The 144,179-nt window shown below is 37.7% G+C and overlaps 2 protein-coding genes across 2 annotated transcripts in view; one reads left to right on the top strand and one right to left on the bottom strand.

The window, feature by feature from the left end:
• The first annotated feature begins 79,332 nt into the window (after positions 1–79,332).
• Positions 79,333–119,803, top strand: LOC131990107 (scavenger receptor cysteine-rich type 1 protein M130-like). Its single transcript, XM_059355510.1, has 10 exons — positions 79,333–79,378; positions 83,340–83,372; positions 83,505–83,804; positions 90,042–90,356; positions 90,450–90,740; positions 95,714–96,028; positions 96,122–96,409; positions 114,483–114,797; positions 114,891–115,184; positions 115,451–119,803. Exons 1-10 carry the CDS (start codon positions 79,333–79,335, stop codon positions 115,804–115,806), a joined length of 2,553 nt encoding a protein of 850 aa, XP_059211493.1. The 3' UTR covers positions 115,807–119,803.
• A 23,178-nt stretch (positions 119,804–142,981) lies between these two features.
• Positions 142,982–144,179, bottom strand: part of trpc5a (transient receptor potential cation channel, subfamily C, member 5a) — a 120,762-nt gene continuing 119,564 nt past the window's right edge. Inside the window, exon 18 of the mRNA XM_059355304.1 lies at positions 142,982–144,179. This exon is cut by the window's right edge and continues 884 nt beyond it. Coding sequence (XP_059211287.1) covers positions 144,041–144,179 — 139 coding nt within the window. The 3' untranslated portion in view covers positions 142,982–144,040.

The following is a 144,179-nucleotide window of genomic DNA, read 5'->3' as shown; positions in this document are numbered from 1 at the left end:
GGGCGTCAATGTGTTGTGCATCAAAGGGTTAAACTACTGCAGCATGACAGTATATCAGCACTGGGTCATTTTATTATGTGAGTTCAGGTGCCTATATCAGGATTCTGTTCATAAGCTGAGAGCTTTGCCCTTCTTCTAATAGATAACGACATGCTAGCGATTGGCATGAAGCTAGCGTCAGCATGAGATTAGCATCGCTCAGATGAGCTTCTGCTCTGTGTCAGGACTTGAATCAGGACCTATATATGATCTCCACTGACTCATTTAAATAGTGCTCAGATCTCTGCAACATCTTGCATATATGTATGTTTTAATAATGCAAAATTGTACATTTGTCACAAGTGACAACAAGTGTCCCATAGTTGGAATCTGTTTTGTGTCCTTTGCTCTGTGTCAATATTAGCGTTCTCTTGTCTCTGCCGGATCAATGAAAATGACATGAGCTGCTGTAATAAGGATCTGACTGGGATGAGTGAGAGGTATTGATTACGTATCGCTGATGTTTGCAGAAGCAATTACCTGACACAGTACGGATCACAATGTGGCATTTCGGGTGAGACTGCAGATTTTGAACGTTTTGCTTGAATCCAGTAAAAATGATTTTCAAGTTGTTAACATGGCAGATTTACCGTGACATCAGGGCACCCAAAGGACACAAAACAGATTCCAACTATGGGACACTTGTTGTCACTTGTGACATATGTACAATTTTGCATTATTAAAACATACATATATGCAAGATGTTGCAGAGATCTGAGCACTATTTAAATGAGTCAGTGGAGATCATATATAGGTCCTGATTCAAGTCCAGCTCGGACAACATGCAGAGTGTGGTACTTGGAGAAACGCCAGCTCACTTGATAAATGGCCAAGAAAGATGCAAAATGGCCAAAAAAAGACATGAAATGACCAAAAGACACACAAAATGACCGAAAAAGATGCAAAATGGCCACACAAAAACATAAAATGACCAAAAAACACACAAAATTACCTAAAAAAGATGCAAAATGGCCAAACAAAATAGATAAAATGACCAAAAAAAACACATAAAATTACCTAAAAAAGATGCAAAATGGCCCAAAAAAAGAGATAAAATGACAAAAACACACACAAAATGACCTAAAAAGATGTGCACATGTACAATTTTGCATTATTAAAACGTACATATATGAAAGTGGTTGCAGAGATCAGAGCACTATTTAAATGAGTCAGCTGAGACCGTATAGTTCCTGATTCCAGTCCAGCTGGGACAACATGCAGAGTGTGGTACTTGGAGAAAGGCCAGCTCACTTGATAAGAACTACTGAGGCAGATCCTATGAAGCAACCCTCCATACATTAATGCATATGTATTGCTGCATGGTGTGTATATTTCAGCCATGTGTGCATGTACAATGATTGGATTGGATTGAATGAATGAAGTATACCTTCTTCTTCTTCTACAAACAGCCCCGTCAGCACCATGTCTGCAGCTGCACAGTCATCTATAGGCCCAGAGAAGCATAAAGGCAACTTCAAGGAACTTTTAATGTTGATTTTAAGGTCACTGTCACTAATTCAATTAAATACATTCAATTATTTAGATCCATTACACACCGAATGAAACAGTTCATGTCTTCATTTATTTAATTTCTTCTAATTATGATGATTATGGCTTACATTTAATGAAGACCTAAAATTCAGTGTCTCAAAAACTACTTGAAATGGACTTTTACATCATATTCTAATGTATTGAGATGATCCTGTAAATACTGTTGGGGTCAATCTGACCCTGAACTGAAGAGGTGACTCGTGTTCATTTATCTATATCACTCCATAAAAGAAAAAAACACACACAAAATGACCAAAAAACATGCAAAATTGCCAAACAAAAAAGGGATAAAACGAGCAAAAAAACACACAAAATGATCAAAAAAGATGCAAAATGCCCAAAAAAGAGATCAAATGAGCAAAAAAACACATAAAATGACATAAAAAGACAGAAAATGGCCAAACAAAATAGATAAAATAACCAAAAAACCCATAAAATGGCCAGAAAAAAAACGCAAAATGGCCAAAAAAAATAGATAAAATTACCAAAAACACAAAATTACCCCCCAAAAAATGTACAATTCCTGAAGACTTCTCTCCGTTTTCGCTTTCTATTATTGTGTCCATCTATATGACTCAATACTTGGTTGGGGCTGTTTGACTTGAACTACTGGAAATGGACTTTTCCATCATATTCTAATTTAATGAGATGATCCTGTAAATACTTTTATAATATATTATATATATTATAATATGTTGGGGGGAACGGGGCATTTGTGAACACATAATATATTAAGATATCACATTTTTAATACATACGATATAATATTGGGTGGGATGTGTTTCCCCCAATGTACTCTATTATAATTATGGTCTATAAATAGCTAATCTTCAGCCTGATGTTCTTGTTTGATTATGTATCTCATTTAGAGGCATCAGTATTAAATTGACACTGTTAACCAGTTTAAAGTCAGTTTTTTGCATCTAAGGTAGAGCAGCTTCAGAGAGGGCAGACTTAAGGGATAGAAAATGGAAATGGGTCGCCTGGACTTTCATTCTCCTTCCACAGACAATCTCTGATCCACTCAGGCTCTGGAACATGGCTGCAGTGTAAATGGATGAGAGGAAATGAATAATTGGGCTCATTTCTCCTTTTGCCTGAATCTACTTTGCTTCTGCAACAGTCAGAGATATATGAAGTGCTCCTTATCATCATCAGATCAAAGAACTCTAAACCACTTCCTGCAATCTTTTAACCTCTCTAAAACTTCTGCTTGATGAAAGTGATGTCTTTAGAAATATGCTGACACATTTTTATTTGCTTACTGTTTATTATACTGAGAATGATGCGATTGTTTTGAACTCTTAATCACACCAGGAAAGATTTGTGGTTTCTAAATTAAGGGATCGTGTCCAAACGGGGATTAGATATTATTTTTTTGTGTGTGAAATGACACTATATTCTTTGAATTTAAATCAGTTTTAACCCTTTGGAGTTCTGGGCTATTTTGTTGTTTTCTGACTCTTTTTCATTCTGTCTGTATATGGAACTTAAACAATGATCAGCATGTCATGTTGGTATCATCTTTTTCAGCACAACCTCACCTCATTATTATTTTCATTTTCACTTACTGGATCAACATTTGAAACAAAAAAAACACACACAAAAAAATTACAAAAAACACACAGAAACACGCAAGAAACACAAAAAAACACATCAAAAAATGACAAAAAACACACAAAAATGACAAAAAACACAAAAAACACATCAAATAAACTAAACACGCACACAAAATGACAAAAAACACAAATAAAAAACGTACAAAAAACACACAGAGACACCCATAAAAAACACGCAAAAACACACAAAAAAATCCAAAAAAACACCTCCATAAAAACACACAGAGACACCCATAAAAAACACGCAAAAACACACAAAAAAATCCAAAAAAACACCTCCATAAAAACACACAGAACACACACATAAAACACACAAAAAACACACAAAAATTACAAAAAACACACACAAAAAATTACTTTTTTTAATTGTTTTTTGTAATTTTGTGTGCGTTTTTGTTATTTTTAAGTATTTTTTGTGTTTCAAAATGTTGATCCAGTAAGTCAAAATGACAAAATAATAATGAGGGGAGGTTGTGCTGAAAAAGATGATACCAGTATGGCATGCTGATCATTACTTAAGTTGCATATACAGGCAGAATGAAAAAGAGTCAAAAACCAACAAAATAGCCCCAAACTCCAAAGGGTTAATTACGCAGTCACACGATATAAAAACAGAGGAACTACCACTCTAAATGTGCAAGTTTGAACACACATGCAGCATGAAACAGAAGTGAATAAATAGTCCCTCTGCAGTAGTTTCAGTCTGGTTTTAGTCGTCCCAAAGAAGACAAGGAAGAAGACTCTCATATCAAATGACAGGTTCCAGTTTGATAAATAACCCTGAGAGTTTGGAGTGAGTCATCGTTGGGTCCTGTACTCCTGTTTGTGTTGAGACTGTAGAGAGAATGAGAATACAACATGACAAGATGGGCAGAGAGGAAACTTTAGAAATAAGAGTTGGAGGAGCAGAGGAAACATAAATGAGACAAAGAAAGAGAAAGAGAGTGAAAGGGCCAGTGTCTGCTTTTTAACTATTAATCTAATTGTCATTAAACTACAACAGTCCTTCACTCCAAAGAAGTGTTTTATCTACAGACAGGAAGTCTCTGTCAACCCCTCTTTGGATCGTTGCCCCAGATTACAGAACCCAGATTGGGAAGAGGAGAACAATACCCTTGTTTTTGTAGCCGGCCAGCCAAAGGAGAGCACGGAGCCACAGAGCTGGAGTCAGCCAGTCCTGCTGCTGTCTCCTCTGCCTGCTCTTGTTTTTTATTTATATCTGATGCCTCTACTCTTTCCTATTTTTTCCAATTTTCATCTGTTTATTTCAGAACCTGTCATTTAGTCAAATGAGAAGAAAACACAGCGCTAAGGGAGGAAAGATACACAAAGCAGGATGGAAACTCAAACAGTTATTGGAAAAAGAACAATGCCTTAGAAACTTGTATTAAAGCTGTGGTATGCAGTTTTCGGAAAAGGCAACCAGCACTGGTCCCATCCAGCAATATCTGTAGGGACCAGTGCTGCACTACTGTTATACTGTGGATTTCTTCTTCTTCCTCTTCAATCACTGTATCACTTTAACATTTATTTTAAACACAACTGTAAGTGACATTTACCAAGGTTCCTATAGGATTATTATTATTTTTTTCATTTTTGTAATTTTTTTTAGGTGTTTTACAATGTTGTGATGCTTTAATTTTGAAACAGTGCCATCCAGTGTGAAACGGGTGCTTTAATTTTGAAAGGTAGTGACAGGAAATAACAGGCGGAATGGTTAAATGAAAAACAAACGGTAAATAATAACGAGTGCGTAGTAATTCATATAAAGTTGATATAAAGTATCAAAAGGCTTCTATAGTGGCTGACAGGACACAAGGTTTGTTAAAGTTGATTTATTCTGTCATATAATATTAGTGGCTATATTTGTTGTCTTAACTATAGTAAAAGTGCTTGTTAGCTCTAGTGCTAATGCTAATGTTTCTTATAGCTCTTAAGGTGGATTCACAAGGTGACCAAAGAATGTCTTAGTTTTATTTTGTTGTAATTACGCACCGGGGCGTCAACTATGTTGGGGTATCTGTTTAAAGATACCAACTGCCTTCATCAAGGATCACCAAAAATGTTGGGGATTAAGGATGGCTCTTTTATGAATAAATGATGACCTTGCACAGGGCGTCAAATATATTAATAAAAGGGCGTTATCATAAATGCTATCCCTTTCATAAGGATACCAAATATGCAGAATGAACCTGAGCAACACTTGTGTGGATCTCACGGTTCAAAAGTGTGGTTGGATGGCTAAAAGAATTATTAATAATTATCATAAACAATTATTAATTATAAGAAATTATATGACTTGATTTACTCTAAGTCAGCTCGTAAAAAGGGGCACCACTCTGTAAACAGAGAAAATATAGCCAATTCACCTAAATCTGTCTCATAAAGTTATTAAATTATCAATTTGGAACACTGATTATTAATTATGAATATAATTATAATCAAATTACCATATTAATATTTAATAGTGGTTGAAGGAATCGTGAATTCTTGTCACAGCAGAGGCCAGCATATCGTTCATAATATACAACATTAAATAGACAGCATTCGTAATCAAACGGTATTTATTCTAAACAAGTAAAGCAAATAAAAGCACACATCTATAAAATAGAGAATACATTACAAAAGAGAAGGAAACGTGTGTGTGTGTGTGTGTGTGTGTGTGTGAGGGGGTTTACCACTCCTCACACAATGAGCTGTGTTCAGCTCCAGTTAATTTAATCAGTGTGTGAACAGGTCAAAGGTTAGTATAGTTAGTTGCAGTAAGACTGACTGTCTGTATAAAGCAAGATTAACATACAACTTTGATCGTAACACGAATGTCACATAAATATACTTAAACACACATATAAAACAAATCATTAATCACAGGTCAAATCCTAGTTGCTAAAGTCCTTGCTGATTGCTTATCTAAGCCCAGTTACATTACTCACGAGGTGAAAAAGGGGGGGGGGAAGCCTTTTCAGCAGAAGAGTGGAAGAAGGAAGTTGAGTCAAGTTGCTGGTTGCTGGTTGTCCTTTTTGTTGAATTAGAGCTTTCTCTGACAGATGCAATGAACTTTGTGTTCATTAATGCAGCTTTGGTGTGCAGAGAAGGTCAGAGTTGCAGTTGTTCAGGATCCTTGTGGACAAGGAGATTCTGGTTGTTGGAGGCCTCACCTCAGCTGCAGAGGATCTCAGCAGGGAGTGAGGGAGGAGGGGGGCTGGTGGATCCAGGCCTCTGGATCCCCTCCTGGAGATGCTTCCAAGCAGGAACGGTGGAGAGAGAGCAGCGATGGAGAGAGAGCTGTCTGCTTTATAGTAGGCCAGTGGACGTCCTGTGGGGTCAAAGGTGCCTTGACCAATGACATGACACCTGGAAGGTGTCATAAATGCAGTGCATTCTGGGAACTGAAGTTCTTGAGAGGGGACAAAATGGAGGTTCTGCCATTTTGTTGAGTTGACTTAGGAAAATGTCTCATTTAGTCCACAAATGTTAAAGTCCACAAATGAACCCAAAATTCACCTGTGGTAGAATCCCAACACTTATATATGGTTTCAATTGCAGGACAAAAGTACTCACCAAAACCAAATTTCTGTGGTGTCTGGAACATAAATTAAACAGCTTTAATCTGATCGGAGCGTCTCAGCCTGCCCTGGTTGTCACGCTAACACAAACCACAGTCCTGTTATCAGTCATCTGTCTTCAGCTTCCTTTCACGTCAGGGTTTGGGCAGGAAGTCAATACCACAACTCCCCTCTGTGTCACTTCTACACAGACTCTAGCTCAGTGTGACGTCACCAGAACAAGATACAGATACGGACAGAAGACTCCGTCCGTATCACTGAGCCCTGAAGACACCTGGTGGACAGATAGGACACAGCAGCAGAAGGACCTGGAGAGGTGGAGCTGATAGGAGGGACAGAGAGGCAGGATGTGACGGAGTGAAGCTCCTCCTCCCTCTGTACGCAGATATACAGTGAGAACAGCAGTGAGACAGTCAGATCAGAGAGACGCCTACATGAACATGGATCACCTGGTGCTGCTGCTGCTGCTGCTGCTGCTGTGGAGCTCAGGTAGGACCACTCTTTAACATGATGTGTTATTATTCTAATGATCTGTAGTGAAACTTTACATCAGAGAACAAACTGCTCACACACACCAACATCAAGCTTTGATTCTCTTCTTCTGGTTATTTCATTATTTACACCAACGTGTTTCGACTTGTTGCCTCTGTCAGGGTCATCATGAACCAGATTACAGAGAACATTTAAACAGGGTTGGTATGAAACAGAGAGAAACTAGAGAAAGAAATAAAACAATCATCAAAACAGTTTGTCAGTAATTAATATGATGTTTAGTTGGAGCTCTGCTGACGTGAAAACAGGAAATGATCAACAGATAGTGAGGCTGACACCAGCTGTTATCAGATTAAAGCTGTCACTGTTTCCTGTTCACTCTCCTGCAGCCCAACAGAGCTGCATTAAGTTACAGCTGATGCTAACACACACGTTTCCTGCTGCTGCTTCACATTAAAAAACACCTCAGCTGGACGAACACAGGAGGCTTTTATTGTGAAGCAGCCACAGGAAATACAATGTCTTCATCACTGAGGTCAACAAAACAAACCAGCAGCCATTTTATTCACGTTCCTGTCAGTTTAATATATTGTTTGAAGTAACAGCACTGTGAAATATAATAAGTTGACTTGACTTAAAAAAGTAATTTATGTTAACTAAGATAAATTAGATTTGATTTACTTAATTATTGTGAGTGTGCAGTACTCAAATTAACCTACATAATTGGATTGTAGTTTTTTTTTATTTGATTTGATTTATTTGACACAGTGTTAACAACAACAATACAATTTATATATTCCATATACATATTGAAATAAAATAAAGACATGCCAGGAAAACCCAAAAAACCCTCCTGGGGCTTGAATAGTGGGATTCCCTAATGTTACATGAAAATAAAAAAGAACAAGGAACATAGAATTATACAGAGCAAGAAACTACAAAAACAAAACAAAGGCACAACATAGCAATGAAATAAGAATTACAATAGGTTATTGAAATAGTAATAGGTTTTTTAAAGAGGGAGGGGCCTACTGCTGTGGGTGTGTATGTGAGGGGGAGGGGCCTGCTGCTGTGTGTGTGTGTGAGGGGGATGGGCCTGCTGTGTGTGTGTGTGTGTGTCAAGGGGAGGGGCCTGTTGCTGTGTGTGTGTGTCTCAAGGGGAGGGGCCTGCTGCTGTGTGTGTGTGTCTCAAGGGGAGGGGCCTGCTGCTGTGTGTGTGTGTGTCAAGGGGAGGGGCCTGCTGTGTGTGTGCGTGTCTGTGTGAGGGGGAGGGGCCTGCTGTGTGTGTGGGGGGGGGCTGCTGCCGTGTGTGTATGTGTGTGTGTGAGGGGGAGGGGCCTGCTGCTGTGTGTGTGTTTGTGTGTGTGAGGGGGAGGGGCCTGCTGTGTGTGTTTGTGTGTGAGGGGGAGGGGCCTGCTGGTGTCTGTGTGTGTGTGAGGGGGAGGAGCCTGCTGCTGTGTGTGTGTGTGTGTGTGTGTGTGAGGGGGAGGAGCCTGCTGCTGTGTGTGTGTGCCTTTGTGAGTGTGTGTGTCTTTGTGTGTGTGTGTGTGTGTGTGAGGGGGAGGGGCCTGCTGCTGTGTGTGTGTGTGTGTGTGTGTGTGTGTGGTATCAATACTTTTTAGAGTATTGATACTTTTGACAACCGTATCTGAGACATTAGTGCGTGTGTGTGTGTGTATGTGTGTGTGTGAGGGGGAGGGGCCTGCTGCTGTGTGTGTGTTTGTGTGTGTGAGGGGGAGGGGCCTGCTGTGTGTGTTTGTGTGTGTGAGGGGCCTGCTGGTGTGTGTGTGTGTGTGTGAGGGGGAGGGGCCTGCTGCTGTGTGTGTGCCTTTGTGTGTGTGTGTCTTTGTGTGTGTGTGTGTGTGTGTGTGTGTGAGGGGGAGGGGCCTGCTGTTGTGTGTGTGTGTGTGTGTGTGTGAGGGGGAGGGGCCTGCTGCTGTGTGTGTGTGTGGTATCAATACTTTTTAAAATGAGTATCGCATCCGGATACGTTTTAGTATCGATACTTTTTTGAGTATCGATACTTTTGACAACCCTATCTGAGACATTAGCCAAATCATTAATCTAAAAAAGGATCAATAATGGTCCCATCATTGATCCCTGGGGGACACCACATTTGGTCACAAGGGGAATTTACTCCCTTATATGCAACAAACTGCAGTCTATGTTCCAGATAACTAGAGAACCACTCTAACGCTTGATCATCAAGACACAGGTGGTTTAATGTTTGTAACAGAATATAATGATCCACGGTGTCGAATGCTTTTGATCAGTCTGTGAAAATTCCTCTTGAAAGTTGTTTCTTATCCTTTGCTCTGTATAGCTCTTTAATAAAATGTGTAATAGCCATACCCGTAGAATGGGATTTCCTGAAACCATATTAGTGTTTGTATAAGATTTCATTTTTGTCAAGATACTTTATTAGTCTGTTGAATGATAACTTCTCAAGAATCTTTGAAATGGTGGATAAAATGGAAATAGGTCGGTAAATGGTAAAGATGGCAGGATCCTCAGCTTTGTAAACAGGGAGAATTTTGGCAATTTTCAATTCCTGTGGCTCAATTCCTTTGTTAAATGATAAATTAAATATATGTGTCAGTGGTTCAGCAATGGCATCAGACACCTCTTTAAGTAGCTCTGCATTGAGATCGTCATTCCCAGCAGCAGAATTATTCAGAGATCCTAGTACCTTGCATAGTTCAAAGGAAGTGACAGGGCTAAATGAAATCCACCAGTGGGTGGCCATGGCATAAATTGAAGGGGACTTTCATTCACTGAAGGTATTATGGAGGCCATAGCTGATCCAATTTCAACAAAAAATTTGTTAAATTCGTGCACTGTTACAACAGGGTCCTTAGTGAGTGATTCTTCAACTTTAAATGCATTGGGAAGGGATTTCTTTGTTTTTGTTTTGTTGAGAATATTATTAATGGTACTCCAAAGTGCTCTCATGTTATTTCTGCTCTCAGTAATGCTTTTTAGCTCCTCTGATAATGTCATTTAATTTATTTCTATATTTTTTAAATCCATTAAGATGAAATGGGTTAGGACTAGAAAGAAATGTTTTATATAATGTGTGCTTCTTTCTAAGGGATTTTATCATTCCTGGGGTTATCCAAGGCTGTACTGGCTTGGAGTAGAATTTGGAGGCTGCTCTCTTCTCAGGAAAGGCAACATTATATGCATTGGTTATTTTATTAAGAGAAATAGTATACGCCTTCTGTGGGTCTTGATTGTCCAGAACATTATCCCAAGAGAGACGTTCTATCAACTCTTTAAATTTGCTGATGGTACTTGGTTTAATCACTCTATACGTCTGCGGACAGAAATTGGAGTCCATAATACCTTTTTACAGAAGTCATGAGGAAAATTGGAAGGTGATCTGATATATCCATACAAAGTATCCCTGACTTCATTTTGTTTAATCTGTGCTGGCATTACCTCTAGCTGTCATATTGTGCTTTAAGAAACACTGATTGACATTTTTCAACATTTTTAACATTTTATTGACAAAAAAAACGAATCAATTAATCGTTTTGACAGATGAATCGATATTGAAAATAATCATTAGTTGCAGCCCTATCTATTTTATTAAATTGCTCACACCAGAAGGGTTTGGGTGAATTTAAGTCATTTTTCTGTGCTTTTGTACATACAGGACTTTATTTTGAATAGGGGAAAAGTTTTTGCACTGCATCAACTGGCCTACCCCAATAGTTTGTTTTTCAAAGTCATCAGTTTTGGAGGGAGTGTTTTGTTTCATGGCTGCTTGGATCAATTTGAAAGTGTTGGTCATGAACGTTGGCTAATCTAAGTGAAGGGCAAACATAAGGCCAAACATGAGGCCGACTGCCTGGGGAAAGTCTTTAACATGATCCAGGACAGTACTTCCCTCCAGTACGACGGCAGTGGAGATGGGCTGGAGGTTTAGACCCTGCTGCTGAGTGTCTTCATCGACAACAGTCAGCAGCCCAACTGTCACTGAGGCCAGCGCTTCTTCTTTCTCTGGATCCTGCTAAAGAAGCACACACAACCTCATCAACCTGCTCTTCTTTTGGGGGGAAATATCTCCTGGTGCAACACTAAATTCATTCACATCTCAGTTTAATTCTGTCGACTGGAGATTTTTCAACGTGTGAGATTGGAGAATTCACATCCTTAATGTAACTACATTATGTATTATAAACTAATTTACTAGGGATTCTGATCATTTGAGTGAGATCAGAATCAGAATCCACCTGATTCTGATCAACTGAATATAACCATTTTAAATATTTGACAACGCTATGAAACATATATTAAATATGATTTGTCAATAAATTGAGACCAATGTTCCTTACAAAGCAAGTGTTGTAGACCTGACTGGAGTCATCACCAAGTCCAATAGGAAGGCCTGTGAGGACAACAGAGCAGAGTGCCGTCACATCTGGCCACTAAAAACAGAGAACAGATGTATTTTGAGGGATGAGGGGGAATATGAGTTGATATACTGTTCTGTATTTCCTCTAATACTGCAGGCTTATATTAGGGACAGGGTTAATATCAACATTTCAATTACATTTCACATTAAATGCCGCGTTGCATGCATTTCATTGAACAGAAAAAGTGCTCACTTAAAATGTGAAAACTACCATATTTTTGTATTTTCTTGTTACTAAGAATGACAGACTGAGACATATAAAAACCTGTTGAAATTGAACAAAAACACGTTGGTATGAGCAGTCCAGGACAACTTGTATATGTGTTGTAAAAAGCATTATTTAATGGTTGAAGGGATGAAGTAAGTGTATTTATGGTTGTCAAGTTCTGTCTTCTTTTTACCACAACTTTGCCCAAACTTGAAAAACTGCCTTATCAGTATGCGAAGGATGCAAAGGAACAACTAATTTTCCACTTTTTCTTTGGTTTTTTATTTTCTTGAAGATGGTTGGGGGTTTATGGTTTAAACAGAGTTATGCAGAGTGGTGTGAAATAGGTTGATAACCTTTAAGAAACAGAAAAACAGGAATTAGTCTTGAAAGCAAACACTAAACATTTAACTAAACAGTTTTTCTAGAAAATAAATGTTACCATTACTTTAAAACAAACAAAGTCATTCAAAATTAACCAAGTAAACAATTAAAGTAATGATTTACATACTAAATAAGGTTTACTTAAACAGATGTTACATTTTTGTAACTAATCAAATCAAAACAGTCATAAAAAAGCATGACCTCAACATATATCATTCCCAATTTAGAGTGGGTTTCTCCTACCAGTTGCATCTCCGATCTGATTGGGAGTTGTGGTCTTCCCTTGTTTCCAGCAGCAGGTGAAAGGGCCAACTGAAGTACCACCAAACATTTTGTGCCATGCCTTTCCAGTTGGTGTGCAGCAGAATATGGTCCCCCTGGGATCACTTCCTGCTACTTTGGTTCCACCCACCTCTTGTGTGTGGTTGCCCTCTGTAGGTCTGGAGTGCATTTTGTGATTGTGTTTTTGTGGATATTGGGATTTGACACAACAATGGTGCATATCATTGGTATCATCACCAAGAGAACATCTGTCTGGCTCTCCACAGCAGCAACACAGCAGAGAGCTAGGCAGTGGGACTGCTATGGGACACAGGCCTGAGGTGAATTGCCGCCACCCATTATGCTGGAGTGTAAATTACTCAGAATTTGGAAGAACAAAACAGAATCCTTACCACCCAGTTGATATGCTGCATCAGGTCTGTCAGTTTTTGTCCTGTACTTCCTTTTTTGGACTTGAAAAGCTCGATGAAGCGTGGTGTGTGTTGGTCTAAGGCTTCATAGAAGTGTCCTTCAAGATTCTTACTGGCAACGCCATTAAACTCAGCAAAAACCTGAGAAATGGAGAGGGGGAGGAGGGAGAGGGATAGCAGCATTAAGCTGACCATCGTTCAATTAATACTGTAACAAATTAAAGACCTTCAAATATGAAACTACTACTGTACTTTGAGTGCATTAAAATATTTAAATGTGCAGAGGCATTCCTTATGAAGGCATGGGAATGGGGATGTCTGAGTGTGGCATCCATGTTTTAAACGGTAATGCTTAAGCAAGTAGCCTCTTTTTCTTTTTTTTTAGCAGAAAATGTGCAGTACTGACAAGTCCACTGCATTAGATGTCACTGCTCTGGTAGACCTGAAAATACATGATCATGATACATGAATGATTATTTGTGTATTATGTGTATTAGGCATACAGTGAATACCTTTAATAGCTGGGAGTGGGATATGTTTGGACAGTTGACCATCTGCTTCAGCCTGAATGGAAAACTGTGAAAAAGAACACAAAATTACAGCAACAATTTCAGAATATAGAGACATAAATCAACACACCAGGTTATTATATCATTGAGTGTAATCCCTGCACTGTTGTTCACTGTATTCTTATATTTAGTTTTAAATTCAGTGATGAACTGTATCTAGGCATGGGACCTATCCGATCCAATGTCATTATCAGGTCCAGAATTGATCCAAATAATAGATCAGATTTCTAAGTCATGATACCAATTTACCTGGGGGTCTGGGGCCATGCTCCCCTGGATACATTTTTTGCCCTAAAAGCCTAAATTTGGTGCCTCTCACACCTTCTAATGCCACTATTCCATCTTAATCGTGGCATATTGTAATGAATTGTTGTAAAGGAGAATAAGGGTTCTTCTATGTTTTATTTAAGGCGTCATATTTTGACAGTCTTCTTGTAAATTCTGTGGTGCACTCATAAAGCATCCACATGCTCTTATTTTGAAAGCTACATGTGTTTGCTTTTATTTTGAAGGCAGGTCTGACACGTTCTTACCGTAACACTTAAATACAAGCACCGTGAAAACAAGTGGAGGCTGACTGACCGCAATGTACTTTGTTATCTTCCTGTAACGTTAGCTAGCATTAGCTCTAACAGGCAGTCTGGCCCATATACCGTCTATGGTGAAACCTCACTCAGAAACTCCAGTGATGCTAACAGAGTGCTAGCGATGTTACAGTTGTTATGACGTCTCAAGTGTTTGTCGTCCTGCCACTGTTCCAGTCGCTCGTCCCCGTGGCGAGAGAGTGGGAGACTGTTCACTGTTAGAGTTTAAAAATAACTAGGAAATTTCTAAAGAAATTTTGATTGTGTGCTTGCCTCTGGACCATCATTCTCGTGGCTCAAATCAACAGTCAAACTGGGACTCTGTCCTGAGTTCACAGACACCTCATACAAGTCTGTAGGACAAACGGTTCACAAGTTAGTAAAAGGGGGCGTGGTCACTCAAAGGGGGCGTGGCTTGAATCAGCAGTTAAACAGGGACTCTGTCCTGAGTTCACAGACACCTCATACAAGTATCTAGGAGAAACGGTTCATTATTTATGAAAGGGGGCGTGGCTAATCAAAAAGGGCGGGAATTTATGAAATATTGTTATGTATAAGTGGTCAGTGATGAACCATCATCATGCTTGGCAAGTTTGAGGAAGATTGGACAATGTATGGTCAAGTTATAAGGTCTCATGTTTTATGAAGAAACACCATGTCTGTTCACTTAGAGTAAACTGACAGTTATCAGTTAGAATGTCTGTGTTGGAGGAGGGAGAGGGGAGGCTTTGGTAGCTAAGCAACCACGTGGCCAGGTGGAGTCGACCAATCAGAGCAGAGCAATCAACTGAAATTAACTGCTGTTGGAGACAGTTCCGCAGACAGAGGTGGACAAACTGAAAATTCTGGCCTTGAACAGAAAGCATTTTTGGCAAAACCATAATACCTATCATTGATCCGACTTCACTTTGAGCGTCCTGAGTTCTTCCTCAACATCTACATATATATATTTTTTTTTTTTTTAAATGAAAAAATAGCTTTGTTAGAGCGATTTAAAAAAACTCTTTCATCTAATTTTTTCCGAAATCTCCCTGCATTTTTAATATGGGAGCCAATGAGGTAGTTGGTGCGTTTTGTTTGTGCATCTGTGCGTCCTGCACCAAAACTATAACTCTGACAGCTTTACCAGAGGATTGTGAGTGAGAGGACAAATTTTCCTACGTTTCTATGTATGAATTAATTCTTATTATAGAACCCTTATAAAAGTCATAGCACACTTGTCATGGGCGAGCCGGTCGATTTGATACCTTTTTTGTATATGTGCGAGCAAAACTCTGGGAGGAGATGTCGACCGAAAAATGACACGGAAGAAACGTAAGAATAAGAACAAGCCCACGGAATAACAATTAGTGTGCTTTTGCAAGCAAGCACACAAAATAAAACAATCCCCTATTCTGAAGTAGCGGCAGGCATAATATAGCACTAAATTAATACAGCAGAAACTCCTGAACCTCAGCTCGCAGTGTTGATTGAGTTTGCTGTCTGCGGCTCCCGTAGCGTTCTTTTAGACCTCGTCAAATGACGTTTATTACTTTTTAAATACTTTTTAATGACCTTATTTTTGGCTAATTTAATTTCCTACGTTATAAAACCCTGCAGCAACCATGGTATATAAGTTAATTTCCAAGTAAAACGCTTTACGTGATATTAAAATGGACTTCACTACACAGAATGCTCCGTGCCTTTACTCTCCCACTAAAGACGAGGTTTGACTTTGAGTCCAAAGTCCCGTCATTTGTAAGGTTCTAAGACGAAGCTGCAATAACACCCGACAGAAAAATTAATTAACAACGTTAGCATTTTTAACGTGAGCTCTGTCGGCTCCAATACACACCCTTTGCTGAGCACACACACACACACACACACACACACACACACGGCATGATCTGGACGGATGTATCCGAGCCCACTGTGAACTTACAGCAGCTCCCCCTCCACTTTTGTTTTTCAAAACTTTATTTATTGAGTTTTTTCCCAAAAAGTAATACACGATGAACACAACAACGAACATACAGTCATAAAACCCCATCCCTCCCTCTCATAACCAACAGTAATCTAGGAGGAAAACAAATACTTAAGTTAATAAAAATAAAAATAAAATGAATGTATTAATTAATAAATAATAATAAATAAATAAATTACATTAAATCATATTAATGAATAGATTAAATAAATTAAATATTTAAAAAAAGAACAAAACAAAAAAAATGGAGAGGAAATAAATAAATAACAATAAAACAATAATACACAATCATAATAATCATGAAAGTATGCATAATTAAAATTAATTAATTAATGAATTAAATAACAACAATAATAATAATGAAATAAAATTAAATGGACAGTTTAAGGCAGAGTTATAACACGTGGTCACCATCCTATTTCTCTCTCCCAATTAAGTCATTACCATAGTACTCTAGCTGTGGTACCAGATTCAAGCCGTTCTGCAGGGGTAACAATGCCAGTGCTTAATTGTTCCCAGGCATTTGTATATTCATGTCATTCATAAAAATAAGGAAAGGCCTCCATATCTTATAAAAATCCTCAACTTTTCCTCCTACTATATAGGTCAATTTTTCTAGTGCCAAACTGCAAGACATCTCTTTAACCCACTGTCTAGAATCAGGTCTCTGAGTATCCTTCCAGGTCAAAGCAATTACACGCTTAGCTTGCAACAAACACAAATTGATTAGTTTGCGTTTCTTCAAATTTACTGGAAAATCTTCAGGGTATATGTGTAATAAACACATTTTTGCTTCAATGGGAACAACACTATCTGTCAATTTAGAAATTAGTTCCAGCACCTCTTTCCAGAATACCTGAAGTTTTCGGCATTCCCACATACAATGATAGAGAGTACCAATTTCTTCAGTGCACTTACTACAAGTATCAGGGATCTCAAAGGTTAAAATGATGTAATTTAACTGGAGTAATGTAAGTCCTGAACAACCACTTATATTGCAATAATTTAAATCTGGTATTTATAGTTTGGGCTTGGGCATGAAGACATGCCTTCTCCCAGTCCTCTACAGAGATGTTTGCCTGAAGATCATTCTTCCATGCAGCTAAACATGAAATTGAGTTTTCTTTGGAGCCTGCTAATAGTATGTCATAAAACTTTGATAACTGTCCTTTGTCATATAAATGTTTAATTGTGACTTTTTCAAGAGTGGACAGTGTAGGTTCTAAGGTGGTTTTAATTTGGGAAAATATAAAGCTTCTAATTTGCAAGTACTTAAAAAAATGGTTTCTGGGAAGTCCATGTTTATCTATTAATTGTTGGAATGACATTAGAGTCCCTTCAATATATAAATCTTTTATTTTGCTTAGTCCTTTTTCTATCCAATGTTTGAATCCCATATCGCATCTCCCTGCTCTGAAGTTTTCATTTCCCCAAATAGGTGTGAAACCTGAGAGTTTAGGAGCTTCATTTAAAAATTTGTGGGCCTCATGCCAGATTGATATAGTATTTTTGAGAAACGGATTACGTGTCTGTTTTGCGAGTATTTTGGTTGGCGCAGAGTAAAGATACAGGTGCAGTGGCAGTTCTATTGTGTTATTCTCTATCTCTATCCAAGCTGGGACCTCCGTAGTGAGAAAGTAATACATGGCTGTACGGAGTTGGGCTGCCCAATAATAAAGTTTCACATGAGGCAGTCTCAGTCCCCCACGTTCCTATGGTAGGTGTAAAAGGGAGAGTCGCAGCCTCGGACGCTTATTATTCCATATAAAGCAGGTGAAGTTTTTCTTAAGTGTGGAGAAAAAAGAGGCGGGTAGAGGAAGTGGGATTGACTGAAAAAGATATAAAAATTTGGGCAGGATAGACATCTTAATAATATGAATACGTCCTATCATAGAAATAGGCATTGAACTCCATTTCTCCAGAGAATCTCCTATGTCTTTCAATAGAGGGTCATAATTGATAGATATAATATTTTCGATATCAGGGGCTATTTTAATTCCTAAATAAGTAAATCCTTCTGGGGCAGTAGCAAACTGTATAGCTCGGGGGGGATTCTCTTTCTTCTCTATTCAGTAATAGTAAGGCACTTTTGGTGTTGTTTACTTTATAGCCAGAAAACTGGCCAAATTCCTTCAGAAGCTGGCAAAGCGCCTTAATTGAGGTACCCAGATTTGTTAAAAAAACACAACATCATCCGCAAATAGAGACACGATGCTCTGTCCTACCTATAGTCATACCAGTGATTTCAGATGATTGACGGATAGACATGGCTAAGGGTTAATAGCAAATAAAAACAATAGAGGGGACATGGGACAGCCTTGTCGTGTAGATCTATAAAGATTAAAGTGCTTTGAAAATTGGCTATTCATTTTAATTTCTGCTAATGGTTCAGTGTACAATAATTGAATCCATTTAAGACATGTTTCCCCTAAACCAAATCTTCTAAGTATATTAAATAGGTACTTCCATTCAGTCCTGTCAAACGCCTTTTCGGCATCTAATGACAGGACTGCATGATCCCTGGCATTTTCTTTTTCATATAAAATATTTAACAGCTTGCGTGTGTTATGAAATGCTTGTCTGCCCTGTACAAACCCATTTTGATCATTGGCAATTAAATTTGGAATAATAATTTCTATCCGCCTGGCCAGTGCCTTGCATAGTATTTTGGTATCACATGACATTAAAGATTTAGGACGATACGATGTTCTTTCCGAGGGGGATTTGCCTGGTTTTAACTAAAGGGAAATTACTGCAGATCTTAAGGATGGAGGTAGTATTCCTTTTTCAAATGATTCATTGAACATCTCAAGGAGATGAGGTAACAGTTTTCCGGAGAACTTCTTATATATTTCTATTGGTATGCCATCCGGCCCGGGAGCCTTTCCACTGCTCATGTTCTTTAACGCATCCGATAGTTCTACAATACTTACATTTTTTTCAAGATTTGTCTTGACCTCCTCAGTTAGCGTTGGAAATTGAAGCTGGTCCAAAAATGTATTCTCTTCTTGTGAGCTACCTGGATATTCAGATTTATATAGATCTTCATAATATTTTTTAAAGGCAGTATTTATTTCAATTGGATCTACTAGTTCTTTCCCATCCTCTAATATAATGGAGTTGATAGCTCTATCTGTTTGTATCTTCTTAATTCTCCATGCTAACAACTTTCCAGCTTTTTCCCCCTGATCATAATAGGATTGTTTTAACCACATCAAATTTGAAGCTATTTTATTTGTAGTTAATTCATTGTATTGGGCTTTCAATTGGAAAAGTTCCTGTTGTTTTTCTGGAGAATCACTGTAACAGAGCTCCTGTTCTAAATCCCTTACTTTTTGTTCCAGGGTGTTCACTTGTGCATAATGTGCCTTAGATTTGTATTTTGTATAACTTATTATCTCACCCCTTAAATACGCCTTGAAAGCCTCCCATTTTATTGAAGCACTAGTTTGATTTGTGTTTAAAGAAAAATATTCATCAATTTTCCCATCCAGAAACTTCACCAAGTCAGGGTACTGGAGCCAGCTAGATTGAAAGCGAAATCTGGGAGGTGAGGAAATTATACTAGGCACTTGCAATAGTAAGGAGATGGGAGCATGGTCGGATAACAGTATGCTGTCATACCAGCATTTCTCAACCATTGATAGTAGACCATTAGAGATTAAGAAGTAGTCTATTCTGGAGTAAGTTTGGAATGTATTTGAGAAACATGAATAGTCTTTTTTATTAGGATTGAGACATCTCCAAATATCGGTTAGATTTAAATCTTCCATGAATTTTTTAATAATCTTTCTTGTTTGTTGATGGGAAGTATCAATGCCAGTAGATCGATCCTGTGCTGGGTCCAGGACACAGTTGAAATCACCACCTATTATGTATTGGCCAGGGTAGGATGATAGAGAGAGAAAAAGGTTTTGGTAGAAGGAGGGATCGTCTCCATTAGGAGCATCTACACTTATCAAGTTGATCTGGGTAGATATTATAGTACCATTTAGTATGACATATCTCCCAGAAGGATCTATATATTTGTTTTTTAACTGAAAAGGGATAGATTTATGAATTAATATCATGACCCCCCCTGGCATGAGAAGTAAAGGAAGCTAAGTAAACTTGCCCTGGCCACCTTTTCTCAACTCTGCTAATATCGTTTTGTACCAAGTGAGTTTCCTGAAAAAAAATTATATTGGATTTCATTTGCTTAATCCTACGCAATACTTGTTTAAGTTTTACCAATTTATTCAACCCTCTTGTATTCCAGCTAGAGATTTTTAAATCAGACCTGTTAATCATGGGGTTATGCAATAAATTAATTTACAGGATGAATTGAACACATAATAAACACATGTAATTTGTTCTGGTAATGTACCTACGGATGGTTTGACTGACATAATAAGAATGAAAAGTAAAAGTAGCACTCCAAGATCTTAACCCCTCCCAAGAACCCCTCCTGCACTTCCCCAAACGAAGCACACATAGGCAACCCAAATAGTAATAGACTCTGGTTATGTCTAACGTTAGATCCACACCATGAGGAGCTACGTGACACACATTCTGAAACATTGTTTTAGGCTAACTAACATTGAAATCAAGTAGACTGAGCTCGGTCTTCAGTAAGTCAAACGTTGGAAAAAAAAGAAACCCCCTCTCCTCTCTTGAAGAGTACCAAAGAAAATGTCTCTAGGGGAAGTTGTCATTCAAACCTGAGATTGTCACATCAATTGTATATTTTGAAGAAAACACACAACAAGATGCACTATAATATGTCTTTTTTAATAATTTTGTGTCTTTTTAAATAATTGTGTGTCTTTTAATATTTGTGTGTCTTTTTAAATATTTTTTTGTCTTTTTTAATATTTGTGTCTTTTTTAATAATTTTGTGTCATTTTTACTAATTTTGTGACTTTTTTAATAATTTTGTGTCTTTTTCAATAAGTTTGTGTCTTTTTTTAATAATTTGGTGTCCTTTTTAACAATATTGTGATTTTTTTTATTAATTGTGTGTCCTTTTTAAATAAGTTTGTGTCTTTTTTAATAATTTTATGACTTTTTAAATAATTGTGTGTCTTTTTCAATAATTTTGTGTCATTTTCAATAAGTTTGTGTCTTTTTTAATAATTTGTTGTCCTTTTTAATAATTTTGTGATTTTTTTATTAATTGTGTGTCTATTTAAATAAGTTTGTGTCTTGTTTGGGTAATTTTGTGTCTTTTTTAAATAATTGTATGTCTTTTTCAATAATTGTGTGTCTTCTTTAATAATTTTGTGTCTTTTTTAATAATTTTGTTTTTAATAATTTTCTCTTTTTTATTAATTGTGTGTCTTTTTTAATAATTTTGTGTCTTTTTTAATAATTTTGCGTCTTCTTTAATAATTTTGTGTCCTTTTTAGCAATTTTGTCTTTTTTAATATTTGAGTGTCTTTTTTAATAATTTTGTGTCTTTTTTAATATTCGTGTCTTTTTTAATAATTTTGTGTCATTTTTACTAATTTTGTGACTTTTTAAAATAATTTTGTGTTTTTCCAATAATTGTGTGACTTTTTTAATATTTGTGTCTTTTTTTAATAATTTTGTGTCTTTTTTAATATTTTTGTCTTCTTTAATAATGTTGTGTCCTTTTTAATAATTTTGTCTTTTCTAATATTTGTGTGTCTTTTTAAATATTTTGTTGTCTTTTTTAATATTTGTGTCTTTTTTAATAATTTGGTGTCCTTTTTAATAATTTTGTGATTTTTTTATTAATTGTGTGTCTATTTAAATAAGTTTGTGTCTTGTTTGGGTAATTTTGTGTCTTTTTTAAATAATTGTATGTCTTTTTCAATAATTGTGTGTCTTCTTTAATAATTTTGTGTCTTTTTTAATAATTTTGTTTTTAATAATTTTAAGACTTTTTTAATAATTTTGTGATGTTTTTATTCATTTTGTCTTTTTCAATAATTGTGTGTCTTTTTTAATATTTGTGTGTCTTTTTTAATATTTGAGTGTCTTTTTTAATAATTTTGTGTCTTTTTTAATATTCGTGTCTTTTTTAATAATTTTGTGTCATTTTTACTAATTTTGTGACTTTTTTAAATAATTTTGTGTGTTTTTCCAATAATTGTTTGACTTTTTTAATATTTGTGTCTTTTTTTAATAATTTTGTGTCATTTTCAATAAGTTTGTGTCTTTTTTAATAATTTTGTGATTTTTTTATTAATTGTTTGTCTTTTTAAATAAGTTTGTGTCTTGTTTGGGTAATTTTGTGTCTTTTTTAAATAATTTTATGTCTTTTTCAATAATTGTGTGTTTTCTTTAATAATCTTGTGTCTTTTTTAATAATTGTGTCTTTTTAAATAATTTTCAGATTTTTTCATTCATTGTGTGTCTTTTTCAATAATTTTGTGTCCTTTTTATAATTTTGTTTTTAATAATTTTCTCTTTTTTATTAATTGTGTGTCTTTTTTAATAATTTTGTGTTTTTTTTAATAATTTTGTGTCTTCTTTCATACTTTTGTGTCCTTTTTAATAATTTTGTCTTTTTTAATATTTGTGTCTTTTTTAATAATTTTGTTTTTAATAATTTTCTCTTTTTCAATAAGTTTGTGTCTTTTTTAATAATTTTGTGTCTTCTTTAATAATTTTGTCTTTTTTTAATTATTGTGTGTCTTTTTAATATTTTTGTCTTTTTTAATTATTGTGTGTCTTCTTAAATATTTTTTTGTCTTTTTTAATATTTGTGTCTTCTTTAATAATTTTGTGTCCTTTTTAATAATTTTGTCTTTTCTAATATTTGTGTGTCTTTTTAAATATTTTGTTGTCTTTTTTAATATTTGTGTCTTTTTTAATCATTTTGTGTCATTTTCAATAAGTTTGTGTCTTTTTTAATAATTTGGTGTCCTTTTTAACAATTTTGTGATTTTTTTTATTAATTGTTTGTCTTTTTTAAATAATTGTATGTCTTTTTTATAATAATTGTGTGTTTTCTTTAATAATCTTGTGTCCTTTTTAATAATTTTGTCTTTTTTAATAATTGTGTGTCTTTTTTAATATTTGTGTCTTTTTTAATAATTTTGTGTCTTCTTTAATACTTTTGTGTCCTTTTTAATAATTTTGTCTTTTTTAATATTTGTGTCATTTTTACTAATTTTGTGACTTTTTTAATAATTTTGTGTCTTTTTCAATAAGTTTGTGTCTTTTTTAATAATTTGGTGTCCTTTTTAACAATTTTGTGATTTTTTTATTAATTGTGTGTCTTTTTAAATAAGTTTGTGTCTTTTTTCATAATTTTATGACTTTTTAAATAATTGTGTGTCTTTTTCAATAAGTTTGTGTCTTTTTCAATAAGTTTGTGTCTTGTTTGGGTAATTTTGTCTTTTTTAATAATTTTGTGTCTTTTTTAATATTTGTGTGTCTTTTTCAATAATTGTGTGTCTTTTTTAATATTTGTGTGTCTTTAATAATTTTGTGTCTTTTTTAATAATTTTGTGTCTTCTTTAATACTTTTGTGTCCTTTTTAATAATTTTGTTTTTTTAAAATATTTGTGTCTTCTTAATATTTGTGTGTCTTTTTTAATAATTTTGTTTTTAATAATTTTATGACTTTTTAAATAATTGTGTGTCTTATTCAATAAGTTTGTGTCTTTTTTTAATAATTTTGTGTCTTTTTTAATAATTTTGTTTTTAATAATTTTCTCTTTTTTATTAATTGTGTGTCTTTTTTAATAATTTTGTGTTTTTTTTAATAATTTTGTGTCTTCTTTCATACTTTTGTGTCCTTTTTAATAATTTTGTCTTTTTTAATATTTGTGTCTTTTTTAATAATTTTGTTTTTAATAATTTTCTCTTTTTCAATAAGTTTGTGTCTTTTTTAATAATTTTGTGTCTTCTTTAATAATTTTGTCTTTTTTTAATTATTGTGTGTCTTTTTAATATTTTTGTCTTTTTTAATTATTGTGTGTCTTCTTAAATATTTTTTTGTCTTTTTTAATATTTGTGTCTTCTTTAATAATTTTGTGTCCTTTTTAATAATTTTGTCTTTTCTAATATTTGTGTGTCTTTTTAAATATTTTGTTGTCTTTTTTAATATTTGTGTCTTTTTTAATCATTTTGTGTCATTTTCAATAAGTTTGTGTCTTTTTTAATAATTTGGTGTCCTTTTTAACAATTTTGTGATTTTTTTTATTAATTGTTTGTCTTTTTTAAATAATTGTATGTCTTTTTTATAATAATTGTGTGTTTTCTTTAATAATCTTGTGTCCTTTTTAATAATTTTGTCTTTTTTAATAATTGTGTGTCTTTTTTAATATTTGTGTCTTTTTTAATAATTTTGTGTCTTCTTTAATACTTTTGTGTCCTTTTTAATAATTTTGTCTTTTTTAATATTTGTGTCATTTTTACTAATTTTGTGACTTTTTTAATAATTTTGTGTCTTTTTCAATAAGTTTGTGTCTTTTTTAATAATTTGGTGTCCTTTTTAACAATTTTGTGATTTTTTTATTAATTGTGTGTCTTTTTAAATAAGTTTGTGTCTTTTTTCATAATTTTATGACTTTTTAAATAATTGTGTGTCTTTTTCAATAAGTTTGTGTCTTTTTCAATAAGTTTGTGTCTTGTTTGGGTAATTTTGTCTTTTTTAATAATTTTGTGTCTTTTTTAATATTTGTGTGTCTTTTTCAATAATTGTGTGTCTTTTTTAATATTTGTGTGTCTTTAATAATTTTGTGTCTTTTTTAATAATTTTGTGTCTTCTTTAATACTTTTGTGTCCTTTTTAATAATTTTGTTTTTTTAAAATATTTGTGTCTTCTTAATATTTGTGTCTTTTTTAATAATTTTGTTTTTAATAATTTTATGACTTTTTAAATAATTGTGTGTCTTATTCAATAAGTTTGTGTCTTTTTTTAATAATTTTGTGTCTTTTTTAATAATTTTGTTTTTAATAATTTTCTCTTTTTTATTAATTGTGTGTCTTTTTTAATAATTTTGTGTCTTCTTTAATACTTTTGTCTTTTTTAATTTTGTGTGTCTTTTTAATATTTGTGTGTCTTTTTAAATAATTGTGTGTCTTTTTAAATAATTGTGTGTCTTTTTTAATATTTGTGTGTCTTTTTTAATATTTGTGTGTCTTTTTTAATAATTTTGTGTCTTCTTTAATAATTTTGTGTCCTTTTTAATGATTTTGTCTTTTTTAATAATTTTGTGTCCTTTTTAATCATTTTGTCTTTTTTAAATAACTTTGTGTCTTTTTAAATGATTTTGTGTCTTTTTCAATAAGTTTGTGTCTTTTTTAATAATTTTGTGTCTTCTTTTATACTTTTGTGTCCTTTTTAATAATTTTGTCTTTTTTAATTATTGTGTGTCTTTTTTAATATTTGTGTCTTTTTTAATAAATTTGTGTCTTTTTTAATATTTGTGTCTTTTTTTAAATAATTTGTGTCCTTTTTAAATAATTGTGTCTTTTTTAATAATTTTGTGTCCTTTTTAATAATTTTGTCTTTTTTAATATTTGTGTGTCTTTTTAAATATTTTTTTGTCTTTTTTAATATTTGTGTCTTTTTTAATAATTTTGTGTCTATTTGTGTCTTTTTTAATAATTTTGTTTTTAATAATTTTCTCTTTTTTATTAATTGTGTGTCTTTTTTAATAATTTTGTGTCTTCTTTAATAATGTTGTGTCCTTTTTAATAATTTTGTCTTTTTTAATATTTGTGTGTCTTTTTAAATATTTTTTTGTCTTTTTTAATATTTGTGTCTTTTTTAATAATTTTGTGTCATTTTTACTAATTTTGTGACTTTTTTTAATAATTTTGTGTCTTTTTCAATAAGTTTGTGTCTTTTTTAATAATTTTGTGTCTTTTTTTAATAATTTTGTGTCTTTTTTAATATTTGTGTCTTTTTTAATAATTTTGTGTCTTCTTTAATAATCTTGTGTCCTTTTTAATAATTTTGTCTTTTTTAATAACTTTGTGTCCTTTTTAATAATTTTGTTTTTAATAATTTAATGACTTTTTAAATAATTGTGTGTCTTTTTCAATAAGTTTGTGTCTTTTTTAATTATTGTGTGTCTTTTTAATAATTTTGTCTTTTTTAATTATTGTGTGTCTTTTTAATATTTGTGTGTCTTTTTAAATAATTGTGTGTCTTTTTTAATATTTGCGTGTCTTTTTTAAGAAGTTTGTGTCTTCTTTAATACTTTTGTGTCCTTTTTAATAATTTTGTCTTTTTTAATTATTGTGTGTCTTTTTAATATTTGTGTGTCTTTTTTAATAATTTTGTGTCTTTTTTAATATTTGTGTCTTTTTTAATAATTTTGTGCCTTCTTTAATAATTTTGTGTCCTTTTTAATAATTTTGTCTTTTTTAATAATTTTGTGTCCTTTTTAATAATTTTGTCTTTTTTAATAATTAAATATTTTATAATATAATATATTATATATATATATATATATATATATATATATATATATATATATATATATATATATAATTATAAATATATATAATTTATAATTTAATAATATCTGTATAAACTGTGTGAAGTGTAGCGAGCCAGAAGCTGCTCAGAGAAAGGTTTCCTGTCTGTTTCACAGGAAAGCATCACAGTCTAAACACATGCTGCTGCTGCTGCTGCTGCTGCTGCTTTTCTTCTTATAAAAGGCCTCTTTAGGAGGAAGACATGGAGGTTGGAGCATCTTCTGACTTTGCACTTTTAAAACTAAATACCTTAGAGATAATTGTACATTTATCATGATTGAGGTAAAAAGTTTAATTAAAAAGTATTTTTAGATCTAGATGTTTTCCAGAATGGCTCAGCCCAACCACTGATGCAGTTTAGAGATGAAAATAAGGGAGAAGAAGGTGAAAGAGACAACAAGGACAATGTAGGCAACGATGTGTAGATACATGCATAGTTTAAGTAGTATCACTGTGTAAAATAACTGGAAATCACCTGTTTGGAGGGGGAGAGAAAAAGGAGGCGTAAAGTAAGAACAACTACACTGTTGCTTTAAGAAAATGTTTTTTTTGTGTGTTATTTCTTGACAGTAAGTTTTTTTCAGTTATATATCATTTATTTATTTAGACAATGTAGACTGGTCTTAAGACAAATATTTATTTTTTGTTTTCCTTGATAGTTAAGAGATAAACAAGATTTTATTGATTGTGAACTGTATATTAATATAATTTAAGTTATGTTCATGCAATGGATCATTTGTTAATTAATAAAATCCAGTCATTTATTCTGTAAATTTCCAAAACGTTTCTTCAGTAGTTTTTGAAAACAAAGGTTTGACCGTATATCAGGTGAACTTTTATGCCCTATTTTGGCTGCAAGCAGAAATGAGTAAAACAGAGAATGAGGCATTCTGTAGAACAGAAAGAAAAACATTGTCATGTATATTTGGAAATGGTGGACTTACTGATGAATATGAACATGTTGGAGGATGCATGCAGAAATGAGAAAACTGAAAATGAGGCATTCTATAGAAGAGAAAGAAAACAGTAATGTGGCTATATTTGGACTGGTGGGCTTACTGATCAATGTGAAGATGTTGGATTTCACTGTAATATTAATATATTATATTATTATATATTATATTATACTATTAATTAATTAATCGTAATATTATTATAATTATAATCATTAATATTAATAAACTATTAATAGTAATATTATTATAATTATAATCATTAATATTAATAATGATAATTATTATTACTATTAATACTGGTCATAATAATAATAATTATTATTATTATTACTATTATAACTTGTATTACCTTGACAAAACAACCTGAGAGAGTTCATTCTGTCCACAGCTCCAATCATGCTGCTTTATTCTGATGTTTATCTTCTGATTTTGTTGTCAGGACTCCAGGCTGAAGGAAAACTCAACTCACCAGGTAGAGATGACAAATATAAAATAGAGAACAGAGAAATAATGAATCATTAAAGAAGAATAAGCAGCCAGCTGTAGCTGTTTAATTCAAATTAAATTCACTTACTTTACTGATGACTCTCTTGTTTGTGTTCAGAGTCTGTCAGGTTGGTGGGAGGAGACAGTCGCTGTGCAGGAACACTGGAGCTGGAACATGAAGGAGAATGGAGACCAGTGGTTGATGATCATGACTCTGTCTGGACCCTGAAGGAAGCAGCAGCTGCCTGCAGAGAGTTAGACTGTGGTTCTGCTGTTTCTGTAGGACAGAGAAAGGAGACCTCAGGCAGATCTGTGTGGGAGATCAGCTCTAACTGTGTCCTGTCTGGATCTGCTCTGAGGGAGTGTAAAGCATCACCAGAGTATGACTACATCTTCTCTCAGTTAATCCTGGATCTCACCTGTTCAGGTAATGGACGTAGTCACCTTGATGTCCCCCATTGGTTTGTGGACTGCCCGTTTGAATATGTGTAAAGTGAATGTTACTAACCTTAATAACATGAAAATATCATTATCTTGAAATAACAAGATAATGTCATGTAATAACATGATAAATATATTGCGCAAACCTGAAAACATATTGTTATAACAATAAAGTTATAACTTAATAAACTCCAGATCAAGTAAAATACGAGTCTTGCCATATAATGCGTGTCCTCCTAACTTTGTCTCTGGATATCCAGGAGTGAAATGCTTTTACCAGCTCATATTTTAGACTGTTTTGAGAGGACAGTTCATACATTAATACTTACCTGGTCTGAGAAAGGAACGATGCAGATCTCGGCAGGTAATAAAATATAGTCCCACCTCTGCATATTGCATCCATAACTTTATCTCAGCACATATATTGGGCCATTAGATAGTGTGAGTTACATTCATTTAATAACAAGGTAAGATGATTTAGGGATGATGCATATAAAATAAATAAAACTGCTACAGGAATCAAATGGTTTTATTATCAGCACATATTTGACCGACTTTGACAAAAAACAAACGCTGAGTCTAATAAAACATTGATGAGTCTAAACTTTGATAAACTAAAGACAGCAGGTTATTTATCACCATTGATGAAGCACACAAAGAGCGTTATATGGTTTTAAATTCGGATTTTACAGGAGAAATCATTGCAATGTAGTTTTTGCTGTGCGTGCTCCTGCGAGGGGCAGCAGATCTCTGCAGGCATAACTCAGCAAACACTTTTAGCCAGTGTCTGACAGCAGTGTAAGGTCGTCACCAATCAGCCATAAAAAGCTGAGTAAAATGAAGATGGCCTTGTAGTTCCGGCTCATGTTTGGTCAGCCAAGTGTGGAACTTAACATAGAACATTTAAAAGAACACGAAGACACAAGTTGGATGTAACACGACGCAGAAATAACCAGTCAGACGGAGTTCAGTGTGTTCTGTCGCAGCAGAGCGTGCCCCATCTAGACCTGAGTACTGCAAGGACACAACTGACCTCCAGGTGTGATCAGCTTTTAGCTTAGTTTAGGAGCTACAGATCATACAACTTTACTTTCATGTCACTATGTGTTCCTGCTACACAAAATGTGTACAAGTCAACAGGTCTGTGATGTTGTGTGGTTTGAAAACATTCACATTTGTTATTGTTCCAATGTTGGAATTCTGCTCCATCCAGTTTGAATCACTGATTTGTTGTTTCATGACATCTTTTTATTTAGTGTAATACATTTTTTTTTAAATTTAGTGTAATAAATGTAAATGTAGTGGGAACATTGCAGCAGTCTCTGGTGTTATAAAGATGCGTTCTGTAGTCAGTGATGAACTAATGTTGGAAATGTGCTGCAGTCCAGTTTGATTCACTGGATTATAGTTAGAGAGAATCTTTTTATTCTGTGTCTGGTGTCTTTTACCTCTCTGTTTCTCTTCTCTCTCCTCTCCAGACTCTGTCAGGCTGGTGAATGGGACCAGTCTGTGCTCAGGCAGACTGGAGCTGAAGTCTGACCAGTCTAACCAGAGCTGGTCCTCAGTGTGTGAAGCTGACTTTGACCAGCAGGATGCAGAGGTGGTCTGCAGGGAGCTTGGCTGTGGGGCTCCTTCAGTCCTCCAGGGGGCGCTCTATGGAGAAGGGGAGGCTCCAATCTGGACCAAAGAGTTGCAGTGTGGAGGAAATGAGTCTGCTCTCCTGGACTGTAGAAGCTCAGGCTCAGATAGAAACACCTGCTCACCTGGCAGAGCTGTTGGACTCACCTGCTCAGGTAGAAGAGGAGCTGCAACTTTCATTTGGTTCATTTCTGTTCTCATCAAACTCACTTTATTCTTTTACTGATGAGTCTCTTGTTTGCGTTCAGAGTCTGTCAGGTTGGTGGGAGGAGACAGTCGCTGTGCAGGAACACTGGAGCTGAAACATGGAGGAGACTGGAGACCAGTGGAAGGCTCTGACTGGACCCTGAAGACAGCAGCAGCTGCCTGCAGAGAGTTAGACTGTGGTTCTGCTGTTTCTCTAGAATGGAGAAGGCAGTCCTCAGACAGATCTGGCTGGATGATCGACTCTGACTGTGTCCAGTCTGGATCTGCTCTGAGGGAGTGTGCATATTCATCTTCCTCTGAGTTAATCCCGGGTCTCGTCTGTTCAGGTAAGCCTGTCAGTGACATCATCTGTGACATCATGAATGACAGAAATGTTTCCAGTGAGTTCCTTCCTCTGTCACAGTGACAGTCAGTGGTTTATAATCTATATATGTTATATCTTCATATTTGTCTTTGTTTATCCTGGATCTCACCTGTTCAGGTAAGCAGAGAGTTTCTGTCAGAGTATTGTGAACCCGGCTGCTAGCAGAGCTTTAGTGGACTCACATCCTAGTATCAGGGAGGATGAAAACTCATTTAGTGCAGATATTTGAAAGAAAAGAAACTGTCTAACATTACAATACAGTGAGACAAACTGCAGCGCGCGCACACACACACACGCACACACACACACACACATCCAGGACGTGAACCATCCTCTGACTTCATGACAGATGCAGCTGTAACAGAATTCAACCCAAGTCAGTGAGGTAACGTTGAGCTCGCTAGTATTAATGTGAACATTAACAGTTAGTTCACACTCGACTGATGAGAACGATAACGGTTCAAGTTAAAGCTAGCTAACAGTCAGCAGCAGACATTTGGATTCATGGCTACAGCTCAACGTTTTCCTCTACCTTACTAACTTCACTCCTCTTTATCTCCTTTAAACATAACAAGGCTGCAGTCAGATCTCTCCATCTCATTCTGTCATTGGCAACATGCTGCAGCTTTTTTTCTCAGTACAGGTGCATCGTCTCCAGCAGCTCGTCCAACTCAGACGCAGCAGCTAGCAGGCTGTTTCTAACTCTTGGTGGCTCCGACCCCGCCCCTTATTTCAAGCAGTCATGCACACACACTGAATCTGCATCATGTTCCATATGCATAGAAATGAGACCAAATGCTAGTTTTTACACACGAAAAAATGATTTTAATTTTAGGTAGCTGCATTTAACATCAAAATTAAAAAGATGTAAATCATTGAATGAAAATGTTTGTTTGTTTGTTTTCAGTTAGATCACCATTAGCTTTTGCAAAGCAGCAGCTATTCTTCCTGGGCTCTATCAGCATATTTCAATAGACAAATACAATGTAGAAATACACAGAATGATAACAGACATGACATACATTATATGAATACATAACATGAAACAAAAAGAACACACAGACAATACGTAAGTACATTTCACATAAAACATGATTGACATCACAAAACAAATACAAAACAACACAAAACAACACAAAAAGACAGCTGCATCAATTAAAGTTGATATTTAGATAATGACTTCTAAGTTGTTTCTTAAAGCTAAGCTATATAGATTTAATTGAGTAATATGATAAGGGAGTGAGTTCCACTGTTGCATTGCCCTATATATATATGTATATATATATATATATATATATATAACTGTACGATGAATCATAGTCTTGGATCTTGGAAGAGTGAAACAACCTCCAACATGCCTTGTTGAATAATTATGTGCCTCTGAACGTCTAAATTAGACAAAACCAAAGTCTGCTTTATCACCGTTTTATTTATTGTGAGATTAAGCTTTGGTTTTGAACTTAAAGAATGATATGTACCGATTATTATACAATTTGTTTTAGACACATTCAAGATCAGTTTATTGTTATTGATCCAGGCAACCACCTGAGTCATCTCTCTGGCTAAATTTACATTTAAATCATCAACTGTTGCTGCTGCTAAATATATAGTGGAGTCATCGGCATACATTGAGATATGGGCTTTGCTTAATACAAGTGGAAGGTCATTAGTAAATATAGAATAAAGGAGTGGCACCAGGCAACTGCCCTGAGGGAATCCATGCTTCACATTTATGATGTCAGAATAGATTCCATTGAAGTACACCATTTGCTTTCTATTACTTAAATAGCTGACCCAGAACAAAGCAGACTGAGTGAAACCATAACATTTCAGTTTTTCGAATATTAATTCATGATTCAGAAAGTCAAATGCTGCAGACAAATCCAACAGGACGGCACCTATAATGTGTTTCTGTTCCATTTCCTGAAACAAGCAGTTGAATGTTTACATATGTTTTCACAAAGTAAGACTAAATTTGTTCATGTACAATTTTCTCCATTACTTTACTTAGAATCGGCAATAAACTAATGGGTCGACTGTTGGTCTCAGACAACGGTAGTCTATTATTTTTTGGTATAGGCACTTCTTTGGATATTTTCCATGATTGTGGACACTTATTTCCTTGAAGCATTGATTAATAATGTGTGTGACCATAGGTGCAATTAGTGCAGTAATAGGTTTGAGGAGTTTACCATCAAAGTCATCAACTCCTGGAGATTTATCCTCGCATGTCATCAGCATCAGTTCAGTTTTAGTAACTCTAACTTGATTGAATTCAAAACTACACTTTTTGCCTTCCATAATCTCGGCTATTAACTGAAGAGATAAGTCTATATTATTGGACAGTAAGCTGACACTACTTTCCAATTTATCTATTTTTGTCATGAAGTAGCTGTTTAAATGTTTTGCTGTGTCTACTGGCTTTGTGAGAAAACCTCCCTCAGTTTCCTCTCAATAAATTGTTCAAGGTTTTCCATAAGTGTTCGCTATCATGTTTGATTTCATTAATTCTATCTTCATAATACAATTTATTTTTCTTCTTGTTAGTTTTGGTGACAAAGTTTCTTAGTTTACAATAAACTTGCCAGTCAGATTTAAGACTTGATGAAATTCCTTATCAAACATTACCAATTAAACCTTCCAATTTAGAAAACCCATTATCATAGCAAAATTGCCAACTAAAATACACAGATACATTCATAGGATTCCTTTTATGATTTTGACCAAACAGAATAAAATTAGTTTTCTTAATGTTTAATGACAATTTATTTAATTTGAACCATTTTGCATTTTTTTCCAATTCCTCATTAACAACTTTCATTTTTTGGATCTGAGTGAGAGTAAAACAGACTAGTATCATCAGCAAACAAGATTTTTGATAACAGATCTGAGACATTAGTCAAATCATTAATCTATAAAAGGATCAATAATGGTCCCATCATTGATCCCTGGGGGACACCACATTTGGTCACAAGGGGAATTTATTAATTCTCCCTTATATGCAACAAACTGTAGTCTATGTTCCAGATAACTAGAGAACCACTCTAACGCTTGATCATCAAGACCCAGGTGGTTTAATTTTTGTAACAGAATATTATGATCCACGGTGTCGAATGCTTTTGATCAGTCTGTGAAAATTCCTCTTGAAAGTTGTTTCTTATCCTTTGCTCTGTATAGCTCTTTAATAAAATGTGTAACAGCCATACCCGTAGAATGGGATTTCCTGAAACCATATTAGTGTTTGTATAAGATTTCATTTTCGTCAAGATACTTTATTAGTCTGTTGAATGATAACTTTTCAAGAATCTTTGAAATGGTGGATAAAATGGAAATAGGTTGGTAATTGGTAAAGATGGCAGGATCCTCAGCTTTGTAAACAGGGAGAATTTTGGCAATTTTCAATTCCTGTGGCACAATTCCTTTGTTAAATGATAAATTAAATATATGTGTCAGTGGTTCAGCAATGGCATCAGACACCTCTTTAAGTAGCTCTGCATTGAGATCGTCATTCCCAGCAGCAGAATTCTTCAGAGATCCTAGTACCTTGCATAGTTCAAAGGAAGTGACAGGGCTAAATGAAATCCACCAGTGGGTGGCCATGGCATAAATTGAAAGGGACTTTCATTCACTGCAGGTATTTTGGAGGCCATAGCTGATCCAATTTCAACAAAAAACTTAAAGTTGGAGGATCACTCACTAAGGACCCTGTTGTAACAACCCACAAATTTAACACATTTTAAATGCATTGGGAAGGGATTTTTTTTGTTTTTGTTTTGTTGAGGATATTATTAATGGTACTCCAAAGTGCTCTCATGTTATTTCTGCTCTCAGTAATGCTTTTTAGCTCCTCTGATAATGTGATTTAATTTATTTCTATATTTTTTAAATCCATTAAGATGAAATGGGTTAGGACTAGAAAGAAATGTTTTATATAATGTGTGCTTCTTTCTAAGGGATTTTATCATTCCTGGGGTTATCCAAGGCTGTACTGGCTTGGAGTAGAATTTAGAGGCTGCTCTCTTCTCAGGAAAGGCAACATTATATGCATTGGTTATGTTATTTATAGAAATAGTATATGCCTTCTGTCGGTCTTGATTGTCCAGAACATTATCCCAAGAGAGACGTTCTATCAACTCTTTAAATTTGCTGATGGTACTTGGTTTAATCACTCTATACTTCGGTGGACAGAAATTGGAGTCCATAATACCTTTTACAGAAGTCATGAGGAAAATTGGAAGGTGATCTGATATATCCATACAAAGTATCCCTGACTTCATTTTGTTTAATCTGTGCTGGCATTACCTGTAGCTGTCATATTGTGGTTTAGGAAACACTGATTGACATTTTTCAACATTTTTTACATTTTATTGACAAAAAAACCCGAATCAATTAATCGTTTTGACGGATGAATCGATATTGAAAATAATCATTAGTTGCAGCCCTATCTATTTTATTAAGTTGCTCACACCAGAAAGGTTTGGGTGAATTTAAGTCATTTTTCTGTGCTTTTGTACATACAGGACTTTATTTTGAAGAGGGGAAAAGTTTTTGCACTGCATCAACTGGCCTACCCCAATAGTTTGTTTTTCAAAGTCATCAGTTTTGGAGGGAGTGTTATGTTTCATGGCTGCTTGGATCAATTTGAAAGTGTTGGTCATGAACGTTGGCTAATCTAAGTGAAGGGCAAACATAAGGCCAAACATGAGGCCGACTGCCTGGGGAAAGTCTTTAACATGATCCAGGACAGTACTTCCCTCCAGTACGACGGCAGTGGAGATGGGCTGGAGGTGCACTGCGTTTAGACCCTGCTGCTGAGTGTCTTCATCGACAACAGTCAGCAGCCCAACTGTCACTGAGGCCAGCGCTTCTTCTTTCTCTGGATCCTGCTAAAGAAGCACACACAACCTCACCAACCTGCTCTTCTTTTGGGGGGAAATATCTCCTGGTGCAACACTAAATTCATTCACATTTCAGTTTAATTCTGTCGATTGGAGATCGACAGATCGGTGTGAGATTGGGGAATTCACATCCTTAATGTAACTACATTATGTATTATAAACTAATTTACTAGGGATTCTGATCATTTGAGTGAGATCAGAATCAGAATCCACCTGATTCTGATCAACTGAATATAACCATTTTAAATATTTGACAACGCTATGAAACATATATTAAATATGATTTGTCAATAAATTGAGACCATTGTTCCTTACAAAGCAAGTGTTGTAGACCTGACTGGAGTCATCACCAAGTCCAATAGGAAGGCCTGTGAGGACAACAGAGCAGAGTGCCGTCACATCTGGCCACTAAAAACAGAGAACAGATGTATTTTGAGGGATGAGGGGGAATATGAGTTGATATACTGTTCTGTATTTCCTCTAATACTGCAGGCTTATATTAGGGACACGGTTAATATCAACATTTCAATTACATTTCACATTAAATGCCGCGTTGCATGCATTTCATTGAGCAGAAAAAGCGCTCACTTAAAATGTGAAAACTACCATATTTTTGTACTTTCTTGTTACTAAGAATGACAGACTGAGACACATAAAAACCTGCTGAAATGGAACAAAAACACGTTGGTATGAGCAGTCCAGGACTACTTGTATATGTGTTGTAAAAAGCATTATTTAATGGTTCAAGGGATGAAGTTAGTGTATTTATGGTGCTTCTCATTGGTATCATCACCCAACATCTGTCTGGCTCTCCACAGCAGCAACACAGCAGAGAGCTAGGCAGTGGGACTGCTATGGGACACAGGCCTGAGGTGAATTGCCGCCACCCATTATGCTAGAGTGTAAATTACTCAAAATTTGGAAGAACAAAACAGAATCCTTACCACCCAGTTGATATGCTGCATCAGGTCTGTCAGTTTTTGTCCTGTAGTTCCTTTTTTGGACTTGAAACGTGGTGTGTGTTGGTCTAGGGCAGGGATTCCCAAAGTGTGGTGCGCGCACCCCCGGGGGTTTAAAATGCACTTCATCTTAAAATGAAGCGTAGAAGAAGTCCTCTTCTTCTACACACTGTATATATACAGTGTGTAGAAGAAGAGGCATATATGCGCACCTCTCTTGTGGCCTCAACGTCATTCATTCTCGCAAATATGCTCAAATGGCTGAAATCAGGGAAACTGTCAGGTGAGAAATCTGAAGTGAAAGTTAGTGATGAAAAAGGAGAGGAACCAAGAGAGAGTGAGGAATCGGAGGCAACACAGGAGAGAATTGTAACGGCTCCGGGAGAAGACAAGGAGCGCGAGCCAGAAAATGATGCGCAGGAGGAAACCGCGAAGGAGGGAAGAAGATAGCAACAAGGCAAAAGAGGTGGAGAGGATGAACAACAGACAGGAAAAAAAAGAAGGAAATATGATGAAAATTATCTGGGTCTGGGCTTCACTTGGATTGGTGATACAGACTGCCCGAAGCCGCAGTGTGTGCTGTGTAGTGAGGTTCTAACAAACAGTTGCCTGAAGCCTTCCTATCTACGTCGCCACCTTCACACAAAGCACGCCAATGTAATTCAAAAGCCCCTTACATTTTTTAAATCAAAATTGGAGGAGTTACAAAGCAGCCAAAAACAACTGCAGTTTCATTCACATGTTGGGTCTACAAAAGACGCATTACGGGCTTCATATCTGGTCAGCTACAGAATAGCGAGAAAGGGGCTGCCTCACACAATCGCCGAAGACGTGTGCTTGCCAGCTGCCAAAGAGATGGTGGGATGTATGATCGGAGAGAAAGAAGCAACAAAGTTAGACATGATTCCAGTATCCAATAACACTGTGTCGCGCCGCATCGATACAATGTCTGAAGACGTCCTGGCTACATTAGTCCGCCGTGTGAGAGACAGCGAGTTTTTCTCTCTGCAAGTAGACGAGTCTACAGATGTGGCAAATCTGGCCAATCTTCTGGTTTATGTCCGTTACCTTTTTGAAGGCACGGTACAAGAAGATTTTTTGTTCTGTCGGCCCCTTGCTACCCGAACAACAGGAGAGGAAATCTTCAATTTAATTGATGTGTTTATGAGGACCAACAGGATCGGCTGGGCACGCTGCGTGGGTATTTGCACCGATGGGACAAAATCGATGACGGGGAAGCACACAGGGCTGATAGCTCATATCAGGAAAGTGTGTCCATCCATTCACTGGTTACACTGCAGTGTTCACAGGGAGGCCTTGGCAGCTAAAAACATGCCACCTGATCTACTTTCAGTCCTGAATGATGCCGTGAAACTGGTAAACTTCATTAAAGCTCGCCCGCTAAATTCAAGGCTGTTCACACTCTTATGCAATGAGATGGGCAGTGAACACAAAGCATTGCTGCTGCACACTGAAGTGCGCTGGTTGTCTCGCGGCAAAGTATTAACAAGTTGCAGTCTGCATGACGTTCCCCCAAATAACACCTCGCGGTGCTGCCAGACCTCGTCCACTAATGTGGCCATCTCCTCTGCAGTAAACGAGGGTGACCTCTTGCTGCGTTTGCTGCCTGCTTTCTCCATTCTCGTGTGTGCGTATCCACAGTGGGGTATATATGCGTTAATGGCTTGATTACTACTCGGATACACCTGTTAGCTGTGATCACACACACACACACACACACACACACACACACACACACGTAGCCTTATTGCACAGGTGTGTGGGGTGACTTAAGCGCTGATAAAGTGGTGGGTGATCGATTTGCCTGGCATCGATTGATTTATATTTCAGCACCACGGCGGTGGACAGCTCCCACTAAGAGCTTCTTAAGAAGCTTCTTTGGCGGGATCTTAAGAAGGCAGTAAAGAACGCATCTGGGAAACACACCTATCTTAGCGCTCCTTCTTAGCCGAACCCTTCTTAAGAGCCTTCTTAAGTCCTTAAGAACGAGCGAATCTGGGAAACGCGGCCATTATTGCTACAAATATACTGGAAATACTCACACACCCCTCCCTGTTTCCTCTCTCTCTCTCTCTCTCTCTCTCTCTCTCTCTCTCTCTCTGCAGGCTGAGCCACCTGCGCTGCACTTCGCTGAGGAAAATCCTCAGGATAGTGTTGTTTTTTTAAACTGTTCCTGAGCCATGCTCTTGTTATTTATGTTGTGTGTAACTTTATTGCAATTTCATTCAAATTACTGGTGTTCTAATTTTATTTCCATAACCTGTGTTATGATGACGGAGTTGTGTCAGTTCCACTGTCATTTACACTTGCTGCAGTTTTTGTTCAACGCGGCTCAAAATATTAAAACATTTTCCCGAATTGATCTGCTTTCTGCCTCTGATCCTGAGCCTGTCATCATCCTCTTAAAAGTGGAAGCTTGCACATAACTTTGTTGCATTATATTGAAACTGTGTTTCAGATTAATTTAAATGTAAGAGCGCATTGTTGTGATCGTGATTATTTTTATTATATGTGTGTTCCGGTCATTTGAGCATGATTAAACATGCCGCCTTTAATATTTCTATAAAAAAGCTTGTTGCGTTGTTTTTTTTTTTGTTTTTTTTTTGAAGGTGTGTGGGATTGGGGATGCGTCAACCGGGTTGGGACTTAGAAGGGGGTGCGCGGCTAAAAAAGTTTGGGAACCGCTGGTCTAGGGCTTCATAGAAGTGTCCTTCAAGATTCTTACTGGCAACGCCATTAAACTCAGCAAAAACCTGAGAAATGGAGAGGGGAAGGAGGGAGAGGGATAGAAGCATTAAGCCTCCTTTTTTTTTTTTTTAGCAGAAAATGTGCAGTACTGACAAGTCCACTGCATTAGATGTCACTGCTCTGGTAGACCTGAAAATACATGATCATTTCACCATTAACAGCTAAAAAAAAGTTCAATCTTTTTCTAAGAAGTTGCAAATTAAAATGCACAATTATTATTTTAATCACAAATTAAAATCTGTAATGAATTGTTGTGACATTCAAGGACTAAAATGTTCAATAAAGTATTTTTAAATGTATGTAATTGATTATTTTTCAACAGTCAAGTTGAAATGTACAATGAATTATTTTTTAACAGACAGTGCTCGATGAATAAATATGTTTAACAGTTACAAACTACAATGTACAATGATTTATTATAAACATTCAAAAATCGGTATTAATGCACTTGATCCATTTAATAACGGAGTTGTTTTTTAATCATAATCCAACTGTAGTGAATTTAATGTATGTCTGTTACCCCAAACAATGAAACAAATACAAATATTGTATGATTATTTGTGTATCATGTGTATTAGGCATGAAGTGAGTACCTTCAATAGCTGAGAGTGGGATATGTTTGGACAGTTGACCATCTGCTTCAGCCTGAATGGGAAACTGTGAAAAAGAACACAAAATTACAGCAACAATTTCGGAATATAGACACATAAATCAACACACCAGGTTATTATGTCATTGAGTGTAATCCCTGCACTGTTGTTCACTGTATTCTTATATTTAGTTTTAAATTCAGTGATTAATGGGACCTATCCGATCCAATGTCATTACCAGGTCCAGAATTGATCCAAATAATAGATCAGATTTCTAAGTCATGATACCAATTTACCTGGGGGTCTGGGGCCATGCTCCCCTGGATACATTTTTTGCCCTAAAAGCCTAAATTTGGTGCCTCTCACACATTCTAATGCCACTATTCCATCTTAATCGTGGCATATTGTAATGAATTGTTGTAAAGGAGAATAAGGGTTCGTCTATGTTTTATTTAAGGCGTCATATTTTGACAGTCTTCTTGTAAATTCTGTGGTGCACTCATAAAATATCCACATGCTCTTATTTTGAAAGCTACATGTGTTTTCACAGTGAACAGAAGTTTTTTCTGCAGTTATTAATAACATCTAAAGAAAAACATATAAACGTTTCTGTGAATTCCTTCATAGCGTGATCATTATTACTATGACCACTAGAGGCTGCTGCCTAACAACAAATGTAGATATGTCTGTAAATATGTAAATGTTAATATGTAAATATGTCTGTAAATATGTAAATGTTAATATGTAAATCTGTCTGACAACAGGCTGCTGACAGCCATGGGCGTAGGCTAGCAGAGGGACGGTAGGGACATGACCCTCCCAACTTTAAACAACCTTATTTGCATTATCTTTGAAGTGCACTTACATAGGTTAATTACATTGTCTTCCCATATTTTGCAAGGAGAGAATTGACCCTCCTCCTCCTGCTCCTCCCCCTCCTCCTCCTCCTCTCCTCCTCCTCCTCCTCCTCCTCAGTAAGTAACATCACTTTAGTAAAAGTCGTCAGCGTGTCACTAATTTCCCTGCTGGAAGTCCGAGGAGCATCAGAGCAGCATCATGTTAATATCTAATGTTAATATCTGTATAAACTATGTGAACTGTAGCAAGCCAGAAGCTGCTCAGAGAAAGGTTTCCTGTCTGTTTCACAGGAAAGTACCACAGTCTAAACACATGCTGCTGCTGCTGCTTTTCTTCTTATGAAAGGCCTCTTTAGGAGGAAGACATGGAGGCTGGGGCATGTTCTGACTTTGCACTTTTAAAACTAAATACCTTTTAGTGTATTGATTTATTAAAAAGTATTGATTTATTTTCTAAATTATTTATTTAAACATATATAAATATATATTTTTATTTGCAGCCCATGCAGTCATTTTTTTCAATTTTCTCAGATAATTGTACATTTATCATAATTGAGGTACAAAGTTCAACTAAAATGTATTTTTAGATATAGATTTTTTCCAGAATGGCTCAGCCCAACCACTGATGCAGTTTAGAGATGAAAATAAGGGAGAAGACGGTGAAAGAGACAACAAGGACAATGTAGGCAACGATGTGTAGATACATGCATAGTTTAAGTAGTATCACTGTGTAAAAATAACTGTAAATCACCTGTTTGGAGGGGGAGAGAAAAAGGAGGCGTAAAGTAAGAACAACTACAGTGTTGCTTTAAGAAAAAGTTTTTTTTGTGTGTGTTATTTCTTGACAGTAAGAAGTTTTTTTTCAGTTATATATCATTTATTTGTTTAGACAATGTAGACTGGTCTTAACACAAATATTTATTTTTTGTTTTCCTTGATAGTTAAGAGATTAACAAGATTTTATTTATTGTGAACTGTATATTAATATAATTTAAGTTATGTTCATGCAATGGATAATTTGTTAATTAATAAAATCCAGTCATTTATTCTGGAAATTTCCAAAACGTTTCTTCAGTAGTTTTTGAAAACAAAGGTTTGACCGTATATCAGGTGAACTTTTATACCCTATTTTGGCTGCAAGCAGAAATGAGTAAAACAGAGAATGAGGCATTCTGTAGAACAGAAAGAAAAACATTGTCATGTATATTTGGAAATGGTGGACTTACTGATGAATATGAACATGTTGGAGGATACATGCAGAAATGAGAAAACTGAAAATGAGGCATTCTATAGAAGAGAAAGAAAACAGTAATGTAGCTATATTTGGACTGGTGGGCTTACTGATCAATGTGAAGATATGATAGTTTCAGATTCAGATGACAGATTCAGATATGAATGTTTTTGAGAGGTTCCACAGTAACGTGGAAGTTCTAAGACAAGAGTGAATTAACAGTCACTTTCTGGAGGTTTCTTTTTTCTCTTTATTCACTAGCAGATTTCTGTTTGACAACTAGTTCCTTTACTTCTTTAATTGTTGCTGTTCAAACATTTTAAACTGTGGTGGTAATAATAATAGTAATATTATCTACAATCATTAACAGTAATAATGATAATTATTATTACTAGTAATACTAGTAATAATAATAATAATAATAATAATAATAATAATTGTTATTATAACTTGTATTACCTTGACAAAACAACCTGAGAGAGTTGATTCTGTCCACAGCTCCAATCATGCTGCTTTATTCTGATGTTTATCTTCTGATTTTGTTGTCAGGACTCCAGGCTGAAGGAAAACTCAACTCAACAGGTAGAGAAGAGAAATATAAAATAGAGAACAGAGAAATAATGAATGATTAAAGCAGAATAAGCAGCCAGCTGTAGCTATTTAATTCAAATAAAATTCACTTATTTTACTGATGACTCTCTTGTTTGTGTTCAGAGCCTGTCAGGTTGGTGGGAGGAGACAGTCGCTGTGCAGGAACACTGGAGCTGAAACATGAAGGAGAATGGAGACCAGTGGATGGCTCTGACTGGAACCTGAAGACAGCAGCAGCTGTCTGCGGAAAGTTAGACTGTGGTTCTGCTTTTTCTCTAGAAGAGAGATGGGAGTCCTCAGGCAGATCTGTGTGGAGGATCAGATCTGACTGTGTCCAGTCTGGATCTGCTCTGAGGGACTGTGCATCATCATCTTCCTCTTCCTCCATCCTGAATCTCACCTGTTCAGGTAATGGACGTAGTCACGGTGACGTCACCCATTGGTTTGTGGACTGCCCGTTTGAATATGTGTAAAGTGAATGTTACTTACCTTAATAACATTAAAAAACATCAAAATATCATTATCTTAAAATAACAAGATAATGTCATGTAATAACATGATAAATATATTGTGCAAACCTGAATATATATTGTTATAACAATAAACGTATAACTTAATAAACTGCAGATCAAGTAAAATATGAGTCTTGCCATATAATGCGTGTCCTCCTAACTTTGTCTCTGGATATCCAGGAGTGAAATGCTTTTACCAGCTCATATTTTAGACTGTTTTGAGAGGACAGTTCATACATTAATACTTACCTGGTCTGAGAAAGGAACAATGCAGATCTTGGCAGGTAATAAAATATAGTCCCACCTCTGCATATTGCATCCATAACTTTATCTCAGCACATATATTGGGCCATTAGATAGTGTGAGTTACATTCATTTAATAACACGGTAAAATGGTTTAGGGATGATGCATCTAAAATAAATAAAACTGTTACAGGAATGAAATGGTTTTATTATCAGCACATATTTGACCGACTTTGGCAAAAAAAGTCTAATAAAACATTGATGAGTCTAAACTTTGATAAATTAAAGACAGCAGGTTATATATCACCATTGATGAAGCACACAAAGAGCGTTATATGGTTTTTGAATTCTGCTCCATCCAGTTTGAATCACTGATTTGTTGTTTCATGACATCTTTTTATTTAGTGTCTGGTGTCTTTTACCTCTCTGTTTCTCTTCTCTCTCCTCTCCAGACTCTGTCAGGCTGGTGAATGGGACCAGTCTGTGCTCAGGCAGACTGGAGCTGAAGTCTGACCAGTCTAACCAGAGCTGGTCCTCAGTGAGTGAAGCTGACTTTGACCAGCAGGATGCAGAGGTGGTCTGCAGGGAGCTTGGCTGTGGGGCTCCTTCAGTCCTCCAGGGGGCGCTCTATGGAGAAGGGGAGGCTCCAATGTGGACCAAAGAGTTCCAGTGTGGAGGAAATGAGTCTGCTCTCCTGGACTGTAGAAGCTCAGGCTCAGATAGAAACACCTGCTCACCTGGCAGAGCTGTTGGACTCACCTGCTCAGGTAGAAGAGGAGCTGCAGCTTTCATTTGGTTCATTTCTGTTCTCATCAAACTCACTTTATTCTTTTACTGATGACTCTCTTGTTTGTGTTCAGAGCCTGTCAGGTTGGTGGGAGGAGACAGTCGCTGTGCAGGAACACTGGTGCTGAAACATGAAGGAGAATGGAGACCAGTGGTTGATGATTACTCTGACTGGACCCTGAAGAGAGCAGCAGATGCCTGCAGAGAGTTAGACTGTGGTTCTGCTGTTTCTCTAGATCGGAGATGGCAGTTCCCAGTCAGATCTATCTGGATCAGCTCTCACTGTGTCCAGTCTGGATCTGCTCTGAGGGACTGTGCATCTTCATCTTCATCTTTCTCTCTGTCTATCCTGGGTCTCGTCTGTTCAGGTAAGCCTGTCAGTGACATCATCTATGACATCATGAATGAGAGAAATGTTTCCGGTGAGTTCCTTCCTCTGTCACAGTGACAGTCAGTGGTTTATAATCTATATATGTTATATCTTCATATTTGTCTTTGTTTATCCTGGATCTCACCTGTTCAGGTAAGCCAAGAGTTTCCATCAGAGTATTGTAACCCTGGCTGCTAGCAGAGCTTTAGTGGACTCACATCCTCGTATCTTGTTGAGATAATATTAAACTGTCTAACATTACAATACAGTGAAACCGACTGCAAGATTTGTGCAACACACATGCATGCACACACACACACACACACACACACACATCCAGGACGTGAACCACGCCATCCTCTGACTTGAAGTTTTTGAAGTTTTTAAGTATTTTTATTTTGCACAAATAAGACAAAAGACAAGGATAAAGAGATAAGAACAAAAGGAAGGTGCAAGGTAGCGGCAAGAAACCCAACAGGGCTTCTACAGGCCTCTACCTATATTAAAATTCAAAAGTTAAATTAAAACAAGTAAGTATCACACAAAAATAAAATGATATAAAAATGAAGCAAATTATAACTATATTAAAAGTAAATTAAAACAAAAGCGTAGAAATGTGTGTGTGTGTGTGTGTGTGTGTGTGCATGCGTACCTGTGCATGAGTGTGTGTACTACTTAGTGACCTGAGCAATCAGAGCAGCCACTCAATTGTTCTTGTATATAGTCAGAGAGGAAAACTGTATTGAACTATTGAATTGATCTGTATTTTAAGGAGAACTGCCCGAGGGTCGTACGATAGTGAGGCGGGTGTAATCTTGTTAGTTGTCTAGTATTGTACTTATGTAATTGTGAGTTGACATGGAAATATTCACTGAAAGCTTTAGGAATGGGATTTGGAGTATACATATACTTAAAGATAAAAATGCATATTTGGTATATTGATCTGAAAATTGTCATTATCTTGAATTTTTGGAAAAGGGGAGCAGAAAGATCTCGTCGTTTTGAAAATGTGGCAGTTCCAACAAATCTTTTCTGAACAAGATAAATACTGTGGAGGTTGGAGGCATATGTACTGGCCCAAACAATGTTACAGTATATAAGATGTGGATAAATCAAGCTGTAATATAAAATCAGTAGACAGATTAACCAGGTCATGAATTTTCCTGATGACACCAAGCGATCTGTAACTTTACTACAGACCAGGTTGATGAGCTCTTTCCAGCTTAATCTCTCATCAACCAGAACTCCTAAAAACTTTTTGGAAGTAACCTGGGAAATTTCTGTTCCATTGATTATAATTTTTGTTTCATCTTTGCAGTATTTCTTGTTTCTATTAGCAAACATAGTTAAATTAGACTTTTTTATATTTAGAGATAATTTATTAGATTGAAACCATTTTGAAATTTGTTGTTTAAAAAGGAATAATTTTAGTGACTTTCATACTTTTAGGAACAACTCCATTTTCCATAGACTTTCCACAGATGTATGTGAGTGGTTGTACAATATGAAAACCAACCTCCTTAAGCAGTGATGCACTTATTTCATCATGGCCTGCTGCAGAATTATTGAGATCAGCTATTATTTCCTGTACTTCAGTAGCACTTGGTGGATCAAATTGCAATAGAGAGGGATAATGACCATGCAAGTAGTCAAGTGGACTTCCAGCTGTCTTCTTGATTCTACTAGAGAGAGAAACACCCACATATATATATAAATATATAAATATATATATATATATATATGTGTGTGTGTGTGTGTGTGTGATTTTGTTATTTTGAAATTATTAATAAAAACCATCAGTAATAAAAAAAATCTAGTTTTTACATCTAACCAACCTAATGATTTCTGCATTTTAATAACATTAGTTATGAAAGTAAAGAGCTCCTCTTGCTGCTTTATTCTGGACCAACTGCAACTTCCTTATATTACTCAATGAAGTAATAAACCAGACTATAGAGCAGTCGTCTAAATTAGACAAAACCAAAGTCTGTATCACTTGCCTAACAAGTTGATACATTAAATATTCAGCACATCTTTTGATTATTGATATGGCGTTTCCCATTTTAGTCACAACCTTTTTTATATGTTTATCCCATGAGAGTTTATTTTAAATGATGACTCCTAGAAGTTTTACTATTTCTAGTTGCTTCATCACCATTTTATTTATTGTGAGATTAAGCTTTGGTTTTGAACTTAAAGATGATTTGTACCGATTATTATACAATTTGTTTTAGACACATTCAAGATCAGTTTATTGTTATTGATCCAGTCCACCACCTGAGTCATCTCACTGGCTAAATTCACATTTAAATCATCAACTGTTGCTGCTGCTAAATATTAAATTATTTTGGGCAAAGTAAGACTGAATCTGTTCATGTACAATTTTCTCCATTATTTCACTTAGAATCGTCAATAGGCTAATGGGTCGGCTGTTGGTCTCAGACAACGGTAGTGTATTATTTTTTGGTATAGGCACTTCTTTGGATATTTTCCATGATTGTGACACTTATTTCCTTGAAGCAGTGATTAACAATGTGTGTGACCATAGGTGCAATTAGTGCAGTAATAGGTTTGAGGAGTTTACCATCAAAGTCATCAACTCCTGGAGATTTATCCTCGCATGTCATCAGCATCAGTTCAATTTTAGTAACTCTAACTTTATTGAATTCAAAACTACACTTTTTTCCTTCCATAATCTCGGCTATTAACTGAAGAGATAAGTCTATATTAGATGATTTGCTATGTCTACTGGCTTTGTGAGAAAACCTCCCTCAGTTTCCTCTTAATAAATTGTTCAAGGTTTTCCATAAGTGTTTGCTATCATGTTTGATTTCATTGATTCTATCTTCATAAGACAATTTATTTTTCTTCTTGTTAGTTTTGGTTACAAAGTTTCTTAGTTTTAGTTCAGATTTAAGACCTGATGAAATTGCTGACAATTTTGCTTGATCCCTTTCCTTCATATATCCTTTTAGTTCTTCACATTTCTAACTGTAAACTTTCTGACTGGTGCATGATGGTTCACCACTGCCATAAGTATTCTATTGAAAGCTAAAAGTGCTTCCTCTGGATCTTGCATTGAGAACACCTCGGACCATTCAGCATTCTTGATATCTTCCTTATATTTGTCTGGGTTGAAATGACTGAAAGATCTTTTCTTTGATATATTAACACCAGGCTTGGGAACTTTTGTTTTCCTTACGATAGCTACAAGGTTATGGTCACTACAACCTATAGGGACAGATATGGAGGCAGAACAAACCTCAGGTACATTTACATATCTGTGATCAATACAAGTAGCAGCTCTGGTGCCGTCACCCTTCAAACTTATTCTGGTGGGTTTCTTTACAACCTGCGAGAAACTACAAGCAGCACATGTATCCATAAGTTTCATTTTCATTGGACAACAAGAGGAATTCCAGTCTACATTCATATCACCCAAAAAGTACACTTCATGATTAGTACTACTCACATGATCTAGCATACCACAAATTCTGTCTAAATAGCAGCTATTAGCATTAGGGGGCCTGTAACAGCATCCTAGTAATATTGGTTTAAGATGTGTCAGATGAATTTGTAACCAGAGTACAGTGTTTCCCACAGACCAGGTAGCAATGTGTGGTGCTCCACTGACACCGGTGGGGTGTCGTGGAGTCGGTCATTGGGTGGATGCAGCGGGTGGCGTTCAACACTTTCTGAAGCTGCCACATGAAAAAACCTGTATCTATTGTTCTTCAGAGTCACCTGCTGAGACCACTATAAAGCTACAGCATTTGGAATTATTCAGTCAGTTCTTTAAAAGTAAGTTCTTTAAGAGAAGACAACTAAAAACATTTTTACCAGAACCCTGCCTGGTTTCATTCCTCACCCCAACTAGTTCAATCTTTAGATTCTGTGACAGAAATGATTTGCACAAAACAACTTCAATTGGAGGTTTTTATTTCAAATAATTAACTTAAGACCTACCTCAACCAATAACCAGTTCTAACTTTTTGGGTAAAAAAAAAATGTAACAATAAAATATATTAACACAAATATGCATGGCTTGCATGCCCTATCAGAACATCTCATTTTTCCTTGGCTTCCTGAAAAACAACTCAAGTGCCTTCTCATAAGGGACCTCCTTGGGTACGGGCCCATTTATGTAAAGTATTGCTTGAGAAACAGTATCCTACAGTACAAGACCAAAAAAAAAAACATAAAAACAATAACAAAACCGCAAACAGCCACAGACAAATCAAAATTAAAATACTTTACCCACTCTTGTTTTTTTAAATTTAAAGTCTAAACTTCTCTGTTTCCACCTCACCTGTTCTTTCAGCAGCTGCCTGTCTTACAGGAGTATTTTGTCTGCTGTCCTCCTCTATTTCTCCCTGAGCACCACTGTTTGATGCCTATACAACATTCAGATAAATTAACGTTTACGAGCCATTTGACTGTTCAACTTTGTTTCACACCGATACCTCCTCATGCTGCTCCTTGTCCCCTTGACGAGGCCGTTTTTGCCGTATAAAAAATCTTTCAATACTCATCTCATCTGGATTAAAGCAGGAAACATTCAAAAAAGGACTGATAACAACAATAATAATATTAATAATAAAAACTTTAAAAATGTGGTCCATTCTTTTTGATTTGACTGTGGGCATAGTAGTCTATCTCAAATATTAGGGCTGTAAAGTCCTAAATTCTTTAAATATATCACTTTATTAACATTTCAAACATTTTTAGGCGAGAAAGCAGCCGTTTAGATCCCCAGTGCATCGTTAATTTGTCTAAATACCAGCTGTTTACAATTTTGTTCGGACGAATTCGGCGCTACTCAAGCTAGCTGTCGTGAGCAACGCACTTCGGTTACATTCGCAAAAATAAAATGCCCGTTGCCCTTTATAACGATAGAATTTGTGCTTTTACTTTGAAAACAGGAAGCGAACCTACCCTCGTTGTAGCTAGCTTGAAGCAGCCGTTTTGACTGCTATCGTCCCGTTAACGGCATTTGCGGCAGCCATTCAATATTCCTTAACGTTACCGGAGAGTCTTGACAGCTCAGAGATCCGCCCGGTTCATTGTAAAACTTTTATTTATTGGTGTGAATGTGGTGTTTTCTCTGCGTAGGCTAACGTTTTAGACCCCAAAGCAGCGCTGCTTTTTTGTCCAACCACTTTTTTTTAAATCTCTTAGATAGGGAAAAAAAACAGACCAACTGCCACAAAATGATTACCGGTATATGTATGGGAAACACTGGAGTACTTCAGTATCAGATGTCATCAGGGCATCCCTAACTAGAGCAGGTATATGACTTTGAATATAACAAGCAACCCCTCCACCATATTAATTCCTGTCTTTAGAAAAAATATTATATCCATTTATCAACAATAATGAATCCTCAAACGTAACGTCTAAATGAGTTTCTGACTGATGCGTAAAGTATTTACCAACAGCACATCAGCAACTTCAGTCAATTTATTCCTGATACTGCATATGTTCAGGTGGGCAATTCTATGCCCTTTCTTAGGCAGCTTTTCAAACATTACCAATTAAACCTTCCAATTTAGAAAACCCATTATCATAGCAAAATTACCAACTAAAATTACATGCTGCAGCCGTAGCATAAACACACACTGACATGCACACATATAACAAGCACACATACACAAACACATAAACACACTCCCACATCTATTTTGTCTATTTTGTCCTTCAACATTGTGCAGCAGCCAAGTGGCTGTGTTGAAAAATTAAATTATAATTAAGTTTGCCCCTTTACCTCCCATTTTATAGCAAAGCCTACCGAACTAATTCTCTCCTTGCAAAACAAACATATATTCATTCAGTAACTCTCGAACAAAGTATTCTTCATATTCCTTGTTTTATTGTTGTTTATAATATTTTCTAACGTGTCATGGTTCTTTTGTTCCTAATAACTAAAACAATAATCCAAACATAATTCCAAAGGCCAACATCATTGTGCCCTAGATTAAAACCACACCTGCATGGTGTTCATCACCATGGCAACTCCTTAAAAGGAGGAAGTCCGTGGTGGAATGCAGCAGTAGACAGTAGCTCCACACCAGTCGGCTGCAAAACTAAATAATACTGGAGATATTACCACTTCAGAGGCTGTGTTTCGTTACTATGAAAGGAGCAAAGGCAAGCAAAGGACAAAAAGGCGCACAAAAAGCAGGGAATATAACACAACCGGCGTTACAACCCTTACCCGACTCAGAGGCCTCCGAGACGGAAGATAATGGCGACAAGACGATGCTAGCTGAGAAAACTCAAGCTGGTGACATACTTCAAGAATTAACGTCTGTTACTGAAGACTTGCGGGAATTCAAATGCGAGATGCAAAATACCTTTAAAGATGTCCAGGCCGACCTGAGACGTAAGAGAAGAGTTAACTACATTCAAAGGTATTAGCCAAAAGCTAGCCGAAACCGCCACTGCTCTACAAGCCCAAGGCCAGGCTATCAGCATAGCTGAAACGCGCATTTCAGATCTGGAAGCAAGCGGCCCGGTAACTAAAGACGCCCTCCTGTTGCTTCTTAATCAACACAGTAAGATGCAAGAAAAACTGACCGACTTAGAGAATAGATCTAGGAGAAACAACATGCGGCTCTACGGGATACCAGAAAATACAGAAGGCACTTCAATGGCGGATTTTGTCAACAATCTGCTCACAACCGAACTCAGCCTGCCAGGCGGAGTCAACTTAGAGATCCAGAGAGCTCACAGAGCACCAGTCACAAAACCCGACCCGAACTCACCACCCAGGTCTGTTACTGTGAACTTTCTACGATTCGAAATCAAAGAGATGGTGCTAAAGTCAGCATGGAAAAAGAAGGTGTGTGTGGGTGAAAAGCAGATCTTTTTTGACCATGATTACTCAAACGAAGTAATGATTAAGCGCCGAGCATATAAAGAAATCAGGAAGGCATTAAAAGAAAAAGGAATACGGTTTCAGACTCCTCTCGCTAAAATCCGCATTCACTGGAGCAGCGGGACCCGAACCTACGAGAGCGCCCGGGAGGCGGCACTCGCTCTGAGGACACACGGGATAGAAGTGGAGACTCCGAGGGTCACATCGGACATGAGCATGGAGGAAAGCATACGGAAAGCGTTTCCATGGCAGCGCGTAGCCTCCAGAGACGACGGAAACCAGGCGGCAACACGCGTGAGGGAGAGGCTGCAGGAGTTCAGGAGAGAAACACAGCGCTGAAGAGACAGATAAGTGACCATGCAGGACTGAATCTAAAGGGTTAGAGGTTGAGATGAAGGAAGTGACTGTTCTTAAAGACATACTCAGGATAGAGAAAATTTCAGTTTTGATTAACATAAAGACAAAGCAATATTCCATTTATTTTATTAATCAATAATACTTTTAGTTTCAAGATGCAGGGTCTGCATTTTACTTAATTTTTTCTGCATATAGTCCTCTCTGACCTTATAAAACTGCTTGGTCACTGCTAAATGTACAGAATATTGCATCCGACTGGCTGGATTACATTTAGACTAATGTTGGACATGTCTATGAGGAATGGAAGTGAACACTCCACCCCTATGGGGGCCCCATCCTTTGGGGAAGGAATATCCCCCTACCCACCAACAGGGACTCAAAGGGAATAATGTTTTCCCTACTCACGGAAGAGACTGTTCTTGTTCATATTTTTGTTGGGAAATTGTTCTATCCCTTCTGTTTTTGTTCTGAAGACCTAAATACATCTGCAACGACAATTCAAGCAAGTACAGTACATGGGGAGGTTTTAAGTTACTCTACGCCATCAGACAAATGGTGAAAATAATTACTCTAAATGTTAATGGGATTCTTAAACAGGCCAAGATGACCAAAATTTTAACTAAATTACAGAGAGAGAAAATAGATATAGCTTTCTGACAGGAGACACATCTCACTGAAATAGAACACAATAAACTTAAAAAGAAAGGTTTCAAGCATGTATTCTCATCCTCGAATAGATTAAAACACAACAGAGGTGTGGCCATTTTGATTTCAGGAAATATTGTTTATGAACATCTAACACAAATAACAAACAAGGAAGGTACATTCATTTTGATTAAGGGCAAGATTGATGGTGTTTTAGTAACTCTGTATAATATATATGCACCACCAGGGTCAGGGTGGAAATTCTATCAACAAATATTCGACAAAATAACGATGGAATCATAGGGAATAACAGTTTGTGGAGGAGACTTCAATTTAACTTTAAACCCAAACATGGACTCTTCTGGCACAAGAATTCACAAACCCAATAATATCGCTAAAAAACATGCACCTTAATGGCAGAATTAGATATAATTGATGTATGGAGAGAAAATAACTAAGGACTATACTTACTTCTCCTCCCCACACTCGACATACTCAAGAATCGACTATTTCCTGATGTTTAAGAAGGACAAACAGTGGGTTGAAAAATGTCACATAGGTTGTATGGATGTATCAGACCACTGCCCAGTTCATATGTCAGTAAATATAGGAGCTAGATATAAAGGAACACTCTGGAAACTGAAGTCCAGTATCTTAAATAAAGACACGGCAGAACACTTAACTAACGAAATAGAGGAATATTTAAAATGTAATGATCACGGAGAGGTGTCACCGACCGTGCTGTGGGATGCATGCAAGGTAGTAATGAGAGGCAAATTAATCGCCATGACATCCTTGCTTAAGAAACGCAGGAAGGAAAAACTGGATAAACTTCATAATGAACTAGAAATATTAGAACAACAGCATAAAAATTAATTAAACTCAAATATTAAAATAGAGATGAAAATGAAAAAAAATGAAATATACGCACAGGAAATCCAGAAAAAATGTATATTTACCAAACAAAAATACTATGAAGGAGGTAGTAAACATGCTCGACTCCTTGCCTTGAAATTGCGAAAACAACAAGCGGATAATACTATTTATCCCATAAAGGTATCTGTGACTAAACAAACATACCATGACATTGATAATATCAAAAGTTGTTTTAAAACTTTTTATGAAAAACTATAAACTCAACCACAGGTTGATAGCGACAGCAAAATGGATGATTTTTTGAGATCAGTGAATCTGCCAGTCCTTTCTGAAACTCAAAATAATACATTAATGTCAGCGATAACAACAGAAGAAGTGAAAAATGCCATAACAAGACTGAAAACAAATAAATCCCCAGGTCCTGATGGATATACAGCACAATGGTACAAAACTCTAAGAGGGGTATTGACTCCATTTTTAGTGAAAACATTTAATTGGGTTTTACAGACAAAAGAGACTCCAATTTCCTGGAAAGAAGCGATAATATTGGTTATTCCAAAACCAGGAAAGGATAAATCAGAATGCACTAATTACAGGCCAATTAGTGTACTAAACTTAGACTACAAGTTATTCGCTTCTATCCTTGCTAAAAGAATTGACAAGATTCTGCCACAGATCATACATTTTGATCAAACAGGATTCATTCAAAATAGACAAACCCAAGACAGTATAAAACGTACACTACAGATTATCAGACATATCAACCAAAACAACCTCCAGGCTATGATAGTAGGCTTAGATGGAGAAAAAGCCTTTGATTCTGTAAGATGGACCTTCCTATTCAAAGTAATGGAAAAATTTGGCTTTAATGAGACAATCATACAAACAATAAAATCACTATACAAAAACCCATCAACACGGATTAAGATTAATGGAGAACTCTCAGAATCATTTATACTTGAACGGTCAATGAGACAAGGTTGCCCTCTTCTCTTTGCTATTTTCATTGAGCCTTTAGCTCAAGGAATAAGACAAAATGAAGCAATTGAGGGGATAAAAATGGTAGATGATCAGAAATTGGCGTTATTCGCTGACGACGTTTTAATATATGTAAGTAATCCAACACGATCCTTGCCAGCATTAATGACATGTTTAAGTGAATATGGCTCTTTCTCAGGTTATAAATTAAATGTTCAAAAAACACAGATGCTTAGTTTTGACTACAACCCTCCTATTGATCTCCGTCAGAAATACCAGCTAAACTGGGATGAAAAATCCATAAAATATCTAGGAATTCATATCCCTAAAGATCTGTCAAGAATAGCAGAAATCAATTATAAACCAGTTATGAAGGAAATTAAGGAAGATATTCATAGATGGAGCCTGATACCATATCTAAGCCTCAGCTCACGTATCGAATCCATCAAGATGAACATCCTGCCAAGGGTTTTATACCTTTTTCAGTCATTACCCTTAGAAACACCAGAAAAACTATTTCAAGACTGGGACAGATTAATTTCTAGATACATATGGGCTGGGAAAAAACCCAGGATACTATATAAAATACTCCAGCTATCAAAAGAAAAAGGAGGACTAGCTCTTCCTATTCTAAAAGACTATTACAAGGCAGCCCAACTTAGGCCTTTAATAGGCTGGTGTACTCCTAGTTACAAGGCCAGATGGAAAAATATTGAACAAACAATGGGAAAAGGACCTCCAGTCACTGCGTTGATTGGTGATCCACTATTACACAAATACCGTACTGATCAGGATAATCCATGGATCACTAACTCTTTAAAGCTTTTGACTGATGTATTAAAACAGTTGAATTTAAAAAAGACATTCGATATCTTGAAATGGTTTGCTTATGACCCACAATTTACACCAAGTCAACATGACCATAGATTCAAGGAATGGACCTCTTTAGGGCTTACAACATACTATTCACTAATAAGTAAAGGTTCGGTTAGAAGTTTCCAAGATCTCAAGGATAAATTTGGTCTACAGAGCCAGGACCTCTTCAGATATCTACAAATAAGAGACTATATCAGGAAAAACATTATAAAAAATTATGAACCTGAAAACAATATTCTACAGGTATTTGTAAAAGCTTATAAAAATGAACCTTTTAAGAAGATAATTTCAAAATTATACACAAGTCTTCAATCTCTTAACAAAGAAAATGTATCTAATGTAAAATCAAGATGGGAAACTGAAGGCAACATCATAATCTCACAGGAGAACTGGAAGGAAATTTTCAAACAACAATGGAAAACAACAAATTCTCCACTTTGGAGAGAATATTCATGGAAAAATCTCATTCGCTATTTCTGCACTCCATATGAAAAGAGGTCATATTCCAATCAGACAGAATGTTGGAGATGTTGTGGAAGCAAAGAGGCGAATCACTATCACATATTCTGGTGTTGCCCTGTTGTGACCCCATTTTGGTTGAGCGTACCTCAAATTCTAGAGACTGTGTTTTCAACAAAAATAACTTTTTGTTTCAATTTGTTATATTTAGTGGATCTAGAGGAACTGGAGTGGAGGAATAAAGATAAATATTTACTTAGAATATTACTGGTGGCCTGTAAGAAATCAATAACAAAGAAATGGCTGAAGAGGAAGGCACCTAGTGCAGATGAATGGATTGATACTGTGTACAGTATCTTTGTAATGGAAAGAATTACTTTCAATTTAAGAACACAAAAAGAGGTATTTATTGAAAATTGGCAAAAATGGAATACATATGTCTCTACCATAAAACCGGATTTCAGCTAATCTCAGATTGGACGATCAGAATACTTTCATTTCTTTGTACCTTTCCCCTTTTTATTTTATTTTATTTATTCATTTATTTTGGGGTGTTTTACAATCCCCTTTTGTACACTTTTACTTTTTTCTTTGATATTTTCTGTATTTGTCTATAGGTCTTCATGTTGATTGTTTGTTTGTTCATTTCAAAAACCAATAAAAAGTAAATTACAAAAAAAAAAAAAAAGAAACAGAAATGGAGTGTAATAAATGTAAATGTAGTGGGAACATTGCAGCATGAACTATGTACTAATGATGAACTAATGTTCGAAATGTGCTGCAGTCCAGTTTGATTCAATGGATTATAGTTAGAGAGAATCTTTTCATTCTGTGTCTGGTGTCTTTTACCTCTCTGTTTCTCTTCTCTCTCCTCTCCAGACTCTGTCAGGCTGGTGGATGGGACCAGTCTGTGCTCAGGCAGACTGGAGCTGAAGTCTGACCAGTCTAACCAGAGCTGGTCCTCAGTGTGTGAAGCTGACTTTGACCAGCAGGATGCAGAGGTGGTCTGCAGGGAGCTTGGCTGTTGGGCTCCTTCAGTCCTCCAGGGGGCGCTCTATGGAGAAGGGGAGGCTCCAATGTGGACCAAAGAGTTCCAGTGTGGAGGAAATGAGTCTGCTCTCCTTGACTGTAGAAGCTCAGGCTCAGATAGAAACACCTGCCCACCTGGCAGAGCTGTTGGACTCACCTGCTCAGGTAGAAGAGGAGCTGCAGCTTTCATTTGGTTCATTTCTGTTCTCATCAAACTCACTTTATTCTTTTACTGATGACTCTCTTGTTTGTGTTCAGAGCCTGTCAGGTTGGTGGGAGGAGACAGTCGCTGTGCAGGAACACTGGAGCTGAAACATGAAGGAGAATGGAGACCAGTGGATGGCTCTGACTGGACCCTGAAGACAGCAGCTGCTGCTTGCAGAGAGTTAGACTGTGGTTCTGCTGTTTCTCTAGAACGGAGAGAGGAGTCCTCATACAGATCTGTGTGGGAGATCAGATCTGACTGTGTCCAGTCTGGATCTGCTCTGAGGGACTGTGCATCTTCAGTTTTCTCTCCGTTTCTCCTGGATCACGTCTGTTCAGGTAAGCCTGTCAGTGACATCATCTATGACATCATGAATGACAGAAATGTTTCCTGTGAGTTCCTTCCTCTGTCACAGTGACAGTCAGTGGTTTATAATGGACTGGACTGTAAACATCCTAAAGTGTAGAGAAGTGTTCTTGTTTCTGGAGACATAGACTGCTGAGCTTCACCTGACAGGACACACCTGGAGGAACCTGTCTGCTTCAGCCAATCACCTCTCTGTATTTACAGACCTGCTTCAGCTAATAACCTCTCTGTATTTACAGACCTGCTTCAGCCAATCACCTCTCTGTATTTACAGACCTGCTTCAGCCAATCACCTCTCTGTATTTACAGACCTGTTTCAGCCAATCACCTCTCTGTATTTACAGACCTGTTTCAGCCAATCACCTCTCTGTATTTACAGACCTGCTTCAGCCAATCACCTCTCTGTTTTTACAGACCTGTTTCAGCCAATCACCTCTCTGTATTTACAGACCTGTTTCAGCCAATCACCTCTCTGTATTTACAGACCTGCTGCTTCAGCCCAACATCTCCTGGTCCTCCTCCATGGACGGGGTCTCTGAGGCCCAGCAGCAGCAGCATCAGGAGGAGTTTCAGGTTTTCAGAGGCTCCACCTTCACCATCAGCTGCTCCATCCAGCCTCAGTACCCAGGAGGCTCCTTCCAGCTCTCCTTCACCTCCTCCACCTCAGCAATCAACTACACCCAGCCAGCTGTCAATCACTCTGCTGACTTCCTGTTTCCTAACCTCACCCAGCCAGCTGTCAATCACTCTGCTGACTTCCTGTTTCCTAACCTCACCCAGCCAGCTGTCAATCATTCTGCTGACTTCCTGTTTCCTGCTGCAGAGCCCGCCCACCAAGGAAGCTACAGCTGTGTTTATCACGTCCATGTTTTCTCTCATAACTTCTCCTCTGAGAGCCGTCAGCTCTCTGTCTCTGTTGTAGGTAAGCTGAATGTTTACAGGTTTGTTAAAGAAGATTCATCAAACAGACTGAAAATGATCAGCTGCCAACAGAGTTCATGCATGTTGTTGTTTCTGCATGTGACACTGGCCCTCATTTATCAAACGATCGTAGAAACGAGAGCAGATCTGAGTGTAGATTTTGTCTTACGACAGGGTTCACGTGGGATTTATCAAACGTTCGCATCTCGCCAATCACAGCGTGAGAATGGTCGGCTGTTGATAAATGTGGCGATTGAAACAAGCGTCATTGAAATACCATGCACTATTATATATAATATATAGTATGTATAATATAATATATACCCGACCCAGGTGGCTTGCCCCGAGAGTTTACAGCACCGAAGGATCCAATACGACCAAAAAGAAGATTTTTTCCCCCCTAAAGTCAACTTTATTAGCAAATTGCACCGTTACAAATAACAACAGGGGCAATATAGACATATTACAGAAATACGCAGCGACAGAGATTTATGAAATAAAAGTACTTATAGTTATAAAGTCAAACAAGTTCAGTGAATATTTTACATTCGGAGCACAGACTTTAAAGTTTTCACAGCTTTTTGGTTGAAGGAGGTAAACAATGTTTTAAAGTCAGTTTTAATCCAAAAGAAGAGGAATTTCTCAGAGTCAGAAAGTGAAACGCTGACGTCCAACAGCTGCAACAACAAACTGGTTTAGTTTGGCAGCATAAAAAGAGAAAAGGAAGGAAATCAGTGGTGCTGTCAGCAGAGTAGCAGTGGAGCATTCAACTCCTGGTGAGGTTTGAGTAATTAAATACATTGTGATATATAAAGCCTAAGATAGATATTATTCACTTCTTTACATTAGTAATAATTCTGTCCCAGTCAGAGGAGCTGAGGCTGATTGAAATGTTTCTATTGGGTCAGAACCGCTGGTGGAGGAGACACTGACGCTCCAGTATCCGAGCCAGATAACAGTAAACAGCAGAAGACAACAACATTTAATAGCCTCTGCTAGTATTCTGGTTAAAGAATTTCACGGTTGCAGGGTGTATTTATTTCAGATCAGTCTCAGATCAGTTCTCAGACTCAGACGTGTCGACTTCACGCTGAATCAAATTTGTGTTCACGAGCTGAGAGCAGACTGAGATCCGATCAAACCCTCCGCTCACGTCCAAATTGCTAAATGCCGAGCCTTGTGTAGAAATGATCGTACGCCCACTTTACGCTCACTTTCTGGCGTACGCCCGTTTGATAAATGAGGGCAACTGTGACTCCTGTCGTTGTGTTACACAGCTCATATAGTAACCAAACGTATACAAAGTGTATCATGACAACAGCAAACACTGAACTGTAGGACAGAGCATGTTTGGTTACCAGGATAACTCTGGTTCTCTGAGACCTGAGTGAGATCTGTCCCAGCAGCCCTGAGCTCCTAACTCGCCATTTTCAAGAGGCGTTCCTCCAGCGGACAGAAGCCAGAAGATCCGTCACTCAGAGCTCAGAGAACCAGAGTTATCCTGGTAACCAAACGCTCTCTTTCCAACCTCCCTCACTGTCTCACTGTGTGTGTCTGTGTGTTTGATCAGATCCGAGACCTTTTATCATCAGAGCGGTCGTCCTGCCACTGATTCTGATTCTGCTGGTGGCGAACATTGCCTCTTACTTCTATTTTAAGGTACTGACACTCGTCTGTTGTTTAGACCGCCGACTGAAATTAAGCACTCTGTCTGTTTTATTGAACTGAAGAGAGCAGGAAGTGACATCTGTGTGCGTCATGTCTCTCCAGACCCACAGGGTCTACAGGGTGCAGAAGCCCCGCAGACGGGAGGACGTGGAGCTGGATTATTATAACCTGGGTGTTCCTGCAGCTGAAGGAGGGCCGACTGAAGAATAAGGAGCTCAGGGAGCAGAGTAGCACCTCCAAGCAGCTCGTCTCACACCCACATGGATTTATATTCACAAGTTCCCTTCAATAATCAGGATTTGTTACATTACATTATGTTGAAAAGACCACAACATGTCCCTGAGCCTATCGGTTCCTACAGAAGACCTAAAAACACCTCACTAAAGTAAGAGGTGAGAGCAGGTCTACAGAGTCCAAGCAGCCGGCACGATTCAAAGCAAACACACAGTGACCCAGGCCGACCAGGAACAACCAGCAGGATCATGTTAAATATCTAAACACTGTTAGAGCCGGGGCTCTTAAAACAAGTGAATACAGAGTGCGGGAGGCTTTGAGTCTTTTCTAAAAACCAAGTCTAGAACAAAAGAACCGGGGCAGTTTACCATTTATTAAAAGAACACAAGAAAGGATCACAAGTGCCAAAAAGTTCCTAAATTCACAGTTTTCTTCTGGCTGTGGGACCCACCCAGACAACAGGTTGGGCTTTGTCGCAATTGGTCAGTTTTGTATGGTGACTCAGTAGCCAACCCATACTGGACACCTCGTGATATTTCATTTAAAAACTAGACACCTTCCCTTTCTACTCAGTAGAATAGTTTTTAGGCCGATGGTGTCTTGTACGTATGGTTCTTACTGAAATAGCTGCACCCTGATCTGGTTCTAACTGGTTTTCAGGAAAGGTTCAGTAAGAGGGCACAATGTGCTCTCCTAACCTAGAGCCAAATAGAGGCAGTGAGTCTTGCTCAGTATCTACATCTGGAGCCACGTCGACCATCTGTTGGTGTTTGTCCTCAAAATAATTAGTACGACATCATGAAGCTAACAGACAAAGTGGAACTTTAAACATCAGAGGCTGTTTTCAGACCAACTTCATCTAGTCAGTGAGGTATGAACTTTATGATTTAACTTTATGTCTCATTTATTGCTGTGAGTAAGAGCTCGGCAGCAGGAGCACATTTAGCTCAACAAGAACCATAATAATACAAAAAAAGAGCCAAAAACAATCGCAGGTCATTGTTATCAGAATTGACCTATGGCTAAGCCCCGCCCCCTCCACTCACTCAGACAAACAGTCAACATTGGGTGACAGGCGCTATGGCAGCTGTCACAGTAGGAGACATTTCACAGGAGGCAATTTATAATCTTTCTGTGTCCAAAATTAATCAATCATCTCAAAGTCACCAAAAGGGCCTTAACTATGCATTGGAGGGTTATATTAATAATTTTATTTTTGTGAAGGTCGATGAAAAGCTTCAGCTTCAGGCAAAAATGTACAGGTCACAGAGTAAACGTGATGAACGGCATCTCGTTGCCATTAATGATTCATGATAAAATTATATATATACAGGTCTAAGTTGCATACGTTTCCAGGACAACAAGCCTTTTAACCATCTTTTCCAAGAGTACCTCTCCGTTAGTTTGGTGCTACAGTATTTACATGAATCATTCAGAACAACATTGCTAACATTTGTTATCTCGGTTATTTACAGATAAGTTAATGAAGCTAAGCTCCAAAAGTTAACGTTAGTAAAACTAGAGCCCTTTGGACAACAGCTAACAATCATGTACGATAGCCAAAGTACAAAAACTAGCACATAACAGGCCAATGAGCTCCTAGCAAACAAAGTGGCATGATGTACAATGCAGCTATAAGCTAACTTTAGCCTAACGTTAGAAAGGGTTAAGCCAAAGTTAGCTAACGTTAGCTAACATTAGCCCAACCCTTTCTGACATTAGGCTAAACGTTAGAAAGGGTTAGGCTAACGTTAGCTAACTTTAGCCTAATGTTAGGCTAATGTTAGCTAACTTTAGCCTAACGTTAGAAAGGGTTAAGCTAATGTTAGCTAACTTTAGCCTAACGTTAGAAAGGGTTAGGCTAACGTTAGCTAACATTAGCCTAACGTTAGAAAGGGTTAGGCTAACGTTAGCTAACTTTAGCCTAACGTTAGAAAGGGTTAGGCTAATGTTAGAGAGGTTAAAGATAACTTTAACCTCTCTAACATCTAAACATCTCTATGAGAGTGACAACATGTTGCCTCAAACACGTTGTTGACTTGCCTTAGAACAGATGTAGACATCCTTGTTCATTTTATCACATTTAGTTGGTGTTGTGGTCTCCCATAACTTTCTCCAGAGCAGACACTTATCTGGGTTGAGATGTGGTAAATGGTAGTAAATCCCCCCGTGGCCTCTCAGGATACCTAGTGTCAGAGTTGCATGTACCCCATGAACACCGTTTGACCATTTAAACTTAAAATGTCAAGAGAAAGCATATAAAAACAAATGAAAACGGACTAGCTCCAATGCATTTCAATGGATGTGGAAGCAGAGAATGTCCCAGTGTATTGGGTTAGCTATGCCCACTGTGATTGGCTCATCGCGTTTGGGGGCGGGGCTTAGCCATAGGTCATCAGGCTGTCCATCAGGATTACCTTCTTTTTATCACAAAGGATTTTTACTGATATCATCAGTTGAGTTTTTTCTACTTATGTAATTTCATTATTTCTTGAGAATTAGTTACTTCAAATCAAAAGGATTTTGCTTGTTTTATAAGAACTTTTCCTATTTTCTATTTTAGGAATTCAGTTGATGTTGTAATTGAGGATTTTTATAATTTCATAGAATTTTGATTTCATGACTTTTTTTGTAGTTTGGGAATTTACAAATTCATTTGAGAATTTTTTTTTTTTATTCATAAGAATTTCATTTAGTTTTGTACTAAATAGGGATTAATTTACGAATTTTCTTTTTTGTTATAACTGACTATTTTTTGTATTTCAGGAATGTAGTTACTAATGTGATTAATGGAATGGAATTTTATTATTTCAAAATATTTTGAGTTATTTTTATACTTTTGGAATTTGATTAATATTTCAATGAGATTTGTTTTTTTAATTTTACAAGAATAACAATTAGTGTTGTACTTAGGATCTTGTTTTTTTATATGTATAAAGGGTTCTGCATATTTTTGTAATTCATATGTTGCTTTTTTCATAAGAATTTTGCCTACTATTTTACTTTATTAATTGCACTTAATTAATTGTGTTTTTTGTGTTATACTTCAGGACATTGTATCATTTTAATATAATGGGTTTGTTTTTTTAGGATAAAGGGTTTTAATTTTTTTCATTTTAACTTTGATCATTTTCTGTACTTCAGGAATTGAATTACTTATGTGAATAAGACATGGAATTTTATCATTTAATTGGAATTTGAGTTATTTTTGGCTTCATGAATTTACAAATTCTATTTCAAAATTCACAACATTTTCTACTTTGTAGTTGATGAAGAGATTTGAGTGGAAGCCAGTGGAGTTAGGGTTTTGGAGGTGATGAGCAGCAGAGTTTTGGATCATTTGAAGTTGATGGAGGAGCTTGTGAGGGAGACCAAAGAGGAGAGAGTTGCAGTAATCAATGTGGGAGGTGACAAGACTATGGACAAGCTTGGAAGTAGTGTTGGTTGAGGGAAGGGAGGAGACAGTTGATGCTGCGGAGGTGGAAATAAGCAGACCGGGTGATGTTAATAGGCACGTTTTCATTCAGTACTTTACCCTCTAGTGAGCCGCTATGGGTGTGGTTTGGGAGAGAGGATCCACCCAAGATCTTCCCAACTTCACCGGTTAGCAGCTCAGCTAGCGGCTCAGAAAGTACCGGCCTCGGTTAGCTACTTTATGAGCTCTGAGGGTTAACATCTCCTGCTCTGACTGCAGCTGGGAGAGACTGCTGCAGGAGGACTGGGCCGCTTGTGACTGCTTTGGGACGGACATACTCATTAAGAATAGTAGGAACGAGTCTCCAAAAGTCTCCAATAACACCAGGAAAAGTCGCTAGATTTGTCTCTAGTCGCTCTTTAGAAAAAGAGTCTCTAGAGGGTCTGAATAGTCTAAATATAGAGACATAGAGACAAAGAGTCTCTAGAGGGTCTGAATAGTCTAAATGTAGAGACAAAGAGTCTCTAGAGGGTCTGAATAGTCTAAATATAGAGACAAAGAGTCTCCAGAGAGTCTAAATAGTCTAAATCATAGACTGTATATAAATAATGGACGTAGTCACCATGACGTCACCCATTGGTTTGTGGACTGCCCGTTGGAAGCCTCGAGTTCAGCGTTACACTCGTCGCCATCTTGCGTCGCCATCATGTTTCCGATACGCGGAGCAGACCATAATTGGACTGTGGCGGAGCGCGAGGGATCTGACGACACTGACTACAGCCTCTCTACACCGGCAACCCGACTGAGAGAAGCCGCTGCTAATTCATGTTAGCATTAACTGGAGCATTAACTGGGATGTTAGTTTTGGCTAGCAAAAAAACAAAAACAAAATGTATCTTTCTTACCTCAGAAAACTGAGCAGCGACTCCTTGGAGCGTCTGTTAGTCCAACCAAACGCTGAACAAGACATTTACTGAACAAAACGTTCAAATAAACTCATTAAGTGAAAATATAGTGTGAAAGGGTCAAAGTTATGAGACCAAACCGCTAAACGTCCTCTTTTCTATCTATATAACGTTATATGTAACTTTATTGACACGTTGCCGTGGATACGCTCTGCTTCTCTCCTGGTGACGGCTCGCCTTGTCAGTGACCTGTCAATCAAAGCTAGAAATGTCCCAAATCATACGATTCTTTATATTCTATTTTCTTCTAAATGGGGCCATTATTAGAACTATTGACATCAAATTGTCTTGAAGAAGATTTTTTACTAGCGATTGAGACCATAATGTTGTCCCTGAAATTTTTTTCTGAGGGAGTAAATCAAGTGAGAAGTTTTCAAATTTAGCACTGAAATGAATGGGCAGATTTCTTTTGCAGCCAAACTTAGCACCCCCTACTGGAATTTTCGGTGAATTGCAGGCTTAATGTACTTCCTGGTGGCTTCCATGCTCAGGCACGGAGATTGCCGCCTGGTCTAAATATAGAGACAAAGAGTCTCTAGAGGGTCTGAATAGTCTAAATATAGAGACAAAGAGTCTCTAGAGGGTCTGAATAGTCTAAATATAGAGACAAAGAGTCTCTAGAGGGTCTGATTGTCTGTTGTCACATTAAGTCCCTTGGTTAGCTACTAAAGTACCTGTATGGGAACAGAGGCCGAGGGGAACGAACTAGTGGGCGGAGCCTCTTTCCAAAGAGTTCTCAGAAAGTACTGAGTGGAAACAGGCCTATTGATGTGAGAGTAGAAAGATAAGGTGCTGTCGAGGATGACACACAGACTCTGAACCTGAGGGGAGCGGGAAACTGAACAGCTGTCCGTTTGGAGGGAGGAACTGTCAACTTCGGAAATATTCGATTTGGCGCCAACAAGGAGGATTTCAATTAATTTATTTAAATTTGGAATTGAGGAATTTTATGATTTCAAAAGAATTTGACTCATTTTTGTATTTTATGAGAATTTTACTTCATTTTATACTTAAGATTTTGCTTATTTCAGAGGAACTTTGCCTATTTTTGTACTTTAATAATTGAATTATTTTGGAATTTAGCATTTAATATTGTACTTCATGATTTTCTATGTTTTTTAACATTTGCTTGTTATTAAGGATTTTGCTTATTTTATTATAAATGTGACTCTTTTTGTACAGACATTTACTTTTGTGATTAGAGAATTGGAATTTTATCATTTCATGAGAGTTTGAGTTATTTTTGTACTTTGGCAATTTAATTAATTCTTTGAAAAAGATATTGTTTTTATTTAATAAGAATTTAAATTCATCTTGTTCTCCGGATTTTTTATATGAAGGATTTTGCTTATTTCATTAAAACTTTGCCTATTTATTGTACTTCAGGAATTTACTTTTATTTTAATTCTTAAGAATTTTACTAAATGATGCATTGAGGATTTTGCTTTCATATACCATAGAAGATTATTTTTGCTTCATATTTTAATGAATATTTTTGCTGACTTTTGTACTTAAAGGATTTAGAGACAAAATGTCGTCATAAGTTGTTTGTTTGCTGGAAGCTTGGATACACAGAGAGATGAAATGATGAAGATCACTGTAATAAATGTATCAGCAGCATCGACTATGTACAAACAACATGAATCACTTTAATAAACAGATGATTTCATGTGCTTGAGAAGAATCTGTTGTATTGTTTCTCTTCGTTAGGAAAAGGGCAACAAAAGATGATTTCTCCTGCCCGACCTGTTCAGCTGCCAACAGAAGCTCCACTGTGACGCTGTTATCCAGCAGGACCGTCCTCACTTCCTGCCTGCTAGACGGAGATGGTGTCTCAGAGAACGCCATTTCTCCAGAAAACCACCTGACAACCCCCAACTATGGCAACACAACACTTTAGCAGCTAAAAATCACAACAACACTTCCACCTTTCCGTGTGTCACATTCTTCCGCTCTAAGAAACATTTTTCAGCTTTGTGCTTTATGCGTTTCACATTTTTCTGCTCTGTTTGACTCAAGTTTTTCCAAATGCACGTCTCCTTTTTCCGCTCCATGTGCCTGGTGATTTACTAGGCTAGGCAACATGGCTGAACAGAGAGAAATGTTGCTCTCCCACTTGGGTCCAGACTGAAATATAGCAACAGGTTCTGGACTGATTTTCAGGACATTTTGAGAATGAATTCTAAAGACGTGAATGAGTCTCTGAATTTTCCTTTAGTTCCCCCAGCAGGTCAAACTTTACACTGAGTCCCCCACTGAGTGTACACTGAGTGTATTTTCAGTAAATGTCTGAGAAGAATTACAACTTTATTACCAACCTCTCAGTGAACACAGATATGTGTGATAGGTCATATGCAGTTCAGCAAGGGTTCTGCTCATGTTTCTGCACATTTAAAAACACAAGTCCAAGCGTTTATAAATTAATCAAAATTAATAAAAGTGTGTCTCGTGCACAGTTAAAGAGGTTGATTCCCAAAACAAACAAAAAAGTACACAAAATAGGACAGGAGAGTAAATCATGCATACATGGTTTCTGCCCCCAAACTGCTTGTCATTTGCATAAAGTGGGCATGTCTGTAAAAAGGAGAGTTATGCATAGATCCTAATTTTCTTTCATATGTTTTGGACTAAAATCACAACACTTTAATGAAATTGGGCTCATTAAATCCACAACAGTCTCAGCTTTCCAGTCCATAATTTAGGCACCCTAGGATGGAGAAATATTCACATACATTAGGCAAAAAATAGTGGGAATGTCTGAAAATTAGTATCTATGCATACCCACGAGTGTCCTCTTTCAGTCATACATATTGAGCTCAAGGGACCCCTGAATTAATCCAAATGTGCATATCTGAATGTGTGTAGGAGTTTGTGTGTGTGAGCCTGGAGAGTCGCCTCACCCAGCAACCCAATCAGTCAGTGTCTCAGTTCGCCGGAGTGTCAAAGCGGTAACACAGCAGTTGCCATGGAGACAGCCTTGGTCAGGCCCCAGACAGCAGCAGACAGTCAGCAGGTGTCTGTAGGAGGTGGAGGAGGGTTGAGGAGGGTGAGAGCGTTTCGCTGCAGAGTTCTTCCAATTTGTTTTTCCAGTAACGGCCTTGAGGCCAGATCTGTTGAGGGCCAGAACCAGATAAGATCGGAATTTTGGGCTCCAGTTGCCTTTGCAAGTCCGTCAGTTTCTCCATGATTTTATCCATAGTGTGGTTAGTGACCACAGTCGGAGTACCGACAGCTCTGCTCATGTTGTAGAAAATCTTTAAAGAAAAACAACTGACGACCAGGTAGATTCGAATAGCAGCCTTGTGTGGGATTTATTTAGCAAGTATCAAAAACAGATGATAGACAAATCCAAAAGTCAGAACAACTCTGATTGAGACAACTCTTGGTGTCTCTTTTATCTGGCAGGTTCGTGCGTCAACGTTTCTGGGTAACTAAGGTTTTAATGTCCTGTTGTTTCCTGTTATGTTCTACTTTTGATATAAGAACACACTTGGGATTTCTTGAATCAGAGCTGCTCTGATCTTAATCAAGCAGAAGTTTCCTGTAAAGAGACTGTGACTGTTGGTCAGATTTCTATGTGTTTGTCAAAACATGTTTGATGCATATTTAAACTGCTATATGTCAGAAATTTGAATACATCTTCAAATTAATTCCACGACACTCATCGCTTCAATCATCTCAGCAGCCTGATGGGGCTTTGGACAGCTGTCACTGTTTACTGTATATCTCAATAAGCCAAGGCAAAGCCTGATCCAGTCAGCAGTAGACCTGTAATCAAGGTTCTGAATAGATAGAGATCTTCTACGTCCTCCACGGAGAGAGCCACCAGGTACACGACTCTCCACCTCTCCCACCGTCCATCATGTAGCAGCTGCTAACGTCCCAGCAGGACAGGAGGACTCCCTGAACCAGGATTCTCCTCCAGGAGATGGAGTCAATGAGAGACCAGTTGATCAAATCCATGACTTGTTTTGGAGAGCAGTGCAGAGAGTCTCTCAAAGTATCAGAGAGTAGACTAGAGAGACGAGAGGAGACACTGCCTCCGTTCAGAGCCAGAGAAAAAAGCTAATAATAATTATATTTCAGCATTATTAATATCATTTGGGTTACAGAGCTTCTACATACTGCTGCATTAACCATTACAGAAACGTATTTGTTCAGTACTTGTCCATATAATCCTGCCTGGATTATTTGTCCCGAGCCAGTAAACACAGTAATATGAGGTCGTGTAAGTTTGGACCAACAGTGGTAGAAATGTTGTTGTTAATCTGAATTTTTTTTGTTTGCTTAAGCAACAAGTGTGTGTTTCTCTGAACTATGTCTTTACCCAAATCACTCACATTTAGGTTATTGATTGTGACTTTCTTTACTAATCTTAAGTCATGTTTTAATGTTTCATTCCCATTCACTGAGCCTCACCTGACACTGTGGCTGTAGTTAGTGTGAAACACTGTGACTTCAGGATTTAGTAAATTAAGTTTAGTGTCAAAACAAAATGAATCTGGTGTTTGTTTTTATTTCTCCTGATATCATGCATCCATCCTGAAACAATGCTTTCCCCTCAGAAATGAGTGATGTTTCACTGATTAGAGTGATGAAATACATTTCAGTATTTCTTAGTGGTTTGCTTTAAATGTCTCCTAACAGTGGATCTGACTTGGAGTCTCTGTGTGAATGTGTTTGGGTGAAACAAACACAAATTTAAGTCATTTGTCTCCATCTAGTGTCCAATATTTATACTGCAGCCATCAGGGGGATTCCTGCAATGTGACCAGCATTGGCACACATTAATCAAAAGACAGTGTTTTTATATAAACACTGTCTATTACTACTAATTAGTGTCGTGGTTGTATGATGACCATGATAGAAAAAACAAAAACTCACATTTTGTGAGTTTTGTGGTAATTGTTTCCCCTGCAGCTTGTCTCACAGGCTTCAATAAGGTTTATAATCATTCCACTGTGCAATATTCATATTTTATACTTTTTATATATTTATTCTTGTTTACATAAAATTAAATTGTACATAATTTCATATTTCTTCTTGTGTAAATTGTTAATATTATATATTTGTATTCTTATTTAATGTTTTAATACTTTTATGTTCTTGTTTCAATTGAAAATATTTTTTATCTTTATTTTTGTTAAAAATTGTTAATTGTTATTTATGCTTATTTCTTTTATAATAATAATAATTATAATTATAATAATAATTATTATTATTATTATAAATATTATTATTATTATTATTATTATTATTATTATTATCTTATAACTTAGCTTTTAAGATTTTTTTGCCTCTAATAAATGTTGGTGGACTTTAATCTTCCTATTTTGTCTTTGATTCAGTCAGGTTTCTCTCTTTTTCTTTATTTCTTCCTCTCTTTACACACACACACACACACACACACACACACACACATTATATAATAATAGTTATAATAGTTTGGTTCAGAGTGAGTTTGCTAGTTTTAGTTTTGTTGGGTGGGAGATTAAAAGAGGTCACAGTAAATGTTTCCTTTATTTCCTTTGTCTGATCCATCTTCATTATGTATGAAAAAAGTTGACAAAGATGAAAACGAAGGACATTTTCACTATAATTTTAGTTAGTTTCAGTTAGTTTTGGAACCACAAAATACGGGTTTCAGTTTTAAAACTCATTTTTATTTTTATTTCAGTTAACAAAACGTTTTTTCAATACTAGTTAGTCATTATTTCGTTTCATTTTCTATAACTATAATAACCTTGTCCCCGCGCCCCTGACCCTGAGGTAACCATGGTTACCTTTACATGAACCTGATGTCACCTTTAACCCTTAAACAGAGTCTGAACTCTCAAAAAACCCTTTAAAGGCGTGAGGACCGGCCGAAATGTCCTCACTTTGTTAGATAAAAACGTGTTACGGTCCTCACTATGTAGGACCTACAAGAACACACACACACACACACACACACACTCACACACACATACACTCTCGCCCTGTGGAGAAGAGGGGACCGGGCTGATTGCTGCTGTTTTCAGGACGGGATGCTAATCTGGTTAGCATCTCCGGTGGAAGGAGGACAGCGTTGTGAAGCTCTAACTCACTCTGTGTTTCCACTCTTTGTCTCTCTCTTCATCCTCCTCCTCATCCTCCATCATCGGGGTCACCACTAGTTTCTGATGCCGGTTCATGTCAGCTGACTGGCTCTCGCTCGCCAAACTCAGCTCAGTTAAAACAAAGTGTGATTGAAGGCGATAGAGAGCCAGTTGCCCCTCGCTGCCTGACCTCTGGGGCCGGTATTTCTAAAGTGATCAGATAGGATTATCCTGGTCGGATAGGATTAAATCTAGATCTGATCTGAAATGCCAACGGACTACTGTTACAGGACGGCACACCTTCGAGCAGCAATAAGACGAGTGATATAATGTGACTCTCCCAGAAAAAAACAGAAAAGGATGCAAAACTAGCGGGAGGAATGTTGACGAGGAAACACCTGGGTGTCACAGAGAATGATGACATCTATAAAGCCACTTCAGGTGTACCAGCGCTGTGTTTCTGTAGCTCATGGTGGACTGACTCACCTGAGACAACATGCTCCAGTCACGCCAGCTGCACTTTACATGTTACTGCCCAGTTACATTGAACTTTACGGGAGAATGTTTGTCAGCCGCATGACTCCAGAGCAGCCATTCAGCTGTATTCATGCTGCGCCAATAAAATAAGTAAATCACATTGTTATCAGCAAACTCCACTAAATCCTCAAAGACCAGGTCCTCATGTGTTCATGACATGGATTTCAGGCCTTTTTACTGAACCAATTTGGAATTATGGAGTGCCAAAATCTTCCAAAATGGCCATCCAACTGCAGACATGCTGCGTTTAACGCCAACAAAAGGAGTAAATCACATTGTGATCAGCAAACTCCACTACGTCTTTGAAGAACAGGGCCTAGTTGTTATTTTGTAATAAAGTGAATTGCTGATCATCATTTGTTTTCCATGTATTCATGTCACTCAAAAATATGCATCTAACTCAATTCAGGTTTGAGTTTGAGTGAGAGAAAAAGGGGCTAAAAGCTGTGAGAAGGCCAGGAAGGGCCGGCCAATGACGGCTCCTTATTTATTGTTCAGGCAGTTGGAAACCTTCTACACAGCTTCACAGTCTTTACAGATTTAGTAAAGTTCACACCACATGATGGTTTCAGCAGAGTTTTCTATGACAACTGAACGACTGGAGACCACACTGAACAACGGCCTTCCTTCTTTAACTCTACGGAGTCTTTTTGGTCTGTTTCCTCCATGTCTGAATCCTTTTCATGCTGCTTGTATTCACCACTTAAAACATGTTTAAATGCACAACCTCACCTTTATGACCGAATAATAACTGTAAGTTATTTGTGTCTTGTGTGTTTAGCGAAACGATTTTGGTCATTTTGTGTCTTTTTTAGCCATTTTGTGTCTTCTTCTGTGTTTTTTTTGGTCATTTTGTCCCATTCATTTGTTTCTTTTTTAGTCAATTTGTGTCTTTTTATGTCTTAAAAAGATACAAAATGACTAAAAAAACACACAAAATGACCAAAAGAGACACAAAATGACTAAAAAAAGACGCAAAATTACTAAAAAAAAGACACAACATGACTAAAAAAGACACAAAATGACCAAAAAAGACAAAATTACTAAAAACGACGCAAAATTACTAAAAAAGACACAAAATGACCAAAAAAGACACAAAATGACTCTGTGTGTGTGTCTGTGTGTGTGTGTCTTTGTGTGTGTGTGTGTGTGTGTGTGTCTGTGTCTGTGTGTGTGTGTGTGTGTGTGTCTGTGTCTGTGTGTGTGTGTGTGTGTGTGTGTGTGTTTGTGTGTGTCTGTGTGTGTTTCTGTGTCTGTGTGTGTGTGTGTCTCCCATTTGAAGGATAAACAGAAGAAGAGTAAAGAAGAAGGAAGAAAGATAAAATAAGCACCAACAATGTTCCCGTTTGGAGTGAAGTGCATGATGGGAAGTACATTGAAATCAATCGTCCCACCTGGAATGAAAAAGAAGAAAATAGGAGTTAAAATCAATAAAATAAGCGACTGAGGCTTCAGTCAGACGGACACACTGAGTCCTTCAGGTTGACTTGGAAAAAAATAAGGTCTCTGTAAAAGATCAAAAATAAATATATGAATCTAAAAATATGTGTCCCAACTAGGCTGACAAAAAATGAAAAAAAATCTGCTTTCACCTGGAAGAAATGATTTAAAACCACCAATTTAGCATAAATGAACAACAGACAATCAACTGAACTCTGCAAATACAAACTAAACCACAAGGGGGCAGAATTCACTCTGTTATTTCTCTCTGTGAAGCATCAACAGTTTGTGTCTGCAGAGCCGGAGACTGCAGATCTGGACCTCTGGTCAGTCACTGCAGGGGCCTCAAACTCTAATTACCTGGGGGCCGCTGGAGCCACTATCACAATGACCAAAAGAAGACACACAGTTACTAAAAACAGACACACAGTTACTAAAAACAGACACACAGTTACTAAAAACAGACACAAAGTTACTAAAAACAGACACAAAGTTACTAAAAACAGACACAAAGTTACTAAAACAGACACACAGTTACTAAAAACAGACACAAAGTTACTAAAAACAGACACAAAGTTACTAAAAACAGACACAAAGTTACTAAAACAGACACACAGTTACTAAAAACAGACACAAAGTTACTAAAAACAGACACAAAGTTACTAAAGACAGACACAAAGTTACTAAAAACAGACACAAAGTTACTAAAAACAGACACACAGTTACTAAAAACAGACACAAAGTTACTAAAAACAGATACACAGTTACTAAAAACAGACACAAAGTTACTAAAAACAGACACAAAGTTACTAAAAAAAGACACAAAGTTACTAAAACAGACACAAAGTTACTAAAGACAGACACACAGTTACTAAAAACAGACACAAAGTTACTAAAAACACACACAAAGTTAATAAAGACAGACACAAAGTTACTAAAAACAGACACACAGTTACTAAAAACAGACACAAAGTTACTAAAAACAGACACAAAGTTACTAAAACAGACACACAGTTACTAAAAACAGACACAAAGTTACTAAAACAGACACACAGTTACTAAAAACAGACACAAAGTTACTAAAACAGACACACAGTTACTAAAAACAGACACAAAGTTACTAAAAACAGACACAAAGTTACTAAAAACAGACACAAAGTTACTAAAAACAGATACACAGTTACTAAAAACAGACACAAAGTTACTAAAACAGACACACAGTTACTAAAAACAGACACAAAGTTACTAAAAACAGACACAAAGTTACTAAAAACAGACACAAAGTTACTAAAAACAGACACACAGTTACTAAAAACAGACACAAAGTTACTAAAAACAGACACAAAGTTACTAAAAACAGACACACAGTTACTAAAAACAGACACAAAGTTACTAAAAACAGATACACAGTTACTAAAAACAGACACAAAGTTACTAAAACAGACACACAGTTACTAAAAACAGACACAAAGTTACTAAAAACAGACACAAAGTTACTAAAGACAGACACAAAGTTACTAAAAACAGACACAAAGTTACTAAAAAAAGACACAAAGTTACTAAAAACAGATACACAGTTACTAAAAACAGACACAAAGTTACTAAAAAAAGACACAAAGTTACTAAAAACAGACACACAGTTACTAAAAACAGACACAATGTTACTAAAACAGACACAGTTCCTAAAAACAGACACAAAGTTACTAAAGACAGACACAAAGTTACTAAAAACAGACACAAAGTTACTAAAAACAGACACAAAGTTACTAAAACAGACACAGTTACTAAAAACAGACACAAAGTTACTAAAAACAGACACAAAGTTACTAAAGACAGACACAAAGTTACTAAAAACAGACCCAAAGTTACTAAAACAGACACACAGTTACTAAAAACAGACACAAAGTTACTAAAAACAGACACAAAGTTACTAAAGACAGACACAAAGTTACTAAAAACAGACACAAAGTTACTAAAGACAGACACAAAGTTACTAAAGACGGACACAAAGTTACTAAAGACAGACACAAAGTTACTAAAAACAGACACACAGTTACTAAAAAAAGACACAAAGTTACTAAAAACAGACACACAGTTACTAAAAACAGACACAAAGTTACTAAAAACAGATACACAGTTACTAAAAACAGACACAAAGTTACTAAAAAAAGACACAAAGTTACTAAAAACAGACACAACGTTACTAAAGACAGACACAAAGTTACTAAAAACAGACACAAAGTTACTAAAGACAGACACAAAGTTACTAAAGACGGACACAAAGTTACTAAAGACAGACACAAAGTTACTAAAAACAGACACACAGTTACTAAAAAAAGACACAAAGTTACTAAAAACAGACACACAGTTACTAAAAACAGACACAAAGTTACTAAAAACAGATACACAGTTACTAAAAACAGACACAAAGTTACTAACTAAAAACAGACACAAAGTTACTAAAAAAAGACACAAAGTTACTAAAACAGACACAAAGTTACTAAAGACAGACACAAAGTTACTAAAGACGGACACAAAGTTACTAAAAACAGACACAAAGTTACTAAAAACAGACACACAGTTACTAAAAACAGACACAAAGTTACTAAAAACAGACACAAAGTTACTAAAAACTGACACAAAGTTACTAAAGACAGACACAAAGTTACTAAAAACAGACACAAAGTTACTAAAACAGACACAATGTTACTAAAACAGACACAGTTCCTAAAAACAGACACAACGTTACTAAAACAGACACAGTTACTAAAAACAGACACAAAGTTACTAAAAACAGACACAAAGTTACTAAAGACAGACACAAAGTTACTAAAAACAGACACAAAGTTACTAAAACAGACACACAGTTACTAAAAACAGACACAAAGTTACTAAAAACAGACACAAAGTTACTAAAAACAGACACAAAGTTACTAAAGACAGACAGACACAAAGTTACTAAAAACAGACACACAGTTACTAAAAACAGACACACAGTTACTAAAAACAGACATAAAGTTACTAAAAACAGATACACAGTTACTAAAAACAGACACAAAGTTACTAAAAAAAACACAAAGTTACTAAAACAGACACAAAGTTACTAAAGACAGACACAAAGTTACTAAAACAGACACAAAGTTACTAAAGACAGACACAAAGTTACTAAAAACAGACACACAGTTACTAAAAAAAGACACAAAGTTACTAAAAACAGACACAAAGTTACTAAAGACAGACACAAAGTTACTAAAAACAGACACAAAGTTACTAAAACAGACACACAGTTACTAAAAACAGACACAAAGTTACTAAAAACAGACACAAAGTTACTAAAAACAGACACAAAGTTACTAAAGACTGACACAATGTTACTAAAAAAAGACAGAAAATGACCAAAAGAAGACACAAAGTTACTAAAAAAATACACAAAATGAGAGAAAAAAACCCTAAATTACTTAAAAAAGACACAAATTATTTAAAAAAAGACACAAAATTCCTAAAAAAAGACACAAAATTATTAAAAAAAGACACAAAATGACAGAAAAAAACTAAAATACTTAAAAAAGAAACAAAATGACAAAAAAGACAAAAAAATTTTTTTAAAAAGACACAAAATTACCCAAAAAAGACACAAAATGACCCAAAATATACGCAACATTTCAAAAGAAACACAGAGATTATTTTAAAAAGACACAAAATTACAAAAAAAGGCACAAAATTACAAAAAAACACAAAATCACCACAAAAGAAGACACAGAATTACTAAAAAGACACAAAATGATTTTAAAAAGACACAAAATTATTAAAAAAAGACACAAAATTACCAATAAAAGTAATTAAAGGGACCTTCCACACACAACATGGTCAGGTGCCATTCATATAAAACTCACATTAAACCTTCATATCAAGGTGGGGGCCACAAAATATCTTCACAAGGGCCACAATTGGCCCGCGGGCCGCCAGTTTGACCCCCTGCCCTAGTACATGGATGTAGAACTGCAGGAGGTTCAGACCTGCAGTTCTGACCTCTTGTATCTCACCACAGCGCCCCTACTGGACGGCTGCAGAACTGCAACTAAATCACCCAAGCAACACTTTTTGAAATAAGTTACACTTGTTTTATAATTTACAATTTAAAATTTTACTCCACCCAAATTAAAATACTAAGATTTAATTATTGACAAAGCAGGAAGTTTCTAACTAAAGAATTTCCCTCCAGAAATCAGCCTGATTCTGATGAAGCTGTTAGTCTTTAAAGGTTTATTACACCATCAGTTCTATCAGTTTAAAGGTTTATTACACCATCAGTTCTACCAGTTTAAAGGTTTATTACACCATCAGTTCTAACAGTTTAAAGGTTTATTACACCATCAGTTCTACCAGTTTAAAGGTTTATTACACCATCAGTTCTATCAGTTTAAAGGTTTATTACACCATCAGTTCTATCAGTTTAAAGGTTTATTACAGCAGTTTAAAGGTTTATTACACCATCAGTTCTATCAGTTTAAAGGTTTATTACATCATGAGTTCTATCAGTTTAAAGGTTTATTACACCATCAGTTCTATCAGTTTAAAGGTTTATTACACCATCAGTTCTATCAGTTTAAAGGTTTATTACACCATCAGTTCTATCAGTTTAAAGGTTTATTACACCATCAACACTAAACAGTTGAAGGGTGATTACACTTAAATATAAAATACTAACAAATGATTAAAGGTTTGTTACACCAATGTTTTCTTTATGTTGAATCACCTAAATATGTATTTTATAACCATTTATATAATTTCCACATGTTGTTTGATCCAACTATTTCAGTTCTTTATTTCTTAATATTCATCAGAGCACAAAACTTGCACTGCATTGATCAAACCCAGTACAACATAGAACAGGAAATGTTTGAAAGTTATTTGAACGCAGAATAAAACAACAGAAAATGTGCAGTTTTTTCCCAGTTACGTCATCAGGAAGAGCTGCAGAAAAACCCTTAAAAACAAATGTAATGACCTATTCCTGTCCACTGTGACGGACACAAAGCCTGAGAGTGAGCAGGTAAATGTCAGGACACCTTGCTAAATGTCTTTTTGTTCCACCAGAGGAGGAACTATTATTTTAACCCATAAAGCAGATATTTCAGGGTTCACCAGCCAGTTCTTCCCTCTCCAACATCTCATAAAGAAAGAAAGAAACATCACAGTAAACATCCTGAAAGCTATTGAGTTTACAATCATTTTAAACACTAAATGTGCAGATGTTTACATTTTAGAAGCTGGAACAAAAAACAATTTGATAAGTGATCAATATCAACAATAGAAATCAATGATATCTAGATATATTTGAGTGAGTGCCAACATATAGAACAAGGATGCTGCCTATTGGGAGAATGTTGCCACTGTAGTTAACTATCGTTGTTACTAAGCGTTATGGTAGGAACGTGTTAGACCCGCCTTCAAAATAAAAGAAAAGCTTTCAAAATAAGAGCATATGGATGTGTTAACAGAGTCCACCACATAATTTACAAGAAGTCTGCCAAAATATGATGCCTTAAATGAAACATACTAAGTGTAAAAAAATAGTGTTTACTAAGCATTATTGCAACTTACAATAAGTAAGTAAACACTGTTTTATTACACTTATGTAAGTCGCTTTGGACAAAAGCGTCTGCTAAATGACATGTAATGTCATGTTTATTAACATTATGGTAGGAATGTGCTAGACCCGCCTTCAAAATAAAAGCAAACACATGTAGTTAATTGCTTGAATAACAATTGTAAAAACATATTTTTGTCAGTAATTAATATGATGGTTAGTTGGATATCTGATGAGGTGAAGACAGGAAATGATCAGCTTGTAGCGGTTTGACAGTGCCGGGGTGCCAGTCAGAGCTAATCTGACAATTTTCTTTTGTATTTTTGATTCGTCAAACTTACACAGGACCCATGCCTACCCATGCATGGACCCTACTAACAACCAGAAATTAAGCAACCTTTTCCAAAGGCGACCCATTAAACACAAAACACACACACACACAAGAATATGCAATTCAACACAGTGTATTATACAATTCAGTGCCCCCAAATACAACCCATAATTCACACAGCCAAAACACCAAAAATAGTCTCTTTCTTTCAACCAAAAATAGTCCTCTTCAGGTACCCAATAAATAAACAAAATAGTCAGTTTTTTTAAATAAAAGTTGGTCAACCAAAACCCAAACTAAGTGCTGCCTCCAGCGTCAAATAAACCAGCTTTTACCGCGGCTTTACCTCCCGGTTGCCGGCAGACGTCAGAGAAGGACCATCGGGTTGAAGCCAGGAGTTTTGGAGCAAGAGGATTAATCCAATGGTGAGAAGCGAACACTACAAAATACAACACGGACTGAAAACCCGCTGCCAGGGATTGACAGGCTAACGGAGCAGACACTGGACGAGCTAGACCTCTTCCTCCTCAGTAGCTGCGGGCCGCCATCTTGAATTCCCCATACCGGCATTTTTGTGATTTGCTGAACAGAGGGCGTGCTTGAGTCCGGGGCGTTCCTGGAAGTATGACAGCATCGCTACAAGCTGACAGTGACAGCTTTAATCTGATAGGAGCGTCTCAGCCCTGGTTGTCATGCTAACACAAACCACAGTCCTGTTATCTGTCATCTGCCAGCAGCTTCTTTTCACGTCAGTGTTTGGGCGAGAAGTCAATACCACAACTCCCCTCTGTGTCACTTCTACACAGACTCTAGCTCAGTGTGACGTCACCAGAACAAGATACAGATACGGACAGAAGACTCCGTCCGTATAACTGAGCCCTGAAGACACCTGGTGGACAGATAGGACACAGCAGCAGAAGGACCTGAAGAGGTGGAGCTGATAGGAGGGACAGAGAGGCAGGATGTGACGGAGTGAAGCTCCTCCTCCCTCTGTACGCAGATATACAGTGAGGACAGCAGTGAGGCAGTCAGAGCAGAGAGACATCTACATGAACATGGATCACCTGGTGCTGCTGCTGCTGCTGCTGCTGTGGAGCTCAGGTAGGACCACTCTTTAACATGATGTGTTATTATTCTAATGATCTGTAGTGAATCTTTACATCAGAGAACAAACTGCTCACACACACACCAACATCAAGCTTTGATTCTCTTCTTCTGGTTATTTCATTATTTACACCAACGTGTTTCCACTTGTTGCCTCCGTCAGGGTCATCATGAACCAGATTACAGACAACATTTAAACAGGGTTGGTATGAAACAGAGAGAAGGTAGAGAAAGAAATCCTCACTGTTCCCTGTTCACTCTCCTGCAGCCCAACAGAGCTGCATTAAGTTACAGCTGATGCTAACACACACGTTTCCTGCTGCTGCTTCACATTAAAAAACACCTCAGCTGGACAAACACAAGAGGCTTTTATTGTGAAGCACCCACAGGAAATACAATGTCTTCATCACTGAGGTCAACAAAACAAACCAGCAGGCATTTTATTCACGTTCCTGTCAGTTTGATGTATTGTTTGAAGTAACAGCACTGTAAAATATAATAAGTTGACTTTACTTAAAAAAGTAATTTATGTTAACTTAGATACATTAGATTTGATTAACTTAATTATTGTGAGTGTGCAGTACTCAAATTAACCTACATAATTGGATTATAGTAACTTGTTTATATTGAGTAAGCAGTAATCATATTATCTTAAATAATTGGATTATAGTAACTTGTTTATATTGAGTTTGCAGTACTCAAATGAACTTGAATGAATTAGATTACAGCAAATTATTAATTGTAAGCTTCAGTTGCTCATCACTCATATTCATGTCAACTTAATTTTCTTGAACTAAAATAATTCTACACTAGAAATTCCAACAGCACATGCTAATTTCATTAAAAGCACATTATCTAACAGTAATGACCCCCAGAAACATAATGAATGGAAAACACTCCATGGATGAACTCTGTAGACTATTTATTTTTAAATGCACAACAATGCATTTACCAGAAACATTGGCTCTTGACGGGCTGAAGAGTGTTTTGTTAATGCTCGATATGAAGTGAACAATCAGTAGTTTGACGACAAACATACTTTACTCTCTGTTATGGATTGTGTTTGCCCAGCTTTACTACCTTCTGAGATCAAACCTCCTTTATGTCTTAAATTTATTAATCAAACTATTCAATCCAGGTGTGCCTTCCAACAACAGTCGATAAACTAAATAAATAGTCAATAAACAATTTGCCCAATTATGTAAGAGAGAAAAAGACAACTCCTGAGCAAAACAAGTCAGTTTAGAATCTGCACTACATTGTTTTAATAAAACATTAGCTCAAATTGAACTGAACATCTGACCTGGGAACATGTTCCAGTTTTAGATAAGAAAAGTAAAGAAACAGCCTCTCAACAAACATGGCTTATATAAAAAAAACTATGTTCCTAAAAGAATTACAAAAAGAATATCATAAGAACAAATCTCTCTTTCAGAAAACCATTCTGACTTATTCATTTGGAGTTATGTAGCTTGTTGGGTGCCTATACTTTGAGAAGCAAAGTAAAACGAAGCATAATGGCAAATGCACATTAACTTCAAACAGCAGGGACATTATCACCATTGACAGGATGAGTAGCAGAAATCGCTGCCACTTTCACCCACAGTCCAAATTCCATCTTATCTGGCTTCCCCAAACAACAGCCCATCGTCAAGGCCGTTGTCTGCTAATCTCACCAGTAGATTAGTTGTTTTTTTTTTGCAGAAAATGTGCAGGACTGACAAGTCCACTGCATTAGATGTCACTGCTCTGGTAGACCTGAAAATACATGATCATTTCAGCATTAAAAGCTAAAAAAAGTTCAATATTTTTCTAAGAAGTCGCAAATTAAAATGCACAATTATTATTTTAATCACAAATTAAAATCTATAATTAATTGTTTTGAAAGTCAAGTACTAAAATGTGCAATAAAGTATTTTTAAATGTATGTAAATGATTATTTTTCAACAGTCAAATTGAAATGTACAATTAATTATTTTTTCAGTGCTTGATGAATAAATATTTTTAACAGTTACAAACTACAATGTACAATGATTTATTATAAACATTCAAAAATCGGTATTAATGCACTTGATCCATTTAATAATGGAGTTGTTTTTTAATCATAATCCAACTGTAGTGAATTGAATGTATGTCTTGGTACCAAACTCGAGCTGGCAGACCCTCAAACCGTAGTAGGTGGACCCCCCTTGGAGAGCTCTCTGTTTAGCTCGTTCAGGTAACATAAAAATGATCGGGACCACGTCGGAAGAACTGCACTTTTATTAATCAGCACACCTCGGAGAAGAGAAATACAATACAATACTGGCTGCGGAGTCGGTCGCACATGTCAGCCTGGTAGAACCCGGATAAACAATACACACACCTTCCCAGAATGCCCTGCTGACATAGCCACGTAAACCCTAGCCCCTCCCACATAATAAAGTTACAGTAAGAGGCTGAGCCTGTAACAGTCTGTTTCCCCAAACCATGAAACAAATACAAATATTGAATGATTACACACATAACGTTACACACAAATATTGAATGATTACACACATAACGTTACACACTCACTGCATGATCTGGATGGATGTATCCGAGCCCACTGTGAACTTACAGCAGCTCCCCCTCCACTTTTATTCCAAGCGCTCAATGAAAAAGCATTTTTAACGTCTCACTTCTCTTTGTAGACAAGTGTCTTCACGCCAAAATTCACCAAAAACAGAGAAGTCTACCATAAACTGGACTCTACATTTGTACCAAAAATGGTGAAGTTACTGCCACGGTCAAATAGCATGCTTGCTAGCGGTGATATTTGAATTTGATTTTATTTACTTTATTTACTCCTCCCTGGCAAGTACACCGTACTACACTACAACAAGACCACGCAACGGTGAACCAAAGAGTTAAATACTTACTCACCAAATCAATGTGCAAACACAAGCAGTTGAAGGTGTTGAGAGAGCTCTCGTTGACCGTTCGGAAAGCACAAAGTAGATGAGACAAATCTGTGCATGTCTGAAAGAATGCCCAAAGGCCTCTGGGAACAATACATGTTTTTTATCATTTCACTTAACATGGATACATTAAGTAAAGCATATTTTGTAACTCCAAATTACTACTTACTTATTTAAAAGTAGTGTTCATAACAAGTTGAAGAAAACTGAGTTTGGTTCACTTATCATATTTAATTAAACTGGATGTTAGCATTTACAGTGAGTTTGAGACATTTTTAAACAGGGAATAGGTTTTTAATCAGAACATAATTATATATTACGATGTTAAAAAAACAAATGTGGTTACAAGAGATCAAGATTCAATTTTAAGTTTTAATCTGATTCAGCTTTAATGACCTGATTCAGCTTTAATGACCAAGTACATGTTCTTCTTCTGTTATAAGCATTCTTTCATTTCTGTCTCAAAATTCAAAAATCATATCAACATATTTCATGAAGATTTTTCTGCAGTTATTAATAACATCTAAAAAAACATATAAACGTTTCTGTGAATTCCTTCATAGCGTGGTCATTATTACTATGACCACTAGAGGCTGCTGCCTAGCAACAAATGTAAATATGTCTGTAAATATGTAAATGTTAATATGTAAATATGTCTGACAACAGGCTGCTGACAGCTGACATATATGAATGTTTTTGAGAGGTTCCACAGTAACGTGGAAGTTCTAAGACAAGAGTGAATTAACAGTCACTTTCTGGAGGTTTCTTTTTTCTCTTTTTTCACTAGCAGATTTCTGTTTGACAACTAGTTCCCTTACTTCTTTAACTGTTGCTGTTCAAACATTTTAAACTGTGGTGGTAATAATAATCATAATAATTATTATGATTATTATTATGATTATTATTATCATTATTATAACTTGTATTACCTTGACAAAACAACCTGAGAGAGTTCATTCTGTCCACAGCTCCAATCATGCTGCTTTATTCTGATGTTTATCTTCTGATTTTGTTGTCAGGACTCCAGGCTGAAGGAAAACTCAACTCAACAGGTAGAGAAGAGAAATATAAAATAGAGAACAGAGAAATATTGAATCATTAAAGCAGAATAAGCAGCCAGCTGTAGCTGTTTAATTCAAATTAAAGTCACTTATTTTACTGATGACTCTCTTGTTTGTGTTCAGAGTCTGTCAGGTTGGTGGGACGAAAGAGTCGCTGTGCAGGAACACTGGAGCTGAAACGTGAAGGAGAATGGAGACCAGTGGATATTAAATATTACTATAACTCTGGCTGGACCCTGAAGACAGCAGCAGCTGCCTGCAGAGAGTTAGACTGTGGTTCTGCTGTTTCTGTAGAACAGAGAGATGAGTCCTCATACAGATATATGTGGGGGATCAGACCTGACTGTGTCCATTCTGGATCTGCTCTGAGGGACTGTGCATCATCATTTTCCTCTCGGTCTATCCTGGGTCTCGTCTGTTCAGGTAAGCCTGTCAGTGACATCATCTATGACATCATGAATGAGATAAATGTTTCCAGTGAGTTCCTTCCTCTGTCACAGTGACAGTCAGTGGTTTATAATCTATATATGTTATATCTTCATATTTGTCTTTGTTTATCCTGGATCTCACCTGTCCAGGTAAGCCAAGAGTTTCTGTCAGAGTATTGTAAACCCGGCTGCTAGCAGAGCTTTAGTGGACTCACATCCTAGTATCAGGGAGGATGAAAACTCATTTTGTGCAGATATTTGAAAAAAAGAAACCGTCTAACATTACAATACAGTGAAACCGACTGCATGATTTGTGCAACACACACACACACACACACACAGTTCTTATAAAAGCTCCTTAAACACATGAACACACACACACACACACACACACACACACACACATCCAGGACGTGAACCATCCTCTGACTTCACGACAGATGCAGCTGTAACAGAATTCAACCCAAGTCAGTGAGGTAACGTTGAGCTCGCTAGTATTAATGTGAACATTAACAGTTAGTTCACACTCGACTGATGAGAACGATAACGGTTCAAGTTAAAGCTAGCTAACAGTCAGCAGCAGACATTTGGATTCATGGCTACAGCTCAACGTTTTCCTCTACCTTACTAACTTTACTCCTCTTTATCTCCTTTAAACATAACAAGGCTGCAGTCAGATCTCTCCATCTCATTCTGTCATTGGCAACATGCTGCAGCTTTTTTTCTCAGTACAGGTGCATCGTCTCCAGCAACTCGTCCAACTCAGACGCAGCAGCTAGCAGGCTGTTTAATTGAGTAATATGATAAGGGAGTGAGTTCCACTGTTCCATTGCCCTATATATATATATATATATATAGGGCAATGGAACACAGTCCACAAGACTGTAGGTCATATAGACCCATTAGTGTTTTGAATCAGGATTATAAAATATATGCAGCTATTTTAACCAAAAGAATGGAGGAGATGATGCCCTTATTGATAGATGAAGACCAGTGTGGGTTTATTCAGGGCAGGCAGACCCAGGACTGCATAAGGAGGACTCTCCACATAATTGAATACATAAAAAGAGAAAAACTCAGTGCTATCCTACTCAGCTTGGATGCGCAAAAAGCATTTGATTCAGTGGGGTGGGAGTTTCTTTACAATGTTATGGAGAGATTTGGTTTTCACAAGATGTTCATCAAAAGTATTAAGGGTTGTACACATCTCCTCTGGCCAGAATAAAAGTAAATGGAAGTCTCATCAATCTAAAACCATACACTTATATAGAGGTTGCCGCCAGGGCTGTCCGGCCTGCCCAGGGCTCTTCAATCTATTCATCGAGCCGCTTGCTCAAGCAATAAGGCAGGACTTAGAACTAGAAGGTATCACAATAAGGGGTACAGAGAACAAAATATGCCTTTTTGCAGATGACCTTTTGATCAGCCTAAAAAACCCAGAGTCTGGGGTTCCCAGACTAATGGACTTGCTGCAGATGTATGGTGCCATGTCAGGCTACACCCTTAATATTGAAAACGCAAGCTTTAGTGTTTAACTTTATTCCAACACCGGACCTTAAAAATGAATACAAGTTTAACTGGGACGCTATGTCTATTAAATACTTAGGTGTGACACTAACTAAAGACATACCCCAACTATACGCTGACAACTATCAACATATTACCTCAAAGATAAAAGAGGATTTGAATAGATGGACCTCTCTACCCCTTGATTTTGGTAACAGAATAAGGACAATAAAAACTAATATTTTGCCTAGATTACTATACTTATTTCAGTCTTTACCTATTCCAATCCCTGATAACCAATTTAGCGAATGGGATAAGTCAATATCCCGATTTATTTGGAGTGGCAAGGCCCCTAGAATAAGATACACAACCTTACAGCTGCCAAAGAGTTGCGGGGGGATGAGCCTACCGAGCCTCAATGACTACTATCTTGCATCACAGATAAGACCACTGATACTGTGGTGTAACCAGCAATATTTTGCAAAATGGAAGGTTATTGAGCTGTCACTCTTAGATAGGCCTCCTCAGAGTTTACTAGGATACTCATCTGCTACAAAACATGATATCCAGAGTCAGTGGGTCAGGTTCTCAATGGAAATCTGGACTGGTCTAGTGAGAAAACTCAAAATCCCAAAAGAAATTCAAATATTAATATGGCCAGTTTATGATTCGAACTTTAAACCAGCTGTAAATGACAGCAGCTTCAGCCAATGGGTGAGTAAAGGAATTACAGCGATTTGTCGGATGGTTGACAATCAGGAATTTATAGACTTTAAAACTATGTCAGAAAGATATGACCTTGGCCGGCATGATTTTTATAGGTATTTGCAACTCAGACATTATTTTGATAAGAATGTCAAAGGATCTATGCCAAGCAGTGTATCAGGTATTACTCAGATGTTTCTCAGGGCCTATAACTCAAAATTATCTAAGAAAATTATTGGTGAACTATACAGGTACATAGTCGAGCTACGTGGCCACACAACGCATTATAATAATCCCTAGTTCTGTTTCCCATTTTGTCTTTATATCTCTTCTGAGACTTGGACTAATATTATCAACACACAAATTACCACCACAGCCTCACAACAGTGGAGGGATTTTTCTTGGAAAAATTGTGTTAGATTTTTCATAACACCAAAACAAAAGTCCAAACGGACTGGATTACACCCTATGTGCTGGAGAGAGTGTGGCCACTCTTCGGCAGACCACACACATATATTCTGGGGTTGCCCTGCCCTTAAATTTTTTTGGGATGGGGTTCGTAATACTGCCAGGGAAGTCCTTGGTTACGACATTGAATTCTCCTGTTTGTCCTTTTACTTGGGGAACGTGGACTTGGAAATATCTAAGACGGACAGATATCTTTTGAAAGTTTTCATGGCAGCAAGCAAAAAGGCCATAACAAGGCATTGGCTTCGGAAGGAACCTCCCACTGTCAAGGACTGGTCAAACATAGTTACCAACATTCAATGTATGGAACGGTTGACCTTCAGTTTAAGACAATTACATGCAAAGAGGAAACAACCTGTCTTGTATTTGAAACACTTTGTTAAATGATTGTAGCAACAACACTAACATAGCCTGTATTAATCTATTCGTACCCCCCTGTTCTTGTTCCTTCTTTTACTGTTGTTATTTTTAATGTCTGTTTTGCATACTGCTATTGGCAACGGGTGTAACTTTTGTAATGCCATTTTAGTCACCTACTTTTGAGTTCAATGTATGGTATGTATGTGAAAACGTTAAGATATTAAAGAAAAGATCTTTTTTTTTTTAACTTCATTTTTTTAACACCAGGCTTGGGAACTTTTGTTTTCCTTACGATAGCTACAAGGTTATGGTCACTACAACCTATAGGGACAAATATGGAGGCAGAACAAACCACATATATGTGATCAATGCAAGTAGCAGCTCTGGTGCTGTCACCCTTCAAACTTATTCTGGTGGTTTTTTTTACAACCTGCTAGAAACTACAAGCAGCACATGTATCCATAAGTTTCATTTTCATTGGACAACAAGAGGAATTCCAGTCTACATTCATATCACCCAAAAAGTACACTTCATGATTAGTACTATTCACATGATCTAGGATATCACAAATTCTGTCTAAATAGCAGCTATTAGCATTAGGGGGCCTGTAACAGCATCCTAGTAATATTGGTTTAAGATGTGTCAGATGAATTTGTAACCAGAGTACTTCAGTATCAGATGTCATCAGGTCATCCCTAACTAGAGCAGGTATATGACTTTGAATATAATAAGCAACCCCTCCACCATATGAATTCCTGTCTTTTCAAAAAATATGATATCCATTTATCATCAATGATGAATCCTCAAATGTACCGTCTAAATGAGTTTCTGACTGATGTGTAAAGTATTTAGCAACAGTACATCAGCAACTTCAGTCAATTTATTCCTGATACTGCATATGTTCAAGTGGGCAATTCTAAGCCCTTTCTTAGGCAGCTTATCAAACATTACCAATTAAACCTTCCAATTTAGAAAACCCATTATCATAGCAAAATTGCCAACTAAAATTACATGCTGCAGTCGTAGCATAAACACACACTAACATGCACACATATAACAAGCACACATACACAAACACATAAACACACACTGACATGCACACATATAACAAGCACACATACACAAACACATAAACACACACTAACATGCACACATATAACAAGCACATATACACAAACATATAAACACACACCCACATCTATTTGTCCTTCAACATTGTGCGGCAGCCTAGTGGCTGTGTTGAAAAATTAAGTTCTAATTAAGTTTGCCCCTTTACCTCCCATTTTATAGCAAAGCCTACTGAACTAATTCTCTCCTTGCAAAACAAACTTATATTCATTCAGTAACTCTCGGACAAAAGTATTCTTCATTTTCCTTGTTTTATTGTTGTTTATAATATTTTCTAACGTGTCGTGGTTCTTTTGTTCCTAATAACTAAAACAATAATCCAAACATAATTCCAAAGGCCAACATCATTGTGCCCTAAATTGAAACCAAGGGAAAAAAAACAACATTTCATTAAACCACCAATTTTGGAGCGCCGCGGTGGCCTCAGTCGCCGTGTTGAACACCTGCTCCCCACCATTAGTAAACACCTTCAGCCTCGCTGGATACATAAAGTCAGATTTTATTTTCCTTTCACCTAATTCCTTTCGTATCCCGGTATACTGGCTCCTCTTCTTCATTACTGCTGCTGAGTAGTCTTGGTTGAAATAAATCCTCTCATCAGCATACATGATCGGGGCCCTCTTCTTCTCCCAGGCCGCTTGGAGAACTCTCTGCCTTGTCTGCCAGGTTAAGAACCGGACAACTATTGAACCAGGTGCCTCTCCATCCTCTGGTTTCTTTTGGGGGGATCGGTGCGCAGCAATTATGAACAGTTTGTTCCCAGGAATGTCCAGCTTTACAGATATCAACTCATCTAAGAATTTCACCATATCCGCTCCCTCAGACTCCTCTTTCACCTGGTGAATCCTAATATTGTTCTGCCTCAAATAGCTCTCAAAATAATCAAGTTTCTCAGCCATGAGACTTTATTGTACCAGCAGATGAGTCAATATTTCATTCATAGTTGGCTCTTTATCCTCCTGATCATTGATTCGTTGTTGTGCCGCCAAGATTTCTCCTTTCGTGCTTTTAATCTCTGCCTGCATTTCTTTTACTTCCAGCGTTAATTTAGCTATTTCTTGTTTCGTTTTGCCTGAGTGCTTATTGAAATCAGCACGGAATGCACCAAGTTCAGCTTTTATACTCAGCATCAAACTTTGTAGGTCAGTTTCTTTGTTCTCCATTTGATCACCTGCCTGTTTCCACCTTGATCTGTACAGGTTTAGTCTCTCCCGAGTTCATGCCACCACTGCACGTTTGATATAGTTTTGCAACTTTCAGTCTTTAATCTGCATTTCCACAGGGTTTTTTCAAAACAAATTACAGCTCAACACAGCCACTGTCTCTCCGCTCAGCTCAGCCGTGCCTCATCAGGTATGACAGGATGTAATGATTTTAACTCCTGATAATGTAAAAAGGCAAAGATTTTTAATTCGGGACAGGTCACATGACTTTGGGAAAGGCTTGGTTTGAGCTGCTAGTGTCCAGCATCAGGTTCTTTGGTTGTCACCATAACAGGCACCAATGACCTGCTGGACACAGCGTTGATCAGCTCAGCCTGTCAGGACCCGTCAGTATCTACACACCTGCATGGTGTTCATCACCATGGCAACTCCTTAAAAGGAGGAAGTCCAACCCCATCACTTTTTTATGAGGTCACCTTTTTGGCAGAGATAGAGTGAAAGAGGGAGACAGAGGAGAAGACTGGCAGGAAACGGCTCCGAGCAGGATTCCACCTGGACCGCCTGCTGACTTCTGTTATTCTGGAAACAGATTTTTATCCTGTGCTGTAGATCTCTCCTGAGCAGGAGGAAGAGAACAGATGATCATGTTGTGTTGTTGCTTGCAAACAATTCGAAGCTTTTTTAAAAATGAATAACAGAAATGGAGTGTAATAAATGTAAATGTAGTGGGAACATTGCAGCAGTCTCTGGTGTTATGAAGATGCGTTCTGTAGTCAGTGATGAACTAATGTTGGAAATCTGCTGCAGTCCAGTTTGATTCACTGGATTATAGTTAGAGAGAATCTTTTCATTCTGTGTCTGGTGTCTTTTACCTCTCTGTTTCTCTTCTCTCTCCTCTCCAGACTCTGTCAGGCTGGTGAATGGGACCAGTCTGTGCTCAGGCAGACTGGAGCTGAAGTCTGACCAGTCTAACCAGAGCTGGTCCTCAGTGTGTGAAGCTGACTTTGACCAGCAGGATGCAGAGGTGGTCTGCAGGGAGCTTGGCTGTGGGGCTCCTTCAGTCCTCCAGGGGGCGCTCTATGGAGAAGGGGAGGCTCCAATGTGGTCGAAAGAGTTCCAGTGTGGAGGAAATGAGTCTACTCTCCTGGACTGTAGAAGCTCAGGCTCAGATAGAAACACCTGCTCACCTGGCAGAGCTGTTGGACTCACCTGCTCAGGTAGAAGAGGAGCTGCAGCTTTCATTTGGTTCATTTCTGTTCTCATCAAACTCACTTTATTATTTTACTGATGACTCTCTTGTTTGTGTTCAGAGCCTGTCAGGTTGGTGGGAGGAGACAGTCGCTGTGCAGGAACACTGGAGCTGAAACATGGAGGAGTATGGAGACCAGTGGGTGGCTATGACTCTGCCTGGACCCTGAAGGAAGCAGCAGCTGCCTGCAGAGAGTTAGACTGTGGTTCTGCTGTTTCTCTAGAAGAGAGAGCTGAGTCCTCAGACAGATCTATGTGGAGCATCATACCTGACTGTGACCTGTCTGGATCTGCTCTGAGGGACTGTGCATATTCATATTCCTCTCAGTCTATCCTGAATCTCACCTGTTCAGGTAAGCCTTTCAGTGACATCATCTATGACATCATGAATGAGAGAAATGTTTCCAGTGAGTTCCTTCCTCTGTCACAGTGACAGTCAGTGGTTTATAATCTATATATGTTATATCTTCATATTGTCTTTGTTTATCCTGGATCTCACCTGTTCAGGTAAGCCAAGAGTTTCCCTCAGAGTATTGTAAACCCGGCTGCTAGCAGAGCTTTAATGGACTCACATCCTCGTATCAGGGAAGATGAAACTCATTTATTGCAGATATTAGAAAGAAAAGAAACTGTCTAACATTACAATACAGTGAAACTGACTGCAGCTTGGTTGTGCAACACACACACACACACACATCCAGGACGTGAACCATCCTCTGACTTCACGACAGATGCAGCTGTAACAGAATTCAACCCAAGTCAGTGAGGTAACGTTGAGCTCGCTCGTATTAATGTGAACATTAACAGTTAGTTTACACTCAACTGATGAGAACGATAACGGTTCAAGTTAAAGCTAGCTAACAGTCACTTAAAGAATGATTTGTACAGTTTATTATACAATTTGTTTTAGACACATTCAAGATCAGTTTGTTGTTATTGATCCAGTCCACCACCTGAGTCATCTCACTGGCTAAATTCACACTGAAATCATCAACTGTTGCTGCTGCTACATATATAGTGGAGTCATCGGCATACATTGAGATATGAGCTTTGCTTAATACAAGTGGAAGGTCCTTAGTAAATATAGAATAAAGGAGTGGCACCAGGCAACTGCCCTGAGGGACTCCATGCTTCACATTAATGATATCAGTATAGCTTCCATTGAAGTACACCATTTGCTTTCTATTACTTAAATAGCTGTTGACCCAGAACAAAGCAGACTGAGTGAAACCATAACTTTTTAGTTTTTCTAATATTAATTCATGATTAAGAATGTCAAATGCTGCAGACAAATCCAAAAGGACGGCACCTATAATGTGTTTCCGTTCCATTTCCTGAAAACAGTCGTAGCAGTTGAATGTTTACTTCTATATGCATGTTGAAAATTGGTCATTAAATTATTTTGGGCAAAGTAAGACTGAATCTGTTCATGTACAATTTTCTCCATTATTTTACTTAGAATCGTCAATAGGTTAATGGGTCGACTGTTGGTCTCAGACAACGGTAGTGTATTATTTATTGGTATAGGCAGTTCTTTGGATATTTTCCATGATTGTGGACACTTATTTCCTTGAAGCAGTGATTAATAATGTGTGTGACCATAGGTGCAATTAGTGCAGTAATAGGTTTGAGGAGTTTACCATCAAAGTCATCAACTCCTGGAGATTTATCCTCGCATGTCATCAGCATCAGTTCAATTTTAGTAACTCTAACTTGATTGAATTCAAAACTACACTTTTTGCCTTCCATAATCTCGGCTATTAACTGAAGAGATAAGTCTATATTATTGGACAGTAAGCTGACACTACTTTCCAATTTATCTATTTTTGTCATGAAGTAGCTGTTTAAATGATTTGCTATGTCTACTGGATTTGTGAGAAAACCTCCCTCAGTTTCCTCTTAATAAATTGTTCAAGGTTTTCCATAAGTGTTTGCTATCATGTTTGATTTCATTGATTCTATCTTCATAATACAATTTATTTTTCTTCTTGTTAGACTTGGTTACAAAGTTTCTTAGTTACAATAAACTTGCCAACAAAGTTTCTTAGTTTACAATAAACTTGCCAGTCAGATTTAAGACCTGATGAAATTGCTGACAATTTAGCTTGATCCCTTTCCTTCATATATCCTTTTAGTTCTTCGTCCAACCATGAGGTGTTAACATTTCTAACTGTAAACTTTCTTACTGGTGCATGATGGTTCACCACTGCCATAAGTATTCTATTGAGAGCTAAAAGTGCTTCCTCTGGATCTTGCATTGAGAACACCTCTGACCATTCAGCATTCTTGATATCTTCCTTATATTTGTCTGGATTGAAATGATTGAAAGATCTTTTGTTTAACATCTTAACACCAGGCTTGGGAACTTTTGTTTTCCTTACGATAGCTACAAGGTTATGTTCACTACAACCTATAGGGACAGATATGGAGACAGAACAAACCTCAGGTACATTTACATATATGTGGTCAATACAAGTAGCAGCTCTGGTGCCGTCACCCTTCAAACTTATTCAGGTGGGTTTCTTTACTACCTGCTAGAAACTACAAGCAGCACATGTATCCACAAGTTTCATTTTCATTGGACAACAAGAGGAATTCCAGTCTACATTCATATCACCCAAAAAGTACACTTGATGATTAGTACTACTCACAGGATTTGTGATATCCTAGATCATGTCTCAATAGCAGCTATTAGCATTAGGGGGCCTGTAACAGCATCCTAGTAATATTGGTTTAAGATGTGTCAGATGAATTTGTAACCAGAGTACTTCAGTATCAGATGTCATCAGGTCATCCCTAACTAGAGCAGGTATATAACTTTGAGTATAACAAGCAACCCCTCCACCATTTGAATTCCTGTCTTTTCAAAAAATATTATATCCATTTATCATCAATGATGAATCCTCAAATGTACCGTCCAAATGAGTTTCTGACTGATGTGTAAAGTATTTAGCAACAGTACATCAGCAACTTCAGTCAATTTATTCCTGATACTGCATATGTTCAGGTGGGCAATTCTAAGCCCTTTCTTAGGCAGCTTATCAAACATTACCAATTAAACCTTCCAATTTAGAAAACCCATTATCATAGCAAAATTGCCAACTAAAATTACATGCTGCAGCCGTAGCATAAACACACACTAACATGCACACATATAACAAGCACACATACACAAACACATAAACACACACTGACATGCACACATATAACAAGCACACATACACAAACACATAAACACACACTAACATGCACACATATAACAAGCACACATACACAAACACATAAACACACACCCACATCTATTTGTCCTTCAACATTGTGCGGCAGCCTAGTGGCTGTGTTGAAAAATCAAATTATAATTAAGTTTGCCCCTTTACCTCCCATTTTATAGCAAAGCCTACCGAACTAATTCTCTCCTTGCAAAACAAACTTACATTCATTCAGTAACTCTCGGACAAAAGTATTCTTCATATTCTTTGTTTTATTGTTGTTTATAATATTTTCTAACGTGTCGTGGTTCTTTTGTTCCTAATAACTTAAACAATAATCCAAACATAATTCCAAAGGCCAACATCATTGTTCCCTAAATTGAAACCAAGTGAAAAAAAACAACATTTCATTAAACCACCAATTTTGGAGAGCCGCGGTGGCCTCAGTCGCCGTGTTGAACACCTGCTCCCCACCATTAGTAAACACCTTCAGCCTCGCTGGATACATAAAGTCAGATTTTATTTTCCTTTCACGTAATTCCTTTCGTATCCCGGTTTACTGGCTCCTCTTCTTCATTACTAGTGCTGAGTAGTCTTGGTTGAAATAAATCCTCTCATCAGCATACATGATCGGGGCCCTCTTCTTCTCCCAGGCCGCTTGGAGAACTCTCTGCCTTGTCTGCCAGGTTAAGAACCGGACAACTATTGAACCAGGTGCCTCTCCATCCTCTGGTTTCTTTTGGGGGGATCGGTGCGCAGCAATTATGAACAGTTTGTTCCCAGGAATGTCCAGCTTTACAGATATCAGCTCATCTAAGAATTTCACCATATCCGCTCCCTCAGACTCCTCTTTCACCTGGTGAATCCTCATGTTGTTCTGCCTCGATTAGCTCTCAAAATAATCAAGTTTCTCAGCCATGAGACTTTGTTGTATCAGCAGATGAGTCAATATTTAATTCATAGTTGGCTCTTTATCCTCCAGATCACTGATTCGTTGTTGTGCGGCCGAGATTTCTCCTTTCATGCTTTTAATCTCTGCCTGCATTTCTTTTACTTCCAGCTTTAACTTAGCTATTTCTTGTTCACTCTTTCTCGAGTGCTTATTGAAATCAGCACGGAATGCACCAAGTTCAGCTTTTATACTCAGCATCAAACTTTGTAGGTCAGTTTCTTTGTTCTCCATTTGATCTCCTGCCATTGTTTTCGGCAATTGTTTGCGCTTCTGTTTCGTTTCCGCCTTGATCTGTACAGGTTTAGTCTCTCCCGAGTTCATGCCACCACTGCGCGTTTGATATAGTTTTGCAACTTTCAGTCATTAATCTGCATTTCCACAGGGTTTTTTCAAAACAAATTACAGCTCAACACAGCCACTGTCTCTCCGCTCCGCTCAGCCGTGCCTCATCAGGTATGACAGGATGTAATGATTTTAACTCCTGATAATGTATAAAGGCAAAGATTTTTAATGAGGGACAGGTCACATGACTTTGGGAATGGCTTGGTTTGATCTGCTAGTGTCCAGCAGCAGGTTCTTTGGTTGTCACCATAACAGGCACCAATGACCTGCTGGACACAGTGTTGATCAGCTCAGCCAGTCAGGACCCGTCAGTATCTACACACCTGCATGGTGTTCATCACCATGGCAACTCCTTAAAAGGAGGAAGTCCAACCCCATCACTTTTTTATGAGGTCACCTTTTTGGCAGAGATACAGAGTGAAAGAGGGAGACAGAGGAGAAGACTGTCAGGAAAGGGCTCCGAGCAGGATTCCACCTGGACCGCCTGCTGACTTCTGTTATTCTGGAAACAGATTTTTATCCTGTGCTGTAGATCTCTCCTGAGCAGGAGGAAGAGAACAGATGATCATGTTGTGTTGTTGCTTGCAAACAATTTGAAGCTTTTTAAAAATGGATAACAGAAATGAGTGTAATACATGTAAATGTAGTGGGAACATTGCAGCAGTCTCTGGTGTTATAAAGATGCGTTCTGTAGTCAGTGATGAACTAATGTTGGAAATGTGCTGCAGTCCAGTTTGATTCACTGGATTATAGTTAGAGAGTCTCTTTTTATTCTGTGTCTGGTGTCTTTTACCTCTCTGTTTCTCTTCTCTCTCCTCTCCAGACTCTGTCAGGCTGGTGAATGGGACCCGTCTGTGCTCAGGCAGACTGGAGCTGAAGTCTGACCAGTCTAACCAGAGCTGGTCCTCAGTGTGTGAAGCTGACTTTGACCAGCAGGATGCAGAGGTGGTCTGCAGGGAGCTTGGCTGTGGGGCTCCTTCAGTCCTCCAGGGGGCACTCTATGGAGAAGGGGAGGCTCCAATGTGGACAAAAGAGTTCCAGTGTGGAGGAAATGAGTCTGCTCTCCTGGACTGTAGAAGCTCAGGCTCAGATAGAAACACCTGCTCACCTGGCAGAGCTGTTGGACTCACCTGCTCAGGTAGAAGAGGAGCTGCAGCTTTCATTTGGTTCATTTCTGTTCTCATCAAACTCACTTTATTCTTTTACTGATGACTCTCTTGTTTGTGTTCAGAGCCTGTCAGGTTGGTGGGAGGAGACAGTCGCTGTGCAGGAACACTGGAGCTGAAACATGAAGGAGAATGGAGACCAGTGAATGATTACTCTGGCTGGACCCTGAAGACAGCAGCAGCTGCCTGCAGAGAGTTAGACTGTGGTTTTGCTGTTTCTGTAGAATGGATAGAGGAGTCCTCACGCAGATCTGTGTGGTGGATCAGACCTGACTGTGTCCATTCTGGATCTGCTCTGAGGGAGTGTGCATCTTCAGATTCCTCTGAGTTAATCCCGGGTCTCACCTGTTCAGGTAAGCCTGTCAGTGACATCATCTATGACATCATGAATGAGAGAAATGTTTCCAGTGAGTTCCTTCCTCTGTCACAGTGAAAGTCAGTGGTTTATAATCTATATATGTTATATCTTCATATTTGTCTTTGTTTATCCTGTATCTCACCTGTTCAGGTAAGCCAAGAGTTTCTCTCAGAGTATTGTAAACCCGGCTGCTAGCAGAGCTTTAGTGGACTCACATCCTCGTATCAGGGAGGATGAAAACTGATTTTGGGCAGATATTTGAAAAAAAAAAACTGTCTAACATTATAATACAGTGAAACTAACTGCGCGATTTGTGCAACACACGCACACACACACACACACACACAGTTCTTATTAATGATCCCTAAACACACACACACACAGTTCTTATTAATGCTCCCTAAACACACACACACACACACACACACACACACACACAGTTCTTATTAATGCTCCCTAAACACACACACACACACACACACACACACACACACACACATCCAGGACGTGAACCACGCCATCCTCTGACTTGAAGTTTTTTAAGTTTTTAAGTTTTTTTATTTTGCACAAATAAGACAAAAGACAAGGATAAAGAGATAAGAACAAAAGGAAGGTGCAAGGTAGCGGCAAGAAACCCAAAAGGGCTTCTACAGGCCTCTACCTATATTAAAATTCACAAGTTAAATTAAAACAAGTAACTATCACACAAAAATAAAATGAAATAAAAAGAGTATAAAAATGAAGCAAATTATAACTATATTAAAAGTAAAATAAAACAAAAGCGTAGAAATGTGTGTGTGTGTGTGTGTTTGTGTGTGTGTGTGTGTGTGTGTATGAGGGGCATTTTATGCCAGCACACTATACTAAAACGTGTGTACAGCGCCTATGCAATGACATCAAACGTCTAACGTGCGCGTGTAAATTCCATTCACTTTCAATGGACAGACAGGCGTCACGTAGGCGTCACGCAGACGATGTACACGCGTTGTTGCACATACGCCTACGTGACGGCTGTGTGACGGGTGAACTACGCCTCAAATACGTGACATGAAGACCCGCGTGACTGTTAAGTACAATTCTACATAGGCGTACAGACACGCGTATTGCGAGTACACCAGATAACATGGGTGACGGGTGAAAAGTGCCACTAGCGAACGTAGTGGACGCCTGTGTGTGTGTGTGTAACGCGTGTACGCCTATAAAAGTTCAGCCGTTACACAGAGTCTCAGCTTCACACGAGTTGTGAAAGCAGAACTTATAGATGAACTCCAAGCCCCAACAGAGCTGTCAGGATATTTCTATCATTTTCAGGCCCGTTTTTATTTTCTTGATGATATTTAATGATAGCAAGGGTGAAAGGGGTAATTAAAATAAATTCAGCTACTTAAAAATATTAATACTAAAGTGCGACGCTCACAGCCAGTTCCCAGTTCGCTCTTGGACATACAGTTATATATATATACAGTTATTACGCATCAGCTGTAATGTACAAATTGAATATTAAGTAGCCATACGGACCTGTCCAATGAATAAGGATGCTTTTTGAGTAATTTTATGCGCTTGGACATACAGTTCATTAAGCATCAGCCGAGGCGTATACTTAAATTGCATTTAGGTAGACTGAAACAGCCTAAACTGTGTAATAGGTCTCTCTTGGTAAAACATGGATTGCTTTAATTGTGAAGCGAAGCGGCTGTTAAACTCAAAATTCGCCATCATAGTTTGATAAAAACATATTTTGTTACAAAAAATGTAAACACGTAGCCTATGTAAGAAAGGATATAAATGTATAATTGCATTTGTAACTCGGCCCTTGTGACCACCCTGGAACTCTTCGTTGACGGGTGGTCGTTATATTTGCGGCTCGCACCGCGTCGTGCTTTATTTCTCACAACGGCTGGCGGCTCAACCTTAAACAGTACAAGTAAACACTGGCGTGAGACAACAGAAAGATTAAAGGCCGGTGTTGTGTCTTTAATGGTTTCCACACTAACTTGTTGCCGTAGGCTATGCACATGTTCTGTTACGCATGAGCTGTCCGTGGTACTGAAACAACAATCGCCGTTAATGTGAGGATTCTGTCTGATGTTGTGCTGTTCCTTAACACCTTATCTACTGTTTGGGTTCATCTGTAGTCGGCACTTTGTGCAATAGAATGATTTATTGTGCCGTGCGATAGAGCCGATACGCATGTTTTGTCTTTACTGTTGTATTGTGTACAGCCTTTATAGAGCTCTGTTGGGAGAGCTTGTGTACGGAAGCGCATTGCATTCACTGGATTAAAAAAAAAATAGACACCTTTTCTCGTAATTACGAGACCCTGATCTCATAATTACGAGATCCTCGTAAGATAAAGAAAAAGGAAACGCCTGTAAATCCTCTCTCAGTGGCAATGATGGCGCTATCGCAGTTAATCTGCTACTACAACCTTCTCGGTTTGAGATACTGGGAAATACTGATGTTTCTTAAAAATGAGGATGGTATTAATATTAGTATGTCAACACTGCGTGACAAAAAAAAAGTCCTGTATTAATAAATACTTATTATCAAGCATAAAAAAGAGGGAAAAAGTATCATCATGCACTAGTATAGGCTACTGTTCTCTGAACCATGCACGGTTCACATTTATTAACATAATTATTATTATTGATTATTAATCATAATCATAACTAATGCCGGCGGGTGAGCCTGATGTTTGGGAAGGCCACATGTTATACACAGCGCCGGGCAGAAGTTGACCGGGCGGAGCCCGTTCACCGGTGCTGCTGATCGCTTCTGAAGTAAGCTACTTTCATGTTGTTTATCTCATCACCATGGCAACGCAGTAGCTGCATCATAATAAATCCCTGGAATATAGGGGAAGCTTGCTCGCGATCGCAGCTCCTTTGATGAGAACGCGCACAGAGCACAAAGCTCAGAACCGGACAATGCTCGGCTGATGCTTAATGAACTGTATGTCCAAGCGCATAAAATTACTCAAAAAGCATCCTTATTCATTGGACAGGTCCGCATGGCTACTTAATATTCAATTTGTACATTACAGCTGATGCGTAATGAACTGTATGTCCAAGAGCGAACTGGGAACTGGCTGTGAGCGTCACACTTTACTATTACTATTTTTAAGTAGCTGAAATTATTTTAATTATCCCTTTCACCCTTGCTATCATTAAATATCATCAAGAAAATAAAAACGGGCCTGAAAATGATAGAAATATCCTGACAGCTCTGTTGGGGCTTGGAGTTCATCTATAAGTTCTGCTTTCACAACCCCGTGTGAAGCTGAGACTCTGTGTAACAGCTGAACTGTTATAGGCGTACACGCGTTACACACACACACACACACACACACAGGCGTCCCCTACGTTCGCTTGTGGCACTTTTCACCCGTCACCCATGTTATCTGGTGTACTCGCAATACGCGTGTCTGTAAGCACGCCTATTAATCAGACTTTATGCTGGCACAGGCGACGTGTTTTAGGCGTTTAAGTATAGTGTGCTGGCATAAAATACCCCTGATAGTGTGCTGGCATAAAATACCCCTGATAGTGTGTGTGTGTGTGTGCATGCGTACCTGTGCATGAGTGTGTGAACTACTTAGTGACCTGAGCAATCAGAGCAGCCACTCAATTGTTCTTGTATGTATTCAGAGAGGAAAACTGTATTGAACTATTGAATTGATCATTCCAGAGTATTGATCCTCTGTATTTTAAGGAGAACTGCCCGAGGGTCGTACGATAGTGAGGCGGGTGTAATCTTGTTAGTTGTCTAGTTTTGTACTTATGTAATTGTGAGTTGACATGGAAATATTCACTCAAAGCTTTAGGAATGGGATTTGGAATATACATATACTTAAAGATAAAAATGCATATTTGGTATATATTGATCTGAAAATTTTCATTTTCTTGAGTTTTTGGAAAGGGGAGCAGAAAGATCCAGTCGTTTTGAAAATGTGGCAGTTCCAACAAATCTTTTCTGAAGAAGATAAATACTATGGAGGTTGGAGGCATATGTACTGGCCCTAACAATGTTACAGCATATAAGATGTGGATAAATCAAGCTGTAATATAAAGTCAGTAGACAGATTAACCAGGTCATGAATTTTCCTGATGACACCAAGCGATCTGTAACTTTACTACAGACCAGGTTGATGAGCTCTTTCCAGCTTAATCTCTCATCAACCAGAACTCCTAAAAACTTTGTGGAAGTAATCTGGGAAATTTCTGTTACATTGATTATAATTTTTGTTTCATTTTTGCAGTATTTCTTGTTTCTATTAGCAAATATAATAAAATTAGACTTTTTTATATTTAGAGATAATTTATTAGATTGAAACCATTTTGAAATTTGTTCCATGCCACTGTTAGCATCGGAGATAAGGGAATTAAGATTTTTATTTGCTAAGATCACGTTGGTGTCATCAGTAAGTTGGAAGATACAGCAGGAAGGTCATTAATATATATGAGGAACAGCAACGGTCCCAGAATAGAACCTTGAGGGACCCCACACATTATTTTAGTCCTGCCTGATACTGAACCATTCACAAATACATATTGTTCTCTATCATATACATAGCTGCACAACCATTTCAAAGTCTGTTCATGAAAACCATAATGCTTCAGTTTTTTTATTAAAATTTCATGATTGACTGTATCGAAGGCCTTGGACAAATCTAAAAAGATACCAAGAGCAAATTCATTGTTATTCATAGCTTCATAAAGTTTGTCAACAAGTTGTAATAAGGCCATGTATGCCCAGTGTTTCTTTCTAAACCCATATTGGTGTTCATAGAGGATATTTTGTGCATCTAAATGTTCTAATATTCGCTTGTAGACCAGTTTCTCTAAAACCTTAAAAACAGGGCAGAATTGATATTGGACGGTAATTTGTAAAGCTACTAGGGTCCCCAGATTTAAAAAGAGGAATAATTTTAGTGACTTTCATACTTTTAGGAACAACTCCATTTTCCATAGACTTTCCACAGATGTATGTGAGGTTGTACAATATGAAAACCAACCTCCTTAAGCAGTGATGCACTTATTTCATCATGACCTGCTGCAGAATTATTGAGATCAGCTATTATTTCCTGTACTTCAGTAGCACTTGGTGGATCAAATTGCAGTACAGAGGGATAATGACCATGCAAGTAGTCAAGTGGACTTCCAGCTGTCTTCTTGATTCTACTAGAGAGAGAAAACCCACATTAACAAAAAAGTGATTAAAACTACAGGATATATCATACGGGTTGATTATTATTATCCCGTCACTCAAAAATTGTGATGGGAGTGCAGAAGATGCTTTTGTTTTGTTGAATAATAGATTGATGTTTTTCCAAGTGGATCTAATATTACTAGCAGATTCCTTACATTTCTGAGTGAAGTAATTCTTTTTTGATATATGAAGTAAGTGGGTGAATTTGTTTTTATATTTCTTTAATTTGTAGAATTTAATAGGCATGGGTTTGATAAGAATTTTTTATATAATTTGTTTTTTTACAGAATATTTTTTTAAGCCAGTGGTAAACCAATGTTTGCCATAATTAGAGTCCATCTTTTTATCATATTTGACCAGGGGAAAACATTCATGAAAGACTGAATTAAATTAGTCCATAAAGACTTGATAGGCTATTTCTACATCAGATTCTTTAAGAACATTTTCCCAAGATATATCACCAATCAAAGATTTAAAACGATCCATTTTTTTCTTGTTTAACAGTCTGCATTTGTAATCGTTAGATGTCTGTTTGTTTGCATTAGCAAATGTAAACTGAAATATTGGTAAATGATCTGAAATATCTGCATATAGGACACCGCTTTGAGTTTTATGACCTAAAGAGTTTGTAAAAATGTTATCAATTAGAGTAGCAGAAGTACTTGTTACTCTGGTGGGCTTATAGATCAAAGGGTACAGATAACTGGAATACATGGTATTCAAAAAATGTCCTGTTTGTGTGTTTCTCACTCATGAACAAATTGATATTATAGTCTCCAAGCAGATAACATCATTTTCCCTCCTTGTTTATCAGATCTAGTGTAATTGAAAGAGCCTCAGAAAAGTGATCAATATCAGTATCAGGAGGACGATATATACAGCCAATTATCACGTTTTCCACCAAAGTAGGAACAAGAGGGGATTTCCACAAAAACAGATTCTGCAATAACAGATTGAGATTGTAACATAAGATATTCTCAATGGATAAAGTGGATATCTTTATGCAGAAAGAGGGATACTCCACCTCCTACTCTTAACTCTCTGCACTAATGAACAGCATTATAATTGGATAAGTCATAGCTAGATTCCACATCTTTAGCCAACCAAGTATCTGAAAGGCCAATAACAGAAAATTCATGTTCCAAACTTGACAAGTAATGAATTAAAAAGTCATAGTTCTTAGGAAGGCTGCGTATATTGAGATGAAAGGAAGAAAATACATTTATACCCAATGGGAGAGCACGACAGAAGCAGTTAAACTGACTCTCATCATAATATTTACAATTTGCTGACCCATCTATTGCTAAATTTAAAAAGTTTGAGTCAGGGTCATAACAGCCATTACACTGCAAATCATTTTCATTATTGATTTTAAATGGATTAAAGACTAAGTGATCGGGGTAATTGTGTTTTTTTTTATCCCAGACAAGAGGCTAATGCATTCATTATTATTGAGACTATGGAAGGGAAACAGTGATACATTCATCACATGTCCAGTGTATCCAATTATTAACATTTAACTCATTAGTGGGTGTACATTATTGATGGAATAGACGTTGGCAAAGTCCACAAGTGAAGTCCAAGAGTTTCACACATCTCTGACATTTTTGACAGATGTTTTTTAATGTCATGAGATGTGATCAAATACTAATATGAATGAGATACAATGGGGGGATGATCCGGTTCATGAGTTATACAGATCTGTTATTTTTCATGGACAATCAGCTTGTCATGCCGCAAGTAGGCAATGTCCCCACGAGCACGAGCCTTCATGGCTGGCAAGAGTTCCTTGTGTTCTTGCCTTACAGCTTCAGTGTAATCCTCATTAATGTATATGTTTGATCCCTTGAGATTTTTTGCCCTCTCCAAGATGGCAAGTTTGTCCTTGAATTTGAGAAGTCTGACAATGATCGGTCTTGGTCTTTCTCTGTTGGTAACAGGTTTCCCTGTCCGGTGCACGTTCCATTTCAATGCAACGCTGGTCCAGTTGTAGCTTCTCAGGGATCAGTTTCTGTACCTTCTCTTCCGACTCGGACCAGTTTTCATTTGTAGTTTCTTGGATACCATCAATGACAATATTATTTCTTCGTGATTGCCCTTCTAGATAATCTGTTTTCTCTGTTAGTGATAGGAAAAGGTCATTCCTTTAGATATATCCAATTGCATTTTAGAACTAATCATGCTGTTTGATTTTTCCTTTGCTGTCAGGTCTTCCACGTCTTTCTGAGTGAAATGGATGCTCTCTCTCAGCTCACTGAGTTCTTTGGAGAGTCCATCCACTCTTTTGTTTGATGCATCTACCAAGATTTGCATGCAGTTCTTAAAATTGCGTTCTTGCTGTTCTAACAGTTGAGTGAAAAAGTTTTCTGTTGATCAAGCACATCACGTACCTGGGCAGGAGACACCATGTCTTCCTCTTTTCCTGGGCGTGACATGATTTACTGGCCTCTGGTCCAGAGCAGAGCCTCCTCCTAATGCTCCTCTGTTTTGCTGTATGTTTGTCTCACAGTAAATCCTCTCAGTTTCTCTCACATTTAAAACTTGACTTTGAATGATTGTGAGTTGAAGCGTCAGAGTCTCCGGTTTTGTGTCAGCAGCTCCGATGTTTGCAGCGTCTCTGTGTCGCTCCCCAGCTCCACTGCTGTGGGCTGGCTGTGCTGTCTGCTCGTCTCACCTCACGACAGATGCAGCTGTAACAGAATTCAACCCAAGTCAGTGAGGTAACGTTGAGCTCGCTAGTATTAATGTGAACATTAACAGTTAGTTCACACTCGACTGATGAGAACGATAACGGTTCAAGTTAAAGCTAGCTAACAGTCAGCAGCAGACATTTGGATTCATGGCTACAGCTCAACGTTTTCCTCTACCTTACTAACTTTACTCCTCTTTATCTCCTTTAAACATAACAAGGCTGCAGTCAGATCTCTCCATCTCATTCTGTCATTGGCAACATGCTGCAGCTTTTCTCAGTACAGGTGCATCGTCTCCAGCAGCTCGTCCAACTCAGACGCAGCAGCTAGCAGGCTGTTTCTAACTCTTGGTGGCTCCGACCCCGCCCCTTATTTCAAGCAGTCATGCACACACACTGAATCTGCATCATGTTCCATATGCATAGAAATGAGACCACATGCTAGTTTTTACACACGAAAAAATGATTTTAATTTCATGTAGCTGCTTTTAACATCAACATGAAAAAGAACACATACACCTTTTGTTTCATATTCATGTGCAAGTTCAGTTTGCATTGTTACATTGTGGTCTCGTTATATTTGTTCAAAGACAGGCAGGTACAGGGTAATAAGTGATTATTATATGGAACCAAAAATGATAACATTCTCCACTACAAATGGTTACAGGTAGACATTCAAAGCACAGAGTACTTATTTCATCTTCCTCCGCTCTCTCTCCTTTTTACATGTATGTATGTATATATGTATGTATGTATATTTTTAGGGACCGAGGACTAACGGTGTGAGGACCCTATTGAAATTGGTCTGTCTATTACTATTATTTTTCTTCAGAAAAAGTAATCGCCTTTTTGGGGGCTTTATCATATTCAAAAACTCACCAATTTTGTAATATACATAAATCTCCGCTGAAATTTACGTATTCTAGTGGTCCCGGGAATGGGCGTGGCAAAATGACTCAACAGCGCCCCCTTGAAAGTCAAGAAAATTCAGCCCCTCGCACAGTAATGTCGTAGAGACAGGAAATTTGGTACATACATGTATCATGGCAAGACGCACCAAAAAGTCTCAAGAACCCATACACTAAAATGCACAGGAAGTCGACCATCTTAGATCGAAAATGGCATTTTCTGCTGTTTTTTGTCATTTCCACGTCGCATACTTTAACGAACTTCTCCTACAGATTTTACCCGATCAACTTTAAACTTGGTCAGTAGCATCACAAGGCCTTTGGGATCTAAAGTTATTGAAAGCTTTACTGCCACTCACACTATGTGGGCATGGCATTCCGGCAAAATAGGGCGTCTCGCCATAAAACACGAGATCGTCATAAGTTTCCCATTCTTTGTCCCATCTGCTCCAAACTTCTCATGCTTCATCAGAGTCCAGCCCTTAACACTTCTACATAACAGTATTTCATAAAGCCCCGCCCCTTATGCTTTATCCACGCCCCCTTTCATCAACTGACCACGTTGCATACTTTACATAACTCCTCCAACAGATTTAATCCCATTGCCTTCAAACTTGGTCAGGACCATCACAAGGCCTTGGGGAACACAACTTATCAAGACCTTTACTGACCTTCACAATATGTGGGCGTGGCATGGCGGCTAAATATGCCGTCTCGCCATCTAACATCAGACTGGATAACTTGGCCATACATTGTCCAATCTGTCCCAAATTTCTCACACGTGATGAGGGGCCAGCCTTGAACACACCCACGTGTCAATATTGACCCACAGACATAGTGCCCCCCGCTGGCTATAGGAACTAACATGTTTTACACCTAGCCCGAGTAGTAGGTTTCACGTAGCGACACGAAATTTGGTACACACATAAAGCATGTAAAGACGCACCAAAAAGCCTCTTGGACCCATACCTCAAACCCAACAGGAAGTCCGCCATCTTGGTTTAAATATCGCACAAGTCATCGTTTTTACCCATTTCCACGCTGCATACTTTAACGAACTCCTCCTACAGATTTTATCCAATTGACTTCAAACTTGGTCAGTAGCATCACAACACCTTTGGGATCAAAAGTTATTGAAAGCTTTACCGACGGTCACACTATGTGGGCGTGGCATGGCGGCTAAATATGCCGTCTCGCCATCTAACACCACACTGGATAACTTGACAATATATTGTCCAATCTGTCCCGAATTTCACACACGTGATTCGGGTCCAGCCCGGAACACACCCACGTGTCAATAGTGACACACAGTCATAGCGCCCCCTGCTGGCTACAGCAAGCCATATGTTTTACACCTACCCCAAGCAGAATAGTAGGACACACGCCATTTGGGACGCATAGGGACTGAGCCTACAGCACCGCGCCCGACGTGGCCTCCGCTGATGTCGCCTCCCCCGACGGCTCCACTCGGCTCGGTCCCGTTCAGTCCTGTTTACAGGCCTAGTTCCTATTATCCTGGAATTGTTTTGGCCTTTTTGGAGCCTTTATCATATTCAAAAACTCCTCAAATTTGCCCCATACATAAATCTCGGCTAAAAATTACGTATTTTCGTGCTCCCGGCAATGGGCGTGGTAAAATGACTCAACAGCGCCCCCTCGAATGTCAAGAAAAATTACCATAGGGCCCCATCCCTGCCTGTAAAACAAAAAACTTTTTTTTTTTTTTTTTTACTTTTTTTTTTTTTTTTACCGTAACATTTAGGGTTCAGGTCATGATATTGTCTGTATTTTGAGCGTAAAATAAAACGGATATTTAAAATAAAAAGAGTGATACAGGGTAAAATTCTGGAAACTATTGTTTCACAAAGTCTCCAAAAACAAAACATTGATATTTTGCAGGCATCAAATATCTAGCGAGTGCATCTGAGACCCTTGTGTCACTCAGAGGGGAGTTTCAAAGCCTTAAAGAAACTGCGCAAAATCTTGTCCAGTCATTGGGTATTCCGCCTTCATTTCCACAAAAACGCGCAAGGCACACCAAAATACACTTGAGTTATGCGAGGATGAAAGGCTATCGAATGCAGAGGAGCACTTCAAAGTGTCAGTATTTTACGCAGCTCGAGACATTGCCATTGCGCAGGTGACACACAGGTTTCAGGGCATGCAAGAGGTGGCACGGAGGTTTGGGTTTTTATGCCCACAGGAACTTTTGTCAAAATCCAGTGATGAACTGTATAAATCAGCAAGTGCTTTAGCAGACCAATACAAAGATGACTTGTCTGCGGATTTTCCAGAACAAGTGCTTTCATTTAGAACCGCATTCATGTCCACCATAAAAGAAATCGAGCGTGGCACACACTCTATTCATAAAGCACCACTCCATATTAGCAAGTGTGCCTGATGTTGCCACGGCTATTAAACTGTTTCTCACTCTACCTGTAACTGTCGCAAGTGCCGAAAGATCATTCTCAAAACTAAATTAAATTAAAATAAATTAATTAAGACTTATCTGAGAAGCACCATGGCACAAGAGAGACTGTCGGGGCTGGCCATACTGAGTATCGAAAATAAACGTGCTCTGGACTTGAAGAGGATGGTGTGGGAATTTGCTCATCGATACGCCAAAAGACAAAGCTTTACCGACGGTCACACTATGTGGGCGTGGCGTGCCGGCAAAATATGGCGTCTCGCCATCTAACACCAGACTGGATAACTTGATCATACATCGTTCAATCTGTCCCAAGTTTCACACACGTGCTTCGGGCTGGACCCGAATCAAATCCACATGTCAATATTGACACACAGTCATAGCGTCCCCTGCTGGCAACAGCAAATAACGTGTTTAACACCTACCCCAAGGCGGGGGAGAAGCCCGACTTGGCCTCCGCCGACTTGGCCTCCCCCGACGGCTCCACTCGGCTCAGTCCCGTTCAGTCCTGTTCACAGGCCTAGTTTCCTATTGATATTATCATTATTATTATTCATCTTTAATCGAGAAGGGAAAGAAAGACATGACTAGTAGACCAGTTAAGTTTATTTCTTGGAACATAAATGGATGCAGTAGTCCTGTTAAAAGGAGGAAGATACTATCATTTTTGAAAAATAATCAGGCAGACATTGATCTAATACAGGAAACCCACATGCAAGGTTTGGAAGCAGAGAAATTTAAAGCGGGATGGGTGGGACATATATTCCATAGCTCATTCTCAAACAAACGTAATGGGGTTCTGATTTTGGTTCACAAAAACATAAGTTTCATTTTGCCAAAGCCAACTAAAGATGCAGAGGGAAGGATTATCTGTGTTGAAGCAGTGGTCGAGGGAGTGCCTCTTGCATTATGTAACATATATGCTCCTAATAAGGGACATCCCAATTTTTTCCACAACATAAACAAAATACTAGGAGACACTGAGGGTGGAATTGTTCTATCTGGGGATTTTAATGAAGTTATGGACCCAGTACTGGATAGGAGTTTATTCAGACCTCCTCCCATGACTAAGGAGAGAGAGGCCTTACATATGTTGAAAAGTGATGTGGGACTAATAGATATATGGAGGTTGACAAACCCAAATGTAAAGGATTTTACTTTCTTTTCCCACTGCCATAAAACTTATTTCAGAATAGATTTTTTTCTAATAAGTACTTCCCTGGCAGACAATGTGGCTAACTGTGACATAAAGACAATCTCTCTGTCAGATCATGCACCAGTCGAGCTATTCATTAAGGCCAGTCTAAAGACTGAAAGGAGGGGGAGATGGAGACTAAACACTGGATTAATGTCGGAATCAACTTTTAGAAAGACAAAAGAGGAAGATTTTAAAAACCTTTTTTGAAATTAACATTGGTAGCACTGAAGAAATAACTACTGTGTGGGAAGCCTCAAAGGCATATATAAGAGGGAAATTCATAGCACAAGCTGCTGAAAAGACCAAAGAGAATCTTACCAGAATTAAAGATTTAGAAAAAGAGATAAAAGATAAAGAATTAGATCTGTCAAAACACTTTTCCAATGGGAAATTTCAAGAACTATGTAAGCTTAAATACTCTTTGCATGAGATTTATAACAAAAAAGCAGAATATGCACTTCATAGATTGAAAACAAACTTTTATGAAGGTAGAGGACAAAATGGGGAAATTATTAGCAAGACAGTTAAAGGAAAAATTCTCTGCTAATACCATACCAGTTATAAGGCAGGGCGATGCACAATTTTTTGCCGCTACAGACATAAATAGAATATTCCAACAGTATTATGAGAAGTTATACACACCTTCTATATCTCCAAATGCCTCACAAGAAGATATAGAACAGTTTCTCCTTAGTATAGAGGTACCCAAGCTCCCACCTCAGGGGGCAGCTGGATTGGAATTACCCATAACGGAGGGCGAAATAAGGGAGGCAATTTCTTCAATGAAAAACGGGAAGTCGGCGAGTTATGACGGGCTCCCAGTGGAATATTATAAAGCCTTTGTAGATACTGTTGTGCCAGTATTACAGAGGGTGTATCAGGAGATGTTTGATAAGGGTCGTGTTGCTCCAACTTTCAATGAAGCGGTAATCTCACTAATTCCCAAAACAGGTAAAGATGCTGCAGATCCCTCCCATTTCAGACCCATAAGTCTGCTCAATCTTGATTGTAAGATTCTTACAAAAATTTTAGCGACACGTTCACTATTGGTTTGACCGAGTATCATCCACCCCAATCAGGTCGGTTTCATGAAAAATAGAACTTCAACTGATAATGTCAGACTCCTGTTACACTTGATGTGGCTGAGTCAATCCCAAAATGCTCCTATAACTGCTATTTCTATAGACGCAGAGAAGGCTTTTGATAGGGTGGAGTGGCAGTTTCTGTTCTCCACCCTATCTCACTTCGGCTTCAACTCTAACTTCGTTAAATTGATAAAGATTTTGTATAAAGAACCCAAAGCAGCAGTGATGACAAATGGTATAACCTCCCCCTTCTTTAATCTGACCCAAGGAACCCGACAGGGATGTTCACTGAGCCCATTATTGTTGATCATCTTGTTAGAGGTTCTAGAAGTGTCTGTTAGAGTACACCCTGGAATAAGAGGAGTAAGGGGAGGAGACAATGAACATAAATTATTATTATACGCTGATGATGTCTTAGCAGTAATATCTGAGCCTTTAACTTCTCTGCCACATCTGATGGACACCATAAAATCCTTTTCAAAATGTTCTGGGTACTCTATAAACTGGAGCAAATCTGAGGCAATGCCTCTCTTCAAGACATGTTTTTCATCTATGGTGGAGAAGTTTAATTTGAGGTGGGTACGACAGGGAATCAAGTATCTTGGCATCAAACTTTCTGAGGATATGGACAAAATAGTGGCACTACACTTTAACCCCTTACTTTATAAGATAAAAACAAACCTTGATAATTGGGGAAAATTAAAACTAACATTGTGGGGAAAAATTAATGTTATAAAAATGATAGTTGCCCCAAAGTTCAGTTATGTGGCAATGATGTTACCAATTAAGATACCACCCACCCCTTTTAGACAATTGGACGATATAATAACACGTTTTCTGTGGGGTGGAAAGAGACCACGAATTAAACTGAGAAAGTTGTGTACACATAAAGAAAAGGGAGGGCTGGGCCTCCCAGATCTTAGATTGTATTATTTAGCTTTTGAGATGGCCAACATAGCAAGGTACTGGCCAGCTGCAGAGGGTAAAGCAGCTTGGATGGAGGTAGAAAAGGAGATATGCCTGCCTTTCCAACGCATAGAGGTATTATCACAAAAAAGGTCTAACATTACAAATCCAATACGTCTGCATTCAAAGGATGTTTGGAGCAAGGTACATGAAATGTTTAAACTCAAACACACTCCACAAAGATATTCATGGTTGTGGTATAATCCTGATGTCTGTATTGGGAAGAAACCTGTGTTTTGGAAACAGTGGCACTCTAAAGGTTTAAGCACCATTGATGATCTATTAGAAGATGGGGTGTTTTCGTCATATGATAAACTGTTGCAGAAATTAAAGTTGACGGGAAAAGATAAGTTTTGGAATTTTTTGCAGATAAGGAGTTGTGTTTCATCAAAGCCATACAATATTACTGTTAATGTTGTGATAGACTATATGAAACTTCCACTTGGAAAACGAAAAGCCTCACTATTTTACAAAGTTGCTAATTGTTCTCTTGGTAATGACTCTAACCAGTTAAAGATGACTTGGCAGAGGGACTTGGGTGGAGAGATTAGAGGTGATAGATGGGAAATAATTGTGGCTGATTGTGGTAAATATGTGAGAGAGGCAAGGGGTAAACTTACACAATATAATGTATTACATAGATACTACTACACACCATGGAGACTGTTTAGGATGAAACTACTGGATAATGACTTGTGCTGGAAATGTAAACGGGTAACTGGAACCCTTCTCCACTGTTTGTGGGAATGTGTGTTAATCAGACCTTTCTGGACTCAGATTCTAAATATTTTGAGGAACTGGCTCGGAGCAGAAGTCCCCTCAAGCCCAGAACTCTGTTTACTGGGGGATAAATCTCAGTTACCCATTATTGCTAAATGTAGCTTTTCTGTAATTTCGGTAGGCACAACAACAGCCTGTTGAGTTATTTTAAGGCGTTGGAAAGCATCAGAAATTCCACAAGTGAAAGAATGGGTCAGGACAATGACTGAAACTGCATCCTATGAATGTATCCTTAGTAGATTAAGTGATGACGGGGGGAGGGGTGACCCCTTGGGACAGGTTCTGGGATTACATAAAGGTAAATAATAACCCCCACTAGGATTCAGGATCCTGGTTTTGTGGTATTTCCCCCAGGGGGGATCTGGTAATATTGTATACCCCAGCAACATGTCTTTATGATGTGTGTACAGATATGATACAGGTTTAGTTTATATTATTATGTACTCAGTTTCTTTTGTATTTTCTGCCTTTTGAGAGACAGAAATGTGCTGAGACTGTCACTGTAAACTCTTAATAATAATACTTTATCTAATAATATAATAATTGTTTTTGTATGGAGATATGTACTAAGTTTGCCATGTACCTGAGCCTTGTAGAGTTGAAAAGTTCAATAAAAACTTGAATTAAAAAGAAAAGAAAAGGAGAGATAGTGCAGAGTATCTTCAGACCATCAGTCTCTGTCTTTGTCGCTGCCTGTTCTCCGGAGGGCACCGTCCGTTCGTCATGCGCCCTACTGTGCGTTCCCATGATGCTTTGCGCTTGGAGCGCCGCGGTGGCCTCAGTCGCCGTGTTGAACACCTGCTCCCCACCATTAGTAAACACCTTCAGCCTCGCTGGATACATAAAGTCAGATTTTATTTTCCTTTCACGTAATTCCTTTCGTATCCCGGTATACTGGCTCCTCTTCTTCATGACTGCTGCTGAGTAGTCTTGGTTGAAATAAATCCTCTCATCAGCATACATGATCGGGGCCCTCTTCTTCTCCCAGGCCGCTTGGATAACTCTCTGCCTTGTCTGCCAGGTTAAGAACCGGACAACTATTGAACCAGGTGCCTCTCCATCCTCTGGTTTCTTTTGGGGGGATCGGTGCGCAGCAATTATGAACAGTTTGTTCTCAGGAATGTCCAGCTTTACAGATATCAGCTCATCTAAGAATTTCACCATATCCGCTCCCTCAGACTCCTCTTTCACCTGGTGAATCCTAATATTGTTCTGCCTCGATTGGCTCTCAAAATAATCGATTTTCTCAGTGTTATGACTGTGGTCATATTATAGTTATTTTCTAGCAAACTGCATTTGTGTGTGTGCCCTGTGTTTTTGTTTTCCTTTTTTTATATGCAGATTGGAGTGTGCCATAGCCGTGGTGTTATTGGTGGAGAGGTTCCACGCCTCATTATTATGCAGATTGGGGTGTGCCATAGCCACGGTGCGATTGGTGGAGAGGTTCCACACCTGTGCTGGGATTGGCTGCAGCCGGAACCACATGGTTTAAGTGGAGCCAAGATGGCGGCCGTCGGTGGCAGCAGGCTTATTCCTCATCCTCCTCTTCTCCCAACCGGTTCACACCTTTTGAGTTAACTTGTAGTTTTAGACTTAATTCCCTTGTTTTGAACAGTAAGGGTGGGTTGCCAGGTTTTGTTTCTCGTTTTCTCTTGTTTAAGTAGGTAGGGAAGTAAGATTTTGTATCTTTTGGTTTTTCAGGTTAATTTCTTATTTTTAAGATAGAATTGTTTTGTTTGTTATTTTGGCTTTAGTCCACCCCTAAGTTGAAGAATATTTGTATTTACCTAAGTTCTCTTTGTAAATAAATATTTACCCATTCTTCAAACTTATCTTTGTTTGTGGCTACTTGGGAGATGGGGAAGATGGGGCCTTTTCATGTTGTGCTCTTGGCCCCCTAGACTGGGGCATAACACTCAGCCATGAGACTTTGTTGTACCAGCAGATGAGTCAATATTTCATTCATAGTTGGCTCTTTATCCTCCAGATCACTGATTCGTTGTTGCGCGGCCGAGATTTCTCCTTTCGTGCTTTTAATCTCTGCCTGCATTTCATTTCTTTAACTTCCAGCGTTAATTTAGCTATTTCTTGTTTCGTTTCGCCTGAGTGCTTATTGAAATCAGCACGGAATGCACCAAGTTCAGCTTTTATACTCGGCATCAAACTTTGTAGGTCAGTTTCTTTGTTCTCCATTTGATCACCTGCCATTGTTTTCAGCAATTGTTTGCGCTTCTGTTTCGTTTCCGCCTTGATCTGTACAGGTTTAGTCTCTCCCGAGTTCATGCCACCACTGCACGTTTGATATAGTTTTGCAACTTTCAGTCTTTACTCTGCATTACAGCTCAACACAGCCACTGTCTCTCCGCTCCGCTCAGCTCAGCCATGCGTCATCAGGTATGACAGGATGTAATGATTTTAACTCTGATAATGTATAAAGGGCTCCGAGCAGGATTCCACCTGGACCGCCTGCTGACTTCTGTTATTCTGGAAACAGATTTTTATCCTGTGCTGTAGATCTCTCCTGAGCAGGAGGAAGAGAACAGATGATCATGTTGTGTTGTTGCTTGCAAACAAATTGAAGCTGTTTTAAAATGGATAACAGAAATGGAGTGTAATAAATGTAAATGTAGTGGGAACATTGCAGCAGTCTCTGGTGTTACAAAGATGCGTTCTGTAGTCAGTGATGAACTAATGTTGGAAATGTGCTGCAGTCCAGTTTGATTCACTGGATTATAGTTAGAGAGAATCTTTTCATTCTGTGTCTGGTGTCTTTTACCTCTCTGTTTCTCTTCTCTCTCCTCTCCAGACTCTGTCAGGTTGGTGGATGGGACCAGTCTGTGCTCAGGCAGACTGGAGCTGAAGTCTGACCAGTCGAACCAGAGCTGGTCCTCAGTGTGTGAAGCTGACTTTGACCAGCAGGATGCAGAGGTGGTCTGCAGGGAGCTTGGCTGTGGGGCTCCTTCAGTCCTCCAGGGGGCGCTCTATGGAGAAGGGGAGGCTCCAATGTGGACCAAAGAGTTCCAGTGTGGAGGAAATGAGTCTGCTCTCCTGGACTGTAGAAGCTCAGGCTCAGATAGAAACACCTGCTCACCTGGCAGAGCTGTTGGACTCACCTGCTCAGGTAGAAGAGGAGCTGCAGCTTTCATTTGGTTCATTTCTGTTCTCATCAAACTCACTTTATTCTTTTACTGATGACTCTCTTGTTTGTGTTCAGAGCCTGTCAGGTTGGTGGGAGGAGACAGTCGCTGTGCAGGAACACTGGAGCTGAAACATGAAGGAGAATGGAGACCAGTGGGTGATCATCATTACCCTGACTGGACCCTGAAGACAGCAGCAGCTGCCTGCAGAGACTTAGACTGTGGTTCTGCTGTTTCTCTAGAACGGAAAGAGGAGTCCTCAGACAGAGCTATGTGGAGGATCAGATCTGACTGTCTCCAGTCTGGATCTGCTCTGAGGGACTGTGCATCTTCATTTTTCTTTCCGTTTATCCTGGATCTCGTCTGTTCAGGTAAGCCTGTCAGTGACATCATCTATGACATCATGAATGACAGAAATGTTTCTGGTGAGTTCCTTCCTCTGTCACAGTGACAGTCAGTGGTTTATAATGGACTGGACTGTAAACATCCCAAAGTGTAGAGAAGTGTTCTTGTTTCTGGAGACATAGACTGCTGAGCTTCACCTGACAGGACACACCTGGAGGAACCTGCTGCTTCAGCCAATCACCTCTCTGTATTTACAGACCTGTTTCAGCCAATCACCTCTCTGTATTTACAGACCTGCTGCTTCAGCCAAACATCTCCTGGTCCTCCTCCATGGACGGGGTCTCTGAGGCCCAGCAGCAGCAGCATCAGGAGGAGTTTCGGGTTTTCAAAGGCTCCACCTTCACCATCAGCTGCTCCATCCAGCCTCAGTACCCAGGAGGCTCCTTCCAGCTCTCCTTCACCTCCTCCACCTCAGCAATCAACTACACCCAGCCAGCTGTCAATCACTCTGCTGACTTCCTGTTTCCTGCTGCAGAGCCGGCCCACCAAGGAAGCTACAGCTGTGTTTATCACGTCCATGTTTTCTCTCATAACTTCTCCTCTGAGAGCCGTCAGCTCTCTGTCTCTTTTGTAGGTGTTAGGGATTAATAAAAAATAGCAATCACATTATGACTTTTAGCAAGAATGCTGCTAAGAAAAGTATTTGGCTAAGTATAAAACACATTTGTATGCCAGGCACAGCACACAGAAATAAGGAGTATCAAAAGAAAAGACATACTGATAATGCTTTGCACATCGCCACATAATTTGAGGGCAAGCAGATAAAAAACTGAAGCTCTCTTTGTGCTCCAATTCAAGGCCACGGGCCCAGGTGGAGATAGATGCTGACGAACGCTAGACAAGATACAGTAGTGTGCTGTTAGCTTTTTCCCTTCCACAGGGTGGTGACCTGAAGCTGAAGCACCAAGAGGCTAGGACTAGCCTGCATGCCAACGTAATGGGCGGGCCGAGTCTAAACCATGGTGATGCCCCAACAGTTTTGACCAATCTGATAGTCGCACATTCATATTAAAAAAACTCTGTGAAAAAGTAAGTTAGGCATCCTTTTCTTGAAAGGAATTTAGTTGATGTTGTAATTGAGGATTTTTATAATTTCATAGAATTTCAATTTCATTACTTTTTTTTGTAGTTTGGGAGTTCTGCATGTTTTTGTAATTCATATTTTGCTTTTCTCATAAGAATTTTGTGTACTATTTTACTTTATTAATTGCATTTAATTAATTGTGTTTTTTTGTGTTGTACTTCAGGACATTGTATCATTTTAATATAATGGGTTTGTTTTTTTAGGATAAAGGTTTTTACTTTTTTTCATTTTAACGTTCATCATTTTTTGTACGTCAGGAATTTAATTACTTATGTGAATAAGACATGGAATTTTATCATTTAATTGGAATTTGAGTTATTTTTGGCTTCATGAATTTACAAATTCTATTTCAAAATTCACAACATTTTCTACTTTGTAGTTGATGAAGAGATTTGAGTGGAAGCCAGTGGAGTTAGGGTTTTTGAGATGATGAGCAGCAGAGTTTTGGATCATTTGAAGTTGATGGAGGAGCTTGTGAGGGAGACCAAAGAGGAGAGAGTTGCAGTAATCAATGTGGGAGGTGACAAGACTATGGACAAGCATGGAAGTAGTGTTGGTTGAGGGAAGGGAGGAGACAGTTGATGCTGCGGAGGTGGAAATAAGCAGACCGGGTGATGTTAATAGGCAAGTTTTCATTCAGTACTTTACCCTCTAGTGAGCCGCTATGGGTGTGGCTTGGGAGAGAGGATCCACCCAAGATCCACCCAACTTCACCGGTTAGCAGCTCAGCTAGCGGCTCAGAAAGTACCGGCCTCGGTTAGCTACTTTATGAGCTCTGAGGGTTAACATCTCCTGCTCTGACTGCAGCTGGGAGAGACTGCTGCAGGAGGACTGGGCCGCTTGTGACTGCTTTGGGACGGACATACTCATTAAGAATAGTAGGAACAAGTCTCCAAAAGTCTCCAATAACACCAGAAAAAGTCGCTAGATTTGTCTCTAGTCGCTCTTTAGAAAAAGAGTCTCTAGAGGGTCTGAATAGTCTGAATAGTAGAGACAAAGAGTCTCTAGAGGGTCTGAATAGTCTAAATATAGAGACAAAGAGTCTCTAGAGGGTCTGAATAGTAGAGACAAAGAGTCTCTAGAGGGTCTGAATAGTCTAAATATAGAGACAAAGAGTCTCTAGAGGGTCTGAATAGTCTAAATATAGAGACAAAGAGTCTCTAGAGGGTCTGAATAGTCTAAATATAGAGACAAAGAGTCTCCAGAGAGTCTAAATAGTCTAAATCATAGACTGTATATAAATAATGGACGTAGTCACCATGACGTCACCCATTGGTTTGTGGACTGCCCGTTGGAAGCTTCGAGTTCAGCGTTACACTCGTCGCCATCTTGCGTCGCCATCATGTTTCCGATACGCGGAGCAGACCATAATTGGACTGTGGCGGAGCGCGAGGGATCTGACGACACTGACTACAGCCTCTCTACACCGGCAACCCGACTGAGAGAAGCCGCTGCTAATTCATGTTAGCATTAACTGGAGCATTAACTGGGATGTTAGTTTTGGCTAGCAAAAAAACAAAAACAAAATGTATCTTTCTTACCTCAGAAAACTGAGCAGCGACTCCTTGGAATGTCTGTTAGTCAAACCAAACACTGAACAAGACATTTAATGAACAAAACGTTCAAATAAACTGTCATTAAGTGAAAATACAGTGAAAGGGTCAAAGTTATGAGACCAAACCGCTAAACGTCCTCTTTTCTATCTATATAACGTTATATGTAACTTTATTGACACGTTGCCGTGGATACGCTCTGCTTCTCTCCTGGTGACGGCTCGCCTTGTCAGTGACCTGTCAATCAAAGCTAGAAACGCCCCAAATCATACGATTCTTTATCTTCTATTTTCTTCTAAATGGGGCCATTATTAGAACTATTGACATCAAATTGTCTTGGAGAAGATTTTTTACTAGCGATTGAGACCATAATGTTGTCCCTGAAAATTTTTTCTGAGGTAATAAATCAAGTGAGAAGTTTTCAAATTTAGCACTGAAATGAATGGGCAGATTTCTTTTGCAGCCAAACTTAGCGCCCCCTACTGGAATTTTCGGTGAATTGCAGGCTTAATGTACTTCCTGGTGGCTTCCATGCTCAGACACGGAGATTGCCGCCTGGTCTAAATATAGAGACAAAGAGTCTCTAGAGGGTCTGAATAGTCTAAATATAGAGACAAAGAGTCTCTAGAGGGTCTGAATAGTCTAAATATAGAGACAAAGAGTCTCCAGAGGGTCTGAATAGTCTAAATATAGAGACAAAGAGTCTCTAGAGGGTCTGAATAGTCTAAATATAGAGACAAAGAGTCTCTAGAGGGTCTGAATAGTCTAAATATAGAGAAAAAGAGTCTCCAGAGGGTCTGAATAGTCTAAATATAGAGACAGAGAGTCTCTAGAGGGTCTGAATAGTCTAAATATAGAGACAAAGAGTCTCTAGAGGGTCTGATTGTCTGTTGTCACATTAAGTCCCTTGGTTAGCTACTAAAGTACCTGTATGGGAACAGAGGCCGAGGGGAACGAACTAGTGGGCGGAGCCTCTTTCCAAAGAGTTCTCAGAAAGTACTGAGTGGAAACAGGCCTATTGATGTGAGAGTAGAAAGATAGGGTGCTGTCGAGGATGACACCCAGACTCTGAACCTGAGGGGAGAGGGAAACTGAACAGCTGTCCATTTGGAGGGAGGAACTGTCAACTTTGGAAATATTCGATTTGGCGCCAACAGGGAGGATTTCAATTAATTTATTTAAATTTGGAATTGAGGAATTTTATGATTTCAAAAGAATTTGACTCATTTTTGTATTTTATGAGAATTTTACTTCATTTTATACTTAAGATTTTGCTTATTTCAGAGGAACTTTGCCTATTTTTGTACTTTAATAATTGAATTATTTTGGAATTTAGCATTTAAAATTGTACTTCATGATTTTCTATGTTTTTTAACATTTGCTTGTTATTAAGGATTTTGCTTATTTTATTATAAATGTGACTCTTTTTGTACAGACATTTACTTTTGTGATTAGAGAATTGGAATTTTATCATTTCATGAGAGTTTGAGTTATTTTTGTACTTTGGCAATTTAATAAATTCTTTGAAAAAGATATTTTTATTTAATAAGAATTTAAATTCATCTTGTTCTCAGGATTTTTTATATGAAGGATTTTGCTTTTTTCATTAAAACTTTGCCTATTTTTTTTACTTCAGGAATTTACTTTTTTTTTAATTCTTAAGAATTTTACTAAATGATGCGTTGAGGATTTTGCTTTCATATACCATAGAACATTATTGTTGCTTCATATTTTAATGAATAGTTTTGATGCCTTTTGTACTTAAAGGATTTAGAGACAAAATGTCGTCATAAGTTGTTTGTTTGCTGGAAGCTTGGATACACAGAGAGATGAAATGATGAAGATCACTGTAATAAATGTATCAGCAGCATCGACTATGTACAAACAACATGAATCACTTTAATAAAAAGATGATTTCATGTGCTTGTGAAGAATCTGTTGTATTGTTTCTCTTCGTTAGGAAAAGGGCAACAAAAGATGATTTCTCCTGGCCGACCTGTTCAGCTGCCAACAGAAGCTCCACTGTGACGCTGTTATCCAGCAGGACCGTCCTCACTTCCTGCCTGCTAGACGGAGATGGCGTCTCAGAGAACGCCATTTCTCCAGAAAACCACCTGACAACCCCCAACTATGGCAACACAACAACACTTTAGCAGCTAAAAATCACAACAACACTTCCACCTCTCCGTGTGTCACATTCTTCCGCTCTAAGAAACTCACAATTTTCAGCTTTGTGCTTTATGCGTTTCACATTTTTCTGCTCTGTTTGACTCAAGTTTTTCCAAATGCACGTCTCCTTTTTCCGCTCCATGTGCCTGGTGATTTACTAGGCTAGGCAACATGGCTGAACAGAGAGAAATGTTGCTCTCCCACTTGGGTCCAGACTGAAATATAGCAACAGGTTCTGGACTGATTTTCAGGACATTTTGAGTGACTCTGATGTTGCACGGACGATGAATTCTAAAGACGTGAATGAGCCCCTGAATCTTCCTTTAGTTTCCCCAGCAGGTCAAACTTTACACTGAGTCCCTCAACAATCTGTCTATGGAAGAAGTGTCTGTGTGTGTCTGTGTGTGTGTGTGTGTCTGTGACTGTGTCTGTGTGTGTGTGTGTGTGTTGTGTGTGTGTCTGTGTCTGTGTCTGTGTGTGTGTGTGTGTGTGTGTGTGTGTGTGTGTGTGTGTGTCTGTGTGTGTGTGTGTGTGTGTGTGTGTGTGTTGTGTGTGTGTGTGTGTGTGTGTGTGTGTCTGTGTGTGTGTGTGTGTGTCTGTCTGTCTGTGTGTGTGTGTCTGTGTGTTTGTGTGTGTCTGTGTCTGTGTCTGTGTGTGTGTGTGTGTGTGTGTGTGTGGCGTCAGAAAGCATTTTTGGCAAAACCATAATACCTATCATTGATCCGACTTCACTTTGAGCGTCCTGAGTTCTTCCTGAACGTCTACATATGATTTTTTTAAGAAAAATGAAAAAATATCTTTGTTAGAGCGATCTAAAAAAACTGTTACATCTCCCTTTTTCAGAAATCTCCCTGCGTTTTTAATATGGGAGCCAATGAGGCTGTTGGTGGTGTTGGTGGATCATCTGTGCGTCCTACGCCCAAACTATAACTCTGACAGCTTTACCAGAGGATTGTGAGGGAGAAGACTAATTTTCCTACGTTTCTATGTATAAATTATTTCTGTAGAGTGGAATTTGCGGCCTGGAGCGCAGTTTTCACATTTATTTTTTGACAGTTTTACCTCTCCCTCTACACTCTGGTGATGATGTCATACACTGTGACACGAACATTCCGTGCAATACACACCCATTATAATCTCAGAATTTCTCCAAAAATGATCATGGTCATTGAACAGGGATTGATAAAAAACTATATGACCTATCGAAACGTGGATTAATACACCGATACACAAGACTTGTGTCTACTGTTTAAAGTTTAAATGGAGTCTCTAGGTGAAATTATGCCGGAGAAGTAGACGTTTAAAAATCTCCAATTATTGTTCTTTTTCGCTCTTTTTTTTTCGGCCGTCCCATTCACTTCAATGCAAAATTTTGGGCAGTTTTTCGTATTATATATTCATATTCTGTAGAGAAAAGTAATAGCACACCGATCCCAATCACACCACACGTTTTGATATATAATTTGTCCTGCAACTCTTCAAGTTGTAGGACTAGTAGTAAGAAGAAATCCACAGTAATGAAATAAAGATAATTCATGTTTTTCACATTTACATATAATTTCTCATAATAATAATAATAATAACAATAATAATAATTTAACTACTGTTGTTTAATAATAATGTATTCAAAGCATATATATATATATATATATATATATATATATACATTTAAAAAAATACATGCAAAGTAAAAACAAAATAAATGCAAAAATTGGAATCTAAATCGGAAAATAATTTAATAGGTCAATAAAGAAAGAGACATTTTTTAAACAAAATAAAACGTTTTTTATCAATTAATAAATTATTTTTTTCAATATATTTCTTGGTATATGTAATGGTATATTAAATAATGGATAAAGTCATTTATTTATTTTTTCATTTGCTGCATAAATCCTTTAAATTATTTTGCGATACACCAAATAAACAGTAAACTATTTGTTTATGTTGTGTGTGTAAAAACATAAAGAGGCTAAAAACGTTGCCCTGAGATATATAATATATATAATATATAATATATAATATATATAATATATAAAGTGACTAATGAATAAATGTCTCTATTTGTCATGTTGGACTAGAAGCAGCTGATGAGTGACTCCTCCTGTTAATAAAACATCTTTGTGTTGTAGTTCTCAGGTTGGTCCAGCAGGAGGCGCCATGCTCAAACTAAAACAGGAAGTTATCTCTGAAACTGACACACACACACACACACACGCAAACACACTCACACACACACTCTCTCACACACACACACACACACACACACACACACACGTTTGTTTCCTTTCAGTGTTTCATAACCAGTCTGATAGGTCAAGGTCAGCCTGTTGCCACGGGCGACACAAACGCTGGCATTTGATTGGTCGAGGGTCAGTGGACAGAAACCACATGCAGACAGGTGTGTGTGTGTGTGTGTGTGTGTGTGTGTGTGTGTGTGTGATTGTGTGTGTGTGTGTGTGAGAGTTTACATGAGTAAAAAAACAGAGAAACACAAAAGTTCTTCCATTAAACTATGAGATTATTAATTAATATTTAATAATGATTGTGTCCCTGAAAACAATAAACTGGTAAATATTAGGGGTGTGCATTGGCTCTGCCCTCACAATTCGATTCGATTACGATTCACCAGGTAACGATTCGATTCAATTCGATTCTACGATGCATCACAATTATACTGCACACAACAAGGGACATTTTTCGTCAGTCATGAGGCAATACAAGCAGTCAGATAGGCCTAATAACAATAGATTTTATTGGCTATATTTTGAAAAGACGGCAAAATGAATCTCCTTCCTGAGTTCATCTAAGAGTAAGGAAAGAGAAATGCCTCCTCCTGCCATAAAAAGGAACCTGCTGAGGTGAAATCTAAATCAGCATAATGTGGAGCCCTTGTTCCTGAGCTAGGGAAGACGTTAGCGCTATCCCACCTAGCTAGCTATCGCTAGTTTTCATGACGCAAAAATGTATCGTTAACGAGTCGACTTTAAATAGGCAAATACAATGGTAATTACCTATCAATAGTACTTTCTATAAAAACGTAAATGTTAAGTTCTGTCAAATACTACCACATACTTCAGTCACAACATATCAAAACAGTTTGTCTGCTAGCTTACCTGTGCTGCATCAACACATGGCTCATTAGAATATTCAATGAGCCATGTGTTGATGCACACATCTGGAAGGATGGGGAGTGGGTCGGGTTAGCGTTGTGTTTACTGGAACTTTGACAGCGGCTCAAAGGCCACCTTGGCCGTAAATTGAGCATTTTTTCACAGGGCATCAAGGCCAGAGTGTGAAATTCCCACCCTGTCCCCCACAACTTCCCACTGGAGGACAGGAAATAAACATAATCCATTATGGCACTTTGCCGCATCGATGCTGAATCGTGCATGCCCCGCATTGCGATGCATCGCCGAATCGATTATTGTTGACACCACTAGTAAATACATAAATGTGAAGAAAACAAACTCAAGAATTTAATCTGATCTCAATATTTTTAGTTTTTTAGCATGATAACATGTTCATTCAAAGCATCTTTATGTTTGTTATGTTTGTTATGTTGAAGCTGCCAAAATTAAAAATAAATGAATTACTTGATGAATAAATTAATACGCAGTTAAATTTACCAAAAATAATATTGAGTCATGAATTAATCGATAGAATGTGATATAAATGCGTATTGCTGTTTTAAATGGCTTTCTTAGTGATTCATTTTTTTTACTTTTCTATTAAATTTTCTTTTTTATTGATGAATTTTTAAATATATTAATAAATGTATTATTATTATTATTATTTAATATTGTTTTCCCTTTGTATGTTCCACCTCTTTATATTTCACCATGCTTATTTATTTCTGCATCATTTCTGATCTCAATATTTTAATTTTTTTTTACAAATTCAAAGCATCTGGAGGTTTTATTAGTAAATAAATTCAAATCATCGATAAACAACATCGATGCAACGATATTATCGTTTATCAGGATAGTTTCTGGTAAAATATATCGTCATAAAACGTGTTTTAACAACACGTCGTCTGTTCTGCTCAACACTGAACAGAAGATATTAATTATGTTCTTATTAACACTGAACAGAAGATATTAGTTATTTAATTATATCATTAATGCATCAACTCTTTATCAGCAAAGGTTAAAAACACCTCGACCATCTGTAGAAACATGATTTTACTGTTTTTAAAGAGATTTTTCTAATTTTTCAGTTTGCATTCAGCATTTTCATGCAATCTTTTGTGTTTTTTTTTTTGTAATTTCTGTGTTTTTATCTGTGTTCTTTGCAATTTCTTTGTGTTTTATGTGTCTTTTCGTGTGTTGTTTGTAAAAAAAATGTTTTTGTATGTTTTTTTTGTGGGGATTGTTTGTGTTTTTATGTGTTTATGTTTGTTTTTTGTATTTTTTTGTGTGGTTTTTTTGTGTTCAAAATGTTGATCCAGTTAGTCAAAATGAAAAATAAAACAATAACCATATAGGTGAGGTTGTGCTGAAAACAATGATACCAACACGTCATGATAAAGATTTTTAACTGGTTTATACAGACAGAATGAAAATGAGTCCAAAACCAACAAAATATCCCAAAACTCCACAGAGTTAATGTTCGACTTTGGCTGTTGAAAAGTGAAGAACTGGTTCCAGATTAAACCAAACCGGCTCTGAAAGGTAAGAAGTCATTTTCAGCAGAGGATGCATGAGTTCCAGGTCCTCAGTCCTTATAAACACAGTACGAGAAACAAACAAACAAGGACTGAACGATAAAAAACGTGACATATTTGTGTTTAATAATGGAAAGAGATCATTTGTTCAAGCTGACATTGATGTTTCCACCTGCAGTCTGATGTCCAGCAGGGGGCGAAGTCAGATTGTATAGAAATCAATAGAAATATAGACGCCAAGCTCTCTTTGGATCTAGCTGTAGACCAGGGTTCTCAAACTGGCGGCCCGCGGGCCAACTGTGGCCCGTGTGACGATATTTTGTGGCCCTCACTTTGATATGAAAGTTTAATGTGAGTTTTATATGAAAGGCACTTTACCCTGTTGTGTGTGGAAGGTCCCATTAATTACTGGTTTAGGTAACTTTGTGTTTTTTTAAATTATTATGTGTCTTTTTAAATTATTGTGTGTCTTTTTTTGGTAATTCTGTGTATTTTTTGGTCATTTTGTGTCTTTTTTTAAGTAATTTAGTGTTTTTTCAGTCATTTTGTGTCTTTTTTTGTAATTTTGTGTCTTTTTTGGTCATTTTGTCTATTTTTGGGTCAATTCTGTGTGTCTTTTTTTAATAATTCTGTGTCTATTTTTAAGTAATTATGTGTCTTTTATGTCATTTTGTGTCTTTTTTAAGTAATGTAGTTATTTTCTGTCATTTTGTGTCTTTTTTTTAGTAATTTTGTGTCTTTTTTTGGTCATTTTGATACTGCCTCTAGCGGCCCCCAGGGATTTGACTTTGAGACCCCTGCTGTAGACAGAGTTCTAGATAGTTTAGAGAAAAAGTTGATTTTAAAAGAAGAACAACGTTTGGCTTTACACTCCTTTATCTCCAACAAAAAGGATGTTTTAACCTTGCTGAGAAACAGGATTTAATCTACCAACTAGCCCCGTTAGCAGCTAAGCTAACAGGGTTTAGCCAGACCCCGGTGGTTGTGGCTAGTGTTGTTGATCTGCTTGGCTAAGAGCTATTACAGACGCTATGACAGACATTCGTAGCGCCCAATAAACGGCTCTGGAGAATCCTAAACCACGCCTCCTCTACGGAGAAATGAACAGGTGGTCTCCAGACTAGATCTCTATATTAGTGATCTAGTCTGTGTGGTAGAAATCCGTTGAAAATGTATATGTAGTATTATAAGCAGTTAATGCATAGTCTGGTAACAGGTATTGTTTCAGTTTTTATGGGAAAGGAAAAACTCATTAGACAAGTCAGCTTAGCATATCTGAAGCAACATTAGAATAGCAATCTGACCTCCCAAGTGTGGTCTGATATCAAAAGTGGAACATAACAGGAAATTACAGGACATTAAACTTTAGTTAGACAGAAATAATGACACACAAACTGCAAACTAAAACGACAACACAAGATGTTGTCTCCTCAGAGTTGTTCTGATATTTGGATTTGTCTGTCACCTTTGGATAGAGATGTTTAAACTAGGGCCGGGACTTTAACGTGTTAATTAAGATTAATTAATTACACAAAAATTAACGCGTTAAAAAAAATTGACGCCTTTTAATCGCACTTATTTTTGCAGTGCGGAACGTTTCTCCCTGGATGAGTTTCAGGAGGAGCGATTATACTGGAGCACCAACTAGCGTTGATGAGTTGAGACAACAACAAACCACAGTGAACATGAAGGAAGAAGCTGATGAGACCTTTGGTTGGCCCCGTGGATGATGGGACATTTAGTTACTAAAAACCAACGGATGGAAGCGTCCATAAGAGCATGGTTGTGTTGCTAGGCAACAAGGAATTCACATATCACCATAGCAGCACATCCAGCCTCAAGTATCACCTCAATGCTAAACATATAGCAGCTAGCAGCTAGTGTGCTAGCTAGCGTGGATTGTGTTTTACTTCAAAAACCAAAGTATTCTAGTTTACAGAAGGTCTACCTACCTATAGGCTACCTGGATTTATGAAATGTACTATATTTATAAATATGCTATTGATACACTTAATGGAAAAAATGTCACTGCTCTGTTGGACTTGAACAAAAATAAACAATACATAAACTTAAGCAACAAAAATATTCAGTCATTATTCAATGGTATACTAAACATCCATGTGAAAAAAATGCCTAATTTAACATGAAGAGGATTAAATGTGCAAAATACGACGAAAGGCTGAGCAGACATGAGCAGAAACAATAACCTGGAGAAACGTGTGTGTTCATGCATCCTCAGATGTTTTGTGTGCTTATATATGTGTGTGTGTGTGTGTGTGTGTGTTCCACAGTGAGATAAGAGTGTTTCTCAGTAGTTCAATAATAGTCCAGTTTTTCTGAGAGGTGCTTCAGTTTACTGCCGGCTGCCAAAAGGACAGCGAGCTTCTCATTCCACAGCTCACACACACACACACACACACACACACACACACACACACACACACACACAGATCGCTGTGTGTCTCATAGCAGGACTTGACACTGAGTTGGTGGAGGGGAGGTTGATGCAGGGAGAGAGAGATGAAAGCTGGTTTTATTCAGCGGTTCAGCCCACACAGCCAGGCTTTGTTAAAAAACTCTCATCTCTCTCTCCCTTGCTCTCCTTTTCAGCTCTTCCTTGAATAAAATAATAATACATTCAGATTATATAGCAGGTTGTTGAAAAAGCTCTCTCGCTCTGCACACTTACAGTGTAAAAAGAGCAACAAAAAATGAAAAACGGAGGCAGCTTTTAACAGTTTAAAGCGATACAATATATGTACACAAACAGTGAAGTGAAACAGTGACACCAACCTGGTCGCTAACAGCAGCAGAGAGCTTTTATTGTGAAAGGCTTTGTGTCCAAACAACACATGTTCTCATCACAAACATGGACAGAAAACCTGAAAGCGTCTCTGAACAGTCGGGGTCACACGCCTCAGAAAAGGTCTGAATCAGAGTTTACAGAACATTTTAATATAGTTACATAACAGAAAAGTTTTCTGTTGCTGAGCCTGTTTAGCTTTCTGTAGCTTGTAGTTTAGAAGAGCAACATTTCTGTTCACATGTACTGCAAATTTGATAAGAATTACTCAAAAACATTTAGAAAAAGTCGACAAAGTGCCTCAAACCTGCATTCTGTCTGATGTCCAGCAGGGGGCGACTCCACTGGCTGCAGGAAGAAGTCAGATTGTATAGAAATCAATAGACATATGAGCCTACTTCTCATTTGATTTATGGCTTCAGTGAACATTTTCATAATAAGTTTATGGTCTCAATCTTTAGTTTCTTAGTCTTCTTCAGTAGAGCATGATGTTCATTTAGTAAATTATGGTCCAATTTATTGAAAACCTGAAAGCGTCTCTGAACAGTCGGGGTAACACGCCTCAAAAAAAGTTCTGTAACCGAGTTTACAGAACATTTTAATATAGTTACATAACAGAAAAGTTTTCTGTTGCTGAGCCTGTTTAGCTTTCTGTAGCTTGTAGTTTAGAAGAGCAACATTTCTGTAATTTGATAAGAATTACTCAAAAAAGTGTCAATTGAAAGTGACATTATTGCACATATTTCATGCATCAAGATAAACAGTAGGTGGAGCTAATTCTGAGGTCTATATTACTCCAGAAGAAGAGATGGAAAACCATAATTCATCTGACAACATCAACACCTCAGTTATTATAGACAAAAGTATAAAAAGTGGACGAAGCCAATGTTAAAGTGCCTCGAACCTGCATTCTGTCTGATGTCCAGCAGGGGGCGACTCCACTGGCTGCAGGAAGAAGTCAGATTGTACAGAAGTGATGTTTCTTCACTTGATTTCTGACCTCAGTAATTAACATTCTCATAATGAGGTTAAGGTCTCAATCTTTAGTTTAAAGTCTTCTTCAATACAACAAGATGTTCATAAAGTAAATCATGATCCCATTTAGAGTCAAATAGATGATAAAGTAGGGAATGTTTAAGTCAATCAGGACAGAGACGTAGCAATGACTGTGCACATTTAAATAGCCAGGACCTTTCTCTTTTTTTTTGGTGTTTTATGTGAGAATCAAGTGAAAAAATGCCCCTCATGCATATTACGCAAATTATGCAAATTACATATTTTTTGCCCGGTTAAAAACTGCTGCATTCACGCTGTATGCTGTAAAACTCTATGAAAAATTAACTTTGTCATGAACACAAAAAGTGCATTTTTAATTTTTGGCTTCTGGTTTCTGGTGTAGTATTTGCTTTAAATTTGCTTTTCTGCTTGCTGTGGTATTGCTGTATTTGTATTTGATTCTATTTTAATGGTTTTCACCTGACAGGCCTGAGTCACTTCAACTGAAATTTGCCTGTTAAAAGGATTTGTTTGTAGTTTCTGGGGGTCGAGTGTCTTTATAACTGCTTTTAGCTGAAAATCTCTAGTGCATTTTTAATTTTTGAGGAACTACCTGGCTCCTGGTTTCTGTTGTCAGTTATTTGAGTGAATTGCAACATTTTTCTTGCACTAAAAGACTCTTTGGAGTTTGCATTTCATTTTTTGTATTTTTTCATTTGTTTCAAGCCTGTTTTTTAATAGTAAAAGTATGCATCCCAATTAATATCACCTCATTATTACAGATGCACATTGCTAACCAAACTAGCGTTGGGTTGAAACTTCTGCTCGTCCAATTATGATCTCTTCTAGCTCCCAAAAACCAGGATGATGATGGCCAAAATACCAAACTAAAGGCTTTAAAAGTTAAACAGTAGTCTCTAAAACCATCATCCTAATGGGTAAGTCCACTTCTTCTACACCAGTAGTTCTCAACCTTTTTGAGTCGCGCCCCCCTAATTTAACATGCATGTTGTCCGCGACCCTCGCTCACTGAACACAATCTCACAGATCACCCAAAAAAGAAACTAAATGACCAAAAAAAGAGACAAAATGACCAAAAAAAGAGACAAAATGACAAAAAAAAGACACAAAATGACCAAAAAAGACACAAAATGACAAAAAAAGACACAAAATGACCAAAAAAGACACAAAATGACCCAAAAAAGATACAAAATGACAAAAAAAGGCACAAATTGACCACAAAATAATAAAAAAAGACACAAAATAACCCAAAAAAGATATAAAATGACCAAAAAAAGACATTAAATGACCAAAAAAAGACACAAAATGACAAAAAAAAGACACGAAATGACCAAAAAGACTAAAACACATTAACACATGAACACTTTAACACAGTGGAGACAGAGCTGACTTCCAAAATGATTTGGCGACCCCCAGAAATCATCTCGCGACCCCAATTGGGGTCCCGACCCCAAGGTTGAGAATAGCTGTTCTACACAATCTACGGTCACATCAGGTTTCACATTATTTCAAGGACAAATTGAGCTTTGATAGCCGACATTTGGTCCCGTAAGTGTTCAGAACTCGATTCTCCAAACAGGATTTCCAGTTTGCTCATTAAAAAGCATCAGTCGGGTTCAGTCTGTTTTCTGCTCCACCAGTTCATATCAACAGTTTCTGCTGCTTCACTCAAGAGGATGACGGAGAGTTTGGAGTGAGGTGGTGGTGAGTTCAGGTGCTCTTCTTGTAACTGGTATAAATACAATGGTGGAAAGTAACTAAGTACATTTACTTAAGTACTGTACTTAAGTACAATTTTGAGGTACTTGTACTTTACTTGAGTATTTCCATTTTATGTCACTTTATACTTCTACTCCACTACATTTAGAGGCAAATATTGTACTTTTTACTCCACTATATTTAGCTGACAGCTTTAGTTACTTTACAGGTTGAGGTTTAACATAAAAAAACCACTAAATTTAGGTGATTAGACAATTTTTAAAATAAACCTCATAACAGAATATTAAGTAGTCAATATGAGCCCTACCTTGAGAAAATGAAAACGCTGTATACATAAATGCATCATTAATGATAATCTAATATAATATTTGGAATATATAAAATAATCTGAGCGGCTCCATTCTGCATAACGAGTACTTTTACTTTGATACTTTAAGTACATTTTGATGCTGATACTTTTGTACTTTCACTTAAGTACATTTTGAATGCAGGACTTTTACTTGTAGTGGAGTAATTTCATATTGTGGTATTAGTACTTTTACTGAAGTAAGAGATCTGAATACTTTTTCCACCTCTGTATAAATATAAAGTCATATCTAACAGTAGTTGTTTATACATGAGTTTAAATCTTCTCGTCTCCACTCCTCAACACCTGCCGGAGTCACTAAAGAGAAGCTGTGGATTTAAACTGCCGTCAACACCAACAGAAAGCCTTTAAAGGGGAGTCTGTCTCAGTGCTGCAGCGCTGCAGCCCAGTTATTTTTAGACCCGTTTGGAGACGAGGACTCGCTCCGACTGTCTCCTCTGACAGAGCGAGAGCAGAGAGCGAGAGGACGAGGTTTCTAATGCTGCATGAGTCCATGTAAATCAGGCCAGCAGCTCGCTACTGCTACCTCTAACTGACTCTCATTCGTTTAGATCAGTTTATATCAGATTCATTCATGATGCACGATGTGGCAGATTAAACGATGTGGACGGACACAGCTGCTCTGGTTCTATCAGCCTCAGACCCTCAGAACGTCTACAACGCTCTGTTTATCACTGGATTCTCACATAAAACACCTAAAAGAGCTCACAACTATTTAAACGTGCACAGTGCTACGCCTCTATCCTGATTGACAGGTCACTGTGGTAGTGACTTCAAACATTCCCTACTTTATTGTCTGTTTCAGTAGTTCTCAACCTTTTTGAGTCGCGTTCCCCAATTTAACATGCATGTTGTCCGCGACCCCCGCTCACTGAACACAATCTCACACGCACAGTTCAGATCATACAAAAAAGAAACAAAATGACCAAAAAAAGACACTAAATGACTAAAAAAAGACACAAAATGACTAAAAAAAGACACCAAATGACCAAAAAAAGACACAAAATTACAAAAAAAGACACAAAATGACCAAAAAAAGACACAAAATGACAAAAAAAAGACACAAAATGACTAAAAAAAGACACAAAATGACTTAAAAAAGACACAAAATGATAATAAAAAAAGACACAAAATGATAATAAAAAAAAGACAAAATGACCAAAAAAAGACACAAAATGACTAAAAAAAGACACAAAATGATAAAAAAAAGACACAAAATGACCAAAAAAGACACAAAATGACCAAAAAAAGACACAAAATGACCAAAAAAAGACAAAAATGACCAAAAAAAGACACAAAATGACTAAAAAAGACACAAAATGACAAAAAAGACACAAAATGACTAAAAAAAGACACAAAATGGCAAAAAAAGACACAAAATGACCAAAAAAAGACACAAAATGACTAAAAAAAGACACAAAATGACTAAAAAAAGACACAAAATGACAAAAAAGACACCAAATGACAAAAAAAAGACACAAAATGACAAAAAAAAGACACAAAATGACTAAAAAAAGACACAAAATGACCAAAAAAGACACAAAATGACTAAAAAAAGACACAAAATGACCAAAAAAAGACACAAAATGACCAAAAAAAAGACACAAAATGACTAAAAAAAGACAGTAAATGACTAAAAAAAGACATTAAATGACCAAAGACTTCTAAAATGATTTGTTGACCCCCAGAAATCATCTCGAGACCCCAATAGGGGTCGGGACCCCGAGGTTGAGAATGGCTGGTCTATTTCACTCTAAATGGGATCATGATTTACTTTATGGACATCTTGTTGTATTGAAGAAGACTTTAAACTAAAGATTGAGACCTTAACCTCATCATGAGAATGTTTATTAATGTGAACAGTTTTCCCAGCTGTCTTTTTTTAGTCATTTTGTGTCTTTTTGTGGTCTTTTTGTCTATTTTTTAGTCATTTTGTGTCTTTTTGTGGTCATTTTGTGTCTTTTTTTTGTCATTTTGTGTCTTTTTGTGGTCTTTTTTTGTATTTTTTAGTAATTTTGTGTCTTTTTTTTAGTCATTTTGTGTATTTTTTGGTCATTTTGTATCTTTTTTTTGACATTTTGTGTCTTTTTTAGTCCTTTAGTCCAACATAAAATGTGATTTTGAATCTTTTTTTAACTTTCAAAACACTATCATGCTCAATAAAGAATTGTAAATGTGTCAAATGTGACCAAAGGTGTCAAATCTACCATATAAGAGGGTTCCATCCAGTTCTATCATTTGATACTAAATCTATTTGAGCTTGTCTCCAGTTTTACTTGGTATATCATCATCAAACTTGAAGACAGCATTGGCACTTTTTATACAGTTTATAATAACTGAGGTGTTCAAGTGAAGCAGCATCACCTCTATATAATCTGACTTCTTCCTGCTACCAGTGGAGTCGCCCCCTGCTGGACATCAGACAGAATGCAGGTTGAAGATGTTTCAGCTTCACTCTTTTATTCCGTCTGTGGATGTGAACAGTTTTCCCAGCTGGCATTTTGTGGTCATTTTGTGTCATTTTTTGTGACTTTGTGTATTTTAGTGGTCTTTTTTTGTATTCTTTAGTAATTTTGTGTCTTTTCTTATTGATTTTGTGCCTTTTTTTTTGTCATTTTTTGTATGTTTTGGTCATTTTGTATCTTTTTTTGGACATTTTGTGTCTTTTGTCCAACATAAAATGTGATTTTGAATCTTTTTTTACTTTCAAAACACTATCATGCTCAATAAAGAATTGTAAATGTGTCAAATGTGACCAAAGGTGTCAAGCTCAAATAGATTTAGTATCAAATGATAGAACTGGATGGAACCCTCTTATATGGTAGATTTGTCTCCAGTTTTACTTGGTATATCATCATCAAACTTGAAGACAGCATTGGCACTTTTTATACAGTTTATAATAACTGAGGTGTTCAAGTGAAGCAGCATCACCTCTATATAATCAGACTTCTTCCTGCCGCCAGTGGAGTCGCCCCCTGGTGGCCATCAGACAGAATGCAGGTTGAAGATGTTTCACTTTCCAGAGCCCATAAAGAAGGAGCAGACAAGAGAAGACAGGAAACACGGAGTCAGTTTTCTAAGGATGCCTTTATTAAAGAGTCAACAACGTGCGCTAGCCGTCCGCTTCTAGAAAAATAACACAGTCATACATTCATCCACGTGGAAACCCAAAAACCCCGAAGAAGGAAAACAAGGACAGGTTTTATCTTTAAAGCTCAAAATCCCTTAAGGAGGTGAGAGGGGAACCTGAATGATGCCATATATAGGTGTGTGTGTGTGTGTGTGTGTGTGTGATGAGTCGCCACGGCAACATATTTCAGCCTTTAGCAACAAAACCACCGCAGCAAATATACGTCAATGATCAGCTGTTCTGTCTTCTTGTGTTGGTTTTAGATCAGATTTAAAGGTTTCAGATCAATTTTTCAACCTTTAAGGTGAAACAATTCATGCTAAAACACTTATTTTCATGCTTTCATTCCAAGATTTTTGGCTGTTTTTGCTTCCATAACATGAATCCTTTCAGACGCGTGGAAAGAAAAAACATATTTGTGTTTTTATCCAACTACATTTGGTTAATTTACGTCTGTAGATTTCTCCTAAATGTACCAAAAGAAAACATTCAATAATGCTTTGTTTGCAGAAAATCTGCAAAAACAACCATTTTCTTAATGCGAGTCATCAACTGGGGAAGTTTCTGGGTGATATCTGCCGTCAAAATTTATTATGATTCATCTGCAGTTTCTTGAAAAAAAGTGCTGAACAATTTGCAAAAGAATCTTTAGAAGCTGTTTTCTCAAAATCAGCATTTTTTTCATCTACTCTGAGACAGAAATCTCCACTTTAACAGCACTGAGACGCAGCAGACGCTCCAGTCTGATTCCTTTATATATATATATATATATATATATATACATATATATATATATATATATATATATATATCCTGTGGAGGTTTTATTCTCATCAACACAGGAAACGTTTGGTCTGAGACACGAGTCAGAAGAAGGAAGGAGCAGGTTGACTCCATGTGTCAACGTTAATTCTGATTAAAAAACTGATGTCAACACGACGTTTAGACTCGACAGAATCTACAAATATGTCTATTTTTTTAAACCCCAACAAGAAAAAAAAACAAATTTAATGTCATTAAAATGTTTTATAAATGAAAATGTGTCTGTTTCAGCGTCGGAGCGATCTGTGTTTGTGTGTTTAATGAATTGAAGATGCAGAATATTTGTTATTACTGTGTGTGTTTTGAGTGTGCGATTGTGCATATTCATGTGTGTGTGTTTGTACTTGTGCTTCCTACATAGTGAGGACCATGACACATTTTAAACCACCTGAGTGAGGACACATTGGGAAGTGAGGACATTCTGCCCAGTCCTCAACAAGGTTATTATAGTTAACGAAAACTAACGAAATAACCAAAACTAGAATTGAAAAAACATTTTCATTAATAATAAAAACTAAACTAAAAGTAATTTTAAAAAATCTCAAATTAACGAGAAAAAGTGAAAAAAAATTCCCGTAAATTTTGACAATTTCCCCCATAAATTTGTCAAATTAACAAGAAAAAAAGCGACAAATTTACGAGAAAAAGTGACAAATTTATGGAGAAAAAATTCTCAAATTAACGAGAAAAAAGTGACAAATTGCCCTAACCCAACAAATACCCCATTACAAAAAAAAACAACTAATAAAAACTAAACTAAAACTAAGCATTTTCCAAAAAATAAAAACTAATTAAAAACTATCAAACTCACTCTAAAAACTCATTAAAACGAACTGGATTTGAAAACAAAAATTGACGACTAAATTAAAACTAAATCTGATGAAAAATCCCAAACTATTATAACCTTGGTTTTTACAGCTTCAAAGGACTGTTTGTCAGTTTAGACCTGGTTTTAAAGGTTCAGTTTTACAAGTTAGGGTTCATGTGATGGTCCTCACAAAGACAGAAGAACAGGAGGGTGTGTGTGTGTGTGTGTGTGTGTGTGTGTGTGTGATTCACATTACAGAGAGTTATTAAAGTGGGACTGCAGCCGCCTCGAACAGTTTACAGTCAATGTGCAGCTGGTCACTGGGTCATATGTGTGTGTGTGTGTGTGTGTGTGTGTGTCTGTGTATGAGTGTGTGTGTGTGTGTGAGTGTGTGTGTGTGTGTGTGAATAATGCATGAGATGAACCTCTCCTTCCACATGCCGACTGCTATCAAAGTGTTTACTTGAGTGTTTGTGTGTGTGTGTGTGTGTGTGTTATTGTGTGTGTGTGTGTGTGTGTGTGTGTTATTGTGTGTGTGTGTGTGTGTGTGTGTGTGTGTGTGTTGTCCCATCTGTCCCTGAAGAAGACACATCTTCTTCAATGATGCTCAATTTGTTTCTCTATTGCATAGTTCCTCTTTACACACACACACACACACACACACACACACACACATAACACACACACACACACACACACACACACACACACACACACACACTGTTATTACCTTCCAGGATGAAACAAAGTGCAATAAATTAATATTTTCACATTCTTTTCCAGTTGAATCTTTTAACTAAAGTCAGTTCTGATCATAACTATTAAATATTTATTGATTTTTTAGAATTTAAACCCTTTAAAAACCAGTTTGTTCACATAATGCCACTGTTGTTGTTGTTGTTTTTTCTTTTATGAAAACAAAATAAATAATAAAACAATAATAATAATTATTCCCTGCACACTAAATGCTTCGGGGGATATGTCAACGATATTGATTTTAATGTGTTTTTATTTTTGTGTAGTGATTAAAATTAATAATTCTTCTTTCCTTCGAGGGATAAATGTTCCTTTTTTAAAACTGTGATATAAATATTGTATATTAATATTATTCCCCCCTTTTTATCTGATTTTTTTTAAGCAATATCAGTTATTTACTATCAAACATTAATATAATTTCTTTTTTTTTTTACCTTTTAAATGCCAGTTTGTTTACATAATGCCACTGTTATAATAATAACATATTATTTATAGTTATATCGTTGTTTTTAAGTGGTGAAGCTGAACTATTTGTTGAGGTTTAGGCACCAAAAAAATTAAAAAATAAACAGCCTCAGTTGGTCTTTTTACCACATCGCCTCACTTCCTGCTTTCCTTCCGTCCTGTCATAATTACTACGGCCACTAGAGGGCGCCAGCTAACACCAGGAGTTAATAATATAATTATTATTAATTATTAGTAATAACTCACTGTCACATAGTTTATCTACCAATAAGACAGCATTAAATTCTGTGAGTGGAACTACGAACAGCATGAAAACAGCTTGCTTTTACTCTACAAACATGATAAATAACTTCATCTGATGGAAAATAATACAGATTTAAAGCCAGAGAGCCTGATATTATGATAAAATGCATGATTTTATGCTAAAATTGGATCCAAAATTGTGGTTTTAATGGGTTTTGTAAATGGTGATATTTTTGTCCTATTAATGATTTATTATAGGAGCTGAGATTACACTTTAAAAATTGAAAAAAAACCCCAGAATTATTATAATTAATACTACTAATAATTAAAGATAATAAAATATAATAATAAAATACATACAATAATATTTTTTGCTATCATTATAATGCACAATATTAATAAAATAATTAAATAATAATGATAATAATAATAATAAAAATAAAGAACAATAATAATGAAATATTAATAAAAATAAATAAAATAAAAATAATAAAAATAAAATGTTTTTATACCTCTGTCAAACCGTTTGCCATATGCATTAACACAGCCAGAATTATTGAAAAATTCTAATTGAAAACTTCCAAATTTCCCAAAGGATGTGCAAGAGTCGATCAATCAATTAATCAATCACGCACACACACACACACACACACACACACACACACACAGCCGTATGTTTTGTTCGTCTCAGATCAATCAGAGAATGAACAGATTGATCCCAGGTTCCATCCTGCAGGTTAAGGAGCCTCAGGGATCAGACTGATCCATATCGATCCATCAGAGTGATTGATCATCCTCCCAATGGGTGCTGTGTGTGTGTGTGTGTGTGTGTGTGTGTGTGTGTGTTAATAACAGGCGGTGACCCTTAAGCCATGCTGACAGCTCTCCATTGGGCCAATCAATACTCCCTCAGTTCATCTTCTCCCTTTCAAAATAAGAGTCTTCTATTGTTGCCATAATCGCTTTGATTTTGTTGTTTTTCGGGGAGGAAGCGCCCTTTAAAAATCACAGGAATTGATGAGGTGTGATTGACGAGCGCGCCCTCCGGCTCGGTGCGTGCGTGGCGCCGCGCCGCCCTGATTATGGGGTGGTGACATGCAGGCTGGTTGCCGTGGTAACCGGGAGAAAATCCAGGCTGTTTCTCTCTTTCCTTCCTCTCGCTGCTGTTACAGGCTGCAGGAGAGTCGCTGACATTAAATGTTTACATGCAGCTTTGTTTCCACTTGGATGAAGATTAACCCTTTGATGCACAACATGGTCTAATGTTCTATATCTTTGCAATGCATTCATTTCATCATTCAGTATTGCAGGTTTTACTCAAATAACTTGTTTTTGATCATCACCATATTTGATCATATCATATTTAATCACTGTTTTTATATTAGATTGGACACTCGTATATTAAATTCAGTATTTTTGGAATATGATTCAAAGCAGAGCACAACATGAAGTGTGAAAACAAACAAAACACTAAATAATCTTGAGGTTTCTCACAACTCTCAACCTTATTATACATATATTACTGATTTTATTTTCTCTATTATTGCTTTTTTATTGTTGTCCAGTTGTTTCTTTTCTCCAGTTTTTTTTCCTTTAGCTTACATTCCTACGTCATTGTTTTGAAAAAAATACTTTTGAGCTTTTAGCATTTTAGCTTAAATTTGCTCCACTTTCTGTTAAAAAAATACAACATTATATTTAAAACAATGTGTGACGAGTCACCTTCAGAGTTAAACTTGAGGACTCGTCCAGCTCGACTGGTTCTCTTTTCTCCTTCTCCGTCCACAACATTAGTTCCTTAGTCTCGGTCTAAACGTTCTCTGTTGAGCCTGATGCTCATTAATCCTTTCAGTAGTTTGGAAGAAATGAAGTAAAGCGTAAACAACAAATGGACAGAATTAATGTTGTCATTGTACGTTTCTGCGAGCCGTAGATAACTTTAAATATCTACATACACACACTGCAAAAAAGCCAACTTGTATTTTCTCTGAAACAGTGATTTAAGTTGGTAAAACTTGGAAATATAAATTGTTGACATTTAGGGCAATAATGTAAGTTAGCACAACAAAGGAAGCCAGTTGTCTGCTCAAAAACAAGTTGGTGAGTTGTTGTTACTTATATCTTTAAGTTGGGGTTCACAACAAGGGACAATAGTTCTGCTCACTCTTATTTCTTTGTTGGGAAATGCGGACAGTTGTCACTGGCGGCCATCTTGAAAAATGGCCACCATATAAGTCTTGGTCCCTCCACATGTTCCCCATGTCTCTGGCTATAACTGCACCAAGCTTTATGTTTCCATCACCTATTAACCATTGTTAATGTGAAATTCAATCTAAAAACAGTCGTCACTGGTGGCCACCTTGAAAATCTGTCGTGCCTCCACATCTAATTTCTGAAAGCCACATTTCCGAGTTGGCACTGACCTTAAAGTCTCATTGTGGCTGTTGTTGCCTCCAGCTGGAGTCAACACAGGTAAACAACTCTTATCATGTTTCAACTTACAGTTGAGTTGACAACAATCAGAATTCAGAGTTGAGCAAACTCAAAAGCAAAACTTAAAATATTCAGTTTCATTGTCCAACTTAAAATTGTATCAAAGTTTGTTGCCTTGAAATTTTGAGTTCACCCAACTTTTCAATTTTGCAGTGTGTGCTAGTCAGGGCTGTAACTTCAGAACTCTGGAGGCTTTTTGGGGTAAAAGTGTTTTCTTGGTTAGTATTTTTTGTGCTGAATCTATTTCTGCCAGATGTGAAGCTGTAAAAGTTACGGTTTAGTCATAATTAGTGAGTAATTAGCATAATGATTGATTAATCGCCCAATATTAGAAATGGCTATAATTTTTCAATTTGTGAATATATTATAAATGGTTATTTGGTATCATAAACTCTCACAAAGAAATAGTTTGTCAGTTCAGGAAAAGTATAATTTACCCAGAGTCTTTCCAGTTGTTGGTTTATGGGTCCCTGATGTCCCTTGATCAAGAGACAATCACGCTCTCATTCACTCCTACGGGCGAGTCGCCTGTTAGTGCATGTTTTTTAAATGTGGGAGGAAGCCGGAGAAACATGCAAACTCCACATAGAAGAGCCTCAGGCCGGAGTCGAACACTCTTGTTTTGAGGCAAGATTGGTCACCACTAGACCACAGTGTAACCCCTAGTTACTCTATTTCACTGAAGATTCAATTTACAGAAGAGCTAACAGACTAAATTTCCAAGAAGATGCTGTAAATGGATTGGCCATACCCTTCGCCAGCCTGCATCTAATACCAGCAGACACGAACTCTTCTGGAATCCACCAGGAAGGAAGAGAAACATCTGGAGGCAGATGTGAAGAGATCTGGCCAAACATGGAGACAAATCAGGACCGAGACAACTGGAGAGCCTTCGTTCGTGGCCTACGCCCAAAGTTGGGCGGTAGGCTTCAGTAAGTAAGTAACAGACTGAACATAACTGTATTTCCCCTCTGGGATAAATAAAGTACTTTAGCTGATCTGTGGCGCCTCCATGTAGGAACATGGAAGGTCTACGCTTGGGAAAAGTCGTGCCAAATGAAACGGCTGATAGCATTAATCATTAATAAGATGTACATATAAGTCGGCATACATTTTTTTGGGGCGGGCCTTTGTTTAGATCAGGGGTCTCAAACTCAAATTACCTGGGGGCCGCTGGAGGCAGTATCAAAATGACCAAAAAAAGACACAAAATTACAAAAAAAAGACACAAAATGACAGAAAACCCAAATTACTTAAATAAGACACAAAATGACAAAAGAAATACACAGAATTACCAAAAAAAGACACAAAATTATTTTAAAAAGACACAAAATGACCAAAAGAGACACAAAATTACCCAAGATAGGCACAAAATGACCAAACAAAGACAAAAAATTACCAAAAAATAGACAAAATTATTAAAAAGACACAAAATTATTAAAAAAAGACACAAAATTATTAAAAAAAGACACAAAATTACCAAAAAAGTAATTAAAGGGACCTTCCACACACAACACGGTAGAGTGCCATTCATATAAAACTCACATTAAACTTTCATATCAAGGTGGGGGCCACAAAATATCGTCACGAGGGCCACAATTGGCCCGCGGGCCGCCAGTTTGAGACCCATGCTTTAAAGGGTAAAAGTTGTGCGTCTGTTTCTGTGTTGTTAAAATGGATCACTGTTAAACACAAAGAGAGAGACGTGACATTATGATGTCAGGATGTTGAGCGAGGGGGGGTAAACCTGTCGCCATGGTTACACCGTGACATTTTGGGGATGTTGATTCATTGAAAAAAGGGTCGAGGCTTTCTGCCAAGACAGCTGGTGGTTAGGTCACAGTCTGGTGTGTGTGTGTGTGTGTGTGTGTGTGTGTGTGAAGGTTATAAAAGAGACAGAACGGTAAAAGAATCAGGAGAAAGAAGGGAAGTGATGTCATCGTGTCCAGGAGGGAGGCGGCGGCGTTCTCCGGAGAGATCTTGTAAAGGGCGAAACATTTAGCCGGCAGCGACTCATCACAGCTCATAATAACAAAGTGTGTTTGTGTGTGTGTGTGTGTGTGTGTGTGTGTGTGTGTGTGTGTGTTGCAGGTAACGGTGGTTTTTATTTTGATCAAACATGCATAATTTCTCTACTTCGCCTCTGACAGTCGTATATTAACCAGAGTGAAATTCAACAGCCTCTGCTCATGCCAACTTTATGAAGTCGCCACGCTGAGCGACTTCAAAACAAGAGAGGAAAAAAAAAAACAATAATTCATGATGAAATTCTGGTGAAATTTCCCTTTAAAATAGATTTCCCAGATAGAAAGGCAAACTCGTCTCTCCTCTCCCAGTCTCTCCTCTTCTTCTTCTCCCATTCTTCCACACTTCTTTTGTCCTCTCTTTCTCTGATTTCCCACCCATTCATCCATCCATCCATCATCCATCATCCTCCTCCTCACAATAAATATCACCGTATAGTTTTATTCATCAGGTTAAAGTGTACTTATTAAGGAAGAGCTGAACGAGAAGCCAGGATATCGTAGGCAACTCAAATAGAAGCAAAGACAGTCTTTAGAAACCAGAATAGTCCTCATTACTATTATTAGAAGTCTCTTATTATTATTATTATCGTTATTATTATTACTATATAACTGTTATTAGGATAAAATAAAGTTCCTTGGCCCTTTGTTGATGCAGAGAGAGAGGGTGCAGGCTATCGACAGCAGAGCAGTGGATCCGTCTGGTTCCCTTTAGATCCCGTTAAATCCCACATTTCCAGAGTTAAAGGGAGTTTTATTCCATTCGTCCCGTTCTTATTCCATTCGTCACGTTCCAGTTATGCAATTTTAAAGTCACATTTTGTTTGGGATTGGTTTCATTTGGTGAGTTCAGGGTAGTTCCGTTCAGATTCCAGTGGCTTTAATTAGAGGATTTAATTCCATTTTGGTTCCATTGCAGAGTTGAAGTCCGGTTAAAGGGACAGGAGAAATCGATATTTCCTTTCGAGAAAAAAAGTCGCTTTGGCTGCTTGTAATTCCGTAACAATTATGCGTGTTTGAATCTCCCAGAGTACACGAGAAAAATGTGTACTCTCCCTTTAAATCTCTTCCTTTCGTTGTGTCGTGGCATGCGTGGGGTATGGCAGACGTTGATAAAGACAGTTTGATTTAATAGAATACGAAACTGCTGACAATTCAATTATTACTCTTTGAACTTTTAAACGATGAGGATTTAATTAGCGTAAAAACTATAAAAAGCTATTTCTATGTGTGTGATGGTATCAGGATGTAAAGTATGGAGTGGTAAAGGCTCAGACAAGGAGACAGTGGGCCCATAGACTGGACATAAAGAAGGTCCTTCTCATCACGCTGATCCGGTCAAATGTTATTCTGACACGTTTGGTTTTAATTAGTTATTTGAGGCTATAAAATAAGAGTATGGCCATGAGTGTGAAACTATTCGCTGTCTGATCACTACTGTGCAGACTCCAAATGATGCCACCAGCGTAATATCACAGCGTCTGTATTTGAGATGTTTTGGCCTGATTTTTGTACAGCAGTAGAAAGTCGTGATGCGTTGTCCATCTTTATATACAATCTATGAAAGGGCTGCACAACATTTAAGCTTATTTTACTTATAGTAGTACTAAATCCATATAGTTCTAAATCCAGTTTTTACAGTCTAACATTCAAAAGATTAAAAGAAAGGGAGCTTGTGAACCGCTCTCAAGTTACCTCTCTAGCTAGTTACCTCGCTAGCTAGTTAGCACACTGACTGGCAGGTTAGCTCATTAGCGGTGTACTTTAGTAGCTCTCTAGCTAGTTAGTCCATTCACTTTGGTAGCTCACTCATCCGCTATCTAGCTCACTCACTCACTCAGTCAGTCATGGGTTGGCTTGGTAGCTTTCTTGCTTTCTAGCTAGTTAGCTCACTCACCCACTCAGTTGTGGGTTACATTGGTAGCTCCTCACTCTCTAGCTAGTGAGCCTACTCACTAGCTTGTCACTTATATAGCTCCTTTGCTCTCTAGCAAGTTAGCCCACTCACTTGTGGGTTGGCTTGGTAGCTCCCTCATTCTATAGGTAGTTAGTCCACTCGCAATTGGGTTACTTAGGTAGATCCCTCGCTCTCGAGCTAATTAGCCCACTCACTAGCATGTTACTTAAGTAGCTCCTTTGCTCTGTAGCTAGTTAGCCCTCTCACTAGCATGTTGCTTAAGTAGCTCCCTCACTCTCTAGCTAGTTAGCCCACTCACTAGCATGTTACTCAAGTAGCTCCTTTGCGCTCTAGCTAGTTAGCCCTCTCACTAGCATGTTACTCAAGTAGCTCCTTTGCGCTCTAGCTAGTTAGCCCTCTCACTTGTGGGTTATTTTGGTAGCTCCCTGACTCGGTAGCGGGCTAACTAGCTGGGTGATAATGTGTCACACATGATGTCAAACTGTCTTTATGAACATCTGTCATTCCGGGATCTCGTCCGTCCTCGTGGTTGCTACGGGAACCATCACCGAACCGTCTGTTCTGTTCTCGTAAATGTTGCGTTCTAGAATTCCACCGCAGGATTCCTGAACCGTCTCGCTCCACAACTCCACCGCTGAATTCCCGAACAGTTGCGTTCCAAAACTTCGGCCTCAGGATTCCGGATCCCGGCGCCCCCCCTCCCCTCTCTCTCTCTGTCTCTCTCCCTCTGAATGTGTTCAGCCATTTCGCAAACAAACAAAGAAAAACAGTTTGGTTGTCCCTCGTTCCTATAGCTGCGTGGTGACGGAGTCCTCTATGACCTCACAGCTGTCCTCTATGACATCATCGCAGGGTCCCACCCACCCGCCGATCATCATCACCCCTCCTCCCCCTCCTCCATCCACGCTGCCCTCCCCCGCTCCTCCC

The sequence above is a fragment of the Centropristis striata genome, chromosome 17 (assembly GCF_030273125.1).
Source record: "Centropristis striata isolate RG_2023a ecotype Rhode Island chromosome 17, C.striata_1.0, whole genome shotgun sequence".
Classification (NCBI taxonomy): Eukaryota; Metazoa; Chordata; class Actinopteri; order Perciformes; family Serranidae; genus Centropristis; species Centropristis striata.
This window is presented reverse-complemented; position numbering and strand designations above follow the sequence as displayed.

Coding starts and splice junctions, on each gene's coding strand:
- LOC131990107 (XM_059355510.1), top strand. CDS start 79,333: ATGGATCACCTGGTGCTGCTGCTGCTGCTGCTGCTGTGGAGCTCAG. Junction 96,029..96,121: donor TGTTGGACTCACCTGCTCAG/GTAGAAGAGGAG, acceptor GTTTGTGTTCAG/AGCCTGTCAGGTTGGTGGGA. Junction 114,798..114,890: donor TGTTGGACTCACCTGCTCAG/GTAGAAGAGGAG, acceptor GTTTGTGTTCAG/AGCCTGTCAGGTTGGTGGGA.